The sequence below is a fragment of the Lampetra fluviatilis genome, chromosome 16 (assembly GCF_964198595.1).
Source record: "Lampetra fluviatilis chromosome 16, kcLamFluv1.1, whole genome shotgun sequence".
Lineage (NCBI taxonomy): Eukaryota > Metazoa > Chordata > Hyperoartia > Petromyzontiformes > Petromyzontidae > Lampetra > Lampetra fluviatilis.
Window position 1 is genome coordinate 12,689,739 of NC_136290.1, and position 144,179 is coordinate 12,833,917.

The following is a 144,179-nucleotide window of genomic DNA, read 5'->3' on the forward strand; positions in this document are numbered from 1 at the left end:
TCCAAAGAGAACAAGCTACATTGGCAGTGATGCACCAGCATAAATCATAACAACACAAACTCAGCACATTCGTCAATAACACCGTGGCCTTGATGAGACAATGTCCTGTAATGGGGCGACGTTTCGGCCAACGTCCCTTCTTCATAAGCAAACCGAGCGCGGTGACGACCCCGTTCAACGCGAAACAGAAACGCACTCCAACACGATGTGGGATCTACCCGGATTCACAAACCACTCCACCACCCCCATCCGCTCTCTCTTCCTCTGCCCCCCCAACCTCCACCCCGCACTCACACACACACCACCTCCATCTCCCCCCACCAACCATCTCCCCCCCCTCCCATCCCTCCCTCGACCATTTAGGTTTTTCTTCCCGGAAAGGCTGAACGTCAGTTTATGCAAATCCTTTCCGGAAAGTAAAGCCGCTCTCTGCAGCTCTCTCTCTCTCGCTTCTTCTTCTTTCTACCCTCGTATCCGACAATCATCCCTCCTCCTCGCCTCTCTTTCACCTTCCTCTCCGTCCCCTCTCTCTCTCGTCGCTCGGAAGAAGGAGTTAAAGGAAGATCAGAGTAACGATTTGGGAAGGCGACTGTGGTCGAGGAGGAAACTCGACAGTGGACGTCCGCACGCTGCACAGGCTCGTGATCGTGGCGATAGCGAGCGTCTCCTGGGTTTACATCGTCTTCAAGTTGTCTTCATCATCATCAAACTCATGATCGTCAACTAAAGTTATCATCGTCTTGATCATCATCCTTGCTCAAGATCATCTTTGAACTTACCAATCGCAACTCATCAAACGCATCCATCACCAAACGCAACAATCATCAAATCATCATACCAGTAATTAATCACCAATTAATCGTGACAGCCATCGCCCGTCAATAACATTTCCGTATCATCATCACCATCATCACCGCCGTGGTTGGTGTCTTGTAACGAGAAGACGAAGAAGACGAAGAAGACCCAATCCTCTTCTTGTGCGAAGACTTCCCGTGTTTGTGTTCATGTCCTCGTCCCACTAACGTCACCTGCACAGCCATGAGCGAGATCTCACCTGCCCAGCACATCATCAAGGTGAGCCGCCACTGTGTGTGGTGTGTGTGTGTGGAATGTGTGGTGTGTGTGGTGTGTGTGTGGTGTGGGGTGTGGGGTGTGTGGTGTGTGATGTGTGTGATGTGAGTGGTGTGTGATGTGTGTGGTGCGTGGTGTGTTTGATGTGTGTGTGGTGTGGTGTGTGTGATGTGTGTGGTGTGGTGTGTGTGTGGTGTGTGTGATGTGTGTGGTGTGTGTGATGTGTGTGATGTGTGGGGTGTGTGCGTGATGTGTGGTGTGTGTGATGTGTGTGGTGTGTGATGTGCGTGATGTGTGGGGTGTGTGCGTGATGTGTGGTGTGTGTGATGTGTGTGGTGCATGTGTGGTGCGTGTGTGGTGTGTGTGATGCGTGGGGTGTGTGCGTGATGTGTGGTGTGTGTGATGTGTGTGGTGTGTGATGTGCGTGATGTGTGGGGTGTGTGCGTGATGTGTGGTGTGTGTGATGTGTGTGGTGCATGTGTGGTGCGTGTGTGGTGTGTGTGATGCGTGTGTGGTGTGTGTAATGTGTGTGTGGGTGTGTGATGTGAGATGTGTGTGGTGTGGTGTGTGTGATGTGTATAGTGTGTGTGTGTGCGATGTGTGCGGTGTGTGTGGTGGTGTGTGATGTGTGTGTGGTGTGTGTGTGGTGTGTGTCATGTGAGTGGAGTGTGGTGTGTGTGATGTGTGTGGTGTGTGTGGTGTGTGATGTGAGTGGTGTGTGATGTGCGTGGTGTGTGTGATGTGTGTGTTGTGTGTGATGTGTGTGGTGTGTGATGTGTGTGGTGTGTGATGTGTGTGGTGTGTGATGTGTGTGGTGTGTGATGTGTATGTGGTGTGTGTGATGTGTGTGTGATGTGAGTTGTGTGTGTGATGTGCGTGGTGCCTGCCGGTGTGTGTTAGTGGGGAGCGGTGGCGCAGCGGTTAGCGCCGCGAACCCCAGGCCACCCGAGTTCGATTCCACTTCGATTATATCCGAACCGGTCCTGATTCCAAAGAACACAGGATGAGATGTTACTATCCTTTGTGCAAGCACTTCCAAGAGTTCATGAACAGTGAGCCTGGTGAAATTTGGGGAGCGCATCGTCAGTAGTGAACCTTTGGGTCCTAGGGTGTTTCGGCCTTTCATACTATACACCCTCCCCAAAGGCGGCCAGCGACAGGGTGATCAATCCTACGCTTGCGTCCCATTCCCAATTAGTCATAGGAGTTGCCTTGTTGTTGATAGCCAACATCCCATGGGACTATGCATGGCAGGGGCGTCCTCCTCCCTGAGTCAAGCATTGTTGACTGCATACCTCCTGGCCCTCTCACTTTGGGGCCCAGCTGGGGTCTTTCCTCTTCATCCAGAGCCACTGACTGCTGCCTTCTGCCGCCTCCGATACAGCTCTGATTGCCGAACGCTGGCTCTGGCCCTTAATTCCCAGGTCTCTAAGCAGTCTGGTTGTAGATGTTGCCACAAAACCTCTGCAGCCCACCTCCACTGGTCGGACTTCTGTGTTCCAGCCATGATGCCGTGCTTCGGCAGCTAGATCGGCATAGCGCAGATGTTTTCGCTCATAAGCCTCATCTACTGAGTCCTCCCAGGGTACTGTGAGCTCAATGATGAAGACCTTCTTGAGCGAACGGGACCAGAGCACCATGTCAGGTCTTAGGGTGGTGGTTGCGATCTCCGGAGGAAACACAAGTTGCCGGCCAATGTCAGCTAGCATTTTCCAGTCGCGGGCCAAGCGCAACTGGTCTCGCTCTATTGGTGTAGAGCCGCTCTTCGGTGGTTTAGCCCCTTCGCGGACAAAGGTCGTCCGTAAGGGGTGTGATGCTGCTGGGAGTGGTAGGGAGTTGGTGGCAGCTCGCTTGTCCTCCAGGGCGGACGCAAGGTTTTTAAGGACTTGGTTGTGACGCCAAGTGTAGCGTCCTTGGGTGAGGCTTGTTTTACACCCTGTGAGGATGTGCCTGAGGTTGGCTGGCATGGAACAGAGGGCACAGTCCGGATCTTCACCATACCATTGGTGAAGATTAACTGGTGTTGGAAGGACGTCACATGTTGCTCTGATGGAAAAGCTCAAGCGCCTCGCTTCCATGGCCCACAGATCCTTCCAGCTGATCTTCCTCTTCTCCACACTGTCCCATCGAGTCCACTGTCCCTGTTTGGCAAGAGAGACTGCCTTGGCCCACCTTGCAGCCTCCTCCTGATGGCGTACTTCCTGCACTACCATCTTCCGCCGCTCTGGTGCAGTGGCCTTACTCCAAGCAGCATGGCTAGTTAGCCCAAGGCCTCCTCTCCCTTGCTGAACATGACCCACAATGTCAGCATGTCTGAGGGCTGCTGTTGCCTCCTGGACTGCTTTTCCTGGCCTCCATTTGCGCCCAGTTGCCAAGGTCGGCGCGTTGTTGCTCACCACTGGGTCTCGAGATTCAATCAGTGTCATCTGGAGCCTGGTTTTTGCACACTTGAATTCCTCGGTTAGACTGGTGAGGGGCAGCTTGAGGACACCATCTCCATAGAGGCCTATGGTGGTAAGGCATCGTGGAACTCCGAGCCACTTCTTTAAGTAGCTCGTGACTCCTCTTCCCATCTTCTCCACTGTTGAGATTGGAACCTCATACACTGCTAGGGGCCACAACACCCGGGGTAGGAGACCAAACTGCAGACACCAGGCCTTTAACTTTCCAGGTAGCTGGGTGTTGTCGATGGACTGTAGGCTACTACTGATGTCTTTGCGCAGCTGTTGCACCTGGTCTTTGTCCTTCAGGCTTGCATCATACCACCTTCCAAGGCTTTTTACCGGCTGCTCAGACACTGTTGGGATTTGGGCCTCCCCGAGGTTGACTCAGCCTCGAGTGAGTACCTGGTGCGGTGTGTGTAGTAAACATCGCCACTCGGGGGGGGGAGACAAAGGCGGCCGGGCGTGGTTGCTGTCCACCCACACGCCCTCGTGTTGTTGGGGCAAGTTGCTATCGGCGAGCACGTGGTAACAGGCCGAAACGGTGGCCAACACCACACCGGTTATTGCCTTCGTCTCCCTGGTGGCGACGTTTGCACATCGCACCACGGTACGCGTTTGAGGCCGAGTCCACCTAGGGGAGGACTGGATTCGATTACAGTACTGCCTAGGCGCCGGCGCGCTAACCACTGCGCCACCGCTCCACCGCATCTTCTCACAACAACCGACACACGCCACACGCAACTTAGTTCAACACGCACACGCATGTGACACACGCGCACACGCATGTAACACACGTGCAGCCTACACAGTTCTGTCGGGGAAAATGCTGTTGGCGTGCGCCTATGAAGGCCGGAAACGGTGTGGCTGGTGATGTGGTCAACACCACCCCAGCCCCTGTACCCCCCCCCACCCAATACCCAGGTACACACACATCCACAGGTACACACAGAGACAGACACAGGTACACACAGCCACAGGTACACACACAGCCACAGGTACACACAGAGACAGACACAGGTACAACACAGCCACAGGTACACACACAGCCACAGGTACACACAGAGACACACACAGACACAGGTACAGACACAGACACAGGTACAACACAGCCACAGGTACACACACAGCCACAGGTACACACACACACAGGTACACACACACAGGTACACACACAGCCACAGGTACACACACACACAGGGTACACACACATAGGTACACACACACAGAGTACACACACACACAGGTACACACACACAGGTACACACACAGCCACAGGTACACACACACACACAGGTACACACACACACACAGGTACACACACACAGGTACACACACAGGTACACACACACAGGTACACACACAGCCACAGGTACACACAGCCACAGGTACACACACTGTACCCGTACTCTTGGTTCATTCGGTAAAGTCACGTAGAAGGGAAATAATGAAATAAATTTGTTACACTGTACCCATTTGAGGCCGAGTCTACCTATGGGTGAGACTACGACATACGACACGGGCAGCCACTTTCCTGCGTGCTGTGCTGGGCAAGAGGCTGTGATAACAACGCAATGCTGAGAGCAACTCGGATTCAATTTGATATAATCACAACAGTGTACCTATAAGCACACACACAGTCACACACTCGACCACATGTAGCTGAATGCGTGTGCTCTCACGTCCTTCCAGATGCACAAGTGGCGAGCGAGACACACGTCCTGGACGTGACATTATGTTGTACGCGCTGTGTGTATTGCATCCTATTGAAGCGCGCCGGTCGTATAGGTCACGCCGATGTCAACGCCGTGCTGTGGCTATGATCGTCGTATTCCTGGTTCTTCCGGTAAAGTCACGTAGAAGGGAAATAATAGAATAATAAAAATAAGACAATACAATTATTATTATTATTTTAGTATTTCCCTTCTACGTGACTTTACCGAAAGAACCAAGAATATGAATCCCGGCAGTCACGAAAGCTCTAAATCGAAATATAATCGTCGTGTTTAGCATTACGTATCATGGGCTCGCACTGGTGAAGTATGGTCGACCAGTTCCCACGACCTGGCAGGCAGACGACCCTCATCCGGCAGTGGGCTGTTGCGTCTACTGTACGTGTACATTACATGTATATAACAGGACAACGTTTCGGGCAACATCCCTTCGTAGCATGGAAAGTAGCACAAATGGTGTGCATGTGCTATGAAGAAGGGCTATTGCCCGAAACGTCGTTAATTACAGCACACCTGTCAACAACCCCTTATCGGTGCCCTACCTTATCACGGATAAATTCAGACTGGATTGGTCATCCCGTGCCCCTTGAACATCTCAGCGTTCACCCCACAAAGTCCCATCACAAGGGGAGACACAAACAAATAAGACACAAATATGACACGTTTTGTTGCCCGCATTGAAACGGCTGTACGCCGTATGGACCTGAAAACTCAATTTCCCTGCACAAAAAACACGGGGTGATGAACCGAGTCGGATGTTTGTGGTTCATGCAAACTTGATTTGAAGCTTTCGTGACTGCAGGAATTACTCTGTGGTTCTGTCGGTAAAGTCACGTAGAAAGTTTCATGCAGTACTTGATTATTTGCAAAAGGTTCCTGTTTGAACATCTTAACATATTGGCAGAAAGGGTAAAACCTACGCTTATTTTTTGTCATACTTTGATATTGTCCCATTTTGATTTCACCAGCTCACAACTTTCATTCTTGAGTCGGAACCAGTGCGCGCAGACACTCCATCCCTAGCCCTGCTCTGCTGTGAATAAGGCCCATTGCCCAAAACGTTGGCCAATCCACTGCTGTACGAGAGCCTGCCCACTGCGTTGCGAGTCGCCTCTCGTGTCAGTGCGGGTTGGTGATATGAGACATTGTTAATTGGTAACGACAGGGAGCATAGATAGACCTGTGGGTACTCTACAACAACTGATGTCGCTGCACTGCGCTGTTGCGAGCAGCCTACTGCGTCTGTTATCAGCCCTATCCAGCAGCAGAGAGTGGTGGACGTGGGGCCCTGGTCAGTGGTGTAGTGACTACATTATCAGTGGTGTAGTAACTAAATTATCAATGGTGTAGTAACTACATTATCAGTGGTTTAGTGACTACACTATCAGTGGCGTAGTAATTATATTATCAGTGGTGTAGTAGCTACATTATCAGTGGCTTGGTGACTACATTATCAGTGGTATAGTGACTACATTATCAGTGGTGTAGTAACTACATTATCAGTGGTATAGTAACTACATTATCAGTGGTATAGTAACTACATTATCAGTCGTATAGTAACTACATTATCAGTGGTGTAGTAACTACATTATCAGTGGTATAGTAACTACATTATCAGTGTAGTCACTACATTATCAGTGGTATAGTGACTACATTATCAGCTCAGGGGTGCGGCGATCGGTCACGTGGGGGCCCTCAATATTTGATGTGAATTAAAATAAAACGTGGAACGTAAATGAAAGCATCTTCCAAAAAATAAAATTGAACCGCGTTTTGAATTTTTTTTTTGTTCTTTTTACACTTCTTGAAAACAAATCTCAAGGGAGGCCTAACTCGTAGCTTTGGCTACGAGGGGGTGGGGGGGGGCAAGGCACCTCCTGCCCGCCCCCTCGCTCGTTCCGCTACTGCTGCCCTGGTGCACGGAGTGCAATGGGGGGTCCCCCCCCCTCTCTCTCTCTCCGGCCCCCAATCTGTCACCTCTCGGTAGCACGGCCACCCTCCGGCTGACGCGCCTCCTGCGGTCCATTTGCAGCGCCTGAGCACTCACTCGGCAGCTATCGCACGGCTCCCATCACGGGCAGCATTATTTATTTATTTATTCGTAATCAGGTGACGGCTCTTTCCCTCCCCTCTCATCCCCGGGATCCTCATTCCTTCTCCCCCCACCTCCTCCTCCTCCACTTCCTGCCCTGCGCTCCACCTCCTACTCATCCCGCTGCTCATCTCGAGCCAAGCCCTCCCCTCTGTCCGTCTTGGGGCACTTCCGTCCCGGCATTACCTTCCCTCTGCAGTGCCTTTCTCTTTCTACATTCCCATGCGGCGTGTCAAGGGTACGCAGTTTTGCGCGCGTGAAGCATCTTCGCGTGCTTGCCAAATGCCCAACATCACGCTGTTATCCACAAATGCACAACACAATGATAATAAAGGAATAATAATTTCCAGCCCAGTCAGCCCACTGCTGCATGAAGGCTTCTCCTTGCAACTTCGGTCACGGGGCATGTGTTGACCATACCTCACCTCACTGGTCAGTTCAGGACGGTTAAGTTGACAGGGGGGGGGGGGGGGCAAGACCGATTCAGATACCACTGATGTTAGTCTTGGCCGTGGATCGAACTCGGGTCGTCGGGTTCGTAGCAGTGCGCGAACCAATGCGTCACCTCTCCACGAACACACAGAACACGTCGTAAATATGTAACCAGTTTCGGAAAACATAATCACGCTTGAAGTGAATGTTCTAACAACGCCGAGGAACGTGAGCCCTGTGGTGGTGGCGCACAGAGCCACATCCGCTAGAGAAATATGACCACACACCGAGACGTGGGTCACACCTTGCCACGGCGTGGAGAGATAGGTCACTCGTGTAAACGAGTTCTCATCCCGTGAAAAAAAATGCTTGGAAGGTGTGGCACGATAAATTGTCACGATTATGGGGGTTGGCATTAAATTCGAGATCCGATTAGACTTCATTTTTTTGACATTACGGTATAAAAAGTAGTGTGGCTTAAGGTACCACGGGAACTTACGTGCCAGATTTAGGAATCGCAAATAAAGAAATCTTACGCGTGCAATTGAAGGTGAGCATCGTGAGCATGAGAATCGATATGAATTAATGAACTGACTTGATGAATCAATACATCGTGATACCGCTAATAAAGACATAGGTGGGCAGGCAGACAATTTAAATGAATATATAAATTGTTGCAATTGTCTGGTATTGTGTGGCTGTTTCCCGGTCACGTAATTAACATTCGTGGCCACGTGAGGAGTGTCTCCGATCTGTATCCTTGCATCTAATTTCATTCATTCCTCTATTTAACCAGCTTACTGTACACTGTCACTGTGTACATCTATCAGGAGGAAAATCTGACTAATACATTTACGAGGCCCTAAATGCAACTACATCTCGAGGCGCTGCATAGAAACGGTGAGCACGTTTATTTTCACAGAGATGAGCAGAGTACGGAAGGAACACCACGAGAGCCGATACTTGAAACAGGGGCAGGGAGCCAACGGCACGGATGGCTGGAGAAAGAGGGTTTCGGACTACAGAGGAGACACGGTGATCTACCACTGAGCCACACGCGCCCCTCGTGCATGTGTGCGTGCCTGCGTAGTGCTGGCCACCCCGCGAAAGGATGACACGCACATTCGTGAAGCGCTCCATCGTTCGTTTTCGTGGGGGCAGTATAGCAGTTCGTGCGCTGCGCAACGAACTCGGAGACTCAAGTTCGGCCAACGCCAGTGACGATTATCTGAACCAGTCCTGGGCCTCCCCTAGGTCGACTCAGCCTTGAATGAGTACCTGTTGCGGTGCGTAAACATCGCCACTAGGGAGACAAAGGCGGCCGGGCGTGGTGTTGGCCACCTCACCCCCCTTGTGTGCCGTTCCGGCCTTCATAGGTGCTCGCAAACAGCACTTGCCCCAACAGTCTGTTAAGGCTACACGGGGGATCTTTGTGCGTGTGCGAACCCTGTCGGTGAACGCCGTGCTCGCCGGCCGTGCCGAACACGCGGTCCCAACCACAAGCAGCTCCCAGCTCGGAGTCACCAACAAGCGCGCGCTCACCCCGGAACCTCTCGTTGTGCGTTTAGAGAGCGTGCAGTGGGAAGTGAGGCTGGCTGGGTGAATGGCCAGGTGGATCGCTGCGTGGCTGCATGGGTGAGTGGCTGGATTGCTGGCTGTGTATATTGGCTGTCCAGGTAGGCAATGGTTTGGTGTTCTATGAGGCGGTGGCCATGTGGCTGGCTGGGTGGATGGATTACTTAATGTCTGGCTGGGAAGCTGGGTCAGTGGCTAACTGAAGGGCTGGTTGTCTGGCTGGGTGCCTGGCTGGGTGGCTGGGTGTTTCGCTTGGATGTCTGGCTGGATGTCTGGCCGGGTGTCTGGCTGGGTGTTTGGCTGGATGTCTGGCCGGGTGCCTAGCTGCATGGCTGGGTGTATGCCTGTGTGTCTGTCTGGGTTTCTGGCAGGGGTGTCTGCCTGGGGTGTCTGGCTGGGGTGTCTGGCTGGGTGTCTGCCTGGGTGGTGGGGTGCAGTATTTCAGTCCAAAGTGCAAGAGCAGAGTCCCCCGTGAGCCACGGGCGCAAAAAAAACTGTTCTGCCGTTTCCCGTAATGCATCAGGAAGCTGTGGCCCCGAGCCGTGCGTGATAAACGTGCATGTGAATGTGCGCGTGTGCGTGTGTGTGAGCGAATGTATGTGTGCGTGTGAGCGAGTGTGTATGTGCGTGTGAGCGAGTGTATGTGTGCGTGTGAGCGAGTGTGTATGTGTGCGTGTGAGTGAGTGTGTATGTGTATGTGTGCGTGTGAGCGAGTGTGTATGTGCGTGTGTGAGTGAGTGTGTATGTGTGCGTGTGAGCGAGTGTATGTGTGCGTGTGAGTGAGTGTGTATGTGTGCGTGTGAGCGAGTGTGTATGTGCGCGTGTGAGTGAGTGTGTATGTGTGCGTGTGAGCGAGTGTGTATGTGCGCGTGCGTGCGTGCGCGCGCCTAAGGGAGCGCTGTCGGTGTGGTTTGCTCTCTGGGCTATGATCCCAGTGACCGAGCTTCAATTCCCGGCCAGTGACAACACCGGTGTGGGAAATCGGAATTCGAACCCTGCGGTTGGTCTCCCACTAGGGTAGACTCGGCCTAAATTTATATCGACATTTTTTCACGACGGCAGTGCGCGGTCATGAAAAGTACGACACAAAGGCGGACAGATTTATGCGATGAAGGCCCATCCCACCTGCTTGTGCCACGCCGACCTCAACAATACTAGGCACTAGTGAAGAGTAACCGGCCCCCCATGATGTGCAAGCGGATAAGGTGGCATGTTTGTCGTCAGCTTTGCATGCGGGTCACTTTCCGGCGATGTTTATAACGCTCCGTCAAGAAACAACAACCACCACCACCAGCCCCCACCCCGTGCTGTGACTTATCCGACGTGCCCACATTCCCGGTATCCGCGGGGCATTTTGACATTTTTCAGGAAGCGGAATCTCTCTCCGCCGCTGGCACCCCAGGGGCGGGCGAGACGCCCGTCGCTGTTGTTAGGGGCAGGGGAGGGGCAGGCCGCGGGGGGGGGGGAATTGACCCCGACATGAACTCCGATGACAGTGCGCTGCCTATAAATAAACATGTGCCAGTCAGGTGCGCGATCTGGCCCGCCACATTTGAGGCTAAGTCGACCTACGCGAGTTGTACAACAGCAGCAGCCCCCTTTTACCAATAAGTGGCGATTGCTTGTGTCGAGCGGGATTCTCTTTGAGGCCTCATCAAGCGGTGAACGTTCGCTGGGCAAGAGGTCAGGGCACAGACTCAGGTGTTATGAGTTGACCGACTGAGATGACTGGCACCGCCTGTGCCCCCTGCCGTGCCACCTCGCTGTATTTTAGGCGCTCCGCTCGTTGTTGTGAGCGTCGCTCCTCTGCCCTTCATTGTTGCTGGAGGGCGACTGCCTCCAACTGCCCAGTAGCAGCAGCGTCCTTCACGAGCCTCCTCCGCAGAGGCCGATCTTGACACCGCTGGTACAGGTCATCGGCAAGGCCAATCAGCTCCACAACTTCCTGTACCGCATCGGCTCCATCTCTTCCTTAGCCCGTGCCGTGCCCCTGTAACCCCCTCTATCAGGCCAAACAGGCTACTTAAGTAAGCGGTGGCCGGGCAGGCAGGCTACATGACCCAGCCAACGCAGCCTTCCTTGCCGGAGGAGCTCACCGATGATGGGATCGTGCCCAAATGTGGACACAGAGACACACACACGCGCGCACACAAATACGTACATACGCATGTGTGCCGCATGCATTACCCAGGTTGTATTTGAACCCCCACCGCTGCTGTTACCTGGGCGTCTTCGCTAAGCAAACCTCGCTCTGCCAACAGCATCAGGTGTGGGTGGCGATACCCAGGCCTGGATAGTTTAGGCTGAGCCATGGTCAGGTGACATTGACCTCAGGTTTACGATGGTTATTGTGCATGCGCGTGTGTTTGTGTGTGAGGAGCAGTTAGCCAACAACAGTGATGATTATCTGAACCGGTCCTGAGCCTCCCCTAGGTCGACTCAGCCTCAAATGAGTACCTGGTGCGGTGTGTAAACATTGCCACTGGGGAGACGAAGGCGGTCGGGCGTGCTGCTGGCCACCCACCCCCTCGTGTACCGTTCCGGCCTTCATAGGTGATCGCTAACAGCACTTGCCCCTATAGTCTGTTAAGGCTATACGGGGGATCTTTGTCTTTTGTGTGTGTGTACGAGTGATCAAGGTCACCCCCACACTATCACTAACCCTCACTGCCCTTCGATGCCACAATCAAACCCAAAGCTGTAGCCGGGTGTGGTGGCAAGTGTTGGTGGATCACGCAGAGATTTGCGAAACTCCCAAACCCACTCGGCTGCGAGGTGGTGGCCGCCAGGATGTTGACAGAACGTCAGGAAAGTCCGGGAGCCCGGTCCACGTGGAACTTTGATGGTTATCTGCTTGTACGTGTGCTCACTTCTCTCCGAGTACTCCCATATAATGCACTTGTCATGTCTGCGTTTCCCTGCCTTCAACCCACGCTAACCAGCGTGGCGAAGTATGGTCGCACAACCGCCACGGCACCTGCGCAGACGCGGAGAGACCCTCGCATTTTCACCGACTTCCTCCCGCCCCAAACACGGCTCTCGCTCGATAAAATAACTTGGCCAAAAAATCCCACTGTGGCAGGACCCTCCCGAGAGCGAGTCTTGAGACTCGTTGAAGCTTTCCTGGGTAAATAAATTACATTCCTCAGGATTTAGTAGGAACTGAAGCTCGCACTGTTGGTAACTTATCGGCCAGTGACTCTGTGTGAGAGCTACGGGGCAATAGAGGGCATTGGCTAAACGCGTATCGACGATAACTTTGCGTTGCTAAGCCATTGATCGGTGCCTGTGATCGCGGAGGCGATGATGGTGTCACGTTTTCGGGGCGAATGCTTCGCTCAGACGTGCGCTATTGTATGTACGTTGAACTTTTTTCGCATCGTACGTAGCCAACCGTGCTAATCGGAGGTGTGTGGGAAGGACAACAAACTAAACACATGAAGCAGTTCTAAAGGAGTGATTTTAAATCTAGATTTAAAAGTGCATAGCTCCTGTGCCTTCCAAATATCGGAAGAAAGAGCATTCCAGATGGCCGCAGAAGCGCATCCGAAAACGCGCGATGCAGTGACCATCTTAATTCGATGATGACCAGAGTTCGCGTGATGGCTATTGACCGGCCGGCGAGCAACAAGGCCATAAGTTCGACTCCCGATGGTAATTCCCGCAGAGGGAGCCGGGGGGGGGGAAGTGGTGGAATTTTCCATAGTTCTCATCTACTGGTGTACGTAGCTGCGTCAAAGTGTCCGGGCCTCCTGTCAACGGGCGCTCGCAGAAGAAACGAGAGAGGCCCGTGCACATTGGCGGCGCGTGTCGTTCTGGTCGCAGGCCACACGCCGGCTTTTACCGAGTGCAAACTCATCGCGGCAATGATTGACGAAACCAGAAACTGACGTTGACCGCAGTAGGGGGTGGACGGCGTGGCGGGGACAGAACGTTGGCTCGGCAGAAATGCTGTACGTCCGAAACATTAGGGGGAATAGTTTCTCGGGATGCGGCAGAATTTGGCTGGTTGTTGGGGTCGCGGCGAATACTGTGGTGACCGTCGTGGTGATCGTGGCGGCAGCGTGGTGGTGGACATGATGGTGGAGGTGATGATAGTGTGATGGTGGTCATTAGGGTAGTTGGTGGAGGTGATGGGCAGTAGGGAGGATGATGTTGATTATCGTGGTCATATATAATGTCGTTGTGGTGTTGGCAATGGTAAGAGGCTGGTGATGACGATAGCGATTATGATGGTGGTGTTGGTGACAGCAGAGAATGGTGGTACATTGGTTAGCACACTCCATTATGACCCCAGTGACCCGAGTTCAGTCTCCATCCATGACTAACATTCGTGGAAAGTGGCATTAGAACTCATCCTGAGCCGCCACTTATGTTGACCTGGCCTTACATGAATACCTGGAATGTTCTGTGAACGTGAGCACGAGCAAGACAAAGCCACGTGGGCATGGTGCTAACGACACCACCCATTCGTGTCCTACGCCAGCCTTAATAGGCGCTCACGAACAGCAGTCGGCCCAACACTATGGATACACGGGCAGGGATCTTTGCCTGTGATATTGGTGATATTATTGACAACGATGTTGTATGTATGTTGAACTTCTTTTGGGGGGGAAGGACAGCAAACTAAACACAAAAAGCAGTTCTATGGAATTTCCTTTTCAGTCGTTATGTTAAAGTGCACAGCTCTGGCGGCTTCCTAATACCGGAAGGAAGAGCGTTCCAAACAGCCGCAGGTGCACATCTGAAAGCGCGCGATGCAAGTGACCGGCGGCCAGCCAAAATCCGGTGCTGCGACGATGCCGATTGACAAAGGGCCGTTACATTGCCAACGATTTGCTCATTTTACACGCAAAGTGAACTGTGCAAGCAAGCAATGGGAATTGCAACAATACAAACGGGGTGGTAAAAACTAAACCCAAATATATTTTGTCTTTAATTGTAACCATGAAGTGTAACAATTCATATACCATGGTAGATGTGTGTGTGTGCCAACTAGTCCACTGTCCTATGTGTGCACCAACTAATCAACCATGATATACTGCGGTGTGCAGGCCGAGGGCATCAGCTACACGCCGCCACTAAGTCCGCTGCCGGCGCCGGGCAGCGCACGGACACAGCCCAGCCCCCGGCTCAGCATGGCGCCCAAGGAGGCCGGCCGCATCCCACTCAACCTCGGTGGGGCTCTCTCTCCCTCTCTCCCTCTCTGTGTTGGGCACTCTCTCGTTATCAGCATCACCTCGGGCTCGTGTCAGCTAACGTTCGACCTTGTTCGACCTTGTTCGACCTTGTTCGTTGGTTTGTTTTTAAAACGCGGTCGTCGCTTCCCTCCCACCTCCAAGTGACAGGGAGGAGGACGGGGGCAGGTGGGGAAGTGTCGCTGCAGGGGCACGGCGCTCGTGGTGTCGGGCTATTCCAGGAACTGCCTGGCACGGCTTGCCTCTGTTTGCAGGGGTCGTGGAAAGGCACCATTTTTCTCTCCTCCGGTCGTACTTTTGGTTGAGAAGCCGCTAAGCTACGCGGCAAACGCAACCGCGCGCAACTCGGCTGTCCATCCGGCCCAATTAGTGCCAATTAGATGAGCAAGGGGATGATGGGCGAGTGACATCGCGTGGGGTGGACCCCATGTGACATTTCGTGCCTTGTTCGTCATTTGCCCACGCTGCGACAAAGCGAAGTGAAGCGCGGAGGTCAGGTTGATCTGTTGACCTATCCCAGGGCTTCCAAAAGAGCTCCGGCCCTGGTTCCCATCAGAGGCCGCCCCTCCGTGCGTACAAATCTCCCGCGTTCCATTGCACAAAGAACCGTTGCTTGAACGACCGCATGCTACGCTCATTAATTGATCAGGCAAGCTAGTTGAGGTCATCATCGACTGCAAACAGAGACCCGGATTCAGCGTGGACCCTACGGCTGTGACTATTTACTCACCCCCGGCGGATCGGTGAATTGTCGCGTTCCAGGACCGCGATTCAATTGACATAATTGAGACTTTTTGTTTGTTTGTCTCATACATTTTGCTGTGGCATTTGTTCAGCTTCGTTGGGTACAACACGTGGGATCTGTGTGGTGTGATAGTGCATAAAACTGGCACAGTATACGGAAATGGCAGTGAAGTCAACGATATAATGTGTGGGGGGGAAAAAAAACAGTAAGTGGAATTGAAAGAGAGAAGAATTGTAAATAAGAAGAAACAGTTGGAAAGGGGAACGGAGAAGCGGGACTAAAGGGTCAGGATTGCGCAAAAGGGTAGGGAGGCCGGGACGGAAGTCCCAGAGACGGACAAAGATGAGGGCACGGAATATTTCGATTTAAAGCTTCCGTGACTGCAGGGATTCATCTTCTTGGTTCTTTCGGTGAAGTCACGTAGAAGGGGAAAAAAAAAAGATAGGAAAAAATCTAAATATTCATTTTATTATGTTTATTTGGTATTATTTTATTATTTCCCTTCTACGTGACATTACCGAAAGAACCCAGAAGAGGAGGGCACGGCTCAAGATGAGCAGCAAAAAGAGAGGAGCACTGGGCAAGTATCTGCCGGGAAAATAAAACTCTGGTACAAGCGATGACACAAACGCCCGCTGCGTTCCCATGACAGCCGCCCACCCGTTCATGTGGAGCAAAGTGGACGTGGCTCAGTGGCTGCGCTGGGCCGAGGAGGAGTTCTCTCTGCGAGCGGTCGACTCGGGGCAGTTCGAGATGAACGGCAAGGCGTTGTGCCTGCTCACCAAGGACGACTTCCGCTACCGCTCCGCCAGCGCTGGTAAATCGTCGGCGGGGTGAGGGACACGCCGGTGAGCGGGTGGGGTGGGAAGGGCGGCGGCGAGCAACCAGGCGAGCAACGCGACCGCGCGGGTTCTTGCCGTCGAGCTGTACGGCTCTGGGACGGATGCGACTTTGGGGCGTAGCGTGCGTCGTTCGGCACGACGTAAGTCCGACGTTCCGCTTACCCGCGTCCCGGGAGCGACTTTGGGGACTTGTCGTCAAGCCGCTCACGTTCTCTGTCAATCTTGCCGCGGCGTTGCCGGATGCCTAATTCGGTCAAACGTTTCTCTCTTCCCCTTTCTTAACTCGCGCTGCTCCGCTTTGGGAATTCCGCCCCCCTCCTCCCACCCACCGTCTGCTTTCCCACGGTTCTTGGAACAGCTCTCGCTCGACTCGAGAAACGTACCAACTCGTATCGATTGCACCTTCAACAGCCTCGCTGTTTGTTGCCGGCCGCTTGGCGTTTGGGCCCCCGAGGCCGGCGTCCGTGATTCGAAACGATCGGTTCGGCCACTCTGGTCGCAGGCAAAAACGTGATGTACGCAACGTACCTTAAACTTCTTTCGCACCGTACGTGGCGCACCGTACGCGGCGCGCCGCGCTAATCAGAGGTGCGGGGAAAGGGCAACGCGTGGGGCAGCGTTGCGAAAAGTTCGGTCAGTGGGGGAGCGAACGGGGGCCGAACCTTGGCCCCAGGCGGCCGAACGTCCGAGCAGACAGCGCCGTGTCCCCCCGCCTGGGTGAGTGACACCGTGTGGTGCCCTGCAGGTGACGTCCTGTACGAGCTGCTGCAGAGAATACTGACCAAGTCCAAGTGTCAGCCGTGGAGCACCCTGCAGCTCTGCTTTACAGGTGACAAAAAAAAAACAAAGATCCGCCTTCCACCACTCCCGCTTGTAGCCTTTAACAGACACGTGACATTTCAAAGGAATGATCCAGTATTAAACCGTGAACCGATCGCTTTCTGCCAAACGGCATCTTGGCCGGAACGCAGATTCTTCGCCGCAGCCCTCGCAGCGCTTCATCGTCCTCAAGGACTCTCCCGTGGGCACGCCGCGGCCTTCTCCGCAGCACCGGGCGGCTTCCAACGGCACCGGCGGCGGAGGAGACGCCGCCGCCGCCACGGGCGCCGACGGGACGCCGCGCACCAGCCCCGACGACGCCGTCACGCGTGCCCCCCCACAGCCGTCGTCGCACCGAGACGGCAACTGCCGCCCCGTTGCGTTTTCATTGCCGCGGCCCGACCCCCATCCCCTCCAGCTCCACATCCACCAAAACCACCACCAGCAGCAGCTGTACCAGCAGCAGCATCATTACCAGCAGCAACAGCAGCAGCAGCTGCAGCAGCAGCAGCAACGCCTGCTGGGCCCCGTGCACACCGTGCGCTTCGCGGGAGCAGACAGCGAGGAACAGCCGCTCAACCTGTCCCACCAGCCACAGGAGGCCTCCTCGTCCGACCAGCCGATAGGCCGCATTGCAGGTATCGTCTCGACAGCAACGTCACAGCAACGCCACAGCAACGCCACTGAAAGCCCCGTTTAAAACGTGTACACACAGCGCACACACCACAGATACCACAGACAGACCCCCCCACCCCTTCCCGAATCGCCCTCGAAAAACTGTTGGGCAAGTGTTCATGACTTGGTGTCGCCAGGTCGATGGTCCCCTTACCGCTCTACGCCGGCACACACACACGCACGGCGCACACACACACACACGGCACGCACACACGCACGGCGCGCACACACACACGGCACGCACACACGCACGGCGCACACACACACACACGGCACGCACACACACACGCGCACACACAGCGCACACGCGCACACACACACACGGCGCACACACACACACGCGCACACACACACAGCGCACACGTGGCACTACCTTTCAAACGCTCCGCTGCCCTCCTCCTCCTCCGCGGCGCGCCAGACTGCCGCCTGCTGTGGGACTACGTGTACCACCTGCTGTCGGACTACCGCTACGAGAGCTACATCCGCTGGGAGGACCGCGAGCTGCGCGTCTTCCGCATTGTGGAGCCCAACGGGCTGGCGAAGCTGTGGGGGATGCACAAGGCAAGAGGGTGGTCCTCGTGCCCGCCGGGGCTTCGGATGAACGCGGGGGGGGGGGGGGGGGGAGGGCGGTTTAGGGGGTCTGCGGCCTTGGAGGCCCTCGGATTTTGAGGGCCCCCGAAGGACGGGTACTCCGCCACCACGCAGAACCGCTTTTGTGTTTAGTTTGTTGTCTTCCCCCCCCCACCCCGCACCGCACCTCCGATTATCACGGTTGCCTACGTACGGTGCGAAGGAAGATCAACGTACACACACACACACACAAAGCACCGTTGGATGAATGCCTCTCCATGCCGTTGGTCACGGAGGTTTGTCGGACCAGGGCTTTGAAGCGCTCAGTGCGGGTCCGTGCAGGAAGGCCCACGACCAGTTCAGGTATCGCTCACTCGCCGCCGCAGTTAGCCGGGGCTGGATATTGAACTCAGGTCGCTGGGTTCGCAGTGTAGCGCTAACCACTGCGCCATCGCTCCTCCCCATTTAGCATATATATTCCAAAAACATATTAAATGTGTATATATGAACCTTATGGCGGGACCCCGGGGACCCATAAGCCCCCAGCTCTCGCATAAACTGCGTTGCGACGTCATTTTATGTCTGTTGATGGCGAACGACACGGCAGTCTATTCCTCTCGACGAGCACTACACGATGCGCTCATCAAAGTTTCAAAGTTTTGTTTATGACGACGGCATTCGTCCTCGCGCTGCGCTTGGACGACACGACAACAGAACGATCCGCGCCAGGTGGGTCGCGGCGTTTATGTGCGCGGTGGGACAGTCACCAAAAACAAATAAATGAATTGCGATTTTGACTCGGGGTCCCACCATAAGGTTCATATCCAACTTTATAGGAGTTGAGCGCCATATTTTTTGCGTGGTAAATCCTAAAGTGCCATTGGGTAATGGATTCCTTCGCGTCGCTTACGTGTTTTACTTCCAGTTAGGTGCCGACATCAAAATAGGTGCGCGATGGTAGATCGTATTTAAAAACTGAAGTAACCAAGGTGAATAACAGAGGTGGCGTTTTGGCATTGGGCGTAGATGGTGGTGAAACGGCCGTCACCACCGTCATCACAACTCCGGCTGTCGCCTGATGAGACTGGTTGTTGTAATTACCGCGAAACCGGCGAAACCTCACGGTACTGGAATTGTAAATGTTGTCGTGGGTTTATTCTCCAACACACAAGCGGTGTGCTGAACTCGTCACGAATTTGCACGTTTTGTTTACGTGACAAAGCTCACTGATTGTCTGTGTCGGGTGGTGGCGGGGTTGAACAACACATTGATATTTACGAAAAAAACCTCTTATGGATATTGGTCGTGAAAGCCGACTACGTGTTAAACTGAAAGTCGTCGTCGTCATCATCATCAGCCACGGTCAATCCAACGCACTGCCAAATGCGCGGGTTGGCGACGGGAGAGGCCAGGTAGCACCCGCCACTCACGGCAGCGGACGTCGCCGGGTTCATCGCGCAATTCACGAGCCGCTGAGCCACCACCGCCGCCGTCTCCTGCGCTCCGTAATATTAGTTACACTGCACGTACACCGTGCGAGGTTCTACTTCGTAATGGAGGTCACCTCAACGGATTAAAGACGCGCGGGGCGAGTCGCTCTGACAACGGGCCGAGAGCAGGCGAAGTGCGGAGAAAACGTGTCGGGCTGAGCGCTTCGACACGCGAGCGGTCTCGGGCCTTCGTCTGTGCGAGGTGCCTCCCAGTGGGTGCAGCAGTGAGCGCAGATGATACCCCCTGCTGATAAAATGCGACCGCGGTTAACGTGAAGCGAGCGCGATTATACCCAGCAGTTAATTTGCGCTCTTGCTAAGCAGTGGGAATGGATCAGGGCCTGGCTGAGACTAGGCTGAGTGGGCCTTACCTGGTAAAATACAAATAGCTTCGAGTTTTAGTTTATAGATTCCATGCTGCTATGAAAAAAATACTCACATTCGTCAATAACACTGTGGCCTATAAAGAGAAAATATAAATAATAGGTGACATTCTGGGTAATGGGCCATTTTTATAGCACATGTAGGGCTATGAACAATGTTCATTGCACATGTCACCTGTTATATATTTTGTCTTTAAAGGCAGTGTTGACGAAAGTGTGGAGTTTTTTGTTATTTGTGCTTGTGCAGCAGCATCGCCACACAATTAACAATTTGCAATAAAAATACATTAATTCAATATATTTTTTCAAATGTGAAATACCGGATTAAGTGAACAACAAAAAAATCTCCGCGCAGCCCCGTCAAATCGAACCGAAATCTGCGATTTCCATTGCAGCCCACTTTGACATTGCCGCAAAGTCTCTTGGGGCCACCGCTTTGGGTGGGAAAGAGCAAAAGGCGACTCTAAATAGTCTCTCGCTTGGTCTCGATGTTCCTGCAGAACCGGGTGAACATGACGTACGAGAAAATGTCACGAGCGCTGAGACACTACTACAAGCTCAACATCATCAAGAAGGAGCCCGGCCAAAAGATGCTCTTTAGGTACCGGATGCGCACACACACACACGTGCACACATCCAAAAGACAAAGATCCCCCATATAGCCTAAACAGACTTTTGGCAACTGCTGCTGTTAGAAAGAAGCTTTCGGTGCTTGCCCGCACACACGCTTCAATGTCACTTCAACCACCAGCAAATGAGGAAAAGCCAGAACCATTCACCAAATTGATTTTGAGTTGCACCTCCAGGCAAGATGTGATGTAATCTGTGAATCCAGCAGACACGCAAATAGTATGTACGTTGAACTTCTTTCGCACCGTGCATAGCCAACCAGAAGGTGCGGGGGAAGGACAACAAACTAAACACATTCCTGCGGAGGAAGCTGGAAGGAACGTTGGGTTGCTCGGTCAATGGCCAGGGTCAACGGCAGCGTGGTGTATTCCGCAAATATGGCCGACTGTGAGGGCGGGCACAAGCCGGCCTGAGTAGGTTAAACGTTGAGTTTTATAAGGGCACCACGGGGTGACCAGCCCCTCCCCACCCAGCCCTACCCCTCCCACCCCCCACCCAGCCCCACCCTCCCACCCCCCACCCAGCCCCACCCTCCCACCCCCCACCCAGCCCCACCCTCCCCACCCTCCCCACCCAGCTTCTCCCCACCCTCCCCTCTCCACCCAGCCCCACCCCTCCCATTTTTGGATACACGACGGACGGACACAATAATCCTCTGTGGGCTGGTGGAACCAGGTGGTTCCTACCAGTAAAAGCAGTTGTGTGGTGAGTGCCCATTGCCTGCGCTGGCTACGAGGTGGATAATTGGCAGTGCAAATCTCTGCACCGATGGATTCTTGAATCTACCTGCTGGTGTGATTGGGTTTCACTTGGTGGTTTGTGTGCCAAATGCATATTAATGGGATTGGCCAAACATCCCAATGCAGGGCCCTCCGGACAAAATGTGGCTTTCCTAGATAAAAGGGCACAACCATAATTACTACTTTTCAATGACTCCCATGGAGATCATCCTTAAATTATCATTTACAGTAATTAACTGTGAATGAGAGTTGGTTGGTCGGAGTAATATATCTTGTGTAGCAATTGGTGAATACATTTACATTGTTCACAGTGATCGTGAAACATCGTCATCGTGAACCTCATCATCTCTTCAGCTTATCTAACTGCCATAAACAACAATTTATTGTGCAACCTCCTGTGTCTCGATTGACAAGTGGTGAATGCATTTCTGTTGTCAGCACCGGCTGTAAACCATCGTCAACCATCGTCTCTTATTCAGCTGTCACTAACTTTAAAACAGGTCGGTCTGTTTTCCCAGGATCGTCCTCTGTTTTGCGATTAGCTGTCCTGGGAATCTGTAAAAGTCTTCCCGGTTAGACTAGAAGTCCCTGTTTTTTGTCAGTTGCATAATCACACTGCTCAAGGCAACGCTTTGACACGTAGCTCTCCCCTTTTCCATGACGATGAGATAATCATCTTGCCGTGACGTGTCCCATTTTGTTTCTGTAGCCAAGAGGTGGTAACCCCCCCACACACATCACAAGCAAACGATCGCTTCTCCACCCAATGCAGCATGAACGACGCCACCGCCTCTGCCCCTCCCAGGTTTCTCAAGAGCCCAGAGGAGATTGTGCAGAGCAAAACCGACAAGCTTGAGCGCATGGAGGCGTGCGAAGCTGATGGCGCCACCTTCAAGGACGAGGGCGACGCCTTCAAGGACGAGGGCGACTGGTGAGGGGGCGACGACTCGGCGGGGGAACGGGCTCATCCACGCGGCGACCGGCAGAGACGGGAAAGGCGGCCGGGCGTTGAACACCAGCTTCTGCAGCCTCTTTGCACCCCTTTTCCATCGGCGCATCCCAGCCGAGCCAGCCGCAGGACCTTTCGACGGCACACGGGTGGGTTTTTTTCCCGCTGGCTATTTGCCGGGCCAAGCCGGAGCCAAACCGTGGCCCCCAGGTGAAAACTCTGGCCTCTTAAAGACATCGCAGTGGGGCTCGGGAACGAGCGGGGCCAGGCGTGACGTTGGTCGGTAACACTGCGAGGATGCAACGTCACCACGTCACCACGTCGTCTCGGACTTGCTCGTTGCGCGGGACCATCTGCGGTGGCGTACGGCTCGGCCTCCGCAGTGGAAAAACGACCTGGTGCCTCCAAAGCTGTGCCAAGTTGGCTCAGCGTGGCACCACCGGCAACGACTCGGTTGTGCAGTGGAAAAAGAGGTGTAGGGTTAGCATTGTGAAAACATATCTCCCTTTTCTATTCCAGTACTCTTATTATTATTTCATCACTTCCACACAGGTGCTGTTGGATGTGCCTTAAGTGCGGTGCTCACTTGGGGAAAACGAGTTTCCGCTGACCTCTGCGCGCCTGGCTCTCTAGGCGGTAACTCTCGCGAAAAAAACTGTTTTTACCGAGAGCTGAAGACAATTCTTCGCAGCCTGCGTTGTGCGACATCCGGAGAGCCCTGGCGGCGGTGGACGTCCGTGCCTATCATCGGCGGGACGAGAAAACCAAACGGGCTCGAGACGCAATGAGCCACCTCACCAGGGCCAGTGCGCCAACGACACTTGTACATCGCGGATTCACGGAGACATACGATTGTGTTGGGAATTTTTAAAAAGCGCTCTTCACCGTTAACCCTCAAACGAACACAAAAAAGACACAAACCACGCACTGACGAAAAATCAGAAGATGCGAAACTTCTGATTAAAACCCCCGTCAAAAGCTTTGAGCTGTTGGGGAAACTGCAGAGTGGATTGGTACGAAGTTAAAAAACAAAAGGACACGGCTGGCGTTTCTGTCGTCACAAACAGTAACAACCATCAAAGTTTCTTGTACAAACGGACTTTAGTTTGTTGAGGAACTGGCTTTAGGTTTTTCTATACACACGTTGGTCAAAATATTGCACAGTTTTTTTTTTTAATCAGAGTGCACTGTGTATTTGTGCAAATGACATTGAACAGAAAACAACCATTGTGCCTAACTTTATTGCTGTTTGTTTGGGGGTTACGAGTTCGCAAGGTACTGTTATCGCAGGATTAAAATGTACTTGATGTTTCTAGCTTAAGTCAACGTCTTATGATTAAACCGCGGCACGACGAGGGTGTGTAATAATTTTCCTGGTGGCGGGTTTGATTCCGAGAATAGCCGTGCGAAAAGCATTAATAATGAATTACTGCGTGCATTGCAATTGGACGTTTTAAAGGCATTTGGAAGATTCAAAGGGGCGGTTCACAATATTTACACCATTATTATTTTTCTAAAGGCAACAACAAGACGAGGCGCGCACTAACGAACACGACCCAGCCGTGCCGGTTAAGATGCTGTTTGTGCAACGCTGCCCAGTGCAGCGCCGTGCTGAAACTGTGCAAGCACTCGGGCAGCTGCACAAGTCGCTGACAACACACACCGAACGCTTTCCCCCTCTGCTCTTTCTTGCAAGGACAATGATTGTATCGGTGCTGGGCAAGGTGGCTCAGTTTGGGGGTTGAACTATACGTGAACGAGTTCCTGTGTTGTAAATATAGAAACAGTTTTTATCGACTTACGTTTAATTTTTTTGTGCAGACTTTATATTGTTATTTATGTGTTGGTAGCGGATGGGGGTTGTTAAAGAGTTGATTTTTTTCCCAGTTCCTTTTTTTTTGTTCATGTTGTTTCCAAATGATTATATATATAAAAAAAATCCGATGATGACACTGGATCCATTGTAAAGAGTCACTGCGTCCTCCGAGTTTCTCACACTAACGTGTTACACCGCTCCGCCCCCCTTCCCGTGTCTGCACCCTCACCCCTTGCGCACAGTGAATACGTTCGTGACCAACATCGTTAAAACATTTGAGGCATCAATAGGATTGTTACATTACGAGTGAAAACACAACGACAGTGTCACAAGGCAGTTGATGAACAGGCAGGAAGACTTGAGCTTGGTAGGTTTGTGTTTATTGAGTGTCACTTTGCCTTTGACAACAGAGAAACACTTTTAATATTTGGCTTGAACGTAACTTTCAATATGATTCATTCCACCGATTAATTTCAAGATGAGTGCATAAGTTAAAAGGGAAAATGACTGCAGAACGCCCGTATCTGCGACCGCGCAGGACTTCCGCAGAGGCTGGGATAAAACACGTTTGGGGTTTCCCAGTGCCCGAGTCGAAAGTTCACATTTCCCTGGTTGCTCATTTAGACCCTCGAAAGGGTTTTTTTTTGTGCTCGTACACTGGGGCAAAGTGAACGCGCACACACGATTCTACATTCCCCACTTTGGATGTTTAGGGGCAGCTGCATGGCCCAACCACAATGGCCTAGCAGTAACACTGACCCACCGGCCCAGGTTGCAACAAAGTCACAGGTTGAGATTCCAAGGGTAACAATTTGTAGAATTTTGCGGGGGAGTTTCCAAAGATATATATATGTTTTAATGAGTAGACCATTAAGCAGCGCCGCCAGTGTTGTATAATTAAACCAAAGATTTTTCTGAAAGTGACAAATAACCGCAAAAATAAACAAGCTCACATCGCCACTCCTGTTAATCAGTTTCCCTTTTCACAACAGGCAACAATTTGGCGATGGACTCTCACCTGGGTTAATAAAAGGCCGTTGACTTTACACGAGCAAGCCTCAATTCTTCGCAAAGACCTTACACTTTCATCCGAGAAAACCCATCAGCCAGTGCGATTGTTCAAAAGGCCTGCATGCTACGTATATTTGCTCCTCACCGCGCGCGCTTAACCCACTAACTTCACCTCTGCTCGGGCATTCATTGCGTGTCGCTAAATAAAAGGGGGCTGTCAAAATGCACACTCCCGCGGGCAGCTTTGAAGACACCTGTGGTGTGTGGAGCGGGGGGGCGGACGCCACGGGGTCCACGTCGCACGGGGGTGGTCACGTACGGCGGTGTGCGTGCGTCCTTAGAGGAAGCGGATTCCTGCGCCAAACTGAATCCCGTCGCAAATCCTACACACGACAACGCACGGAGAGACGCGCACGGTTACACGGTTACACGCCGACAGGTACACACGCTTGTGCACAATGCCACATTCCTGTGTCAGAGCGCAGGCTATACTTCAGGCAACCGTCGATGCTTTCCAAACCAAAAGGTGCATCTCAAACTGGGGCTGTGTTGTGTATGGCCTTTTGTTGGATGAGGATCTCCCCAAGGTGTGCAGGTCATAAGGGTCATTTGAATGGACTTAACAACGCTATGCAGAAATTTGAGCTGTTCATTCTTAAATCCATCTGTGCAAAGCCTGGTTATTGTCTCGCATGCGTACGTTTTTTTTCATGCCAGATTACTCCGGTGTTGATTGGGGATGCAGGGAGCGTAGACGTGGGCGCATAGAATTACAGTACAACGGATGTTTGCTGGACTGCCCCATGCTCACTGACTACGGTAGCACCATTGAAATAAATATTTACTTTATCCAATTCCTCCCACACGAAGCCAAACATGATTGATGGAAGTGGCTAAACATCCCAATGGAGCAGTGACCCTCTTTGAAAACATGTCTTGAAACTCAGCGACGCTTTCTGGACACATTTAAGGGTATTTCTGGTGTGATTAAGAATGCAACACATTTTTTCATTCCACGGACTGATATGGGTTCAGCGTGAGAAAACACTCCATGACCAAAATCGTCCAGAATTTGCCCAAGCTGGCCTTTAATGTTAAGCAGGCTGAGGCTGTATACAGGGACTCCTCTACTTACGAACATTCTACTTAGGAACTTTCAGAGAAGCGAATAAATATGTCCATATGTCCAGCTACCTGTCTGGATCGAGAGTCGTAAGTTCAACCACCGCGCAATAGATGGCGGGGGTGGCATCTACAGCTGCAGAACATGCAGAACCAGTGGCATCTACATCTACAGGAAATTATACAACTTTTAAAGCCATTCCCAGTGTTTAGTGTACACGCCGTACATCACGTTTGGAATCGACAAGAGTAAAGTTCGACCTACGAACAAATCTACTGGGGAACAGACCACTGGAACTTAACTCGTTTGTAAGTAGAGGCGTCCCTGTATATGGCTTTGCTTGAATGGGCGACCACCGCGTGAAATGGGCTACACTGCGGGCAGCAGCGGAAAGTGCGGCAAAAACCCAACGCGCCGCACTCGCCTCCCACATGTGTGCTGCCCGCCTTCGCCAATCCCGCACTGACCAGTGCACGGTGAAGTTCAGTCAATGTAACGCCCGCGACCCGCGACTTGTGGCACGGTCCTCATCCGGCGTTGGATGCACTCCAATCGGTTTTGTTTTATATTGTTTGTTTTCGTCAACTTTGTGACTCCCGCCCCTACAGGACGTGTGTGTGTGAAAAAGAGCTTAACAGCTCATCGGAATTTCTCCCGGATAAAATAAAGACCCCCGATTCCTACTCTTAGTTCTTTCGGTAAAGTCACGTAGGTAAAAAATGAAATAAAAAGAATAAAAAAATATTATTTTATTAAATAAAATAACTTCATTTTTCTTTTTTATTAATTTTAATTTCATTTTTTACCTACGTGACTTTACCGAAAGAACTAAGAGTATGAATCCTTGCAGTCACGAAAGCTTCAAATCTAGAACCCCTGATTTCGGATCGCCAAAGGGGACCGAAGGAGCGAGCGCGCGTACACTCGCACTACGTGGAGGGAAAACAACAAAGCCATGTGAACGGCAGCAGTGGTCAGGAGTTGGCCAGGGGACAAAATGCCAGGACACAAAGCAAAGTATGACCAAGATAAGCGGGGGGGGGGTATGAGTGGGGAGGGGGGCGAAAAGGAAGTGGTAGTGAAAACGGTTGAACAAATATACCACAGGGAGGAGCAGCAATGTCGAAACGCCTTCTTTCTTGTCACCACGCTTCTCGAGGTGAACTTTAAAAGCTAAAGTTTAAACAAAGTATTAAGAAAAAGTAGAAGAAAAAAAACTCGAAAGGGAAGCTAAGGGATTAGAAGCACTCCAAGCTCGCCGTTGCGTTATTGCCGCTCACGACACGGACGCACGTCGTGGTCGATGAATGAGAGGGCTCTCTATTTGTTTTCGTCAAAACATTCCACTGTGGCAGTTCTCCGACGTGTTGCCGGGTTGCACTGAGCGTTGGGACGAAACCCCCCCCAGCGAAACGTCGGACGTGATGCTCACGCAGCCCGAGAACGCACGGGAGAGGTACTCGCAGCACAATCGCGAAAAAACTTCAGCGGGCGAGGGATCCGTCGAGGCGACGCTTGTTTTTTTTTCGTTCGTGGCGCAAAAGGCGACGAGTTACGCAAACCGGACCTTTAGCAGCAGGAAAAGCAAGTTGAAGTTTAACTTTTTTTTACTGTGACCTGCAACTCAAGAGGCCACTCGGCACACCCACCCCCCTCCTCTACACTCACAGAGAGCGCGTGCGGAGGAGGAGAGCGGCGGGAGTGGTGGGGTGGGGATGGCGGAGGAGGTGAGATTCGGAGGCGGCGGGGGTTGGGGAGAGGAAAAAATCCACTCTCCTCCCCCGTTCCTCTCCCAGCCACCCCCTCCCACCATCACCACCTCCTGCACCGACCTCCACCCCCCCCCCAGAACCGCAGCACAAACAGCCCTTCCCAGAAACGGCACGTCGTGTACAGAGGAGGAAAGGGCAATGGCGTCAAGGCCACTTGTCAGATATGGCCGCGAGCCAAGCTGCCGCCACTGCCAAGTCAGGTCTGGGTGGCACGGCAACGAGTTTAGAAGTCCCCGGATTGGACCGCCAAAGAGGGCCCTGTTTGGGGATCGTTGGTCCCAATAAATCGGGAGGTTTTTAAAAAAGTCGCCGGAGCAACGTGGACGTAGTGCCCACCACGACGGGTGTAGTTCCACGTCGCTTATCCGACTCGCTGGGGACCGAGAGGCATTTAGGCAGGTGGACACGTGAGCATTTACAGGAAATGACAGTCGCACCGAGCACAAATTGCTCTTATCATGGGAAATTGCCTTATTGTATTTTCTAATTAAATGAATGAGCGTGAGATTAAGAACACACCTCATAGTTAAGACTGAACAGTAATATTACATGCTATGGGTCATAGCGACTGCATCTATTACATTATACATTGTAATAATATGAAAGTCAATACCCTTGTCAGCTTCCTCATTCTGTGCCAAGCAACATCTACATCGGTGGAAATGAGCCGGAAGATGAAAATTACACATCCAGCGAAGCCAGGTTTCCTTGTACGACAAACTATAGCTGGCTATCCCTCCACCCCTTCCCGCAATGTGCTTAAGCCTCGTCAAGGAGCGTTCATTTTAAAACTCGGGCGAAACGACCGACGGCTGACCATCAGCCATCAGGTCTCACAAGTGCCGCGATGCTGTCCGGGGCAAGGCACACGAAATCAGAGAGATGTTGTTCTCTTCTTCTTTTGCCAAGAAAATATCTACAACGTATACATGAAGTCATGCTCGTGAGCAAATCATCCGGAATGCGCCCGATCTCACCAGATTCCCGGAAGTAAAGGAGGGTCACGTCTGGATAATGCTGCTTAAGAGGGGGGGGGGTGACCACCATGCATAAACTAAACTACTACTTTAGCATGTTTTATTGCTGTGGTTGTTCCACCCAATGAGGATTGCTTGTGGTGCCATGGAAACGTCGTGATTTGTTTTATTTTATTTCTACCTACGTGACTTTACCGAAAGAACCAGAGAGTATAAACTAAACTATTTTTTTATTTTACTAGGGAAGGCCAACTGAGCTATACAGCTCTTTTTCAGAAGCGACCTGGCTACAAATGATCGTCCAATGAAGTGGCTTAGCATATGGAAATTTATAGCAGCCAAATGCTCCAACCGCGTGTTTCTAAATGGGGAGGGAAAACCCGGAGGAACCGGAGAAAAATCCACGTGACCACAGGGAGAGAGAGAGAGACATGCAAACTCTAAATATACAGGCGTCAGGGTCGGATTTGAACCCATGACTTCCTGCCAACCCGGCGAGGTAGTTAACATCTCGCCATGGTGGAGAGATGTTAACGAACGGGTGCTGTAGGACGCGGGCGGCGTGGTGGACGAGAGGGAGGTGCAGCAACAATCTATTGTTGCACTGTACTTCTGCGTTCCCGCTTATCAGCTCCCCATCTTCACCAACCCACGCTGACCAGCTTGGTAAAGTATGATCAAAAAACGCCCGTACAACTCGGCAAGGGGTGGCCCTCGTTCAGGTGTGGATTGCAAAAGGGGCTGTACATGAACATGTGGGAATACGCATGGGCTGTGCATGTACATATATACACATACAAGTGGGAATACAGCACGCCAGCAGTGGTTAGGAGTTGGCCACGAGACAAAACGCCAGGTCACAAAACAAGTACACGGATGAAGCAGACCAACAGCTTGCATTTCGACAGGAAACATGACAGGCAGTGCCTGGGTGTTTGGAAAATCCGAGTTGTGCAGGAATGCAAGATAATAAAATAATAAATGTTGAGTTTTAAATCGTGTTGTTAATCAAATTGCATCTCTCATCACCGAGGAAGGAGAGACAAGCTGGATGACAGCCAGATGGAAAGCAGGCACGAACAACTGCCCAAGGTCTGCAGTCCTCTATATAAATGTTTTTAAACCAATTAATGAGTTCTAGATTTGAAGCTTTCGTGACTGCAAGGATTCATACTCTTAGTTCTTTCGGTAAAGTCACGTAGGTAAAAAATGAAATTAAAATTAATAAAAAATAAAACAATAAAATCACGACGTTTCGGAGGCAACACAAGTCTCCGTCATCAGGTGGGACCGTCACAGCCACGTAGATTTGCTGCAGCAAATTTACGTGACTTTACCGAAAGAACTAAGAGTATCAATTAATGAGTGTTTCTACATATGGAAGCAAACTGGAGCGCCCACATAAAAGTGACGCGTGCGAGGGGAGACACTCCATCCCACACAGAAGGGACAGTATATATTAGCCTGCATTTTTCTGCACTACTTTTTCCCGGCAAGCCAGGATATGGCTCCTCAGCGCCCACGGGAAGGAAGTTTCGCAACATTGTGCGATCCGTCAACCCTCGCCTCCCCTCCACAGCGGCGAATATGCACGACCGCCCGCCACCTGCCACCCGCCATCCTTCTACATCCTCCGTCCTCCCAGCCAACATGCCCTTTCATATTGGCTGCCGGGTAGCTATTTGACCAGTAAAAAAAAAATCCCTCCCCTTTCTCTATTCATTGGTAAGGTATTGGGTTCCATCCGGCTGAAGGGCCCACGCATTTGCTGACTCATGCTGGGTTCCTGCTCAATGGTTGCACTGCTCCGCCGAGGCTATATTCGCAGCACCGCTGGGCACTCAACGCCGAAGGCAAGGCAGGCGAGAGGGCTCGGTTTGTGCAAGGAAAAGTTCAAATTTTTCAGCGAATGGCGTTCCACTGCTGAACTAGGGCCTGCCCCACACCTGTAGAGGTCGTGAGGGTCACTTGAGCATTCTTCACCACGAGGGTTACTTGAGCATTCTTCACCACGCTTTGTCAGCGTGGGTTGGGGGAGGTAGAGAAGCGTATACATGCTGGAGCACAGAACTACAGTACAACATTATGTTTTGCTGTACTGCCCTTCCGCTGCCAAAGACGTCGCACCCTAGAGTGCCGTAAACATGCAAATAACCTTAGTTTTTAAGTGTTCTTTCCCAGTAGCAGTCTCAAACTCGGACAAAACCAAATCTACAGGAGTTATTTACACATTTTTTTGCATTATTGCCACAGTCTCATCGTGAAAATCCAACGGGGGCCACGTTACAGACGGCGCTCTCCCCTGCTCACCCCCTCCCCCCTCCGCCCCCGCCCTCACCCCCAATAGGCAAACAGGATCTGACTGCCCTTAAGCCTCCAACAGACAGGTAAGTTCCACCTGGCTCAGGCATTCCCCAGCGCACGCTACGCTCCACTTGAGAGTAAAACCAGTGGGTCTCTTTAAATGGAGCGTGCTGTGAAAGTGAGGGCAGCCGCAGCGCCCCAATAATAATAAATATCCTCTTTCCCCACAAATATTATCCTGAATGTGCTCTCCACGTCATGTCAGGATTCGAAGAATCCATTCCACAGCGCGGTGTGGTCCTTCGTGTTAAGAGTAGGGCCCACGGAAGTGCAAATGGCAGAGCCTACTCGGAGATCGCTTCAAGGGACATCTGGTTCACCTCATAGGGGGCAGCTCATCGCCCATCACCCTGCTTGTGAGAGTAATGATCGTCGCCACCTCGTTAATTCTAACCGTTTGCGCAAATATTTATTGACCGCACAGATTTGGAGGCCCATTTGTATTACATTACGGTTACAGAGAGATTAATCAATTTCATCGTGTAGAATGTACTCTTATGCTCGCACAAAGGATAGTAACATCTCATCCTGTGTTCTTTGGAATCCAATTGTGTGCGTAAGAATCTTTTATTTTCAATTAATATGTATGGTTGGTGAGCGGTGATGCCATTAACTTAGTAGAGGCCTAAGTTCGATACCGAGTTACGGCAAATGTAAGCAGCAGACCATACTTCACCACGCTGCAGACCAGCGTGGTGAAGTATGGTCAAACAACCGTCAATGACTCCGACAGCATGGAGAGGGCTTTTTCATCGGGTAATATATCGATAAAGGGATCTGTAAATTGTTGTATTAATTTTTATCAGTTATTATTAAATATTGTACGCAATCGGTAGTGTGTTTCATTGATTCCATACAGCAGTGACGACAGATATTACAAGCGTCACAAGGGCAAAGAAGAATCTATTCTTGAGTGGAATCGTGAGCCTGAATCGAGACAATTCATCGAACCTTGGAAGGAGTAAATCTTTACAAGGCTACTCTACGGGACAAACGTCTCCCCGGAGCAATGGAATGGATACTCACCTCGCTATAGAGTAAATGCACACGCATGCTCATGCCTACGGTAACGAAATCACGGCACAAGTGCAAGGAACCCAATAATCGCAGAGTTTGACGTCAACATCCCACGATTGGGCCTTCATAGCTTCTAAATGTTCCGGCAAAGCAGGTGTGCGCAAACATAAACGAGCCTATTTCACCGTTGCGTCCAATGCATTTGCGATTCCGACACGTGGAATTTCCCACAATGAGCTCACACTTAAATGGGTGCCCTATGAAAGTATGCACTGTGTATAGCACGTGACTAAGCACCACGCATGTATTCTTGAGCAGTTGAAGCCAAAGCAAAACTTATGCGACGCAAATAAATGTTTTGTTACTTTAAACAAATTAAACCCTTATACATAGAGAGCATTGAGATACATTTTAAATCATTGTAACCGACCAACGGTACAATGCAAGATCCTGTGGATGCACTGTTTGGTTAAACCCATTTTTGCGGCGTGTTTGACCTAATGAACCCCTTGTGAGCGAGAGAGACACCGAGCCATTGAACTTGACTGCACGATCTCAGCGGCGCCAGCGTCTCAAAGACAGCCACCGTGAACTCAATGGCCGAGAACGTTCTATGATGTGCTGGTGCATTAACAACGTCAGGTAGTAGCCAGGACCTCAGTGGTGCAGGCCCAATTTATTTGGCGGGGCCAATAGCAAAACTCTGATGGTGATACACCCAGCAACTAAGATTGAACTCGAAATCTGTGTGCTGCCAGCTGAGTGTCTCTGACACAGCCATTGCGAACTCCCAGATAGAGAGGGTGAAACACACAGCCTGAGCGATTAAACCCATAATTCTAAGCGGTGCATTCGCAGCCACAGCAAAGCGACCGTTACGAATAAGACGCGACGGCGCCTTCTACGACTTGTGTGCACGCGTGAACGGGGCACTGTTGGTCAGCGCCGGTTCCCCACCTGTCTCCCGGCTGCACGCAGGCAGGGATGCAGTAGTTGAGTTCAAGCCGCGCGATGTTTCCCAGCCGCAGCAGTATGCCGGCGCCGTACGACCAGCGCAGGCCGTCCGCCAGGCGCGCCAGCTGCGAGCGGGGTCCCTCTTCTGCGAGCAGAGAGAGGCAGGGGTCAGGAACCGTCTGGGTCAGGGTCGAGTGTTCGTTAAGTCTTCCACTGCTCGAACGAGCAACGACGTGGTGCTTGTCACCACTGAAGGCCTGTGCCGCCATCATCATCATCATCACCTTCATCATCTCCGTCAGAATCCACAATCACATGGATTAGAAACCTGGTCACTGACAATGACAATTACAAACAAAAGCTGATAGGTGTGCAAAGAAGCACTGGGGGGTGGGTGCTTGGAATTAGAGTGAGAGATGGGAAAGGGAAATGATTGGTTAGAGAACATACGTAAGTTAAAGACATCGTATTGAGAGTTGCGTTTAAGCAGAACACATCGTTCCATTACAAGGGATGATGGGCGTGGTCAGGACTATCGACAGAGCAGCAGCCAAACAATGGATCAGGCCTGAGAGCACATCTACTGCAAAATATGGAACAAAGGAATTGGCTTCAGCGCAGGAGCGACGGATTGTTATGTCGTGGGACCATGAGACGTGGCGATGGCTTGAGGAGGCCTTCATCCAGCAGTGGATGGATAATGCCTGATAATAATGACCACATGTGGTATGTGATCGTTTCACGTAAAACCCCGCAGCTGATAGAGATTCCAAAGCGCACCACGATGGCAAAAACAGCAATCCTTGGATCGAATCACGTCGCCAAATTGTGATCATTTGTGGAAACACAAGGAAAGGGGGGCTGGCAATTGTTAAATGGCTAATGATGATTACGCAAGAGGATCATCATCTTAGGAAGAGTCGCCAGGCAGGCAGGCAGGTTTGATTCCGCATGTGTCCGAGAGTCGCACGCTCGGACACAGCGCTGAAGAAATCACGAGGAAAGGGGCGCTGGGGGGACACGGGGAGGCAGCGTGTGGCACGCAGGAAGCAACGCCTCCAGACGGCACAGTGCGGCCGGCGGAAGCAGGGAGGAAGGAGCAGTGCGATGGTGGCGGTGATGGTGGTGGTGACGGGGGAGGGGCAGGGCGAGCAGTGGTGGAAGGGCGAGGGAGTGGGATTTCAAAGGCATGTGTACAAAAGAAAACTGGGCTCCCTATATCAGACCTAAAAAAAAAGTTATGAAGTTGAAAACATGCTTCACGCAAATTTGGCACTCAAACTCATTCATCCATTAAAAACAACAACTAAATTAGCAAACGAACCAGGGATAAAAGGGGGATCGCCGGTACCTCCACCACAAACGGCTGCGCTGGGCGGCTTGGGAAAATTATTATTTTTGTTCCGCCCACATCCCCTGACTCCCAACTCCACACCCACACCAGTCCCCCCCCACTTCCCCTGAAAAGCCCCGGGCTGGGAGGAAACAGTTTCCCACACGCTCTCAGAGGCTTTCCCACAGCTTCCCACCACCACCACTGGCGCTTTACTTCCACGCGCCTACGAACAGGCAGTCTCACGAACCCGCAGGCCAAAATTGTCGGCCCCCTCTAATTCCGCGTCTGTTATGGTTGCTGCGTTTGCTGCTGCCGCTGCAAAGTACTAATCCTGCTGCTGTTGCTTCCTCCTAATGCGGACCGCACTGTGAGTGGTCTAGTAAATGACTGCAACGTGCACAATCAAATAAATGTAATGGCGCCTTTGTCAATCCACTGCTGGATGAAGGGCTTCCCCCCCACCCCCCCATGCCGTGCAGGTCATCGGGGGTTATTCGAGAGCACCTGGCGGGTTTGTCAGCGCGGGCTGTTGAAGGTGGGGAAGCATAAACGGGGGTGAACATGAGTACGGTACGACAACTGATTTTGTTGCACTGCCCTTTCGCTGCCCACTACAGAGCCTCGCAGCATGTTATAGCAACCTTGTTGCACAAGGTGGTTGCCCATCCACACGCTATCCAGGCTCAACCTGCTGAGCCTCTAAGTGTTTACGAATGCACCGGGGAATTTTTTTCAACTTGACCTTCCCATGATGTTTTTTTCCTGTTTTCTGCATCACATTGCTAAGCCAAACACGGCCCTTTCGGAAATTCTGCAGTCATCATCATCAACCATGGTCAATCACTCACGGCTGTGCAAAGTCACGATCCACCTAGCACCTGCAAGCGAGCCAATTCAACACTCCATCTCTCTAAACCGGACGTCCTCTCGGGAGCGCTCCCATCGTTAGTTGACCACTAGCCATGAATTTTTTTTACGGTCAAAATGACATCTGAAACCGTCGGTATTTATATTTGAAAAAATCAAGCAAGCAGAAGTGGGTTCATCATTTATCTCTTTGCAACTGTCTTCAAGGGAAGTCACATGTTGAACAAGATTTCAAAAGTTCCGCCTCGGCGTCTAGGGGTTTTGTACGACACCGTTTTAGTGTCACGTGCCCTGCAAACTCCAGCAGAGGACAGAGCGTCCCGATGTCGATTCTAAGAATAAAAAAAATCCTGGGTAATTCGTGGATTTCACTCATTTTACCAGAAATACTTTTAATGACACGGTTCCCGCACCAGCCCCCACCCGTGCCGCCTCGGCCATGAAACGCTGGGGCAATGTTCGAGAATTCATCACTGGCAAATGTCATCAGCAACGCATTTTCTAAGGGCAACTATGGCAACTCGGTACGGCAATGGCATTGAGTGGTGAAGTCCGTCAAGCCAACGAAAACAGTTTTTTTTTAAGCCTTACTGATGAACAGTGATTAGGTTTCCAAAGCATACAACTTCAGGAAGCCACGTGACCTATGTCTGTAATCCGATTGGAAGCTGCCATTCCAGTTGCTTGTTAAGAGCAGAGGTGGGAAAGCTGCATCAGTCCAATGACTTTACTTCACGAGGCCCCGCGGCAACGTTGAGGCCTACCACTTCAAAATTACACGCAAACGATATTTATCTATCACTGAAAAGCAACTTGGTAACACTACTGGGGTGCTACAATAGGTGACGTTTCAGGCAATGGTCCTTCTTCACAGCAGAGGGATAACTGATGTGTCTCTGTACACCACTGTCAAGGCAGTATCACAAAGACTTAGATTTTTTTTTCGATTTAAAGCTTTCATGACTGCAGGGATTCATATTCTTGGTTCTTTCGGGAAAGTCACGTAGAAAGGAAATAATAAAATATAAATAAAACAATAAAATTATCACGACGTTTCGATTGCAACACAAGCAATCATCATCAGGTGTGAAAACCACAGCAAGACATTTTTTGAAAAAAGTGGCGTTTTTTCAAATTTTCTTGCTGTGGTTTTCACACCTGATGATGATTGCTTATGTTGCAATCGAAACGTCGTGAGAATGTAATAGTTGGATTTTTATTATTTTATTATTCCCCTTCTACGTGAATTTACCGAAAGAAGCAAGAATACAAAGACTTTGGTTAACATTCGTTTACATTTGGTGAAAGATTTTATTTATCATTTAAATGTGAGCGGCAACTATTCACCCCAATGTGTCGTGGGGCTTCAAGAGAGTGCCTCTTATTTACAGCAGCACCGACGAATGGGGTCTCACTCCCCCCTCCGCGAGAGGACTTTGCGATTGGCAATCTCGGCACCAGCAGTGGCACAGGGGGCAGCAAAAAAGAGATTCGAGTGGGGACCCCCCCCCCCGACCTCGGGGGACCTGCCCACCCCATCAATGATCACACGAGTGCCTCTTGCGCTGCACGACTCTCTCTCCAGGCCCCCCCCAGATCCTGAGGCCATCGGCACTGCCGCTGTCACTGCCGCCACAGAGACCAGCCCCGTGTTTGTGGAGCTTCAGACCAAATAAATAAGCAGTGCTCAAAAATACCTCTCTCTGGCTGGACTGACAGCTTGTTTAATTTGGAAGTTGTGCAACGTTGTATTTATGACATATACATAGCAATCCGCAGACGTGGATTTTTTTTAAATTTCCAAAAGTGGAAAAAAATCTGTTTTTTTTGTTCATTTTTGTAAATCTTAGAAAAAACAAAACACCTTTCTATCAGCCAAATCCTATCGTGGTGTAATGGTTAGCACACTGGACTTGCTAAATCTTGAGGTCGCTGGTGAGATTGAATCTCCCCGAGTGTCAGTTGAAAGAATGGGAAAGTTTATTAAACTATCCCCGCCTCTGTCACAGCATAACTGGGTGCACCACAATCAGTTTACTCAGTAGGCTGCTTGTGGTGGGGTAAACCGTGGACGCTCCCGCCTCATCCAGAACGTCTGGCCAGAGTGGAAGTGGAGGCCAAAACTTTCCTCCCGAGGGAGCTCTCTAAAGCTCCCCTCTAGCGGAGGGCCCTTCTGCCAGCAGTGGCGTGAGCAAGACATTGCAGGGTTGCGCATTTACCTTTACACAACAGATTTTAACACGTTCAATGCAATGCACTGAGAGCCGTTTAATCAAGCCATCTGACAACACACTGAAATATAAAGGCTATTTTGCAGAAGACACCTGTATGACTGCAAAGACAAAAACGCCCTGTATAACCTTAACAGACTGTAACTGCAAAGATCCCCCATATAGCCTTCACAGACTGTTGGGGCAAGTGCTGTTACGGAGCACCGATGAAGGCCGGCAGGGTACATAAGCGGGTGGATAGCCAGTACCACGCCCGACCGCCTTTGTCTCCCCAGTGGCGATATTTACACATCGCAAAAGGTACTTATTTGAGGCCGAGTGGACCTAGGAGAGGCCCAGGACAGGTGTCGACTGTGAGCGGGAATCGAACCCGGGTCGCGCGTTTCATAGCTCGGCGTGCTACCCACACGCACACAGTAGCATGCCAGTTGTCGGACAACTCTGGGTTCCTCTTTTCAACCCAACACTTGACATTTCCTGGAAGCTGCAAAACCAGTTGTGTTCCGCAAAGCTTCCAACGAACACCGGCAGGCAGAAGGGAAAAAAAAGACTCCTTCGTAAATGAATACACTTCCTGCACAAAGGATCCAGGATGTGGCTTCATGGACCAATTCCTCTGTTGTGCAGGACTTGGTTGTTGTTTTGTGCCATTTTATTGTACCATTTCTCAATTTGTTTATTCATTTTATGAGGGTTTTCATTCACTTGGCGGTTGCTATCAAGAGGCTTTGGCCCTCGCATATAATTAATTTACAGCAGCATTGTGGGATGCAACAAGCATGAATGACACAATATAAAATTAAATAATGATTACATCCAGCGGCATTATCGGTAAATGACGTGGGCCATGTGTTGGTCTCCGCCTGGCTCCGTTAAACAAACTCAGACCCGGCAGAGTGTGGATGTTTCCAAGAGTAAAAAAACAAGTCATACACCGATTTGAATCTCATTTGAATCGGGCGATAACTCACAGGAGAGTAAGGGGTTGGAAATCATAAGGAAATAAAAGTGTGCGTACGTACACAAGATACTTTCGGTATGCACGCGCATACACCGACGACTTCCCTCTATAGAAATGCCCCGTGACCAAACGGCGCGGAATGCACCCTGGTTGTCAGATCTCGGAAGTTAAGCGCAGTTTGAGCCCTGGATCGTGCGTGGACGGGCGACTGGCCACGCTCGCTAGGTTGTCTTCGGGCTATGCTACGCTGTCAGCAGCAGAAAGCAAATTCCAACAAAACTGACTGTGGTACTGTGCAACTAGGCTATTCTACGTTGCACTTCGAACCTGGCGACCCGCGTTCGATTCCCGCTCATCAGTGACGATTATCTGACCCGCTCACGAGCCTCCCCGAGGTCGACTCAGCCTAAAATGAGGACCTGGTGCGGTGTGTAAACATCGCCACTCAGGAGACAAAGGCGGCCAGGGGTGGTGTTGGCCATCCACCCCCTAGTGTGCCATGCCGGCCTTCATAGGTGCTCGCTAACAGCACGCGTCCCAACAGTCTGCTAAGGCTATACGGGGGATCTTTAGCTATGCGACTACATCCACCTACATCAACGCACAATAACCAGCGTAGTGAAGTGTGGTCATATAATCATTCCGCCCGCCCCCTCTCATGAACTGCACGGGCGTACGGAGGCCCTCATCCAGCAGTGGATTGATAAAAACGGGTGTTTTTGTACATAGATGTCGAGATGAGCACACACAGCTACGCACTGCTGCACGTACAGCTACAGGTGATGGCTATGACTCTGGGTAGTGAGTTAAAACCTGTGGGGAGCCTCTGAGAAAATGTGGGGCCTTTTAAAACTTAAGTGGGCCAGCTTCTCGAGTTGGCCAAGGCGCATCAACGCCCTATCGTTGACGACGGAGTCGCCCGCAAATTTCCGCGAATGGTGAAAACGAACATTCGTCGAGATGCGAATCTGGCCCAATTTGTGTTTTTTGGGATCAAGCGTTTGAACTCCGACAGCTGCCCTCGTGGGCGCCCATAGTCGCGTTGTTGATGTTATCCAATGAACTGTGAAGTTCAATGTTGAATCCAGAAGCCGCCGCCCCCCCGGGTTATCACCGCAGGTGTAACAACCATCGTAACACTACGCGGCGTGCACTTCACAGTGGAAGGTAAAGAGATCCCGTGATGTAAGTCGCAAAGAGCGGTGTGGAGGTGCGTCAGGGTACATCTTTGCGAAATAAAAAAAAATCACCGCAAATTTACTCAATTGGGATTACATATAGCAATCATCCCATTTGCAGGCCACATGCTGAGTAACCTTGTGCTACACGGGGAAAACTGTCCTTTCAAATGTATGAGATGTCCCAAATAAGACTTTTAACAGAATATTGGCACCACTTACCTCTCTTTTCAGAGTTGTAGGTATATACTTGCATACATGTGCCGAACGCAATATATCGTGTACACACACTGCTACGTAAATGCGTACCATCAAGGAAACGACCGACACCGGAATTGCACCATTAACCCCAACAGCAACCGGTTTCACTGTGCGGCAAAGGAAACCACAGTGCATAACGACCCTCGCGATCGCCGCTTGTTTTTCACCGATGTCAAGACAACCGAGAGAGAGTGAGTTGCTGTGTCGCGGCCGTTAGCCAACGCCAAGACCGCGATAAAAATCGCTCGCTCGCCCGCGCGTCAAAAAAGCCACCGCGAGGGGCGTGTGCGGCAACGTGGACGATAATTGCCTCTGACTCATCTTTCCAGGGTGGGTTTTTGGGTCTCCCGCGCCTCTTACCTTTTTTTTGTGTTTAACCGTTTAGCTATTTGGCGGCAAAAACTGTCGTTGCGATGCTCTCCTTCCCGCCAACAAATATCTGGTGAAGCCAAGCGTGTTGTCCGCCGCTCCCTTTCCTTCTGCCGTGGCTACACACCGATCCAGCTCAGTGGCACTTCCCCCTCAATGGCTTGTGCGTGCGTGTACACGCACAGCCCCTTCTTTTGTCAATCCACTGCTGGATGAGACCCTCCCCACGCCGTGCAGGTCTCGGGGCGGGAGTAGGTAGGGGCGGGGGGGGGGAGACATTTTGACCGGGGAGCATAGAAGTACAGTACAACTGACTTTGCTGCACTGCCTTCATCTGTTAGTGAATGGTCGGCAGCCCGATCCAAGCACTGCACAGGCTCAACTTTGCTTATCTTCAGAGATTTGACTGGATCTGGTGCATTGTGGGTAATTTGTCATGGGCGTACACTGTGAGTCAATTGAACGACGGCAGTGAGAACATCTAAAGTGCAGTAGGCTGGTGTCAACATGAGTCTCCCTGTTTAAGTAACGGCACGCAGGAGCAGGCATGCACAGAACTGGCTTTGCATAGTGTGCTCAACTCTTATTGCACACAGCTAACAAGCTTGGTACTTCGGCTGAAAAGGAAACGCAGCTGTGGAGTCATACACATCATCAGGGAAGTGCACTCCTCAATAGTTCACAAAGTGGGAGTGCAGCGATCATTTGATCAACTCCAAAAGTGGTGCCAATGGAACTAACAGTGGTGTAAAGCTTCACTACCCTCACAATGTTATGAAAAAGTGGCAAATCAAGATATGGTCATTTATTTCACTTTCCTGGCTCTAAGCAGCAATCCTCGCGCTCGGCTCTCACCGTAGTTGAGGTTGCACAGGTTGCCGGCGTTGAGGAAGAAGTGCGCGTGGAAGAGGTCCCCGAAGCCTCCGTGGCCGGGCCGGAACGGCAGCGGCGTGTACAGGTGCAGGCCGGCCGCCCAGTAGGACTCACCGCCCAGGTAGTCCCCTGCCGCGCGTACAACACAAGACACAATGGGATTAACCCGCCCGTCAGCATCTCAACGCGGAGATTCATATCGGCCAGCCGACCGCCGTTCGTATCGTGGCACCCAGACTGGGCCTGTGTGCGCGGCTGCAGCTGAGGTGCAGCGTTGACACCACTGGCAGCAGCCACTGTGCCAAGGCATTTAGAAACATGCATTGATGTCATTTACATTATTTTGCTGATTATAAATCTCCACGTGATAAGCCACTTTGCTGAGCTATGATTTGTGGCCAGGTCGCTTCTGAAAAATAAGTTAATACCTCAGTGGGCTTTACCTGGTAAGATAACAAATAATTGAGCTTTATATATTTTAAAAGTGATTTGTTTACCTTTCCTATACTTTGCACTCCTATCGTGTTGTTGTACTGTTGTTGTCACGTTCTTACCCGCCCCCTACTGGACAACTGTTAAAAAGAGCTTCATAGCTCATCGGATTCCTCCAAAATAAATAAATATTCAGATTCTGACTGTGAAGTGCTGGCCGAGGGAGCCGCATTCTGACAGTAAAAAACGTCATTCATTTGCCTACTTTGAAAATGCTTCGCAAATTACCTAATTGTTTAACACCACATAGCAACAACACACCCACTGTGAAACCTCTCCAGACTGTAAGCGCGTCTGTGAAACACAGTGCCTTTGTGACAGCCTTGCACTGTAAGAATGGCACAGATGCCAAAAGCACTGGATTTTATTTGAATTTGTTTGATATTATTTGCTGCATGAAGCAGATTTCTGAACTCAGAATCAATTTAAACGTCGGTTTGTGATAATATGAAAATAATATATCAGCTATTTTATCTTAAAAGTAATAACAATGCATTTATTTAACCTGAAAATCCTAGCTTAGTATCAGCACTGCCACATTCTGACTAACTCGCAGCCTCACACTTACAGCACCTGGCTAGCCCTGGTAGTCACCCAATCAAGAACTAAAAAGGCTCAACTCCGCTGAACTTCTGATATCGCATGCAAGTCATATTTTGAGCGTGAATTGATTGCAAGAATTTCACTATAGGCATCTGAAAAAATTAACTTCCCTTGCGATCGATTAAATTTCCATGATTTCAGTTCACCGGATTTGTATTCGAAAATTTATTTTTGCTTTGCCGCAGTTGCGGATGCAAAACCTCGTGAACAAAATAAACATATAATGTTCACTTATCAAATGGCCAATTCACACGGGGACGATTCAACGCATGCATCGTGAGCGTAATAGATGATTATGGTAATGAATCGATGCACCATTACATGCCAAGCATACAGTGATACACGGTCCTAGAACCAATGTGTGTACAACTACACAGGTTAACAATGTAGTCAAGTTTTGCAGTCAATAAAAATACGGAAATTCTAAATGTCAAAAAAAAAACCCCCGTAGAACCAGGAAAGGCCACTGATGACCGACCCTCGTATAAATATGGACTTCGTGGTACTCAAGATTTCGGTGAACTCTGATACGTTCCATGAAAGATTACTCACTTTGTAGGTTTCACAGTTCCGGCGAGAAAACAATAATTATTGCGTGACAAAACAACAACAACGACGAAAAACCCCATTCCAGGAGCAAAAAAGGAGCAGCAAAGCGTGTTCGCAGTTACCACACCGCGTGTCGAGATGACCGGTAACTCATGTAAATGAGGTGTAAACTCCACTTATCTAAGACAACATTTGTGCTCATGACTGCAGCCCATGGAACAACGTTTATTGTTAGTTTTTTTTGCCAAGTGAATCCCCGCTGGCGATGCATGTACCTGCCAACGTCATTCCCGTACTTAAATACATCGCTACGGCACAAACAGCTGAGATCCCGGGTTCAAATCCACGCAGTTGCCTATGATTCTTAAACCGAGTTCTCAAGTCTCGTGAGATGACGGTCTAAGTCAGGTCATTAAGCAACCGCACAGTGAATCAATCAAACTCCCATGTTTGTCACTTGTTTTCACTTGCCTCGATCCTGTGCCAACATGCTGAGGCTATGCACATCTCTCTGACACCAATATGATCCAGCCATTCTCCACAGGCTCTTCCCCTTCTTCCAGTTCCCTCCATTATTCCCATCATTACAGTGTTTATTTTCCTGTTGTTCTCCATCCACAAGCTCAGTTTCATTCTCACGCAAAAAATACAACTGCATAAAATTAGTTTTGGCTCTTAACTTAGCTACATTCCAGCTCTTGAGAATTAAAATCTGGGTGCGATTGTAATTGTGAAGAACCTTCCTCTCCATAGCAGGGTGGGTGAATAAGTGCTGCCCCCTACTGTGTGGAGCAGAGGTCAACTACGATCTCAACGGTAGTTCTATACAATCTGCTTCCGAGGACCGTTCTCTAACATGATGGGTTGTGTGCTGCTCTGCGAGACATCCAAATTAATGCTTCATCTGAAGATGTGACACCGATGTTTACCGTTGGCATAAATTTGTGGAAAAATAAAATACAAATACATCGGGGTAGTGACATCACATGGACGCTGCTAACTGTTGTTTTTTAAAGTATTTTTTTTCTGATATACAAAGCTTCACACTTGTGTAGGACGGTCCAGGACAAAATATACAAGGCAGGTAAAGCAGGCAGCCCAGTATGGGTGGAGATTTCACTCTACCCCCCTTCCCTGCTTCCTCCTCGCCCACTCACCTTCACTCTGGGGGCCAATGCTGTACATGCTGAATCCTCGAACGGTGGTGGCGCCTCCCAGGAAATACCTGCAAAGCGCAGACGTAGCAGAAACCGCAAAGAGATTGCGTGCGTGTGCGCGCGTGCACATGTACACACACCGCGCGCGCACATGCACATACGCACCCACCCACACACCCACGCAAATCCTGACCGCGGCTGTTCTCTGTGAGGTGGCGGTGATGTCAGTGACGGTGCGAGCACCGCACCTTGTTAGCAGTATCCAAGCATGCAGAGCCTCGCTCACGCAGAAAAAGATCCCCCGTGTAGACTACAGAGACTGTTTGGGCAAGAGCCGTCAGTGAGCTCCTAAGAAGGCTGGCACCATGCGCAAGCAGGTGGTGTGGTCACAAACACACCCGGCCATCTTTGTCTCCCCAGTGTGTGATCTTAACACACCAACCCAAGTACTTAATTTAAGGTTGCGTCATCCCTGGGAAGGCCCGGGACTGGTTCTGATATCGCTTGACACGGATGTTAGCAGTAGCCAGGAATCAGACTCAGGTCAATGCACTGTATGTATGTTCAACTTCTTTCGCACCGTACGTAGCCAACCGTGCTAATCGGAGGTGCTACAATCTACTACACTACCACTTCCCCCCAGATGACACGTGCATACACACATAACGCACGACAACAGCGTTAGTTGGCATTCACTACACAGTGGTGGTGGTGCCACCACCGCACTTGTATGAGATTTGGAGGACTGGGAGCATTGGGGTTGTGAAAATACAAAGAGAGATTTAATAGGCATGTAATGATGCATCGATAGATTTTGTAACATACATTCACAATACATGCATAAAAGAGTGTGAATTAAACAATTTTACATTTTTGAATATGTAATTATTTAGAGCGGTGGTGCAGTGGTTAGCACACTGCACTATAAACCCAGCGATCCGAGTTTGACTTTCAGCTATTGCGAATCTGGTGCGCCGCGTGGGTGAGATGATATTTCTCACATTTGGTATAGAGGAGGTTGTGGGTTTGATCCCGACCCTGATGCCTGTTGTATATTTGGAGTTTGCGTATTCCCCCCGTTGTCGCGTGGAGTTTTCTCCGGGTCCTCCGGTTTTTCCCTCCACGTTTAGAAATACGCATTGACAATATTTGGCCGAGATAAATTTCCACGTGATAAGTCACTTCTCGTTCAGCGATTATTTGTGGCCAGGTCGCTTCTGAAAAAGAGCTACGTAGCTCAGTGGGCTTCACCTGGTCGTTTAGTTTATAGTTTAACGTCAGTGGCAAGTGATATTTGAACTGGTCCGGGGCCTTATCCCCCTTCACCTACACACCAAGAGGTGCATCGCGAAGGCCCAAAAGATCATCGCCGATTACAGTCACCCGGGGCCATGGCCTTTTCATCAGGAAACAACCCAAGAGGAAGCCCGGCTACATCAGCATTGTGGCTACCCACAAACCCCCTCAGGGACACCTCCTATCCCCAGGCCATCCGGATGCTGAGCTGAGCAGAGCCCCGTGCAATATGTGCCCAAGCCCCACCCAACCCCGAATTTGCTTGCCCATACTCCTATTCACACCCCCTCTCTCCCACCCCCACCGACTACACTAGAAATTAACCAAACAAGAACATAATTTATAATTTATAAAGCTCACCCGCAGGGGACCCTATTTCTGGTATGCACATGTCACTTTTATCATCTGCACAGCGATTTGACTTAGTTTTAAAGACATTTAAAAAATATATTTTAATATATTATTGCTGCTATTTACATTGCTGTTGTTAATTTGCACAAGCTGAGAGCGTGACACGGGAACAAAGAATCTCACTGCCATGCACCTCATGTACGCATGGGTACGTGATCAATAAAGCGAACTTGACTTGACCAACCCACACTGACTATCATGGTAAAGTATTGTCAAAACACGTTCCTTCGGAGTGGGCAGGTAGGAACTTGGTTGGACAGCGCATTCATGCACGACAGAAAGCTCGCGGTCACGTGACGCAATTTAACCAATCCGGGAGCGTATATGTTTGGGAGGGGCTATGCACGACAGACAAATAATCCCTGGTGGGCAGTGTGGAACTGTTGTTCCTACCTGTATAAGCCTGACAACTGACAAAGCATGGGGATGCCTTCATCCAGCAGTGGATTGACAAAGGGATGCAGATAATCATCTGCATCCCTTTGTTTAGATGAAGCAACAATCATCATTATTTATAATTGTTATATGAAGCAACAATTATAATTGTTAAATTTCGATTTAAAGCTTTCGTGACTACAGGGATTCATCTTCTTGGTTCTTTCGGTAAAGTCACGTAGAAGGGAAATAATACAACAATAAAAATAAAACATAATAAAATACAAAATAAAACATAATAAAATACAATTGTTATTTATTATGTTTTATTTTGATTATTTTATACAATTGTATTTTATTATGTTTAATTTTTATTATTTTATTATTTCCCTTCTACGTGACTTTACCGAAAGAACCAATAAGAATTATAATTGTTGCTTGATATAAACTCTGCAGTCACCATAAATGCCACACTCACAACAATAGCTAAACAAAATCCATTCTTTAATGGATTCACTACCCCACATCACGACCATTCATCAAAGCACAAAGAGGGACAATTTTTTTTTACATGGGTGAGATATAAAACACACGCGCGTGCAAAAAGTGGGGTATTCAGAGAATGTTACTCAATTCTGTAAGACTGCAAAGGCTTTGAGCTGTGGGTGTGGCATCGAAGAGAGACAATCGGTGGGATGAAGAGAGGAATGCAGAAGTTCTAGAGCAGGCTCAGGAGGAGAGACGTCTAATTAAGACAATCAAAAAAAAAGGCTAAAGATGTGGATTGGACACATTCTCAAGAGTCGAATGCTTGATTGAAGGGAATTCTGGAAGGCCCAGAGGGATGTTAGGAAAGAGGCCGAGAGACGGAAAAAATAATATTGCTGCTTGACAACTTGAACAACTGGTAGTGGAACTGGTATTTTTTTTACTAGCTAAGGCCCTAAAAGCTCTTTTTAGAAGCAACCTGGCCACAAATGATAGCTCAACGAAGTGGCTTATCACGTGGAAATTTAAAGCAGCAGCAGCAAAATACTCTAAACCGGAGGACCTGCAGAAAAATCCGCGCAACCACAGGGTAGAGACATGCAAACTCCAAATATACAGGCATCAGGGTCGGGATCGAACCCATAACCTCCTGTGCACCGGGCGAAGTGAAGGGAAGGCGGGAGACCACGCAGGGAAATGAAGAAGAAAGCTCAAGATCGGATAGGACGGCGGACGTTGATGCCAAACACCTCCTAAAGAAGAACACTGCGGTTGGAGCGACGGTTAAAAGTCACCACAGCAGACCCCGACACAAGAGGGGTCTCTTCCTACTGTTAATGCATTCGTTTTATTGTTGGCTATAAAGCGCACGTCCAGGGAGTGACTCGCTGCACGTGCTGGGGTTGTCGGCCCGCGTCAAGATGGAAGTGCAATGTGTAGGACCGCACCTCCGACGAGTACGGTTGGCTACGTAAGGTGCGAAAGAAGTTCAACGTACATACACACATCAAGGGCTTCATCATGCATGAGTTTGGAGCATAGTGCCGATTTTCCTATCGTTACATCAACCCGCTCGTTTTTTTTTTTCACGATGAAGATGCCAGCAAATGAAAATTACATTTGTTTTTGTAAGTGTTATTCATTAGTGAAAATTTTCACCCGGATAAATCTTTGAGATGCAACATATGGGTCGCAAGTGTCCCGGTCGTCAATTGACACTGCTTGGCAAACGAGTAATGATACGTGATATACAAACAATTTAAATCTATAAGTTATATGACTGGGCAAGGCTGTGGAAGCGGAAATAAAGAGCACGGGAGGAACTGTAATGACTGTGGATCCATCAGTGAATCATGCAACGCAATCTCGGGATCGCCGACTTAAGTGGGTTGTCGTTGCTTTTTAACAACTCAGATTAGCAGCAAAATGCATCGGCAAACGGCATAAAAACAACTTCCCAAGAAGCCACCAACTATAATCACAGTGTTTTTGTCTCAATAACGCCAACCCACAAATGTCTTGTCCCAATATAATCTTTTTTCATAAGCCAGCTGTAGGGGGTGAGAATAAACAAAATATAAGCCAAGAAACGACTGGGCGCTCACACACACGCACACCACACGTGCACGCCTAACACACGCCACACGTACACGACACGTACACACACACCACACGTACACACACACCACACACCCCCGCCACACATACACGCCACAAATACACATCACACGTACACGCCACACATACAAACCACACATACACACCACACATACACGCCACACGTACACGCCACACGGACACACCACACGGACACGCCACACGGACACGCCACACATACACGCCACACGTACACACTACACGGACACACCACACATACACGCCACGCACACCACACATACACGCCACACGGACTCTTCTTCCGCTGCCTCGAACGTCAACCGAGGGGTCCCGAGGTGAGGTGGCAGTAATGGCTTTTTTTTATAACATTTTGGCCGCCCTTAGTTCCTGGCCTGGCCTGAGATGAAACGGCAGTGAAAGCCCATTGCCTGCACCCCCCACCACTCATGCCCTCCCGAGCGCCCCCCCCCGCTCCGTTTTCTTCTCCTTGCAGGTCTGCTTGCCAGGTTTTATCTGCCGGCCAGATATATATAAAAAAAACACTGTTGTCGAAGAAAGCTTTCATCTCCTGCCATGCTTCTACCCCTCAATTCCCTCACTTTTTCCTCTCGTGCCGAGGGTTTTGCAAGATCACAGACGATCTGTAACAGCGGGGGGGAGGTGGGGGGGTAGGCAACTGCTAACGGTTTTTGACATCTCGCGTTGTTGTCACTCGCTTTAGTTTCTCCGTCGACACGCGGAGAGAGAAGAAAACCGAAGGAGGCTGTAGTAACACGGTCGGGGTTGGGATTCGGGATTGGGATTTGCATTTCATTAAGAGTCTAAAAATGTAGCTGCACCTCAGAGCATTTGACAACAGGGGACAAGAACGAGGAGGAGGGCAGTAACGAGCGAACGAACGAGAGGTGCAACACTCACGAGCACAGAGGAAACAGCAGACCACAAAACACGGTCCGAGGGTGTAATCGGAAGTCGGGGAAATCATTTTACGCGTACGAATAACAAAAAAAAACATTTCCCATCATACTAACTGCTTCGTCGACAAATTTACCTAAGAAAGACAAGGGGGTGTGCAAATGTTTGTTTTGGTCTCGAGCGGGTTACGTCTTTTCATTTTCGTCCGTTTGGTTGTAAAGCATCTGAGAAGAAGTCCATCGAGGAAACTGAGCTATTTATTTGCAACCTCAATCATCGAGTGAGTGATTTCATAAATATTTTGTCAGAAAGTAAAACATGCAAGAAAGAAAGGATGACCTGCGGTGATCGCAAGAAAGCGATAACTGCCAAAAACAAACGACACGATTCACCGTGCATAATATCGTCACGTCGCCGTCTCAACGCCCACACCGAGCTCCCCACAAGCCAAGCCCGGTAGCTTCCGAGTTTCAGTGCTGCCTCCAACCCTCGCTTGGCTTGTCACGCAAGTGTTTTGTTGAATGCGGTTTGTTTTCTATGGGGGACGTTCGAAAGTGAACGGTTGGTTACGCTTTCCGCGAACACCTTGAAAACAGTCGGTCGGGATCTGCCCAGATGCACGACTAGACATACGTCCGCCGCCATCATGACCTGCGTGACCTCTGCGTTGCATTATTTCGACGAACGTCTTTCGTCATCTGGAGTTGTAACACGTTGCGGCCGCTATGCGCGCTTCTGTGGCTGGGACGACGCGTCGACTCGTTGATCGATATGGATTCTTAAAAATCACGATAAGTGCACAGAATCGCGTGTATTAGGATCGACTTGTTATATTTGTATATATGCTGTACGCAACGGGTTCACCTCACCCCTACTACAGCTATTAGAGCCGATTACTTCTCTACAACATATATATAATCGATTCTTTCAACGAATCGTAATCCTAAATTGTGAGAATTCATTAAAATTACCAGAGAGAGTGAATCATTCCACCCCTAGTCTACACACAGTACCTATATGTGTACATGCGTACAGCCCTTTTAAAATACCCACTGATAGAGGGACTTCCCACGGCGTAAGGGTCATCGGGGTTTATCTGACTAAGTCACCAAGCTACTAATATCAGCGCGAGTTCGTGAAGGCAGGTAACACAGCTAAATATGGAAGCACCACCTATCCCCGCAGCCTATAACAACCTGTTGTGCACGGTGGTTGCCCATCCAAGCATTATCCACAATCTCAACCCTTGCTCAGCTCGAGATCTCACGAGATCGTACTCATCCCACGCGCTTTGTTCAAAAGCAGTTGGGAATGGAATGATGTGATTAATGCATGTGAATATAAACTGGGCTACGTTAAAAATAATAAAGCATAATTATGGCAAACGTCTTGAGAGGGGCATCTCATTACTTTTATAGACATGGCTTGCACAGTGGCACGTGGGCACGCAAGGCCACGGTGTCACCGCCGCCACTGCGGTTGTGCGTAACAGAGGCCGACCGACCGACCGTCGACGCTAAAACACTTCCGAAGGAGGCCCCGACACGGCCCGTGAATCCACGTCGGATTTGAACGCCGAGAAAAAACCCAGAAGCATTTGGTGGCAATGCGTTGGGCGCGTCCCACCTCTCCCCCCAGTTTTTTTTATCCGAGAGGTAGTCCAAGAAGGCATCCACACAGTGGGGAGGAGGAGGGGGGGGCTCTCATGAACACCGCCTGCAGCTGGGATCACGAAACATCTGAATTCCATTGTCTTTACAGGCATCTTTTGAAGAACGACTGCAATAAAAAATATATGAAGGGGCCAGAGAGATAAACTGTGCCGAAAAGACGACTTCAAGTGACTTAGAGTAGCAAGCGAGAGTACAGAGCGAACCTCAGATGGCACCTGCGTTCAATGCACTCGCACGCCAAAGTCCACCGTTTGATCAAAACGTTTAAACCGCCCAAAACGGGAGTGAGGCAGTCGTATTCCGCACAGGTGCAACTAACCGCGAGGGAGGCGGGGTGGGGGGGCCCCCTCGGGAAGTCCCAGAGCCCACACCGCCCAGCCGCACGCTAATGCGGAAACGTGGGCAGGCACACGAGCCAATGGAAGAAGGCCTCGGAGAACCGCGAATCGAAAATGTTTTAACTTTTGCCATTAAAAGGGGCTTGAAAAAGTCTTTCTCGAGATAACAAAAAAGTGAAATGTCACAGCTGAGTAGCGGAGCGAACTTCCCCAAACAGTACCCCCCCCCCTCTTTCAACAACGCGGATTGCCTCGTTTGCGAAACGCTTACGGCTTGAACGATGCTATCTTGCCAATGGACCTGCGCGCTTTGAAGCGTTAAATTCCAGTCAAGAGACGAATGTTGGGCAATCGCCACATCCCACATCATACACATAGCCTCTTGTGCCATCATCATGCAGGATGTCATATAACCGCAAGCATCTGGTTGGCTAAAACATTCTTACCGAGTGGTGGTGTGTGCGAGCACATAGTTACTTTTATTTCCATTAAAGGACGTTTTTGTTTTAGGTGAGAGATGGAAAGAATACAGGATATGAATAGTTACTTAATCGTAAGATTACTATTTATTGGGGGAAAGATGTATATGTTGTCTTGGACATACAAAATCACTGTTGTACCTTCCTAATTAACACTGCTTTTAAAACAGAAAAAAAAAGTATAATTGTCTAATATTTTCGGCAATAGATAGTCCTTTCTCATCGCAGAATGCCAACAAACACTGACGTATAGCTGGATAACTGGGACACGAGCGGATAAGAGGTCTCAGACAGAGCTGACAAACCGCCTCCTCGCACAGAGCAAGCAAGACGCAAAGAAATTTGTTTTCAACTTCACAGTACATGCACTCGTTAACAAAAAACCCAACCCAGGCACGCTCATTTTCAGTGGCCCCACCGACACCGAAACTGCCCTCGTCGCCAACTTCCTCAACTGTGCACGTTCCGAAAAGGTAATTTTCGAAAGTTAACAACTTCCTCTTTGTCGGAGGCCTGCTGGAGAATGCTGGGTGTCTTTATTTCATTTTCATCACGACGGTACTTTAAAAGAAGAAAAAAACTAAGCCACGAGTGGTGTGACGATCACCCCCCCCCCACTGCCGCCCCGAGGGGGGGGGGGGGCAAGGTGCCTACCCGGGCGCAAACATCAACGGCTTAGCACCATTCCTCTCCGGGGCCAACCCGGATTGATGGGAGCAGGCCATCTGATATCCCTCGCCCCAAATCTCGCAACGCTCGATTTGGCAACCCCCCCGTTCGCCATTACGAAACCACGATGTGTCTTACGCGGAGGGAAATGGCCAAGGGGAGCACCGTCACAGGTAAAGCCACCACCGCCGCCCAGCAAAGTCGCGGCGGTCGAAGCCACAATGCACTGCGGGTTTTCATGACCGCGGTAAAGAAAGAGCCGATCGAACTGCAGCGCCGTCGTTGTCACATTGCTGCCGCTCTTGCCAGTGACGAGTGCCATTTCCATCTCCTCATGCTGTAATGTTCTGCTAATTGCTTTTGCTCTGAGCCATTGGTGGAAATGCCACATTTATATGTTAGGGTGCAGCCTATCCTCCGATTAGCACGGTTGGCTATGTACGGTGCAAAATAAGTTCAACATACATACATCCTTTGGACCACCCCCGATTTTAATAATTTCACGCAGTATTTACTCACTCTCAGAGGGATAGAGGGGATGACTCAGGAGGAGCGACGAACCACAGGCAAGTGGGAAGACAGCCACGCGGCAAGCCGGCCCCAACAATTTCCCAAGCTCTCTATATATTTATACTACGTGAATGAAGGTGTTATCGGCCAATTAATTACGAGGAAATGGGAGCACCTGAGGAAAACCCCATGCACGAGGGGGAAACACTATCCCCTAGAGACGCAACAGGTGGAATACACATTTCTGCTGCACTGCATTCTCCTGGCGAGCCACGGTATGACGCCTCAACACCCCCGCGAAGAGCGTTTCACAACATTCACGCGCCCCACCGATCCTCGCCTCCACAGGACCGGATTACGGGCATGCGCTGCCACCACCGCCCGGCTATCAAAAGGTGCATCTCAGCCGAGAATTGTTTTGCTTCGAGCCGTGTGGTAAACCCACTGCTGGATGAGTGCCTCCCCATACCATGCGGGTCGCGGGGGGGTTATTCGACTCTACTTCAAAACACGGGAGACTCGTGTAATAACACATATAATTGCATTCTTGGAAATGCAAAGCCGATCCATAAACTTCTACTGGCGCGGCCTTGCGCAAATACAAAGCTCCTCACAATCATGGAGCCGAGGCATCTGCGCGATAGCAGCAGGCTCTAACACCTGCCAGAAAACGCCGTTCCTTTGCTTTCTCAGACTCGAGCGCCGCGGTCCCGCCTGGGCAGTGACAAGCGGGGAGGGAAATAGCCCGGACACGTGGCCAGCGGGGTTTTCCATAGCGTCAATAAATTGAGTAGGTAAATAACCAAATAAATGTCTGGTGCGTCTGCCCTTGCGATGCCCGGCCAGGGTCGTGCTCGCATTCCACCGGCTCGTAGGGAGACTCCTTCCCTTCCCTAACTGCCCTTCTTTCCGCAACCCCCACCCCACCCCGAAGCCAAACTGACAGCCGAACGACAAACGGTGGAATGCCCATCCAGGAAACAAATGTGTGGATGGGGGGGGGAAAGCCCAATTGCCACCAGTGTAAGCAAAAAGGGGAAAAATATATAATGCAGCACGTCACACGTCGCACGCGCGCTATGGTTGGTTTAGCGTGGGTCGTTATCAACTGAGAGCGACCGTCAAGGTCACACCGTGACAGAGAACGCGCTGGCTCGATCGCTCGTTGTGAAAGGAGCCGAGTGTTGGAGCGCAGTGGAGATAAAGGAGCCGGCGTGCACCCGTTCGCGTGTGTGCGTCCATGCGCACACACGCTTGAGCGAAACGCAAAGGCACGTGCGTCAAACTAATGTGTGCCGCTCTGCGAGAGCTTCTCATGGTCAGGTCATTTGCCACGTTGGCAGCGAGGCCCACGCGTTTTTCAGCGCCCCCGTTGCGTAACTCCGCGGCGCACCTTTATGCGGAGGTGTCATGGAACCTTCCTATTGGCTGCACGGTGCTGCTGGATGCAGTCGGGGAAGGCACAGGGGCAGTTCCCGTTCCAAAGCTCACGCGTTCGCTCATCGTCGGTTTTCAACTGCAACGTTTCAACGCTGCAAGAAAACTTGGCTGAGGCTGCACTTTGCCGTGGGTTAGCGCTTCCGAAGCGCACAGTGGAATCCAATTTACGGGGCAAAGAGTAGCGAGTGGGCGCAAAGTCCTCTCTCCAACAACAACACCACGTTTTTTATGACACCCTTGCTCACCGAGGTGAACGTCAAAAGTTTTTAGAGAATTCATTTCTTTCTTACGCCACTGCTCGAGGGAGCAATAGAGAGCCCCTCAATAGGGTATTTGGGCTGAAGCTTCTAGGATGGCCAGACATCTTGGAAGAAGTTGGAGTACCCACACTTTACCCCACCACATGCGACCAGCCAATCGATCAACTGCGGTGAACCCATTTACACTGCTGAGTGGACAGAGGCGGGGAAATATATGAAACTTGCAGCGTTGTTTTAACCGCCATGCCGGGAAATGAAACAGGCGACCTTTGGGTTGCAAGTTCAGTCGTTGCTAACAATTCATGACACCACAGTGGAACGATGCAGCAGCCAGACGCTTCGAGATCAGGGCACGCTGCGATTACAAAAATTATTGAGATTGCAACAAAAGTCGATGACCACAAGAGTAGGAAAATGCCATAACCGAACCACAAGACGCAGCTTGCGTGTGTTTTTGATCGTGACGAAGCTGCGAGACGATGCCTCCGAGCGCAAGGGACCAAGTGGAAAATTCTTGTACCTGGCGCGTGCCCCTTTGCGCCACAATATGGAAACCTTGCGATGGAAAGTGAGCAGAGGCTCTTTGAGGGCTTGAAGGAAGGTGGGCGGGCCCTTTGGGCGTGTTACGGCTGGGATGAGGGATAATAAAGAGGCTTTTTCTATATAGTGACAGAAAACCGGTTCCAATGCGAAAGTTTCCACTGGTTTTGGCTGGCGAGACAACCCCCAGTATCACGCACTCCCCACCAGACACATTACCCTCCCCTTAATCAAAACAAATCCCAACAATGTTAACTTCCGTACAGTTTAACTCTTTTTCTTGTTGCTTTACATCCACAGGGCCATGCGTCCTGCGCTTTCTGCGTCACTCACAAGTTCTATGCAAACCCTGCACATGACCTCATCACAGAAAGATGTTATTGTGTAATAGAGGCCCACACATCCAGTCTTATGTTTGGCGGATGACTTTAATGCTGTGCTCACACTTCCGGCTGAAAATCGTAAGCCAAACGGCAACGCCAAAATGAACAGTCCCAGACCATTTTAAAAAAATAATCTCATCCATGTCAAACAAATGCGCTTTTTAAATACGGATGGAAATGCATACACTGCAACTGTTTATCCGTGGCACGCCATGGGAAGGGGTGTAGAGCCACGAATATAATGTGTGGAAAAAGGAAAAGGGGCGGGAAAGGATGCCAGGACGGAAGTTCCCAAAACGACCAAAGAGGGCACGGCTCAAGATGAGCCGCGGAAAGAAAGGAGTAGCGCCGGGGCAGGCACGGGAGGAGGGAGAGAAGGAATGACCGTGCCAAGATGTCGGGGATGAGAGTGTGAGGATGAGAGGGGAGGGAAGAGAGGAGGGAGGGGGAGAGAGAGGGGAAAGAGCGAGCAGAAGTGAGCTGCACAGAGCAGCGTCTGTATTCAAAGGGAGCGGGGAGGGATGAAGATTGGGGGTGGCCACCCAATGAGCCAATTTAGATATATAAAGACCTGTGATAGGACTCACGTAACACCTTAGGTGACATTATTTTCGAGCAACATGTACCACTTCAAATCGCAATTCAACTTAAGGTGTTTTAAGCAAACAGCCAATAATGTTTAACTCCGAAACGTATTAAAAGAACGAATTGATTTGTATTGTAAGAGCAACATCACACGTGAAATGAGTTTGAGTGAAAAATGTCATTAATACATGGGCTTGGTCTTGCAATCATGCCTCACGTCACGTGACTTCACCACTCTGCGTGAATAATGCACATCGCCTTGTTTTAGACCGCCAACTCAAAATAGTTAAAATTACAGCCCCGGATTGTTTTCGACAGAAGGAGGGCAATGAGAAAACTGTACAGTAGACCAGTTTCATCCTTGTTAAGAATCATCACTACACCTCATGCCGCCTTGTGCCGCAGAGGCTTTACGTGCTCAAAACATTCATCGAATGATAGTTTGAATAATAGACGTATTGATTGCCGTTGTTTTGTATCATGTCAATGGGCCTACACATGGTTCTGAACAAGTTAATTAAAATTGTGTTGACTTATTGATTCACCGACTTTCTGCTTGATAAATCACCAAGCAAGAGATATGATTTCGGCGCATGGAGGGTTTCAAGAGGAAAAGTGGGTACCCTCCCCGGGGCAGCAGGGTTCAGGGTTTGAGGGCAGATGTACCTGTCAGCGATGGAAGACGGCCGATCTCCAATCGGCATGAGCATCCCACCCCACAGCGACGCAGACAGCACCTGTGGTGAGACGCACATGCAGCGCGGCGAGACGTTTCCCGCTCGTTCCATTTAAATCATCTGCAGCCAGTCGCAGTTACCGAATGATTCGCCACCCTTGCCTTGCTTGGGAAAGAGACAACAATATAGTGACATAAGATCATTTGGGTGCATGGGGTGAAGCGGTGGAGCAGTGGTTAGTGCACTGTGCTCTGAATCTGATGACCTGAGTTTAATTTTCAGTGGCGGAGTGAAAACCAGTCTTAGGCTTTTCACCCCCCTCCCCCCCTACACCTCAGCAACCTGCACGGATCAGCATGGCGAGGTGTGATCAAAGCAATCCCATGACCGAAAGGTGTTGGGAGGCCGTCATACAGCAGTGGACTGACACGAGGCCGTACGTGTCGATGATTGTGACTGTATATCTAAACACAGTGCAGAGTTGGGGGCACATCCAAGTGAAAGAGGCGACTTATGATCTTGAAGAAGAGGTGAGCGGAGAGGTAGGAAAATGATGTGGATTTGTAAGTGGGGAATTCACAATCTAAAGCAGGGGGGGGGATCTTAGGGGCGCCAAGCTGGCGAGATGTTATCTACCTCCCCTGGTGAATACGAGGTCATGGGTTCAATCCTAACCCTGACACCTATATATTTGGGTTTTGCATGTTCTCCCCGTGGTCACGTGGATTTTCCTCCGGGTCCTCCGGTTTTTCCTTCCACATTTAGAACCTCACGTGTTTAGAGTATTTGGCTGCTAAAAATGTTCACGTGATAAGAGACCACTTTGTTGAGCTATGAGTTGTGCAAGGTCGCTTCTGAACAAGAGCTAAATGGCCCAGTGAGCCAAGCCTGGTAAAATAAATAATAGCAAAATAGTAAATAGTGAGCCGAAACAACTAAAGAATTATTTAATTATTTTTAGGTGGATTTATTTAAAAACGCATTTTATACTTTCTAAAATAGTTTGTTCTGCATTACTTATTGTGTTTGATGTAATGGTGCGTTGGATGGCAGATCTGTACCAGGAAGGTGTCACAGGGTAATTGAAAATAAAATGGACTTGACGATGAACCTCCAGCTGCAATCATAGGAAGCTTTTACCAACCAAAATGAACTCGAAGGCATTACTAATCACCACAATAACGTATATCTGTTCACTACTTAGGCACCACTCATGGACAGATCAATATTGGAAAGTTGATCTCATTGCTTGTGAAGGTATTTTTCAAACCATGCAGTTCAGCTGGTTGGCCACCGACAAATACGTTCATTATCCGATTGGCGGGCGCGGTACTTTTCAAGGCAGCAGTGTTTGTTTAACACGTAGGCTTTCGCGACCAATATTATTCACACCAAAGGTTTTTATGGGTTGGGATCGCGTAAATAGGTGGCGTTAAGCCACCACTACCACCCGACGCAGCCAATTAGCGAGGTTTGTCCTGTAAACAAAACGTGCTAATTAGTAGATATTTTTAATTAAAATTTCCAGGCCACATTTCCTGTGCTAGGGCGGCGATGAGACCGGAATGTAGATGTGGTGTATGGTACCGTAGCGCCACCTAGAGGAAAAGACCGGCATCTGTTAATCTGTGTTGGAAGTGGTTTAAATAAGAGCCACTGACAGAAATTTTGCACATCATTTACTCTTCCTTATAACGCAGTGTTATTGACAAATTTGTTGAGATTGTTCTATACATGTATCAGAATCAGAATATTTATTTAGACTGGAGGAATCCTATGCGATATAAAGCTCTTTTTCACAGATGTCCAGGATATAGAGGACGCCCGTCATCCCGATATCAGTGAAGATGTCCCATTCTTGGCATTTGAAAAAAAAGCATTTTTCGAATGCTAATCCCTACAAAATACGCACTCGAAATATTATACGAGTGGTGGCCAAACCGCAGCTCACGTGTGCCTCGATAGAGACACGGATAATTGTGTGACCTCTCACACATTACTTTATATGAAATGGGGAGGGAAAAAAACTGTGCAAGCCCCAGACACTTGCCTCTGGCAGTAGAGCAAGATGAGAGAACTTCTGGGGCACTCCCCAAGTGGCTCTCGGCCACATGAAGATGTTGGTACGCAGCTCATCGTGCCAGGAAGTATGCCCCCCCCTACCGCCACTTGCTTAAGTTTACGTTAGAGAGGCCAGGATCATCTCATTTGCAAGGGTGACCTGTATGTGTGTAAATGTCGATTTAAAGCTTTCGTGACTGCAGCGATTCATATTCTTGGTTCTTTCGGTAAAGTCACGTAGAAGGGAAATAATAAAATAATAAAAATAAACCAATAAAATAACATTCTCACGACGTTTCGGCCACATCGCAAGCAACCGTCCTCAGGTGAAGAAACAGAGTTGTCGGAAAGAACCAAGAATATGTTTGTATGTTGAACTTCTTTCGCAAAGTATGTAGAAAACCGTGATAATCGGAGGTGCGGGGGAAGAACAAACTAAACACAAAGAGCAGGCCTGGGGCATTCGTCTGTCTTGTGTTAACTTGCTGACCCGTCCCTACTGGACATCTGTGAAAAAGAGCTCCATTGGGACATGGGATGCCGCTGTGATGCTGGTTCCCTTCAGCAGTGCAACCATTGCGCACAGCGAGCGAGCCAGCACAGCGCAGTAATCCAGCGTGGCACAACACGCGGGCGTCCTAACCACGCCGCCCACCCCTCCGCTTACCGAATCCCACAGCAGCTTCTTGTTGAGTTGCAGCTCGAAGTCCTCTTTCAGGAATTTCACATCGCCGCCTGTGTACCCGGCCAGTTCCTGCACGCAGCAGGAAGGACACAAACACGCAGCGCTTGTGATATCACGCACATCGGCAGGCAAGCATGCAAGCAGGCTCATCAGTCACACTCGGCACCTGGCGAGGTGGCTCATGGGGTTAGAGCACTGAGATTCTGGGGTTTGAATACAGGTTGCCATCCACCCATTATTAAACCGGGTTCTCAAGGGTGGTCAAGAGTAAATGGTCTCCACCCAGTCGCCAATGACTAAAACAACCCATGACATTATATTTGCTTCCTCTTTCATGAAGAGAGATAAATTACAACTCTGAGAATAAAATATACTGGTTTGAGTGCCACACAACAATCATATCTCTCGCAGTAGGACTTGTATGTGGGAAGGTTAAAGTAGCTCTATGATATCGGCTTGTGTGGCCCGTTCTCTAACATTGCTCAGCTAGAGTTGCATGCTGATTAACCGGAGGTCATTTGACAAGTGGCAATAACAACTGCGGCAGCAGCAATTCGTGAATGTAAAACATTAAATGAATACGGTTAGTGCTTCAAGTTGTTTTTAAACAGTGATATATTTTGTTAAACACACCGAGTAATTAGGTCACCATTACCTTCAGCAGCTATCTTGTAAGCCTATAGTTTCATTGAATGCTGTATATGGTTCATATTCCCTGTGTGCGTTATTAATGGCTTTCCTGTAAAAGGCGCATTATAAATAAATGAATGAACAATGCCCAAGATGCAGATCGACTCTCTGTAAGGGGAAACCACCGCCCAGTGCCATTAAGGCCAAGTCAGTTGCCACAATATGCAGCTGGCTTGTGTGTAATTTACAGAAGCAAATATTAATTGGCCAAAATAGTTTATTCCACTTACGATGCACATGTATCAGGCCTTTGGTTAATCCACTGCTGGATGAGGGGCTACCCACGCCACGTGAGTCGTGCAGGTTTATGATACTTGACCCACACTGGTCAGCGTGGATTTGTGAAGGTGGGGAAACACAACCACGGGACCATGGAAGTAGAGTACAACAATGGATTTTGCTGCACTGATTTCTGCTGCTCTGCATTTCGGCCCGCAGCAGCCTTTAGCACCTGTTATGCATAGCGGTCGCCTGTTCAAGCACCGTCTGGACTCAAACCTGCTTGGCTGTCAAGATATAACAAATTCAATATGAAGGTGATTTGGTCAGAGGCTATGCTTCTGATACTTTCTTTGAAAGGTATACAGATGCTGCTTCATGCACCTTATTAAGAGTTAACAATAACAGCACTATAACAGTAAACCACACCTTTATAGCGTTTAATCTGTGATTCATGAAACGAATAGCATGTGCAAGAATCACTGATTTCCGATTCATGCACAAAAGTCTTTGGGTGGCCTTTGTCCAGCAGTGGATTGACCACGGATGAATGGCAATGAGATAAAGTGACTGGGCCATGGAAACCCTGTCGCTCATTTTGGATGCCACATGAATCACAATGACAAAAGACATGAATTGTGACACTGAATCATGGATAAGTCATCAAATGGTAGAAGCAATGCTCATTTGAGCAGGAAACCCCGAACCTTTTTTATGTAAACCTCGACGCCTTTTGGCGTCATCTGGTCCAACACCATGCGAGACTAGGCTCTAAGAAAAGCTGTCTTGGGTGTGGACTAATCCATTTCAAGGACAGTGCATACATTATCAGCGTTGTTTTTTGTTTGCATTCTGACCGCAGGTATTGTGGTCAATGTAAACATGACTCCTTGTAAAAAAGGTGTCAGTTTTGTTGCCAGATAAAAGGGTAAAAAACCAATTATCATATTTTGCTACTGGCAAAGGAGGTTCCAAAGGTGCTCGACGCTCTCATAATACTGCGACACTGCCAGCAGATGGCAGACTTGGAACACATTTACGCGAACCTTCTTGGCCCAACAGCTCATTTTCACACTGAACGTCTGACCATGTCCCATTTTATTGTTGTGCATTTGTATCCTATATTTGTTGTCTTTCCACCCCAATGGTGTGCTTATTTGTGCTATCATTGCACTATCAAGGGACGGAGATATCTATTTGGATATTGCGGAAGCGAACATCACTACCATCTCTGTAAGCGACCTCTGTTCCACAAAGAGGTCACTTTCCCACCCGCTCTGCCAATGAGAGTAATGATCACCACATGACAAGTCAAGGCTATATATATAGATAAAACTCTTACAGCTCAAATGTTACCGAGAGTGCAGAACCAAATTTAATGCGATGGCCTTTTTGGCGCAATTATCGGTGACCGAGCTGAAACCATCGCCTCTATATACTTGAAAAAAACCTATTTTAATCACAGGCGTCTGAAATCCGGACCCAAACCCAGGATCTCAGTGGTACCAGCTCAGCTCAGCGACCTCCGAGCCAACAGGTCCGCTCTGTCGTTTGCCACCGAATCCAGAGGCAGTCGGTGGGGCAGCGGATCACTCCACTCACCTGGTTGACTTTGAGCAGCAACCCTCGCGTGGGAAGGATGGACGCGTTGCGGGTGTCAAACACCATCGTGTGCTGTCGGGGGGACGATGGATGGAAGGGGGTGGAAGGGGGGATATATGTGGGACAAGAAGAATTATCAGCATGCGTATGGGTCCAGCTGTAAGCCTTGTGTTTCAGAGTATAGGAAGGTCTAGATAAATATGCGATAAAAAAACAGATACATTTTCCAAGAGATGTGTGAGCAACGGAGGGCAGTATGGAAAACCCTTTGTGTTGTACGATACTTTTACACTCCCATGTCTTCAGCAACCCACATTGACCCATGGCCAAATAACCCTGACAACCTGGCACCACACTTGTAACAGTACGACAACAAATACGACATTAAATTAACTGTCAGCCACGTCCCCTTTGCTCTCGAGTGATGCAACCTCAGTGATGTGGCAACGTGTACGACAGTCACGTCACTCTCACAACGCCAGAGCCTCGCAGTGTGCACTCATGAAAGTCAATTTCAAGTCTTTTTCTAATCGTGCCAAAATACGTAGAGGACATTTGATTTGTGGCTTTGGTCTTCACACATCTACACATGCGATTTTTCCCATACTCGCAAATAGTAAAAAAGGCGCAGATTCAAGCAAAGGCAAATTCAGTTTTGATGGCGAAAATATGACCTGGTTTGACCAATCCAAAGCACACACAGAAGGCAGTCACCCCACATTAGCAAGTTATTTTTTGCCAAAAGAGAACAATGGGAAACTTAAAACGTGGTCACAAGTTAACTGTTTTCTATTAATAAACATAGAGCAGCAAACACAAAAAAGTCTCCAAAGTCAGCCACCATAACGTAAGTTGCACATTGCAAAATTAATAAGTCAACCCACGCTATTGCCCTCTACTCTGAAGCAAGGTCACCACCTGAAATGTCAGGATGCTGTACATTGTTTGGTTACAAGGCACTGTTAACGATGACTGTGTCCAGTGCGTACAAAGGGATTCGAATCCAGAGACGTCCCTTGGGTACGGCTAATCGGGGGCGATTAGGCGTACCCCGGGCCCCACACTTTGGTTACGGTGTCAGATGTAATACTTCTGGTTTAGTTTGAAGTCGGCAGGGGGGGGCCCACAGGCTGGGATTTGTCCCAGGCCCCGCACCCCCACTACGGACGGCCCTGTTCTTAGCACCCCCTGCAACCTTCACCTCCCCAGCAGACACCATGGCGGGTGGATCCAGAGCTGCTGAGGACTGCGGGGCCGAGGTTTCTGAGGGTTAATTGACCATATTTCACCACGCCAGTCAGTGCGGATTGGTGACGACAGCATATTTTTGTCTCACCTCTCACCAGGTGAACTGACTGGTATGGACCGGGTGTAACCCAGCCACGTGTCTACAAGGCTCGCACAAGCTTCGTCGCCACATCGGGGGGTGTTTTTCGTTTCATCCGTTATGCCAATGGGTTATGCAGGAGACGTAATCCGTGCCAGACATGCCACGATAAAAGGGATAGACAGAAGCCACGAGCTGTCTGCTTACAAATGTCAAGCCGAGCTTGTGTGCAGTGGGCACAGTGACTCGCCCCATGTCACGCACGTCAATAAATTCCGTTAGCGAAGACACAACATCCCTACACCCAACCGCCGCTTCCAAGTAGACTCCGGGGTCATGTGAAACCGCAATCTCACAGGGCCTCCATCACATGGACCGGCGCAGGGACAAACACCAATGGACATCTCTGCGAGCATCCTCTTGGTCTCAGTCTGAATGCAAGGACGTGCCGCCAACTCCTCTGCAGTTTATGAATGTTGGAACAGGCAAACGACTTCGTTGTTGTGATGCTTGCTGCCTAAGGCCACTCTGGTTGACCCATTTAGGTGCTGTAAAAATAGGTAAATCCTTGCTGGAAGCCATTGCAAGTTAACCAATATTAACAGCTTCCAATATGGGTCTGCCAAACAAAACAGTCATGAATTGAGCAATTGTATGCATCGTACACGTGTAAAACTTGTGCAGATACCAATTGATTCCAAATACTGGAATTAAGCAACATAATCATTAACATGCACATCAGCCGGCAGGCAAAATAATACATTTCCAAAAATTTAACCAGCAGACTGTGGATTGTGATACTCTGGTATTTAGCATAAAGTACTGTCACTGCGATTGTAGTGTCATTGGACTGTGAGGGTCACCAATGGCATGGAGGGGGCCTTGGACCAATCCAGCAGTGGATAGGTGATGACGACCATAAAATTATAGACAGTGCACTCTAACCCACTTCTTCAACCGCTGAAAACGGCAGTGGCAATCTCATCGCCACGTAAAATGTAGGGCAGATGCCTGAGGTCGTGCCAACTCGTGCGCGAATCACAGGTCAACAAGGTGTCGTCATATCTACATGCAAACGAAACTTCTCATTCGCCAACTATCAAGGCCGAGTGGCTTCCTCCTACCCGTATCCCGAGGCTGGCACCTGACCCTTGCTCCACTTGACACGGAAAGGTGCAAATAGCAGCGCGGAAAAACCAGCGCGTGATGAGCCCCGTAGCTGCTCCGCCGAGCGTCACACCCCACGCGATCGCCATATAAATTTAGCGACGGTGACAGGCCGTCGTGGTTTGCCCGCGCCACGTGGACCTCCCGCCGGGAATACCTCTCGCGGGGGGAGGGGGGGTGGTCAGCGTTTTTTCAAATCGGTGCCCACGTTTAAACTTGGGACGTGCGTCATGGGAGGTGTGCGCCGCGCCACATACAACAGCGACATCGCACACGCTCGCATTTCATGATGGTTTTAAAATATTTTTTGGCTGGCGTTGGCAGACTTGAGTTCCAGATCGAGATGCCATCGGTGTAGAAAATGTGAGACTGACACAGAACAACTGCAATGGGGAGTGCAGATTGAGATAAGCGGCAGGTACAAAGATGTCTATGTTAGACAATATACTGTGTAGGATGTAACTAAGAGTCTGCGAATGATTAAGCTCGGAACGACAACACATGCAGGAATTAAAATGTTGTTCCGCTGCTTTAGGAAAACATTCCACTTTTGAGTGAGCAGTTGGCAATGAGTGAGTGAAAGGATGTAATTAAAGCAATTTGTAGATATTTAACTAAATGCATGAAAAAATACATCAATGGTATACACTGCGCACGTAACAATTAAGTGATTGATAAGTAAATGAATTATTTTGATGTAGCATAAAACAGCACGTTCTAATTGCTGTTTTATGTAACTCTTTCATGTTATCACTGTAACGACTAGAAATGCTACACTCACGACTTTGCAAAAAAAACTAATAGATTCTTGAATCAAATTAATCAAATCATTATTGGGTAGGTTTATATAACTACAAGCCTAGATATGAGTGTCAAAAAAAAACATTTGAATACAAGATGCGTGTCAAATTTGTATCTTTTCTAGGTAGGAATTCCCAAAATGATTCCTCAGGAACCACATGATCAAACATGGTGTCATTTCATGCAACGTTGATGAATATTCCTTTTGATATGATTATTTCCAACACAGACAACAGAGAAATCAAAGCAAACCACCACCAGGTCGATGCGATAGATTTCGGCTGTTTCGCCAACACCTAAATCAGGCACCGTAACGGTTTTCTCAGTTGCCAAAATTTTCGTGATAAGAGTAAAACGGCTTCACCATAAGGGCGGGTGGCCCACGGTGCCGGTGGTGGCGGTGGTGGCGGCGGTGGCTGTGCAGCGACTCCGGAAAACTTTGCAGGACTTTACCGAGACGGACGACTTGAGGGAGTGGCCACTCTCCTGGCGCACGGCAAACGAAGCGGTGCGCGCCAAGCAGCCCAGCTCACGCCACGCGCCCTCCCACCGCACGCAGTGCCGCGTCCTCCACAGCGGGAACTGCGCAGGACCACGCAAGCGAGTTTACAACCTCAGATTAGCGCGGTTGGCTACGTGAGGTGCGAAAGATGTTCAACGTGCACACATACACATGCATACACAACCGTTGCTCAAGCAACAAGACGTCTACAAAAATAATCGATGACCTCAACATTAAATAATTTTTATTTGTGATATAAACAAATCCCCCCCCCTGGCTTTTGGAGATTTTGAAAAGGCATTTCACTCAGCAGAAGATGAAGCGCTAATCAAAGGACTCACAATGCAAGGTCAAAATAAAAAATGCAAAGTCAGCGTTAGGATGGCAAACTAACGCTGAATTTGCATGAAGTAAGACGTTTATTATGTTGCTACGAATAACCATTTATTCGTGAACAAAAATGGACAATACATTAGCCATCTCAGTTTTTGCCGAGGATATCGTATATATCACCCAATAAAAGGGAGGTCGAGGAATTTGATTGACAAAATTAACAAAAGAAGCTGAAATGTTGGGCTTTGCAACAGAAATGGCCAATCATTCCAAAGCAAGAACCTCCTGAAGAAAGTATCTGAGACTCAGTGAGGGCTTCCTGGATAAACGACTGGCATTATATTTGGTACTGGACCTACCAACATTACGAGTGATGACAGAATCACCGTAACTTGTAAAAAAATATCTTTCATAACATCTAATCTCTCCACCTCTAATTAGTCCTTTGAGCCACACAGCCACCACCAGCACAGTTAATAGCTTTAGCTTTAGCTATTACTGTGCTGTGCTATTACTGTGCAGCAGAAACAAGACGACATAGCTACGGACACGACAGAACGTTAACCAGTCAGGCAGGATCTTGACACGAAACGTTGTCTTACGTTGAGGTCCAGGGAGACGCCCCTGTCCGTCTGGCGCAGCGAGCTCCAGGGGAACTGCCCCGTGATCTTGTACACGCTGGCCGAGAGGCTGTGTGTGCACATGAGACATACCGAGTCACCGTTCAGGGTTCAATGTTTAAAGATGCAAGTGAAACAAACAACCCTCATCTTGCAAAAATGTAATAGGCTTGGCTGCAAATACACTTTTTTAAAATAATGTTTTGCCATTCCCCCAATTTTCAATATTGCGCTATTGGCATCATGTCGTGAGACAAAGTATGCCGATAAGCACAGTTGGCTACGTACAGTGCGAAAGACGTTCAATATACATACATACATGCATCTCGGCCAGAAGTTCAACCATTAGTTGATATCCACTTCAGCCCACTGAAGTGGATATCACGGACCTAACTTGGAGGTCGCTTTGGTGACTTCTGTTTCACACAAATTAATTGGCATGCTGCGTTGGTAGTGTTGCACAAGCACAGCAAACAAACAAAAACGCAACACATTCGTCAGTGCTACAAGCTTTATCGTGCCCCGCCCCTTCCCCTATTAAAGAAAGACAGAACAAATAGACGTTTAACAGGTTTCTAGACAGAAAAGGTGCAGAGATGGCAACGTTGAGACTCCATTTGTTTTGTGATGTAGATGCATGTAAAGTGATGGAAATCATGCCATGTTCCATCCCAAAAGCCCACTATGGCAGCATACATTGTACAATTAGCATATGAAATTCATGAAACAGATTTCAAACTCACTTGGAGACTCAGCCTAGGTATGTTTTTACAATAGCCATTTGGTGTTCTTCGGATGCCTTTGTCTTTATTCATGAGCCAATGCAAATTTACTCGTCAAAATGTATCAAATGGCTAAATGCCAACTGGTAAATATTACAGCCGTGGTGTTTCCAAATAAAAAGCTTCAATACTGACTTGCGCTCAAAGCAGCCGGTCTGTGGCTTGAAGAACGACAGGCCATAAGATGTCTCCTTGGTGCCATAGGAAAACTGGAAGGTCAGCTTCTCCGCTCGGCCAAACAAGTTGGGCAGCCTCAGGCCTAGCACCTGCCCCACACCGGAACACACAAACACGCGCCGACACACACGCCGATGGGCTAGAGGACTCACTGCCAGATTCACAGGAGATTACACACCGGCACAGTTTGTACTGTGTTTACTTTGTGCAGTAAATGTGTCGAGTTGTGTTGTTTTTTGTGTACAGGCCATTAATACATAAATATTAAACAAGTTCATATTGAGAGACGTTTTGTCCGATTATTCTTTATTTGTTCCACAGCACGAGAGTTTTGGTAAACCGATGCACATTACACAGACAACTACACAGCACAACGCATGGACAATACGAACTATGCCACACCACCCAAGATAAGGCTGTCACTCTGCAGACAATACACAAACTAAGCAGCAAGTCACGGAGAAAACACGCAGCACACACACAGACAACAAGCAGATGATAGACACACAACACATATAACCCCACTAAGGCAACAGACAGCACACTACCCAGATGATAATAGCAATACCAGCTCTGTACAATCTTGATGAATTCTAAGTGTTTCAATACTGCAGAAGTAAAGAAATTAACATTAAGTATTGTTGAGGATGGGTGTCAACACTTGTTCCGAAAATTCACAAAACAAGGTTAATATTGTTTAGACGTATTTCGGTAATGACTGGAGAGAGGAAATAGCGATCCACACTCGAGCACATGTTAAAAGAAGCAGGTGGAGACAAAGAATGGGTTCTTACCGATGTAATACAAGAATGACGTTGAACAAAAAGGTGCAAGTATGACTAAAGCAATAAAGATAACGGAGGAGCGCATGCACAAAAAAGGAGGGCGTTCATTTGGTCCCATAATTGCCCTCGATCTGACGTGGAGGAAAAGAAAGAGAGCACAAAAACCAGCCACTCCAAACCGATGAACCAGATAACAGGCAAAAGACTGCATGAGCAGGTGATCAGCACACTGCACTACAAGTGACTAACAGAGTGGGGGTTGTTCACTTACCATGCTGCCCTCATTGTTCCCCACCATGGTGTTGTAACTACCAGTGAGGCGACGCATCTCCACCACCTCGAAGTTAATATCCAGTCCATCGGGTTGGGCCCCGGGACCTGCGGCGAATGCACATCATGAAGGTTTGACAACGACTGTACTTCAGTCACTCCAATGATAGATGTGAGGGCCTCACCAGGCCTGTGTGGATCGTGAGGAATATTTGACCCTACACATATACGAATTGAGAAACATCGATCAATACGTATGTAGTTTGAATTTGTGTATCGTCGGCTTGATAATAAATATTAATATAGGGAAATAATGCATCGTCCCATCCCTTGTTAACAATGTCTCGGGTATTAGGCTGGTATAAAGGAAGGATTATGGCCAGGGTTGAGTATTCGAGTTGAAGCTACTTGTGTGCTGAACTGTAATGGTAAGGATTGAAGTCAAGGTCACTTGGCAGAACGAGGTCTTAATTTCATCCAGATCTCTCCTAATCAGTGACCCGGAAAATATTTCCACATATCTCGCTATGGCTCAGGTCGATTAGCGATCAGGAAAATAATTTGTGAAAAAAAACAAGCTCTGGGCAGAATTCATGCTAACATGAATTTGATGTCGACGCAGGGAAGAATGGTCTCACCCTTGGCGGTGTCGATCAGCACCTCCACGTGACGGAAAATCCCCAGGCGCAGCATCTTCTCCCGAGCCTCGTGCGACTTCTGCATGACCTGCAGCAACGCGGAGGCAGCAGCACATGTCTTACTCTTTGTGCACACTTAAACGTTAACAGTGTACACGTTAAAATATTGCATCCTGTGTGAAATAATACTTTAAACCTTTCCTCAATCCACTGAAAGGTCATGAGGGTTGTGTATAGCCCAGTGCACTGACCACTGCGCCATCTTTCCAATCGACATCTTATATACAAATGTATATGAAGAATAAGTATGGTAACGCATTTTTTGCAAGGGAAAGGAAACATGGAAATGGTGTATTATGTATGCTTTTTAAATATTAGGCATGTAAGAATTTACCCTCTTGGGAATTCAATTGTCACGATACATAAATTATTATTATTCGATTCAAGAATCAACTGTTTATCACTTATTTATCAACGGTCTGTATTATTTTCGTTTGTTGGTCCCCTTTGTAGTTTTGTTTGTTGCATGCATTAGAATTTCACCCCTCCAAGCACAGTTGGCTATGTATGGTGAGAGAGAAGTTCAACATACATACATCTAGCATTATAGAATTCGCATAAAATATGCATATACAGCTTAAATAATGAATTCTTACGAGCACAATTGAATGCGTGTATGAGCTTAAGAGGTTCATCCTTATGAATCGATTAACCACTACATGCTGAGAAAATGTTGACAATGCTCAAAAAGTGCAGTTCTGCTGCATATCCATCTCTTATGCGGCAAGCACGAATGTTCGGAAAGACATTTACTTCAACGAGGCTGGTGGCGTTGAAGACATCAGAGATCTCATGCATGATGTAGTCATCCTTGGTTCTCTCCAGACCCTGGATGCTCACGTTTTGCACAAGGACCTTTGAAAACAACCAACGAGAGATCAAGAACCGCAAACGCATTGACGCACGATCAAAGGGGTACACGGTGAGGAAGCGTCCCATGACTGAGCTGACACTCAACCGTGCCGAGACATTGTTGAGTAGTTTACATGCAGGCTTAAGGCTTTCAGCTTAACAAGCAACAAAGTACACCTCTGGATTTGTCCCAGACGATGCACGCAAGTGTATTGAGTTACTGGAAAATGATGATGTTGGCTTCATCAACAGTGAGTTTTCAATCACATGAAGTGCATGGAGCCGCAGAATTATTTTGAAGGCCTGTGGCAAAATGCCAATTGAGGGCCTCATCTGAAACATTTGTTGAAGCTTCCTTGGCCCTTTCTAAGGACCCCTCGGATTCAAGGCCAGGGGCAAACTGCCCCCCGTCCCTCTAAGGCACTGTGAATGCATGCAGAGCATCCAGATTCTCAGCAGAACTAGTCTAACGGAAGCACAGCACTGGTGCATTTGCATACATTACCTGCCCATGGGACTGAAAAACCGCTTTGACTATCCGCAAACCATACACATAAGCCACCACTGGTTGTATACTTTACAGTACCAAAAGTAAATGAATGTTAAAGAGATAAAATTTGAAGTGAATTAAAGGAATAATGGACATCACCTGCTTGTTATCCAAGACCTCCTGCTTGGTTTCCACCCCAGGGTCGTCCAGCATGGAGCCCTCATGGAAGGCACTATGATGCTCCGGCCCATCCATCGGGATCGGCTCCAGCGCCTGCAGCAAGGAATACACAAGAGGCGTGGTCAACTGGTGACATGAGCTGCATTGGGGGATGGCTGCGGAGAGGCAACATTGGCAGCAATGCGTTCCTCATTGGGAGTTCATGTGGGCAGAGGCAGGTACTTTGTCATGTTGATTGTGGTGGAGCTGATACGCATGGTTTAATGATGAGCAGATGGGATGCTCTGAAGGATTGTCAGCTCAACCACAAAAAAATAATAGAGGTGCAGTCTTCCGGGTGAGGCAACGTGTTCAACATGTCTTCTCTCAAGCTATCGCCGCCACGTACTACGGCGGGCATCTTCACAATGAAACATCTTCAGGAAGAAACAAGATGCTCGCTTCAGTACATTCGGCATAAACAGGAAGACCACACTTAAATGAGTTGCTGCAAAACCTTGTGTGTGAAATCAACAGAAGAGAATACAGGTCCGAATATATATCATGCCGAGCAAACGGCAGCGATTTCATTTTTGTCTCTAAATGCAAAAATAAATCTGAAGCAAAACCATGTGTAGTGCTGGTGCAAGGCAATTGTTCAGCACTTTGGAAACAAGGATTGGCAGATCACAGATGTGTGAAAAACCGAAAAACCCATTGGGTTGGAAGGTTAACAGATGCCAATAAATAAAATGAATACATGTGTGTGGACCTGAGTGTCATCGCCTCGTTAGAGTGGGTTTTTTCCATATACTGAACTCCAGTGTCTTTCCACATGCACATTGATTCAAAGGAATTGGAGATATCGCATTGCAGAACCCTCCTGCCTTCCTCCTGATAAAGGCCTCGAGATTTAGTGACACTCTCCGAGACAAATAAAGTACTTGAACTGCTCTCGATAGCCTTTCATAAAGTCAATCTTCCTACCCTATCTCTGGTCTAAAGGCAATGCCATTGCAAAAACTTCAGACTCTGATCGTTCTAAGGCCTTGAAATGTTTTTATGACGAGCAAAGGGGACTGTTATTGGAATTGCTCAGTTGTTGTTCCGTTCAACATCATGGAAATTAAGCCAAGTTACATTCAAGCCATGGACGAGGGCACCACGTTGGAGCCCAAGTGCCTTGAGCGGAACAGGCCACGTGCAGTCCAATATGCAAGGGTTGTAACACCAGCGAGAATTGTATGCCTCCAAATGAGTTTAACACGTAAGCTTTTGCGACCAATATTATCCATAATGCAGGTTTTTGTTGGGTGAGATCGCGTAAATATAAATGTGTCCTTATACCCGCCACCATCTGACACAGCCAATGAGTAAGGTTTGTCACGTAAACAGAAAATGACACAATTCGTTACTAGTACAGCACGCCGGTTGTGTTGGAGAGCAAATCCACAGCATTTACAATCAGAGTAGGACGTTTCGCCAGTAATTACACCTAGGATCATCAGGCGTCAGCCAGATTTGTGTAGAAGTCCTCCCATTTCGTTCCTTAGAGGAATAGATGCGATGTCGTCACTTGTGACGTTCCTCCAATGTGCTCTGTCTGACAGTGTCAATGGCCAGTCAAGGACAATAAGTGTACGTTGGGTGGCTTATTAAACAATCAATAACATACTGTGCAAGTGTTTTGTCGCTCAAGATAATCGTGGACCCGCGCTCATCTCTGCTGCTTATTGAATCCAGGTTGCGCATTCCACGTTCCTATGGCGAGGAAGGTCACAACGGTGGCCGATTGGCGAGTTTAAAATTGTTCACGCTCACACGACAGCGAACTATGGAGACATATTAACGTTTCTTCTCTTTAATCGTCAAGCAAAATATCGCTCGATCCATTGCTAAATGCAACACTAAATGAAACCATGCTGGCTTTAACACGCACACACGACATCACTGCAGCCGTGCCCTTGACAGTCGCAAACCCCCCATCACAACGCACACGCCGCTCGGGCAATTGTACGTGAAGCATGCACGATGGCATTCGCGTCGAAGTCCGCGCACAAGGATAACGCGGCGAGTGAAGGAGTTTGATATCGCGACGAAACTTTAAAAAAAAACTCCCCACAAATTTAAGACGGAAAAAACGGCGAGAAGCGACCACCTCCACAATGCAAACAACGACGCACCTTGGCATGCACGGAGCCCATGTTGGCTCCTCTGCAATGTCAACTTCGCTACACTCAAGCGGTGATTGCTGTTTTGTTGTGTGTATATTTACTGAGCTTAATTACAACAACAACAACAAAATGACAACAATTCAGAGCGCTCCGCTCAGGGCCCCGTCTCTATCCTGCCCTAGGCCGCAAACGAAGCGAGCCCGCTCCCCCCACCTCTCTTCTTATTGGTCGCCACGGTGGCGCGGCACGTGATCGCCGTTGGCCAATCGCAGCTCGAGATGGTGGCGGAAGAGAGGGGGCGGAGTGTGAAAACGCCGGTTCCGGTTACTGAACGCACGTGGGTGGAAGGTCACCACGTGGGTTGTGGGTAATCAGCTGTTCGGTGGATTTCTCGCGCGTGGAACATTGTTGTTGTTGGCGAGTTGACAGCAACAGCGGCGCCGCGTCGCTTCGTCGATAACCGCGGTCGTGTCGACTCCGAAGAAGTTGCAAACAAGCGGCGGTGGAAGAAACGCGCAAGGGTGATTCGAAGAAGCGCGGAGAGATGCACGTTTGGTATTATACTTAGACGCCGATAAGAGAAGATATGCAGATCAAAGGCACTATTCGACTGTTCAGAAAAGTAAGCGGGGATTCGGCGGGATATGATGTAGGGTGATGGCCGGTGGGAGAGAGTAACTACGTATAAGTATATTGGGGTCATCCTGGATTAAAAACTGAATTTTGAAGATCACATTGATTATATTGGTAAAAAGACAAAAATAAAATTGGTTTTCTGTATCGACACAAGTACTGCTTCCCCTCCATGTTCCGTTTGGAATTGATAAAAGCTACCATACTGCCTCTACTTGATTACTGTGACATCGTATATAAATCAGCCCCAAGTACTGTACTAAAGAAGCTTGACTCAATTTATCACTCGGCCTTGAGATTTGCATTGAACTGTCCATATAGGACTCACCACTGTGATCTCTACATTGGGTTAAACTTAACATATTATAATGTTCGACGATGTACTTACAAAAAAAATCCGCAGACTACCTGTTGGGTCTCCTCTCTGTTTCGAAGAACAAATGTGACCTAAGGTCTTCGCTCATTTACCAGCTTCACATTCCCTATTGCCGTACAAATACTGGAGGAAGGGCCTTTGCTCTTGATGCCCCCAGGGTCTGGAATGCTATTGCCAATAAACTGCAACTTGAATCACTACCTATTAGATCTTCACTCAAAACTGCTCTAGAGGAGTTTACACCCCTAGCTGCCACTGCAATTCAGTGGCCTAAAATAAAATGTTTCGCTCCGGATGACTGCTGCAAAGTATGATCTTGTGTTTTGATTATAGTGTGCTGATCTTTAAAGGTGCATTTAAATGTTTTTGATACTCCTGGTGTTGTGGAGTGACTCATGCAGCCAGCTATGGGTACAGGGTTTGGTGGTACATGTTGTTTGTCGTTTATTGTGAAATTTCGGTCACAGTTCCTATGATGAGTTACATTGCTTTTATGCCTTTATTTTGGTGATTTAGAAAACGTTTATTGGTTTGGCCATGTTTGTTGTAATACGGAGTTAGACTGATGGCTTTAATCGAAGTTGTCTTGTGGTTGTTGTTTGACTTGCATCCCACTGGGATTTTTGCACACAGCGTTGGTGTACGGTGCTTTTTCTAGAAGATTTTGCAGTTTTTTCCTGGATTTTTCTGTTTGTGCGTAATCACTTTATGATGTTTTCTTGTTCATGTTTTTGTTTGTTGCGGTAGCACCCGATTCCAGAGCCGAATGGCTCACAGGGCTATACCAAATGAATGAAACTGAACTGCCGAGTGGGACGGAGTAACTAAAACTACGTCCATGGCGAGTGTGACGTGGCAGGATGGTCTCGTGTGTTGGTGGCTGGGTGCAGGTTTGTAACGCGCGATCGTTGACGCTGGGCGGTGACCACGGGAAGGGCTTCATCATAAATTGATCATTGATGATGCTGCTGCATCCCTGCCAACGTTGTCAGCACTTTGCCGCGTTCTGGACAGCAGAGGGCAGTGCGGCAAAATCAATTGTATTGCCCACTTGAGCAATTGTTTCTTGCTGTGGTTGTCCCACCTGATGACGGACGCTTGTGTTGCGCCCGAAACGTCGTGATTTAATTTATTTTATACCTACGTGACTTTACCGAAAGAACCAGTCACGAAAACTTCAGATCAAGATTTTATTGCACTGCGCCTTGCTCCGATGTCTGTGTTCCCTGGGCTTGACCGATCTGCACTGACCAGCGTGGTGAAGAAGGTCAAATAATAACCCCAACGATCCCTGCAGCGTGGGAAGAGCCTCTGCCACCAGTGCCTATACACAGAGGGCGTGTACGTGGAAAAGCTCATGATATTCGAATCTAACTGTGAGTGAGAATATTTTTGTTTCCATTAATCCAAATAATCATATGCGCCACATTCCAGAACCGGATATTGAAGATTAAGATTCATGCGCGACCCAGCAAGCTCGGCTACACGCCGCCGTGAACACGAGTCGCCCGCCCTGTATAGCACGGTCTCAATGTCGTGCCAAAGGAGGGATCCGATGGTTCGCCTTCGTTAGAAATGTAACCTTTGCGACCGCTCTCCTGGCGAATGAGAGCTTCGTTCGAGGGAGGCGGCTGGTGGCACTCTGGTGACACGTCGCCCCATCTTGATGGGCAAACTCAACCAGCAGATCGCGCACTGCAGTCGGAAGTTGGCGGTTGACGTTCTAAGGTGGACTGCGACCCTCATAGGAACGGCGCCATCCTCGCCGATCAAACAAATCACTCGAGGAGCGCCGGTGTGTGGCAGAGAGAGAAGTTCATGTGAATGCTGTCGCAAGAGGTCACACGTTTGGAGCAACGGTCCCTCGCCGACCGTGCGTGATGAATGAGAGTACGTCCACCGCTAAGATTGCGCATTTAAATGTGGGCAACGTGTGAAGGAGCAAGATTTGTTGCGTCGCAAGACCTTGAGAGATGGCCAGGGACTGTTTTGGCTTTCAAAACAGCAGTGGTCTTGTTCATGTATGACGATATGCGCGAAACATTTTGGATTGGAATTTAACAGCAATACAATTTCGATTTAAAGCTTTCGGGACTGCAGGGATTCATATTCTTGGTTCTTTCAGTAAAGTCACGTAGAAGGGAAATAATACAAATAAAACAATACGTGACTTCACCGAAGAGACCAAGAAAATAGCAATACAAAAAAAAATTGCGACCATTTTCTGTTAGCACCTGTCCTTGTAGGCCAGATCACTTTAGTTCATGGTATTGAACTATTACATTTCACTCTGATGTAAATGTCAACACAACTAATGTGTTTTACAGTTGTCCAACAATTCTATTTTGCTTGGCAAACTTGTACATCACTTGTTTCAGACATTTCACTAGGTTCTGGACGTCTGGACAGTACAGCAACTCAAGCAGCGGTGATATTACAGTACTAGTGCTATTGAAGGACATCTTCATATGCTGGAAGCACTTTACTGCCAGCTATGGCTGCAAGTTTGGTCGTACGTGTTATGTATATCGTTTATTGTTACATTTGAATCACACTTCCTATGATTACTGTTGTTACATTGTTTTTATAGCTTTATTTTGGTGATTAGAAAACATAGTTAATCTAAATTGTCTTGTGGTTTTCATTGTTGACTTGCACCACATTGGGATTTTTGCACACAGCGTTTTTAATAAAATATTTTCTGGTTTATTCCAGGATGTTTCTGTTATGCGTCGTCGCTTTAAGATGTTGTTCATATTTTGTATTGTTGCGGTTGCACCCGACTTAAGAGCCGCATGGCTCACAGGGCTATACCTAATACATGAAATGACTAATGTACAGTATGTAGAATTGATTTCGTACCGTACGTAGCCAACCATGCTAATCAGAGGCGATGTCGAAATGTTTCTACGGAATTTAAAGGCCCTTTGACGACGTTGATGTGCAGCAGTGGCGCAGTTTGTTCATACAAAACGCCGATTCATAATAAAGGTTCCTGCAGTTCGATTCCTGACCGCAGATGACGTCAGCTGAGAGTGATGCACCGTATACAAGTTGGCCCTGGACTTACCCCTTCAACCCGAACTGGTCAGAGTTGCAGTATGGGGGGGGGGGGGGGACACACCCCAGATGACCAACAATACACGGGTGGTACATCAGGCCGTGGACTGAAAAAAATGAACCATTGTGAATTAAAATGTTACACCTAAACGGTTCATATTCATTCGTCAATCACGATATTTAATGTGAATTTCCATTACATTGTAGACGATGTAAATGGAACCGATTTTAATTTGCATTGCTTTTCACTTTGTTGTAACGTTCTTACCCGCCCCGCCTGGACATCTGTGAAAAAGAGCTTTATAGCTCTTCAGATTCCTATAGTAAAACATTCAGATGCATTACCTTACCGAGACGTTCACCATAACACCCATTCAATCCACCAAAACAAACAGCAGAGTACCAAACAATAAAATCCACAAACGTCTTGTGTTATACATATTTATTAACGACATTTAATATTATAGTGCACGCATTTACGTGTTCATACGTTAAAGTGAAATCGAAACCAAGGAGGTAACTTACTGAAATGAACGTGAAAATACGAGGTTAAACTTAACAGGAACGTCTTTAAACGAGTATGTGAATAGAACAAAATTGAAAACGGGAGGATTACGCCTGGCAAACGATAACAGTGACACGTGCAGTCAGCTCAACCCCACCACCCCAGGGAACTAACTGAAGGTTGAGCAATTGTTGGGCAGCAATCAAATGAGAAATTAAACATTCAACTCCAAAGTGACACTTAACTGGTTTGCTTCGTGGGAAGCTTATTAAATTCCACACAATGCCCTTATTACGCGATATATCATATAATCGTATTCCTTTAATAGAATGGTCATAGTAATTTAATTACAATTATATTTTAAATCTCGACTTAAAAGCTTTCCTGACTGCAGGAATACATATTCTATGGGTCTTTCGGTGTTGTGATCGAAACGGTCAGGATATTTTTTTATAATGTGGCTTTACCGAAAGAACCATAGAATATTATATTTTAACCTTGATTAAATAATGTTTTCCAGCAGGGAAAAGACGTAACTTTACTTTTTATGCACTAAAATAGTTTGCATGGTACATAAGTGTGGCACAATCTCATATATAAACACATTTCCTACAGTGGAACAACTGAATGCCATCGAACATTTGTAGATTGGTCTTAAATTATAAGCCACGATTCAACCAAAACATATGCATGAACAAATGAATGCGACGTGCTTAAAATGAGAATGAAATGTTAAACTGTTAAACATTACACTGAGACACGGTAAAGGTCAAGTTTTCTACATTTCAAATCAATGTATAACATGAACAGTTTTCGGATTTTTTTTGTTGCGTTTTCCGAGGCCAGTGTAATGTTTCTGCAAACAGTTAAATTACTGAGATACGGAACTTTGGACGACTATATTTGACCCACATGTTCCATTGCCCCATGCTAGCTGTGGTAGTGATCAACTTAAACTCTTAAGATATTTTTGAATTGTGTATTATTCTGAGTTGGTACATTGGCACAGTAGCAAATCAGTGGTGGCCTGATCTTCGAATCCAAATACATCTTGTAGTAGCGAAATGGCCATCAAACATACAACTGCACATACATTACATTTCTTTGGCTACAGAGTTTAGCAGCAGAATTATGAAAATGTTTCCATTTATAAGTCGACTTTATGGTACAATTCCAATCTTTTTTTGTCCCAATGATCCATTTGAGAAAACTACATCTGACCACATTGCATGCGCTCATGCACCATTACAAGATTACGCTGCGCTCGCAACATCCCACTGCGCTCGCAACATCCCACAATCGCACGCTCCATTGAGCCGCAATTTAAAACAGCGTGTGCATAAAGGTCCTCCCCCCCCACCAACGCATGTGATCCTCAAACCTATGCTATATTCATGTACCATGCTGTCATTGCTCAAAGTCTGGTAAATGCCATAAAGAGGAAGAGATACAATTGCCCCCAAGTCAGGGCAATAAAATTCACCCTCTAAATAGCACCGATTATCCAACATGGCTCACAGAACTACTTTGCTGTCCCACAGCTCACAGACCACTGAAAATCAACCAATGCATCCCCGGTGAAAATTACTTGCCAAGATCTGTTTGACACTTGTAATTGACAACTTGAGTGCATGCTTGACAGTGTACATCTTCAGATGATTTACCCTCCCTTATAACGATGAAAATTTACTTAATTTACAACACGTTCAATTCAACTTCCAAACACCAAGCTTTGACTTAAGTGAAAACACCTTGCAAGGTTGCCATTATAACTTGCGCTATAACCTGAGTCCTTCCCATAGCAGAACCGACTGTTTATTCTGAAAATTCAAAGGGCTGCTAACCAAGCATGTCTCAACGCCACACGAGACGGTGCTCGTTTTACAATGTAATAAATTGTGCGCAGAAAAAAGCCACCAAATGTGATTATCACGTGCATACCTTTGCATGCCACACACGCAAAACACCCCTTTGGCATAATACATTGTGTGTAAACGCTTGTCTGGGAATTCCATACGTAATTAGCAGCATGATAATGAGTCGAATTATTACACAAACCGAGTATGCACTGCACAGCTGTGCTCAAAGCACATGAGTGCCATCGTGTTTATTTGCATTGATAAACATGTCATAAACGTTCTCCCCATTGACTTGCATTGTTAGGCATGACAAACACAAAACACTGGAGGCCATCCGCAAGGACAAAACTACGACAACTACAGCACTTAATACGCATTAACAGTGATATCATACTTTAAATTAAAATATCTAGGTTGTATAAACATCAGGTTGGATACAAGTTACCAAGTAATTCAACAAAAAAGTTATTGTTCCTCGACGATACGGTCGAGGGACAAGCACATGGCTGCATGGGTGATTCAGGCTCGTAATCTGCACTCGCCCGGCAGTGCTCCATGCCCATAATTTATAGCCCTTGTTCTTTTAAGGGTACACTTCAAAAGGACTGTGTATGATGTATAATTGTTTGCCTACCAGTCAGTGTCTTCCAAACCATAAAATCACAGCCAATAAAGATGAACTAATAATAGGTAGCCTTTCTTAAAACTAAATATTTTTTTCCACATTGAAATTTTAACAATTGTGAATACACTTCACTTATACAGCATAAAGTGTGTTAACTGCAGACACGTACTTTGTTAATGCACATCAGGTTATGCTTATGAGGAAATACTCATTTACTCCACTCGTGGCTCTGCCCCATATCTTATTTTTCCCAAAAAAAATCCAACATCGCATATTCTCCTCCGCACAGCCGACGAGACACAAACTCGCCAACCATCGTCCGTAAAACATAAAAAAAATCCCCACCCCAAAACTTTGTCCAACATTCTAATCATCACGTCAGTTTGCAGTAACGCGTTATCACTTAACGTGCTAACGCGGTCGTGTTAAAGCCCGACACCTATTTTTGAGCATTTGCTTTAATTGACGACTCCTCTCCACCTTGGTCCCAGACATTTTCTAGAAGTTAATTGCACCGTAGTCCATCTCGTCCTCGGAAAATCCATCTATGTCGCTCTCCACCGCCCCTTCCAGGTAAAACTGGCCACGTGCGGTGGCCAATCCGGGGTCCTCCTCTTGCTCAGTCAGGAACGCCAGCGTCCCCACGCTCGCAGACTCGTCCATGGACCGGTGGCGACGGAGCCACTCGCCGTGGCGACCTCCCGCCAAGCGGCCCGGCTGCTTGCCGGCCACCCGCTCCGAGCGTAGTTCAGCCGCCGTCGTCAAGGTGAGCAGCGACGCTGCCGAGGCTGAGCGCGTCACGGCCACAAGGTTGGCCGAGCTGCCGCGCCTACTTTCGCCGCCACAGCAGCAGCTCCCGCAACCGCTGGTGGCGCTATCCTGACGGAAGATCCCGGCGTGGATATTCATGCTGAAGCCGAAATTGGCGCTCTCCTCGTACCAGTGATTGAAGGACGGCTCCGTGGAGAGCCGGCGCAGAGGCATGCGGTGGCCACCGCCGCCGCTAAAGCTGAGGCCATCCCCGCCGGATGCCATCTCCGGTGGATAGATCTCAGACTCGAAGAGCGGCATGTCGTGGTAGAAGGAGTCGGGCAGGGTGAAGCATTTGCGCAGCTCCACGTAACAGCTGAATCTGGAGGCGAAGACACACGGGAGGCACTGTTAGAGCTGGCCAATAACGACGGCCCCAAAAAACACAAGATGCACGTAATCACATACCGAAGAAGTCTGATTTACACCGATTTTTCTCCGAAAACTCCACTCCTCATGTCTTCCTATGGCTCATATTCTTGTTAAACTATTATTTTTGAATGCACAACCCATAAAACAAATAGATCTTATTTTGTAAATATGTACCTAGACCATAATTGCTGCGCTGCTTAAAACTTAGTTAATGAAAAAACTACTTTTAAGTTATGGACAGATGGGGATTATAACAGCCAAGTAAAACCATTGTCATACATTAATACCTCAATATAGTGACATCAGTAAAGCATTCTGGTCATTTGCCTTAAAGGTCACTTCAAAGTAGTATTCTCATGAAGGAAACTAGAAACTCGTGTGGTACAGCAAAGCACACAGGCATAGTAACCACAATATGAAACAATAACTTGCAGCCCTTTGTCAATCTACTGCTTGAAAAAAGCCTCTAGCCACCTTTCAGTCAATGGAGTTGGTTGACCTTACTTCACCACACTGGGTAGTGCAGGTTGCTGAATGGGGGACCTAGGAATGGTTCGGATATTACAAAGTTAGCTGTGGCCGGGCATCAAACTCAAATGGCCTGGTTCAAGGTGCAGTGCGCACTAACCCAATGCACTACTGGCTCCACCCGAGACTCAAACATGTCTACAAACAGGGACTTAAAATGGTTAACCACGCAGTCAGATAATGAATTTTGTATTCATTTGACATTTCAAACTAATAACATCTACAAGGGCTATTTAATTTGTTGGGTTGAGTATTCATTAAATAGGAAGAGAGGGCAAACAGGTGTGTGCACTGCAGAAGAAAGGTAAAGACTGAAGGCTGAGAACATCAATTACGCATTGCGCCAGTGACGTGGAGGGTTCAACAAAGCATCGGATTATAAAACAAAATGTTATCACACGGGGGTATATCTTGTACACCAATCATTAAGCGAGCCTGAAAATGTGAACAGTTATATTATCATCGGGCGGAATGCATGATATAAATTCTCCACCCCTTCTTTCATAAACGAGCACTGTAGAACAAAAGATAGGTCACAGTTGAATGCAGAGATGACAGCACCACCTTTGAGCAAGAGGTATCCTTGAATAATAGGCATGTAACGATTCCGTACCCAGCAATTCGATGGTTTGTCACGGTTCTGAGTCGTAATTTTAATCAAGTTGATACTTTTTTTGTATAATTTCTGGGGGGTATTTTCATTCACGTAAATGTAGTTTGTAACATAATAAATGCATATAATGTTCATAAATCCCAAATAACCAGTTGTCAAATGTATATATGAACACGTATGTATGGTCAGCATCAGAACCGATTTTAAACCAACGAAATGATGGATCGTTACATGCCTATGAGAAAAAAACACAGCAGAAGGGACAAACACAGGAAAGAATGATTTGAGACAATCCACAAATCAAGATTTCAACCACTCGCTCCAAAATCAACTACCACTACGTCTCGTTTTGAGGAGTTTTGGAAACTGGGTCACGTGACCGCTGTGATCCGTTCATAGAAAACATAAAAACAAAAGGACAGAAAATGGAACTCTCTGGAATCATTACCCATACAGGTGTGGGGGCATCTCCCACCACTGCTGCTGCACTGTGCAGCACCGCCATGCGTTCTGTTAGTCTAAGACATCTTTTTGAACGCGGCAGCCCTGAGCAGCTACTGCAACGTTTCTGAAGGGGGTGGGGAAAAGGGGGGGGGGGGGGTCGGAAAAATAACAACAACAAATGTTTTGTCCATCAGCTGCACCATCGGGAGCCGTACCTCTCATCAGCAAAACCACAGCTGCACGGCTCCGCTGTGACCAGAGAGGTTTTTCGTTCGCCATTTGCTTCTCAAGTTCGCTTCAATTACAACTGAATTGTGCTATTAGTGAAGTCTAGACATTGAGCAAAACTATTTTCCATTCTGGAAATCCAGATAGCAGCCAATCTTCAACGTCACCTCGAGCGGACGACCCATCAATTACACGAGCCTACAACTGACAAATGTCTCACGTCCGTCTTGTCATCTCCCATGCTGCGCTCTTTTGCTCTATGGAGGAGCGAGTGGTTATTTTTTTCCATGAGCATGTCAGAGGATTCCTCAGAGTTTGAGGAATTGCGCAGCAATTAGCCTCCAGAGCCACCCAGCCATCACCAACTTCAATTAACTTCTCAAATTACAAGCAGTTGCCAATGCGGCAACACGATAAGCATCACTGTACAGCATCGCATTAAATACACCTCGACACGATATATTAAATACGGTGGCAACGTCAACAGTTCCCTGGTGGCTGGGGGGCTCATCAGGGGGTTTACCCGCTGGAGGTTAGCAAAGCCTTAAAAAGCAAGCGGATTCCCTTTCTTTACCTGGCAGACATGTGATTGCTGAAGTGGTTGGAGGCGCGGGAGAGGATGTACTGCACCAAGCGTTGAGTCTGCTCTCGCATCCAGCGGAAGTCCTCGGGCACATCCGGAAGCCACTCCATCAGCCTGCGTGGGGGGGGGGGCAGCAAAGGTTCAGCGGTCATTCAGCCCAGCTCAGCAGAGGTGGTCGCAGAAGCTGCCCTCACCATTAAGTGATTAGCACGGTTGGCTACGTACGGTGTGAAAGAAGTTCAACATACATACATACACCCAATGCCGCCACCATCCCCCTACCCCGGCTCCAACTCACTGCCAATTCCTCAAGCGCGGTACTCACGTCAGCACAAATTATGTCTTACGTGCGCCAACACCAGTTGACATCTTTCCAAACCCCAACTTCTAAATTGCCGAAGAGATTTTTCTCATCCAACAGTGCTGAAAATTAGCAGCTGGGCTGATGGAAAGGCTGTAGGGTAAAAACACAAGCCCCCTTGTAGCAAAATACGTTTGCAACTCCCAAGCATTGTATTTTCACCCATTGAAAAAGCTTTCATTTCACAAAGCAGGCAATAGTTTCTAATTTCTCAGGGTATCTCGTTTCAAAAGACATGGAGGTGAGAGGGCATTTTGCCTGCAGAGGGCAACACGACAGATGACGTACCATAAATATTTAATTGCTTTACCACATACGCAGGCAATGCAATACCCAGATTTGCGAGTCATCTCTGAGCTGTGGCGGGCAGGCACAGAAAACTTGTGTGTTGGGACCAACACCTGCGCTGACCAGCACAGTGAAGTATGATCAAATAACCTCCACGACCCCACATGGTCATTGGGGTTAATGGATTGACAGAGCCATTAATTATTAACAGCACTTAGCCGAACAGGCTACAAAGAGAATCGCTGTGTTCTTGTGTATGTGCGTGTGCGCGTGTGGTAGTGTAGTGGTTCACTTTGATCCTGGCCACCAGAGTTCAATTCCCACTCACCGCCTACAGTGATGAACATCGGAACTGGTCCTGGGTATCCCCCTAAGTGGACCTTAAGTGAGTACCTGGCTTGGTGTGTAAACATCGGTACTGGGGGGGGGATGTGTGGTTTTGTCCACCCCGCCCAACCAACCACCTCCACCTCTTGTGGTATGCCGGCCCTTATTAGGTGTTCGGAAACAGCACTTACCCCAACAGTCTATAAGGCTACATGAGGGACAATTGTCTTTGTTTGGGTGCTGAGAGGTTCACCTGACAGCGAAAGAGATGGCGGACTCAAGCGGCAGGATGTAGGGCATCATCATGAGGGAGGCGAGGCGCACAGGGAGCAGGTTGGACAGCGAGGCGAGAAGCCCGCCCTTCTCCGCACAGGCTTCCAGCAGGGCTGCACAGACCAGACAAGCAACCGTCATCAACATCTCACTCCTCCAGTGGATTCTACTTCGTACAAGGCACCATATATGGCGAGCATAGGAGCCTTTTCACCGTTCATCATGATCCTCATGACGTGTTATGTTCCAATCAAGCTCTCTGGTTGGGTGGAAAGATGGCATGACGTGTAATAATTGATTCAGATCACTACGTGCGAGGTCAGTCGTGGTTGTCGTATGGAAACACGGATGTCCAGTACAACAATGAACGAACCAGGCAATGGTGGACTATGTGGTCTACGCTTTGAGCTTGTGATGGAAATCACCCTGGAGGCAATTCTTCATTTCCTACCGGTATAGGAAAAAGCCGCACCTGGCAAGCAATGTTCTGATGCGGCTCAACACAGATAAACGTGACCGGGATATTTTGAAACAGGGAGATTATATTTTAGGCCAGTGTTCTTCACACATTTTCAGAAGTAGGCCACACTTTCGCCAATAAGATATCAGTGCAAGTGCCGCCACACATTTGAATCCACTAGGTTTGACAGCACGATGGGGTGTTTTCACATTTGTGTATTGTCGGGGGCCGCACGTCAGGGGCTGCACCATAGGCCACCAGGGGCCGCCAATGGCCCGCGGGCCTTGCAATAAAGAACACTGTTTTAGGCCGACACCCTCGTCATCGTCCTGGTATTTGAGACGCTGGCGCTCACCCTTGTGGATCTTGGGCGGCAGACTCTCCCAGATGCGGTCCTCCAGCACGCGGCACGACTGCGCGTAGCGCTCCACTGCCAAACGGCGCCGCTCCTCCGCCGGGTTCACCTTCACCTCTACGTCCTCCTCCTCATCGTCTTCGTCGTCCTCGTCGTCCTCATCGTCTTCATCATCTTCGTCGTCATCGTCGTCATATTCTTCCCGGAGACCGTCGACCTCGCTGCCCTCTCCAAGGCCAGCAGAGGGATAAGGGGCTTTCATCAGCAGGTCTGGAGGAGACGGGGAAGACAGTATTAACCTCAGAATGAATGTTATTTACGATTGTAACAGTAATCATCCGCACCTCCGATGAGCAAGGTTGGCTACGTACGGTGCAAAAGAAGTTCAACATACATGCATCATGATTATTAAAGCATCAAATTGCTGTTTTAGTGAACATGTACACAAATTATAATATTGTCTTTTGCACCCAGATAATTTAAGCAGTCCAAGCTAGGTTAAGTTAAATGTCCTTTGTTGTTTCAGCAATCAACCAGAACAAACAAAATCAACTCAGGAATTGTTGATCAGTAAAAGGAATTCACTTAACAGTGGGCCTCACGTAAAATGTGTCTTTCAATTATTGCAATCAACCACCCATAAAGAACGGTTAGAAATCCAAAGTGTCGACAAAAACCAAAGCAATTAAAAACACCATGGCAGCTTATGCACTTAAGTATTCAGCCACAGTCATTGGCTTCATGGGGATTTAGCGAATGTCACGCATCCCAAAGATATTGCAAATGTTACTCACGATTGTCTTTCAGGAACTTCAGTGCATCTCTGTAGCCCTCCTTGCACATTTCTATGAGGATCTGCATGATAAGAACACACCAGCAACATAGGTAAGGCTCCATGGGACGACACGGTTCGAATCTAAATTACTTTTACATGTGCTAACACCATGACGCACATTACTCAGGCTACACTGCACAGCATTATCAAGGAACACCATGGACTCTGACATCATGTGAAAGAACAGGCCAATGTGTGCTGAAGCCCATGTTCGAACTTGAAGAGACACCATCCAGAGCTACAATACGAGATTCACTGCTTTTGAAAGGTGGTTTTAAATGACACAGTTAGCCGTGTTGCCTGATACCCGGGGAGCAAATCGCTTTAAGATGCAGTTGCAAATAGTAACGGAAACAATTTAGGAATATCCACGGGTGCACATGGAGTCTGTAATGCTTCCCCCAACATGCGTTTGTCTTCATAAGTATTTAATTCGCAGGGTGGAAGCCAATAGGTAGCAGTCAGGGAAAAAAATATTTACACATATGACACATAGTAAATTTTGCTCTGGTTTGTCCCTAGGTTTTTGGCAAACCCTTTGATCAATGTGGCCTGCTATCAATCAGGTAAGTCCCTACTGGCAACATTAATTTATACTAAACTTGTCAAGAGCAAGAGGGATCCCCTCCTTTACGAGCGGACTGACGAACAGCGCTAATACATAAACGCTTTTGGATTTAATTGAAAGGCGTTAAAAACACATCATCAAGACAGCAATGGCGTTAGCAACGGCGTTAGCAACGATGACGACGGCGGTGACACGAGGCCGGTGTGTTCTGCGGGCCCCCACCTTAGGCTCGGGTGGGAAGAGTGCTCGCGACAGGCGGTACAGGTTGCCCAGGTTGAACTGGATGCTGGTGTTGGTGACGCGCAGCTCATGAAAGCTGGACGAGGGGTCGCGTGGACAGATGTCGCTCTCGCCAGAGAAAGGCGACACGGTGATGGTGTTCTTGAGCTCGTAAGTCGGAAGGTTATCCGAGATGCCTCCGTCCACGTAACGCTGCAGCGTAACAGGCACACGTGCGCGTGATCGATCAGAAACGTCCGCGTGGACCTCGTATTGACAAATTACAGTTCGACTGTACAGAATTTGCAAAACTGTACTGGCAATCGTCGCGCCCTGGTGTACGACTTGAATGTTGTTTTTTATCGAATGCGAATGCTACCACGGTGAGCACGGGTTGGCTACATACGGTGTGACAGAAGTTCAACATACATACCGAAACACCCAGTGTCTGCAACGTTAAGATTTATACACTATAACTTTGTTTTTGCCCACCAAGGTCCTCTGTGGGTCATTTTTGTAAAACAGTTTACTGCTGAATGTTTATTACCCGCATCAACAAATAAAATACACAACAGTGTTGACTTTTCAAAGTCTACAAAAGCTAGGCATAATGGCATTTGATATTCATTTTATTTTTATAATACGATTGAAAGTAGGCATGAGGTCCACGGTGGATAAAACCTTCATAAATTTTACATAATTATGTAGCACGCTAATATTTTGGACAATTACTTTGCTGCAGAGTAGAGGCCACTACCGAATATGTTACTCTACTTATACGGTGTTCTATTACGAGGGAGTGTTAATAATAATGGTGGCGAGGTGTTTTCATGTGTTGATACAGCTGCCCAAAAATGTGTCATGTGGAAGTGAAAATATGAATATTACCGAGCATAATAGCGGTCTAAAATTACAGGAACATTCTGTAATTGCTAAATAATGGGCAGAGGGCAGCGATAGACAATAATAAATAATTGCTCCTTTTTTTAATCAAAACCTAAAACCGCGCAAACAAGCGACACACGGGTAACCCGAGGAGTGCCCGTTTCCACAAAAATGTACAAAACAGGATCACATGCCCTGTGGGGCAAGAGATATCCTGCATGTCGATTTAACGGACTGTCCAGTAATTAGATCAGGACCGCTTTGTAAAAAAAACTTTCCGTGTTGTATTTTACGCAGATCATAAAATAGTTCCGTTTTTGGGAGGAGTATTTTTGGAACGTTAACAATTACCGAGGTATTTTCAATGTTTTTAGATAATGTATGTTGATGTATGTTGAACTTATTTGGCACCGTACGTAGCCAACCGTGTGATAAATGGATGTGTATCGAATGAGTACAAGCTTTTTTTGAAAATTCTTGATTTATTGTTTGATTTGCACATCTCGTTAATGGAGGCAACCTGCCCATAGCAAAGCAATAATCCGATGAGGGCCTAGCTCAGGCTGTCAATGATACGTGCACAACGAAGGAGGTGTATGTATATGTTGAATCGGAGGAGCTGTCAGCCAATGAGAGCAACTTTACTTCTGCCCAGCAACTGCTGATTTTGTCTAGTAGCTGGGGGCTGAGGCGCAACAGACCCCCACCCACACCACCCACCCACCACTCCCTCCATTATTGCCCTGTTTATGTGTACATGGAATTGCCTATACACTAACACCACACCCTGTTTCGATACAATCTGACTTGCTGCTTCCTTAAAATATGGAATTCGGATTACAGACTTGTTTAATTATGTCTTATAAAAAGTGTTCAAATGACTCAATATGCGCTATCCTGCCAGATCAATGGTCGTTAGACTACTGTGGGGGCAGTGCAGCAAGCTCCATTGTTTTATTGTACTCTTTGCTGCCACGTCTATGCTCCCTACATTCACAAACCCCCTCTGACCAGCAAAGTGAAGTATGGTCAGAAACTGCCCACATCCTGCATGGCATGGCCCTCATCCACCAGTGGCTTTAACAAAAGGGGTGCACATGTATACGTACCAGACACCTATCACCCCTAGTCAAGTACCATTGAACAAGGTTTGTATATTTGTATTACAAACAACTGCATAAAACTGAGCAAAAACTTTTAAAGGCGTTCCTTTCTGGAGACTGCCAAGACTATCTCTGCCACCCCAACTGTGTCCCATGGCGCCTGGCAGGTGGGCATCCACAAAGCTAATTAGTGCACTCAGGGCCAGCAGCCTTTGTTATTATAAACCACCGTGGGTGGGTCGAGTGAGCAGGGGGAGGGGGGGACGAATAGGTCGAAGGCAGCTGTTATGCGTGACCTCTGGACTCTTACCACACCCCACACTCAAGAGAGGTTCAAAAAAACAACCCCAGACTGCACGCCGTGTTCTCTCTGGGCCCTAGGTCACGTTAACCCGAAGCCTAACGACTCAAACGGAATCCCGAGCATCCGCTTCACATCCCCTTTTAATTCTCTACATTTCCCCATATTATTTTTTTCCCCAATCAGACGCATCATGCCCATGGCATTAATTTGGGTTTGTTTGGTTCGTTGAATTTGGTAACGTTCAGGGAGCGCTTATACATTCACGAGTGGTTACATGGTGTTCTGGAAATGCTCTAGCTCATACTAGCTATAGGTTTAAGCAGGAGATAGATTTTAATTAGTGCCCTCCTAAGCCTATCAGGAATGTTCAGACTAACAAGGACTAAAGATTTCAGAGCTGTCGTTGAAACGTCCGACTTGCTTCTTATTCAGAGCCGCCCCACGTGCGTTAATGTGTTTAATTCACGGAATTTAGTGGTAAACACGAATATGGCCTCACCGTCAATCGCGTTTGGCATTTCAATGGTAGGGGCCCAACAATAGTGACGGAGTGGCAGCCGTAGAATGGAGCGTGTCCGAGAGGACGGCCACCAACATCAACTCATGTGCTAGGCAGATCCTTAACTTTGCAGAACCGTGAGAGATGGTGGCTGCTATGGGAAAGCCTTCATCCAGCAGTGTATTGATCAAGGCAGATGCTGATAATGACGGTGGTGACACTAATTTTGGCTTCAGTTCACAATTACTATAATTATGAGCTCTCAGCTAAACCAGACAATTAGTCTACATTTGCCGACGAACAACAAACTTAATCACATCCTGTACTTTAATGGCGTGGGACAGCCTCAATAATGAACAAATATTACTACATACTAGCTGCCGTGTGCATTTTGGGCAGCCAGCGTGGGGGCAATTTACACAATTGTGAAGTAAGAACGCGCTAATTTCCACGCGAGTGAACTCCACTATAAATAGGGAACGGCAACCGACGTTGATTTGCAGTGGCAGCCCAACGCCCGAGCCTTCAGTTCACATGAGCTGCACATGGGTGCACACGGTCGGTCGCCACCCCATGACAGAGACAAACCCCCCCCCACCCAGTTCTTCCACCTGCATCACGCAATTCTGCAAGCTCATCAAAAAGAGCCAACAATAAAAGACACTATTAAACCTGATAGACGAGCATGGCGTGCAGCACAATGGCAATAAAGGTTCATAGGTTCTCTGTGCCTCACTCACAAATTATAAAAAGCCCATGGCTTTTTTTTTTATAGCCGGGGCCATGAGGTGCAGTTCTTTATTTTGTAAATGATCACCAAGAGGCATGCCGGGCTTAAATCACCCTTTTCATCCCACCAATGTGGGATGAAAAGGTGCTCTGTAAATATTGAAGCACCGAGGTGCTGTATAAATATAAAAGTTTATTGAGACAGGAATGTTAGATGTTTAAAAGCGTGTGTGCAAAGGTGTACGTCTGTCTGTGTAGGAGGAGCGGTAGCGTAGCGGCCTAGCGAGCTGCGCTACAAACTCGGCGATCCGAGTTCACTTCCCGCTCATGGTCAACACCAGTGACGATAATTTTAACCGGTCCTGGGCCTCCCCTAGGGCGACTCAACCTCAATTGAGTCACTGGTGCGATTTGTAAATATTCCCACTGCGGGAGAAACGAGATATTGGCCACCCACCCCCTCGTGTTCTGTGCCAGCTTTCAAAGGTGCTCGCTAACAGCACTTGCCCCAACAGTCTGTTAAGGCTATAAGGGAGATCTTTGTCCGTGCAAGGTGCTCGCAAACTGTACTTTCCCTAAAGATCCTGTTAAAAGCTATACAGAGGATCTTTATGTTTGTATGTGGTCAACACATGGCGCTACAAACTCCGTGACCCAAATTCAATTCCTGGCCATGGCTATCAACAGCGACTAATGGTGTCTGAACCTGTCCTGGACAATTCAGCCTCAAACGAGTAACTAGTACGGTGTGTAAACCTCAGCATTGGAAAGACAAAGCCAGCCAGGCACGGCAATAGCCACACCATTCTCTCATGCGCAGTGTTGGTCTTAATAGGTGCTCCCAAACAGCACTTTCCTGCCTAATTTCCAAACTTACCACGCCTTGGAAAGTCGGGGGGATTAATCCACAGTAGATGGGTACAAACGCGCTGCAGATGAGAGCCTGCAAAAATGACAAAACCAACAAACTCAATTAGAGATGCCCAAAGCAAGGATTGGTAAAGTCAAATTATGGCGAGCTCATGAAACAAGTTGAACACTAAATGTAAAACACAATCTATTTGTTTATGCTATTGATTAGGGGTAGGGTGTTTATGTAGTGGATGAAAATCTTTTGGAATTCCAGATGACACGTTGGTGGATGGGGCTCATTCGACACCCATTGCGATTTTAAACATTCTTAGGGTCGTGTCGTATGATGGCCGCAGAAAACCGAAATTAAAAACCACTTAATTACATTCAGAAAATTGAAGAAATGTCTGATGACCCCACTGCTCCTAAGACGGAAAAGAGTGGCCACAGATGTAAACAACTAAATAATTCAATTTGAACAAACATAATATCGAACAAAACAGCCACATGGATGAGTCACAATATCCACAACATCGGTCAATATCCAAGCATTGATTATGGCGTAGGTCATAAGTGGTCAGCTAAAAAGTACCCCCATGTGGGATTATTTTCAAGATGCAAACACATACCTGAATAAATCAATTGAGCTTTTAACGAATTCTTGCTAAAAATTCACACCCCCTACTTTGAGTGTTGACATGTTGCATGTCGAATGTAATTTGCTCGCGTGTGCTCTGCAATCGATTATTGAATCAAGTTGATACAATTAATCAAATCTCAAGGGAAGTGAATCGTTAAATGCATAAACAACAATGATAACAGTTAAGGGAAACACCACAGAGCAATGGACAAACACCTACAGGCGTTCATGCGAAATGTCTCACCTGAAGCCTTGTTGGTTGACACTGATTAACCAATGTCACCAACACACACCAGCATAATTAAGCATGATCAAACAACTCCCATGACCGAACGGCAAGAGAAAATCCTTTATCCAGCAGTGAATCTACAAAGGGCTTAAACGGACTATTGTAAACTCTAGATTTCAAGCTTTTGTTGACTGCAAGGATTCATATTCTTAGGTTTTTTTCAGGTAAAGTCACGTAGGTAAAAAATAATAATAAATGAAAATAACTAAATTAAATCACGACGTTTCGGAGGCAACACAAGTCTCCGTCTTCAGGTGGGACCGTCACAGCCAAATTTACTGCATCAAGTGACTATTGTTACTTTACCTGTATGACATCGTCCTTGGAGTGGAACTGTGACACGAGGACGTTCTCTCCGTCGGAGACGCGTGTCAGCGACACGCACAGTCGCCCCGTGGCGCGAATGTGGGCGTCCTCCGGGAGGTTGCGCACCAGCGACTGGCGCAAGCTCTTAACCAGGTTGAAGGACGGGTGCAGCGGGCCCAGTCGCTGCTTGCGCGCCTCCTTGGCGATCTCGATGTAGTCGGCGCAGCACTTGCCTGCAGAACGCGCCAGAGTGTAAGGAGGAAGAGGATGTGCAGGCAAGGGAAAAAAAGTTATGAAAAAAAATAACACGCATTGATTATGCCACACATTCTAATATTCGCTTCTCTTTGAAAGTATTTCCTTTGGAGTACATAAGCGGACATCAGCTGTCTGGTAAAAAGTGTTTTCATATTGGAGTCATTTTTGCTCAGGATTGTTCCTCCAAAGTTTTTGCCAATCATACTCTTAGTTTTTTCGGTAAAGTCACGTAGGTAAAAAATGAAATAAAAATTAATAAAAATAAAATAATAAAAATCACGACGTTTCGGAGGCAACACAAGTCTCCGTCATCAGGTGGGACCGTCACAGCTAAATTTGCTGTATCAAGTTATTTTATTTTTATAAATTTTAATTTCATTTTTTACCTTCGTGACTTTACCGAAAAAACTAAGAGTATGAATCCTTGCAGTCACGAAAGCTTCAAATCTAGAATTTTTGCCAATCGTTTGATTCATTTGGTCAGTTTTCAAAAGGCTAAGTCCCTAAAAAGAAATGCTAGATTTTGACTCGTATTGAATCATTTCTAGGAGCGTTGTGCTCTCTGTTACAAACGAAAAAGATGGATAGAGCTAATTCATAAACGCTTTCAATAATCTTTGGAAAGCAATACACAAATAATCAAGCGCAAATCTAATACAAAACCATTGAAGTAAAACACATAATTTACCCTCCTCCCACACAGGTGCATGTGCATAATGTTAAGAGTTAATCAAGGTGGCCAGAGGACTGAGCAAATTCCAGTGAAATCCTGAATTTGATTAGGGGCAACCACCCACCCAAAACCAAGTTCTTAAGTCGAATTCATTAAGTAAAAAAACACTACGTGGCGACAATTTTTAACTCTGTTGCGAATAAGGATGCGTGCATTACAACCAATGCAAGACATGACGGGAGGACTGAATGTACGCGAAAGGACAGATAGTGTCTGCTTATTTAGTTTGTTGCTTATATTCTCCACTCAAATATTTGTTATTAGTTGATATCACTGTATAATATTTGCAACAAACTAGGATCAACATCTTAAAATGAAAGCCCTTGCATGTAACATCTGGCAGTTTACCAGAATTTGGTTCAAGCAAGCCTGCCAAACCCAGTCCAGATTTTGCTTTTTTTTACCAATTCTGCTCATTACGCACTCCTAGAAAGCCTTGAGAGTGACGTGCAAATAGCACTTTTCGTTGCTTTAAGTGGAGAGACAGATACATGAAGGAGAACTATTGTCTGCTTAGTGATTATGATACTATGGTCACATTTCTGCCTTGTGCTGTCTAGAAATCACATTTCGCATGTATTATTACGGCATTAACTTTTCCATCTGATGTTTCATATCATTTACAATACTTGCCCACACCCTGGACAGACTACAAGGAAACACACGTACACAACAACAGCATGGTAATGGCAAGCCCAAGAACCTTTAGACAGCAATAAGGTTAGTTGATCTATTGGCTAAATTGTGAGTTATGCAATGCCTGAGGATAGGGCTCAGCAGTGGTGAGATAACTACCTCGCCTGGTAAACAGGTTGGTTGTTGGTTCAATCTCGACGCCTGTATATATGAAGTTTGCATGTTCTTCCCGTGGCCGCGTGTATTTTTCTCCGGGTCGTCTGGTTTTTCCCTCCACATTTGGAAACAAGTTTAGCATATTTGGCAGCTATAAATTTCCACATGAGCCACTTCGTTGAGCTATCAATTAAAGCCAGGTCGTTTCTGAAAAAGCTGTATCGCTCAATGGGACTTACATGGTAAAATAACAACATTGTTATAGTTCGTGGTTTAAGCATGACAAATGAGAGACGGACAATTATGTGCATGACCACTAACAGCTCCTTAGAGCTGACATGAATACATTAAATACTTTACCATTCACGTTGCCAGTGGCAGGTTTAGCACATAGGGAATATGTTCCATTGAACCCGTATTTGGACACGTAACTGCAAGATGGCAATGCCAACCACTAGGGTAAAAGTTAAGCTGGGAGCAGCCAACACCAAACCATAGCTGCTACATCGCAACTTCATCGTGCTACTCCAGAGTTAGACACACAATTTCGGTATTGAATATTAAACGGTCATATTATAAAACAGCTGCAACAGGTTTGATGTGCTCAAAGTTATCATTACCATGCTAGTTTATTGTTTCACTGCGATAATAATTTGACATAATGGGCCATATAACGAGCGACAGCATACATTGCGAATTCAAGCGAAGTGCAGAGTTTTTATTATGTAAGTATATATCAATGTACGACACTGTCAAGGAAAGTTGTTTCCAACGGTGTGCTGGGGACACAGCTTTAAATTCTTATTGTCACGTGTATATATTTTTTTTCACCACAAAACTAATTGATGCCACGTTTAATGACGGGCCAATGGTCCAACAGTAATACAATAAAAACAAAAGGCCCTTATTTTCATCTCTCATTAAAACTGGATAACGCAAAGCTGAAGAATAGACCATTGGCTCATTAAAATGGCAACACGTCCCCAAATGGCGACTCAACGTAGTTTAAGCCGGTATTCTCTCGGCACATTCCCAACATGTCATGCCAAAAGCGGTTTCTGCATTAGCTGTGAATGCAGAATAGCCGAGGGGTACGACCTTTGTACATACATAAAACTACACCAAACCAACACATCATGGCAGATTATACGGCAATGGAATATTGCTATTAGACTAAAGATTTTACAACTAAGTGTTGTGCAATGGTTTGAACTTGCGCAGGTATTTTCGTAATAAAAGCAATACAGCAAATCAAAGAGTTGTATTAAATCTGCAGGCAAACATTGACACAAATACAAGCCAACCACCAGATGTTGCTTGAAAAGTGCCGAGTGAGAAAGTCAATAGTGTAATACACTGCAATCAGGTGTTGTGAACAAGGTCTCACGAACATCACCTTCTTTGTCCAAAGTCAAATATGGGGGGGGGGGAGCAAGAAATGAAAAAAGCCTAGCGCACTGCATAAAGAGAAAAGTACGGTCGTGCCACATGGACCTAAATGGAGGCAGGTCAGAAACGGAAAAGCTGAGTGTGTTTTTCACTTCTTTACCCAGTCACATAACTATTGTTTGGAGATATAATCCTTGACATTGCCAGTTGTTTTTAAGAAATGTACCTTCAAGTCTTTGTTCCGGTCACCCTTGTCTCTGTTTACCCACCACCCGCTTAACCAGCTGCTGTGACGATGTGCATTCAAGCCAAAAAAAATCATAGCCAGCATAATCTTCAACCTTCCTAGATTTCAAACTTTTCACAGGGCTTTGTGTGGGCCATGTGTGTGGTTATACGCCAAATCCTCTGAATGCGGTCAACATTTTTGTTCTCTGAGTGATGAAATAATGTTCTTTCATTAAGTTCCCCCTTTTTTATTACACAACATTTGAACCTTATTTTCTCAAACGCTAGGGCACTAATAATACAATTTTTACCGTAGAATTCGCAAAATTGTTTAAATATTAATTATGACATCATGTTTTATTGTAATGGTAAATGCATCTATTTTTCCAATTATAAACTTCAGCCTATGATAACATACCATCCAAAATGCAGCCTATCAGATGTCAGAAGCTAGGTAGGGAGTCGAGCCTGGCTAATGCTTGAATGGGTAACCACCATGCACAAACAGATTGTCATAGGGCTGCATAACTACATGGTTGGTAATAAGCGGCAGTGCAGCAAAACCATTGTTGTGCTGTAAATCTATGCTTCACGTCATCACCTAGAGTGATGATTAGAGTGATGAAAAATAGCCAAATAACTCTCGTGATGCCTACGGCATGGGGGAGCCTTCATCCAGCAGTGTTTTGACCAAAGTACTGCACACATTGACTTTCATGGTAAGTTGACTTACCTTTGGCCCAGAAAAACCTCGAGAAAGGCCACGCTGTACAAAGCTGCAGGGAATGTTAGCCCTGGCTTGGGCCACCCTTAAGCATGCGAGCCGGTGTGACCGAGTGTGTCAACAAGTGCTATGTCCTCACATAACCGTGACCTCACCACTGACCCCGGGTGCTTATGTAACTCCCATCGTTTCCATTGGTTACTCTTTTAAGGAAAACAGACCCACCCTGCGGCACTGATGGAGAGAACATTGGTGCTACATGCGGCACTGATAACACGCCATCACCTAGAGCAGGGGTCGGCAACCAAAATAACAAGAAGAGCCATTTCTTTCCAATTCGGTACAAAATTCAGAATTTCAAGAGCCGCAATGCATCTGAGTACATACTGTACATACGTACATATCGTCAAGAAGCAGCCCGTAAAGAGCCGCATGCGGCTCCGGAGCCGTAGGTTGCCGACCCCTGACCTAGAGTGATGATTAGAGTGATGAAAAATAGCCAAATAACTCTCGTGATGCCTACGGCATGGGGGAGCCTTCATCCAGCAGTGTTTTGACCAAAGTACTGCACACATTGACTTTCATGGTAAGTTGACTTACCTTTGGCCCAGAAAAAACCCGAGAAAGGCCACGCTGTACAAAGCTGCAGGGAATGTTAGCCCTGGCTTGGGCCCCCCTTAAGCATGCCAGCCGGTCTGACTGTGTGTGTCAACAAGTGCTATGTCCTCACATAACCGTGACCTCACCACTGACCCCGGGTGCTTATGTAACTCCCATCGTTTCCATTGGCTACTCTTTTAAGGAAAACAGACCCACCCTGCGGCACTGATGGAGAGAACATTGGTGCTACATGCGGCACTGATAACAATCTTCCCTCCATCAACGATGATAAATGTATGAGCGATATAACAGCGTACTTTCAGCTTGGGTGTATTTGGCCTGAGAGAAAAAACATCTGCTGTGTAAATAAGTAATAAGAACACTCCCTACATTTCACGGTTAACACGGACTTATAACAGAAGAAAAATCTATAGTTCACTAACATTTTGGGCAATGATCATTCTTCAGAGTAAATAACCTGACATGTAAGGCTACGATTTATATTAAATTACAAAGCGGTGTTAATGACGAATATGGAGTTGTTTTTTGAACGTGTGTACATCAATTTTAACAGAGTCCCTTAATATGTTACATGCTGTATGGACTAATTTCTAGTCATTTAAATAGTGACAATTGAAAGAAAAGACGATGCAACAGGAAATAACGAGAGCAGAGACTGAGGCCTATGAGAAAGAGGTGATTCGCAGTAATCTACCAGGATATGATGAACTGTGGAATCGATGTTGGAGATGGCCCAGGAGAGGAGTGGTGATCAAGGGTCACAGGAAGGCACACGACGTGCAACAAATGTAGTGTTCCTAAAGCCAAAAAAAATCTGCTTTCTAGGCAGCTCTGCCACTCGACTGCATGCTCTCATGTGACTTGATAAACCATTTGAAACAATACGCATGCCCAGTTGGCCAGCCTGTGTTATTGTTGGCACTCTAACGTTAATTTCCTGTGTTGTGTTATTCACTCGGTTAATATTAACAATCTTAACAACATGTTCGTCCCTTTAAACATCACACAGCTTTTCGTATATGGCCATGTCAGATGGCGGCAGCTTGGACATCTCTTCATCCAACATTAGAAAAACCATGGATGTTGGTAATTATTGTTTATTTAGAGGTCCCGTGTGTTGAAGTTGAATGTATTTTTACAGGGCAACTCCATTCTGCGAGAGAACTCACAACAAGGTGGGGGGCTCCTATTTTTTTGCTTCGTGGAAAGTTAAATATTTACCGAATTACATCAGTGTCCTCACAAAGTAATAGCCTCAAAACCTCAGTGACATCAATATATGCGTGTTCGGTTACACACCAACATATTATGGTAGAGGCCAAGGTATAAGCGTTATCAGTTGAACTATGGACATTGCAAGCTAACTCCTCCTCCCACCCACCCACCCATTGAACCATAACCTCCTCGCTTTACCTATGCACTTAGCTGGCCAAGATTGGAGAGGGGGGGTATCAGCTGCAATCAGTATGAGATAAGCTACTGACCGCTGTTGTCCTGTTCCTGAAGAACAGGAGCAAAGCTTAGACTTGAGGTTAATGACGCAACCAAAATAAAACACCTTATGTTGTATTCAAGCACAACTCCATTCAATGTCTCCACCAAACTAAAATGTGTGTAGTCCATTGCTCTATTGGGCCGACAAACCAGCACACATTCTGCTGCAGTTGTTTTTTAAGCAATTAACCATGCACCGGTTTCAGCCTTCTGGGTCTCATCAGGATACATTCCTAGGTATTGTGTTTTGGGCTGTCCAACGTTCAATCATCATCAATGAGAAAGAATATTTTAAATGTATTGACAGGCAACTATAATATGGCACTCAAGTGATACCGCCGCGAGATTACTGCGGTAGGTTTTGATAATTTCTTGGCAAAGTAACGTCACTGTGACGCCATTATAACATGCCAACGTTAAACGTTTATTTTCTCATTAACGAAGCTTCGAACTTGAGTTGGACGTCAGGACAAAGCCTAGGTGCAGTTGAAAAGTGATATTTGCTTAATGGGTTTTCTTATTCCAAGTCAAAATTGTGCAGCCAGTTCGTCTTAAGATGCAGTGAACGCTATACTGTACAAATCCAAATTGCTTTGTATAGTACTGTACAGTCCTTTTCATACGATCTTTCGTGAGACAATTAGGCATGCTACATGTTCATCATTTTACTATACTATGGCGCAAATACTAACTTATACATTCAGATCATAATGTCCTATAATGCCAAAACAAATTTACCAAGGGCTGAACAAAATTGCTAAGTCACGGAAGAGACATTTCACAATAATTGATAAACTCATCCAAAACCTTTACAGCAGGCTTTAAATAAACCATCAAGTAGACTCAAACATAACGGGTTTCAAAATCTCACAATTCTCGGTAATGTCCTCAGTTGCAGGCTTTGGCTTAAATTCAACAATTGGACAGGACAATTAATGCCCTATTTTCCAGCTTTAGCACTTCCAAGCTACCATATATGCGAAGGGCAAAAATAGGTTAATTAAATATTGACTTAAAGCTTTTGTGACTGCAGGAATTCATATTCTTTGGGTCTTTCGGTAAAGTCACGTAGATAGGTTCAAAGAAAATAGCAAAAAACGACGTTAAAATCGCATCAGGAAAAAAACATTTTTCCTGATGACGACAGCTTGTGTTGCGATCGAAACGTCGTAGTTTTTTTGCTATTTTCTTTGAACCTATGTGACTTTACCGAAAGACACAACGAATAGGTGAATTAAACCTCCTAAGCCCTCCGTAAAGGGAGTCGTGTGAATTAGGCTCCGAGATAAAGGAACAATTTAAAACAATGTTAAACAATTATGCAATGTACTGCTGCATCAAGGCACTGGTCAATGCGAGTTTGTGAAATGGAGGGTCCCAGTAACGATCCAAATATGTCAATCGCCACTGATTTAACCATGGCCAGGAACCAATTTCGGGGTCACCACGTTCAGAACAGTGAGCCAACTATTGCGTCACCACATTCCGCCCAGATAAAGATGAATGGAAACTGGCAGAGAGATATGTCCGTTCCGCCTTAGTTATATATATTTTTATCTACGGTTGACATGAATGGCGTATTACCTTACATTTCTGTACTAAAATAACCCTCGCGATTCCACGGGGCGTGGGGAGACCCTCATCCAGCAGCGGATTGACGAATGGAGATGTACAAGTAGATGTGTTACCGGTATTCTCCACATTATAGGACCCATTTTACTCCATATTTAAAAACAATTTTAGGATTCGCCTTATAAGCCGATGGGGTTGTGAAGACCAGATGTTTGCAACGTTACTGACATCGGGCACACGTTTGGGCTACGTCTTATAATCCGGGAAATGCATGAGGACCCGAGCTTTCTATTTATTGCCAGCCACGTGTCAAAAATATTAGAATCCAGGGTTAAAATTAGCCAACCCTATTCTTAGGTTTTTTCGGTAAAGTCACGTAGGTAAAACATCAAAATTAATGAAAATAAGATAAAAACAAAAATCACGACGTTTCGGAGGCAACACAAGTCTCCGTCATCAGGTGGGACGGTCACAGCCGAATTAGCTGCATCAAGTGATGCATCAAGTGATGCAGCTAATTCGGCTGTGACCGTCCCACCTGATGACGGAGACTTGTGTTGCCTCCGAAACGTCGTGATTTTTGTTTTTATTTTATTTTCATTAATTTTGATGTTTTACCTACGTGACTTTACCGAAAAAACCTAAGAATATGATGCCTTGCAGTCACGAAAGCTTCAAATCTAGAATTAGCCAACCCTGTTCGAAAACCATACAGCGCACAAGCGACGTCACACTCGTCGCTCCATGCGATTGGTCCACGCGCATCACGTGCAGCGACGCCAACCAATCGGTGCGCACCGAAAAGAGCGCGCCGACTTATCCGTAATAAGAAATACAAAATTAATCGCAACCATTTTGTTTACAATAAATAATTAGTCACAGACAGGAACTTTTAACAAGGAAACAAAACAATAATAACAATAATAGACGTATCTGGGAACGGCCCGAAACGTCGCCGACGCATGCATTATTTTAGGGTAGCGGTATTCACGAATTAGTTGGGTTTTTAATTGGACTGTCATTTATAATCCAAAGGAAGGGCCATCACAGAGCTTGAAGCCTGGTAACGGGACTGTTCTGGGGAACTCAAGGGATTGGAGACAGCGTGGTGGGGGAGAGGGAGATGCAAATATATGCAAAGGAGACCAGTTAAGTATGAAAACATATATAGGTTTTACCCTTTCTGGTAATAAAAACAGGTGTTAAAATGTTCAAACACCAAATAGAAACCTTTTTGCAAGGACTCAAGTCCGCATTAACCACACGTACTTGTGCTGAACATACAAACAAACATGCTGATAATTTGATGCATTGTCTTTGAAACTGACAGGTCTACACGAGAAACAGCCTCCTGTAGGGCCGGTTCTCAAGTATGGGAAGAGTTTGTAATACGGGGAAGACTGTGTAATCTGAAGACAGGAGAGCCGACTACCTTCCCAACTAAGCAAGCAGATAAACACCGGCAGAAATGTAGGAGAGGAGACCATCATTGTCTTCTAAGAATCAATTCGCCAGTCGCCCCACGGGAGCCAACACCGACAATTCCGAGACCGATGACACTCAAGTTGACCCAGTCTGGCGAAGACAAATTCTCCTCGGGGAGGACCGGCGGTGTACAGGGGATGGCGAAGGGGTTAGAGCGAGACCAGCGAGCGGTGCTGGGGTGGGTGGCGGTGTGTGTTGGAGGAAGGCTCCCTTCCTTACCCAGGCAGACACCGCACACGATGGAGGCGGCGGCGAGCGCCCCAGCAGAGGAGCCGTAGACGGCGGTGGCGTCGCTGATGAGGGCCGGCGCGTTCTCGGTGAGGCAACTCGCTACACCCATGTGGTAGATCCCCAGGAAGCCGCAGCCGGCGAACGACAGGTTCCAGCTAGAGTCTAGCGGGAACATGGTGCTATAGATTTGACGGTATGCGTGACGTTAGAATGGCAAGTGTGCGATTGTTTAAAGCGCTACAAAGGTCGAACGAACAGCGACGCTTCTTCTTCCACTCTTCTCTGAGTTCCAACCAAGCGCGGTTTGGCCTTAAAGAGATCCGTAACCGCGCGCTGATTGGTCGGCGGGTCGGGGAGGAGCGCTCCCATTGGCTGGACGCGGGGGGCAGCCCCACTTCCACCCCGCCCCGCGTGTTTACTCGAAAGAGGGTCACGCCCACTCCGCCACTCGGCGTTTTAATAATAAACAACAAAGGCAAACATCCCCCGCGTAGCCTGTAAGAGTGTTGGGGCAAGTGCTGTTAGCGGGGAGCAGCACTTATGAAGGCCGGCACGGCACACGAGGGGGGGGGGGCAGAGGCGTAGCTAGGGGGGGGCAGGGGGGTACATATGTCCCCAGGCGCCAAGGTAAAGGGGCGCCAAAATGAGGCTTACAACGCTACATTATAACGTATTGCGGCGGGCGCGGCAGCCTGAAACTACTGCACAAATCTACACCTCAACCTAAAAGTTTATATATCCCGCCACACACAGCCTACATGTCATGTAATTACATTTTGGTATCTGATTAAACAGGGGGGGCGCCAATTTTATAGTTCGTCCCCGGGCGCAAAATATCCTAGCTACGCCACTGGGGGGGGGGGGGGGTGGCCAGCACCACGCCCGGCCGCCTTTGTCTCCCCAGCGGTTATGTTTACACAACGCCACTGGGTACTCATTTGAGGCTGAGTCGACCCGGTGTTGGCCGTGAGCGGGAATCGAATTTAAGTCGGCGTGTTCGTAGTGCGGTGCGCTAACCGCTACACCACCGCTCCCCATAACAACAACAACACGCAGGCCAGCACATGTCAAGGGACATATTGAATCATTGTGTTGGAAAATGTATCATTAATTGTATGGGGGTGTGAACTGAGCACTTCGTCAACAACACTGCCTTAAAATGATCACTGTTTCATTGCTTTTATGGCTTTATTTTGGTGATTTTCGAAAAGTTTTTTGGTTTGGCCATGTTTGTTTGTTGTAGTACAAAGTTAGACTGATGGCCTTAATCTAAGTTGTCTTGTGGTTGTTGTTGTTGTTTGACTTGCAACTTCACTGGGATTTTTGCACAGTGTTGGTGTACGGTGCTTTTTCTGCAATATTTTGCTGTCTTTTCTTGGATTTTCTGTTTGTAGTCACTTTAAGATGTTTTCTTGTTCATGTTCTTGTTTGTTGCGGTTGCACCCGATTCAAGAGCCGAATGGCTCACAGGGCTCTACCTAATAAATTAACTTGAACTTGAAAAGGAACAACAAAATATGAGAGGAGACTCTCATATTTTGTTGTTCAAACAATGTGGGGCGACACTGCTGACGCAGTTTCCACGAGATTTTTTGGAAAATGTTGATTGGGTAAAAACAGTATGAGCAGAAATGTGTTACGTGTCAACACGTACAAATATGTATCATGGAACAGCATCCTATTGGCTTTCCAGACAAATATTGTCACACGGCATTTGTTTAAACAAAGCAAACACTGTAACCGGGTTTGACCTTTGTCAAGCCAAACCCATTGTTGTGTTGTAATGCTATGCTCCCAACCAGCACCGACCATCATGGTGAAGTGTCACGTCATGCATGGGGATGACACTGATATCAAGAGGAACACGTGCATCATTGTGCAAACACAAGTTAGAGACATATTATGACGTGGTCTTGGACAGGACAAATGACTGGAAGTGAGTACGTATGTTGACCTTCTTTCGCACCGTACGTAGCCAACATTGCTAAGCGGAGGTGCAGGAATTTGAATATAACCATGGGGTGTCAGCTAAAGGAGTGAACCTACCCGAGAGGTCATCCACCACGGAGATGGAGCGATTAAATCAGCTGCACGTGCTAGAGCGAGGTGGATTTCTGTGTTGCGTGACAGAGAAACGGTGATGACTTGGGGAGGTCTCATCAAGCAGTGGACAGACCATGATCGCTAAAAGCGATGGATCATAAAACTCGCCGTCTTCACCATGAACACGGCGTTATAATACCGTATAAACAATATGATACAGACGAACGTGCTTGAAAGGCAACTGCACGAATGGATTAAAACGTGTAATTATTCAATCACAAATTAAACTCAGCAACATCACTCCAACTGTGTTGCAATAGAAATATTAAAAATATGTTAGCTCACAAAAAGAACATTGTCAGTGGGTTATCGGGGCTGATTTAAATTAAATTTACGTGATTGTTTTTGGTATTCTAAAACCACCGTGGTCATTAAAACTCATACTACATGAAGTGTTTCAGGCAATGAACGTTCTTCAAAACTGCTTGAACACCTCTATACACACAGGATAGTATGTTTTGTATTTAATTTGTAATTTATGGAATTACTTAGCCACGATACACTCATGAATTATGAGGTGTGTGTTTTGCATATCAATATTTAAGTCGTATTTGGCCGCACATTCCAATGCAAACTCGTCCTGAAATATAGTCCTGAGACTCAGTCAGTCTTTCCTTTTTTATTTGCTTAATTGATCCATTCCTTCTCACTTCACTTGGCACCTGGAAGGTACAATACTTTTTTCTTCTTGGTTCTTTCGCATAATATTAATTTGAAACCCCCCCGCCACCTCCTACGCATTTTCCATATGCTAAATTCCTCTTGATATGCAAATTATTTTGTCTAGGCGCTCTTCTTCCCACCTCCCCCCCTCCAACCCAGCTTAAATATACGCTCCAAGCTTGGTGGTGTTTCATTCTTCACCTGAGGACGGCTGCTTGCGTTGTGGCCGAAACGTCGTGAGAATTATTTTATTATGTTTTATTTTTATTATTTTATTACTTCCCTTCTACGTGACTTTACCGAAAGTACAATACTTTGTTGAGCAAAATAATCTTAACTTTTTGAGACAACACAATTGGTGCAATGTGCATTGTTACATCGCACTGATTGCAGTGCTGTGAGAGATGGTGATGGCTTGAAGGTCTTCATCCAGCAGTGTCTTGATCATAGCTGTTGATGAATGTCCCGTGATCTAGCATTTATCAGCATACCACGAAAACCAGCTAGAAAGTGTAGGCATATGTGTCGTGTGTGCCCAATTATGATGTATTGTTTTTTTCAAATCAACAAATGCATTGTACTGCCAGATCTTCTCTGCAGAAACCTGATCGCCGCGCCGTGTTTATTTTCACCCCTCATGCTTCATCAAGTGTCACTGTTGACCTTGTCTGGTTCACGCTCGGGGTGCGTAGGGAGAGCCACGGTTAACAGCGGCAGTGCCAGCAGCAGCAGCAGTCGCAGCAACAATGCGAACGCGTGAAACATTCCCAGGGCAAAGGCGTCCCACGTGTATTGTCATCTACCACACTTCCCTGAAACCCGACAAAAAATTGGTGACACTGTGACCTCATAACCCAATGATCGCGTGGCCATCTGGCCCATTTATAAAGGAAACAACAATTTCACACAAACATGTTGTGTGCTCTCTAAGCGATATTAAATGATACTTGATAATAATAGTGACTTCCCACTGCTTTGGTCATGGGGATTGGTTGACCACACTTTGCCATGCTATTTAATGTGAGTTGGTGCAGTGAAGAGCCAGAGGGTTTGGGGGGGTATCACCAGTTCAGATATAACTCACCATTGATGTTAGTGGTGGTCATTAATTGATTTCAGATCGCCAGTTTCATAGCACGGTGTACTGACCACCACGCCACTATTCCTCCATTATTAATACAGTGTGTAACAAAAAAATGTTTGTTCCTAGGTAGTAAGTATTATTTCCTAATTGCTTATTCCTGAAAAGTACAGAAAATAGATATTATTCCTGACAAACTTTGTTTTTGTGACCTGGACAGTGATATTTATAAATGTACATATTTTCAATGAGAAAACTGGCGAATTTGTGTCTTTTCGTTTACATAAAGTCAGAAAAAACAACATATGAATCAAAATTAACATTACTTCTATAATGAGCCAAGAATGTCTGTTTGTGTGTAACACGCGTGACGTCACTTCACATGCCGCACCCCCCCCCCTCATTAATATTCATTAGCGGGTGGATTTTTACACTCACGCAGAAGAAAGTCGAGCGGAAATAAACAAAAAATCGCATATTCGCTTTAAGTTTGACGTTTCTTTATTGAAAGTGGATCTAATAAATAATTCTACGCAGCAACAAAGTGGATGTGTTGTTTAACTGTACTTTGTTGTTTTAAACCCAGGTCTCCCTTGAAAAAGAGATTCCTGGTTTCAGTGCCTTTTTATATCAGCAGCAGATATGTTCTATCAAATGCCAGATGAAGACCTCCCCATCGCTCAATTGCATGTGATCCATAATCCATCTCGCTTCTGCACATGAACTGATCTCATTCTTCTCATCAAAGAGGTAGACAAAACTGATTTGAAAAATTATAGACCCTTTAACCTCTTCCAATGAATATATATTATCTGTTCATAAAGACCAATGACAACCAAGAAATGGGTCATTTTAGAGGCTAACTATGAGAACAAGTTGGTTTTAAAAAAGGGTTTTCTACTATTGACCAAATATATTCGACCATTGAGAACCTAGGAAAGGCAATTGAATACCAATTACCATTATTCCTGGGCTTCATATACAGATACTCCTAGATTTACAAACATTCGACTTACGAACATTTAGACATACGAACAAATCTGTCCGAATGTCCTGTTGCCTGTTCGGACCGAGAATCGTAAGTTAAATCGCTGCACAATAGATGGCGGTGGTGGCATCTACATCTGCAGAGCATGAATAACCAGTGTTATCTACAACTACAGGAGATAATACAACTTTTAAAGCCATTCCTGTGTTTAGTGTACATGCTATGCAACATGTTTGGAATCGACAGGAGTAAAGTTGGACTTACGAACAAATCGACTTACGAACAGACCTCTGGAACCTAACTCGTTAGTAAGTAGAGTCCCTGTACATGCCTTTGACTCTATTAACTTGGTTATAATAAATGTTTACTCTTGTGTTTTCGATGACTGTAGCTTGTGTTAAAGTAAGAATTTTCTATTAGAGAAAAACGTGTTTGAGAAATTGACAGACGAAAACTACGGTCTTCTTCCTAAAAAATAAACATCGCACTCAAGCCTGGGTCATGTGTCTTTGATTTTCTATTTTTCAAGAAAATGTTTTTAGAATGCAGTGAATTAAAATAGCTATTTTGATATTCATTTCTCATAATTGGAAACACAGCGGTAGTCTGTACGACTTACAATACCACACAAACGCAGGATGTTTTTGTAACATACTGATTACGTTTTCTTTCGCATTGCACCAGCGATCATGAAAACAACAAAAAAAAATATCTGTTGGCTGTTGTGTCACCTTTAGTAATGTTGGAAAGATATACATGTTGAGGCCACTGATCCAGTTATATAACTTTGATTCATTGTTTACCAACAAGACCAATGCACCTACCCAGTTTATATGTCATAAAATAATAGAATGAATGGCCCTTTGTCAATCCACTGCTGGATGAAGCCCTCCCCGCTCTGTGCCAGTCATCGGGGTTGTTTGACCATGCTTTGCCATGGTGAAGTGGGAACAGTTCAGATATTACTCATCACTGATGTTAGCCGTGGCTAACACCATGGTGGCTGGGTTCAGAGCACTGGGCACTTTCTGGTAGCGTGTTCGCTGCTTGTTGCAGAGGTTGATAGTTCGAATCCAGTGGCCTCCCTGATTAATACTACAGGCATTTGAACCGTAAAAATACTCGCCGTCTGTTTCACAGTGGACACTAAAGAGCCAGTGACGTCATTCGCAAGCGTAGGCCATTATTTGCCAGCATCATAGTCCAAATTAACCAAATTTGAAATTACCCGCAAATTACTCTCAGAATATTCATAGCAATCAATGTATGTATGTATCTTGATTTGAAGCTTTCGTGACTGCAGGAATCCATACTCTTTGGTTCTTTCGGTAAAGTCACATAGGTAGAAAAAGAAAATAATATATCACGTAACATACATTAATATTTTATTATTTTATTTTTTCTACCTACGTGACTTTACCGAAAGAACCAAAGAGTATATATGTATGTTGAACTTATTTCGCACCGTACACAGCCAACCATGCTAATCAGGGGTATGGGGGAAGGACAACAAACTAAACACAAAAGGAGTTCCAAAGAAATGTTCCCTTTTGACAGGACCCTCCTAAGAAAGAGTTAAGAAGCTTATTATTGAGGCTTTCCTATGTAAACTCACGTACTAATAATATAAACGACTGCACCATCACTCCACCCCAGTTTACATGTAGAATACTGGAGCCCTGTAAGAGATTATCGGCAAACAGTAAACACTTATACCTTGCGAACCAATAATAGCAATCATAAATAGTAGTATGTATACTGTGTATACATACAACAGTCCTTGTTAAACTCTAGATGAGAAAAATAAACGACCCAGAAAATATATTTCTAGATCCCGTACCCTCCCTTCCCCAGGTTCAACAAACATTCAGCTCTAGTGACAACGAAAGCTTTATTTACGCGATCTCACCCAAAAACCTCTATTATGAAAGCTTTACATTTAGACTCGTGTTTCAACACACCTGTCATGGAAACAACCACATTTGTATATCGAGGCAATGGAAAACACAAATTACTGTGACAATATTATTCTCAGTACAGTATTGTAACATGTTTTAAATAAAATGCACTTCATAAACATGTAATGTATTCATATATGGTAGTGTACTCCTCTCATTAACTGTAAGCACAAGCAGAGGTCACCACCATGCATAATGATCAAAACATCACTCTGTTTACCCATGTTATTAATCTTGCTTGTAACTTTATTATGATGGTCATAAATACGTACACAAGTTAGATTTATCCAATGCCGTAGCCATGGAGTCAACATTGGGGGGGACCAAATATTCCAGAGGGTGTGGGCCCCCCCCCCCCTCCAGAAAAAGAAAATCTAAATTTGAAACAAATTTCCTGCCTAAAATATTAAAAAATTCACTAACACGTTGGATAGACTTTTGTTTTACAATAATGTCTAATAGTGTATTGTATTACATTGCTCTGTTTTTTCTTTTTTACCTTTTCTTGTTTCATTGTATGTAATGGCAGAGATTAGGGATTAATAAAGTACAATCATAACCACAATCATATAAACATGAATCTATTTTATAGCAATATATTGGGGCGGGCCATTTTGAGCATATTTGAATATATATTTGGGGGAGGGGATGTCTCCCCCAATATATTATAATTACGGCCTTGGATTTATCTATAATCAGGTAAGCGCCTACCGGGGAACGGTGGCACAGTGGTTAGCACACTGCACAGTCTCAACTATCCCAGTTTGATTCCAAGCCACGGCTAACATCAGTGGTGGGTGATACTTTGAAACGGTCCTGGGCCCCCTCATCTCCAACCAGTGCTGACCAGCGCGGGGTGAACTGTGGTCAGTCATAGAGCCAAATGAGACCAAAAGTATATTTTCCAAGGGAGATCTGTTGTTACATAATAATTACATGGCCCACACACTCGGGGGAATGCGTTGCTTGCTTGATATTTTCATTCACGCTACCTGGTGTTGTATTGCCTTTAAGACATTATCCAATGTGGCTAAATGAAGTGTTGTACCAGTGTATATTACCTGCTTTATGATTACGTATGAATCAGACACATGGACATTAACAAATGCCGAAAATGTGAATATGTTTCTAGGAAACAGAAAGAAGCACAGATAATAAAACAAAGATAATATCTACAACGCCATCACATGGCAAACAATTAAAATGGCGCTGAGACGGATTAGGGAGGGAATGCAAGCTAAGGACATCATGTTGACTGTTAAGAACATTTAAGTGAAAAGTGGGATGATGGCCGGTGTCGAGACTAATGGCATAATGGCAGCCAAAGGATGGGACACGCCAGAGAGGATGTCCACTGTGGAGATGAGGCAATGAAATGGGCTTGCTTGCAGGAGGGTGTGAGAGAGATCATGACGACTTGGGAATGTTTTCATCCAGCGGGTCGTGGCTTATGATGATGATGCTGCTGCATCTTTCGACTGATTTGCTGATAAAACTGCTTGCTTAAAACGTACGGTTTCTTAGCCAGCTCGTTGTGATATGCAGGTGAAAGGCGGTATAGAAGTGTAAATTAGTATTATTTCAATGATACATACAGTAATTTTGAGTTAGGAAACGTGATCGTAGTTTTATGCCAAAATTATTGTCATTAACCCGCCATCAGCTGACGAGATTGTCACGTTTAAAAATATATAATTTATATGACATGTCAATGAATTGATCAAATTATGACCAACAGCTCAGCGGTGGATTAATGATAAGAAATTTGGCATAAAACTACCACGTGGTGTAACCCAAGAACGAATACGAACCAACACTGAATCAGAATATGTATCTATTCTTGAGTAATCCGATGAGCTACAAAGCTCTTTTTGCACAGACGTCCAGTAGTTTTCACAGATGTCCAGTAGATATTTCAACAGGTGGCGTGAACAGCCCATCGCTTCAGCTGGACACAATCAAAGGGCTCCCATGCACGACGGTGGTGAGACCACAGCGCCTCTTGTAGGACAAAGTGTACAGAGCACCTCGGGTAAACGATACAGATTGTACGAAACCCAACGCCCATGGTCATACGACACTGAAGCAACACATGTTCTTTATAATTGCAGCAAATATATAAACACACATCATCGTATGTCATCGCAGCTAATGTTCAATATTTTCAATATTGCACATTCACAGTTCGTGCATCATCATCATCATTCCACTGCTGGACGAAAGCCTCCCCAAACTGACACTCTGACGTTAGTCTCGACCACCAGTCATTATCCCTTCTAGTAATATGGTCCATCCGAACCCACTTACCTTTCTTAACGGTTCACGTAATGTCTCAAAATTGGAATTATATCGAGGGACAACAATGAACACGTGTATGTAGGGTACATAAGCAAGACAGAAACATTATCTTGACTCCTGCATCAGCCTATGCCCAACTGAACCAGAAGCTGAGCACGATTCAGCGTGACTGGATTATGGATGGCCGATCACCATCCATGACAGGTGTTTATTGGTTGCGGGGATATGTGGTGGACAGTGCATACATCTCTTATGGCTTGACGACATATAAGAGATTGTGGCACTATTTGGGCATATTGGCACAAGGCAGAGGAAAGTGGAAACAAATGCCAAAATGTGCAGTGGAGACCAACGGGCTATCGACCCATGGATCGTTATGATGATGAGTGCATAAAAATCCACGATTGTACTCTACCTATATGCAGCCTCGTCTATGCTTCTCGCGTTTACCAACCCTCGCTGATGGTAAATTATGGCCGAATAACCCCAACCACCTGCACGGCATGGGAGGACATCCAACAAAAATGTGTTTTTGTATCTTCATCTTCCTTGTTTCCTCCAATGTTCTAACATCAACACCCCCCTCTGCCCATCACCCTCGTAAAACCAAACACACGCATCTCAATGGGCCATTATCTGGTTTAAATAAAGAACTGAACAGTGTCATGCAACCTGGCTGCAATCCTGACAACATGAGTTCATCCCCAGTTTTCGTTGTGCAAGGGGTTCTGAGAAGTCTGGCAAAAAAATAACACGCCACAATGTGCCACAAAAATTTTGCAATAATCACAACCGTCGCAACCTCCACCAAAAAAACATATCTATGCCACAGCCAGTCTCTTGAAGCTCCGTCCATGGGCGCGTTACATTGTCACCTGCCCCGACACCAGCACAAAATGTGATGAACCGATTAACTAAAATCAACGTTTTTAAATTGCATATCGACAGCTGCGATCAATAAGGCTGGACAACAGCAGTGTTAAGGGTCACCAAGCGGTTAAAGAGTCAAGCTTGAAATGCGAGCCCTGAAGGGGACGTTCTGATAATTGTGAATACGCAGAGGAGTGGCACCAACCACAAATCCCCGGCCCCTTTAACGACCCAGGCGTGACCTCGTAGAGGCCATCAGCCAGGGGCCGTGAGTGGCGTGGGCCTTTAGATATTGGCCGAGAGACCCACACGCCACTTTGTCGGCATATTTCTTCCTTCAAACAAGACTACAACCTTAAACGCTTGATTTATGCAGATAACGGTAAATACATGTTAACACAGTAGGCTCGTATATGTTGTGGGTTTACTCTCCAACACGCCGGTGTGATAAACCAGTAGCTAGTTGGCATTGTTTTGGTTTACGTGACAAACATGACTAATTGGATGTGTGTCGGGTGGTGGCGGGTTTAACGACACGTGTTCTAACCCAAAAAACCCTCTATTATGGGCGTTAAATACATAGTGGATCGTGAACAGTCGGCTCAATATTGAGGCAATAGCCAGTGGCTACATGAATTTAATTCAATTAAACTATAAGCACAGTCGTTCACATGAATGAAACACGTGGAACACGGTTATCGGTAGCATTAGAGGGGTGACAACAATGGGAACCATTCCCCAACTGGATACTTTCATCCTTGCCATCAATGCACAGCAGAGCTTTCGTTCTACGTTCACAGCAAGCACTAGATTCACAATCACATCTTTATTTAGACTGGAGAAGTATGTTGAGCTGTAAAGCTCTTTATTTTCTTCAGATTTCTCTTTGGCCATCGCTACCTCTTCCCCTCCAGTTGACGTCACCCATACCAGTAGGATGCTATGTCAAAAACTGTCCTCTTTATAGCAGGGCCGCCAAAGGAGACACATGTCGCCCAATACTCGTTTAGGGCCGTCCATAAATGACGTCACGCACCTAGGGGTGGGGGGGTCAGACATTTGTGACGATGTGTGACGATGTGTGACGAGGGGCGGGGGGGGGTTGAGAAATGTGATGTCACATCAAAGTGCGCAACTTTAAATAATTATAGACAACACGTTCTACTTAATTAAATAGACTTTTTTTTTTTATAAATGTGTGCAGCGCCACATTAAATACGTACTACAATGACAATAGTTTAAAGCGATTTGAAGCATGTTTTATTTTAAAAATGGAAATATGGTTTGGGGGGGGGGGGCAGAGCTTTGTGACGTCATATTTAATGGGGGATCTGACTTTTTGTGACGCCGTGTGACGAGGGGGGGGGTCAAAAATTGTCCAAAATCGCGTGACGTCATTTATGGACGGCACCTTTGAGCGGGAAGAAAGTAAAATTTTGTGATCTTCTAAGTATTTAGTTTACCGATGTATGATTTTCTCCCATTTAAATGTAACAATTTTTTATTCTACCAGGTACGGTCCACTGAGCTATACAGCTCTTTGTTAGAAGCGACCTGGCTTTCAAAAATGATAGCTCAACGAAGTGGCTTAACACGTGGAAATCTATCGCAGTCAAATATGCAAACTCCAAATACACAGCAGGTGTCAGGATCGAACCCACGACCTCTTGTATACCAGGCAAGGTTGTTACCATCTCCTAGCCACCAAGGCTATCTGGAGTGAGCCGTGGCACTGTGGTTCGATTATCTGAACTATGAACCCCGTGACCAGAGTCCAAAGTACCGAACCATAGCGTAACAAGCGGCGATATCCAGACCGCTCCTGAAATCAATGTCACCAACCTGCACTGACCAGCGGTCAGCATGGTGAAGTATGGTGAAATAACCCGCACAATCTCTCACTCTTTAACTGATGGACTGGCCGGCTGGCGCTTTGCATCAGAGAACTCGAGTCATTATGAGATCGCAAAGCACAGAGCCCTTGTCCGTGGGTTGACGCACACACCGATCATGCCACATGGGTCGATGAAAGCGAGCATCACTTTGTAGCAAGTCAAAGTGATTGTAACTTGACGACCCGTCTCGGACTGTACATCTGCGAGCTGCATAACTCATCGGATTCCTCCAGGGTAAATAACGATTCTGATTCTGCTTTTCCAATGGACGTACTCCTCTCTGCCATAGGAACGGGCAATTTCCACCACTGTCACAAACAGGCCACTAGCGCCGCCCCATGTTCAAGTTCATGTATTAGGTGTAGCCCTGTGAGCCATTCGGCTCTTGAATCGGGTGCAACCGCAACAAACAAAAAACAAAAACATGAACAAAAAACATCTTAAAGTGAATATGTGACTAAGTGCAAACAGAAAATCCAAGAAAAGACAGCAAAATATTGCAGAAAAAACACCGTACACTAACAATTTGCACGGTGGGGGCGGGGGGGGGCTCTGAGTTCAGTCTCCAGGCTCAACACATTCGTCAATAACACTGCCCCCCCCCAAAGCAAAGGCTTTACAGGGACTCCTCTACTTATGAACGAAGAAGGTTCCAGAGGTCTCTTCGGAAGTCGATTTGTTCGTAAGACCAACTTTACTCCTGTCGATTCCAAATGTGTTGTTACGGCATGTACACTAAAACACGGGGAATGGCTTTAAAAGTTGTATAATGTAGAGGCCACTGGTTCTGCAGATGTAGATGACACTGGTTCAATCTTGATTTGAAGCTTTCGTGACTGCAGGAATCCATACTATCTGGTTCTTTCGGTAAAGCCACGTATATAGAAAAAAACAACAGAACGCTATTTATTTTTCTATCTTGGTGACTTTACCGAAATAACCAGAGAGTATGACACTGATTCTTCATGCGGCATCTACATTACATACCGACAGGTTTGTTCGTATCTGTGAAATTCGTAAGTCGAATGTTCTTAAGTAGAGGAGTCCTTGCAAAATGAGGTGACGTTTCGGGCAATAGACCCTTCTTCGTGGCACATGTGCTGTGGGGCGTGGTGCCAACGTCACAGCCGGCGATGAGGTCACGACCACGCCCACATTCCTCACGTCCCCAACACGCGACGGTTCGGACCTTTCCAGCTCTCGTCATTGGCGACCCAAACCCACGTGTCCAAACCGCCCACCCTCGCGATTGGCTGAGGGCGTCGGCCTCGCCTAAATTCCGTCCGCCAATAGCGCGCGGCGAGGGGCGGTGTGAGCCCCGCCCCCTACCCCCGCCCCCCGCCTACCCGTCCCCCCACCCAACCGTCGCCTGTGAATGGAGGCGGCCCAACAACCTTGCAGCTCCGTGACGTCAACCGACGCGGGCCAAACGTGTTTATCGGACATCTTGGGTGAGGGAAAAGCGGGGGGAGGGGCCCCCCACAACCCTCGGCATTACCATCTAGAAAATATCCCCCCCGCCCGATCGGAGGCGCGCGTAGATGACGTCACGCGCGGGAAGGCATCAACGGGAGTGGGTAGGAGGTGACCGCTGTCCCTGACCAAGATGGCGCGAGGGTAGTCGGCGTCAACCCTCGGCGCGTTGGATCGGCTTCCCGTGGCCAGTGGAAGGTAGTCGAGGGTGTTCCGGGCGAGCGAGGCGGCGGCGGTGGTTGCGGTGGTGGCGGTGGCGGCGACAGCGCGGGCGAGGTGTTCGGGAGATCCTTTTCGTTGTCTCCCTCGCTGATTAACCGAGCGAACACGAGGAGCAAAACGTCTTTATAGACGCAGCCGCGACTGAAGTGAGGTTTTGCTCAGTGCCGCCGCCTTCACCTACACTCACTCCTTCACATCGGCCGCCTCCTGCTGCCTCTCTTCCTTCCACTCTATCTCCCCCACGTCTCTTGCCTCTTCTCCCCTGCCTGGGGGCTCTCTTTTCTTCTCTCCCACGACAGATTGTTTAATCGTAGGCGACGCACAGTGCTGCTTTTGTGTTGCCGCTTTATCGGGGGGGGGAGTGGAGGTGTTGTTTATGTGCGATGGATGGACTTGCACTCACACATTGGGGGACTGTGTAATTTCCGTCACTATCCGATGACCTTAAACGTAGACGAGTAGCGACCCACGCTCGTTTGAACGTGTCACAGTGATGGCTTATTATTGTATGACGTTGTAGTGTGGTGGTCGCACAGTGGAATAGCTACGAGCGGACCATGAGCCTCAAAGCCGACTGGCGATCTTGCCTGTTATCGATATAAACCTTGGCATGTTGTCATAAAATATCAAGACGAGTTGTCTCCTTTGATTTTTACGACAGTGCTGTCAATTACAGTGGACATGTGGCGCAGTGGGTAACGAAACGCGGCTAGCCGAGTAATTCCTGGCCACGGATAACATCAGTGGCTGGTGATGTTAGAACCGGTCCTGGCCTCACCCCCGCCGCCTCATTGTACCGCACAAACCATGGTCAAACAACAACAACAATTCCGACACGGCGTGGGGGGAGGCTTTATTCCATGAGTCGATTGATACAGAAGGCTGTAAATGACGAACATTGCTGTTAATAACACTGGGGTGTGAAAGCCATGAGGAGCCGGTTTGCGGAAGTTGTGCATTTTGTTTCCATATTTTACCCAGTGAATCAGCCGTGCACATTTGATATGCAACAGCAGCCCCTTTAACACTCGAGGCTCGGGTATAATAGCCACTTAATGAATGAAATGAAAACACGTATGTTTGGCGATTTGGCCCATTGTTACAGAATGAATCTGATTCAGAAAGTGGACATTCGCCAATGCGAGAATTGGGCCCTAAATGTAGTCATTACCTGCCTGTTCACGTAAGATGTGTGACAAAACCACTCACGATCCATCAAATCTCATCAGATTTCAGAAGCTAAGAAGCATAGTTGAGCCTGCGTCGTGATTGCATGGACGATCACCGCTCCCGGCCTTCAGCAAACAACACTGATGAGCGGAGTGAATGTTTCTTTCAACATGTGCTTGAGCACAGGCCCCGAGGCCTAGAATGCCAAGTTGCCTGCAACAGACAGAGCTGCTAAAATTGTATTAGAATTCGCAGGTTTAAATTGAGCAAGGTTATAAAAGAACTTGTGAAAATAGACGATGAGAGAGAATTCCAATTCCAACCAGCGCGAGGTACTAAGGACAAAGATAAATGTTTAGAATGTTACCATTGTGGTTGACGTGGTTAGATGAATTCATGAGTAAAGTTCACGGGAACAATATCAAGGGGAGTAGTGAGTGAGTGTCTGCAGTCAATCAGCGATTGCTGGTTCACTGCACCTCTGATTCGCAGGGCTATTGGCTACGTGCGGTATTGTGGAAGTTCAATCAGCGAGACTGCTTTAGGTTAATTAAATTCTCGTGAGTTGAGTGAAGTTTGAGCTGGGTGCTTCATCCCAGATATGGGTTTGGCACAGACAAGAGAGCCAAGCTTGTTCGATGCCTTCTTAGCCAGTTTAGTCAGATTAGTAATACTGTATAGCCATTCCATGACAGGTCAGATGAGATTGTTGTTCCAAGCAGATTAATCATCTTATTATATCTAAGAATATGATAGGAGGAACTGTGGAATTGACACCTTGGTGTGATATTATTTACTGGATTTCTTTCAGTGGATCATTCCTAGGATTTGTCACCCCAATCAAGAATTATTTTTGTTTACAGTACGGTATGTACTATGATACTATATCAATCTACTTTAATATAGTACGACAACAGTACCGCAAGACAAACATTGATGATGATGTTTAATGATAAAGACGACCCCAGTTTTCCCGTGGCCTGTGTGCTACACAAGTCGGTTCGGGCACGTCATTGACCAACGTTTAGCCAGAGGCAGTCACCCCACATAGGTCAGACACGCACGTTTGTGAGCGCCGCTGTGGTGTTTATTCAGGCAGGACTGGCAGGTGGAGGCTGCTGTGGGCACTATGTGGTGGCTCCAACATAAGAAGTTTGCTTTGAAGTTGACGTCGGCTGTGCTGGAAAAGTTGCCGTAGATTTAGTGCGTGAGTTGTTGGATAAATTGTCATCTTGGCACCGTTTAGGACTTGGCAATAGAGTGTATTATAAAGAGTCTAACCGCGTTCGTATCTCGAAATGCAGTACAGCAAAAGGTGGACGTTTATTTTTTGCAGATATTGGCTGTGAGTCACAGTTGGAGGTTAAAAATGAAGGCCTCATGCCCAGACGAGATACAGGGGCAGGGAGGATATTCCAGACGACGCTGTCAGCAGATGAGAATTAGCCACCGCTAACTGCTGCTGATTATACGCTCTGCCCAACACAAATGGGATGTTAAGAACGCAAAATTGATGCTAAATTATCGGTCGCATGTAGTGAGAAGCTGTCAGTTCATGCTGGGAAGCGGCTTTGTTGTTTATTTGTCTGGTTGTGGGATCAGTCTGGAGCGGTGGCGTAGCGATTAGTGCGATGCGCTATGAATATGGTGACCCGGCTTCAATTCCTGCTCACGGCAAACACCGGTGACGATCATCTGAACCGGTCCTGGGCCTCCCCGAGGTCGACTCGGGCTCAAATGAGCACCCGGTGCGGTGTGTAAACATCGTCGCGAGAGAGACAAAGGCGGCCGGGCGTGGTGTTGGCCACCCACGCCCTCGTGTGCCCCAACAGTCTGTTACGGCTACGCGGGTGATCTTTGTTTTGTGTTTGGGATCAGTCTGTAAGCTATGCAACTGGCCATAACCCTGCCCATTTTAAATATTTAATGAACTCTCATATTATACAGTGTACTGTATAACGATTGCTTGGAGTTTTTTTTTCTGTTCTGCCTCTTATTTATTATTAATGATCATCGCATTAGCTCCCTTAATGGAGATCCTGAGTCTGTGTCCTGGCCTGTACTCATTTGAGGTCTTTTATAACACTATGTAACACAATTTTTGTTCCTGGGTACTAAGCGTTATTTTTTTAATTGCTTATGCCTAAAAAGTATAGAAAATTACAATTTCCCGCAAACTTTGCTTTTGTGACCAAGATTTTACGTGAAGGAATGACACAAATGCACCACGTTTTCTCATTGAAAATAGGTAAATGTCACAATGTCACTGTCCTGGTCACAAAAGCAAAGTTTGTGGGGAATAATAGCCAATTTTCCGTACTTTTGAGGAATAAGCAATTAGGAAATAACACTTACTACCCAGGAACAATATATGTTTTTTGTTACACAGTGTAATCAACCCTGTTGGGTTTCAGATAACAAGCTCGACTTCGTTTACTTATCGCGTTAGCGTGCACCAAACGCCTCCACGTTTGTTTGCACAGTTAGCCGGTGTGGCACGGAATCTTCTTTTTGCAAGGTTAAGTACCCGTTTTGTGTTCATTCACTGTTTGACCAGCGGCATTGAAGGTGCACCGTGTTTGGCGTGTTCAGTTCCCTTCGTGGCAGGTCCACAAGTTTTCCAGTGCGTTGCACTTGCTGCACGCTGACATATCTTGTTGTTGACTGTTTGCTTGGGATTCCGATGCATGGCAGTGCTGTTTATATGCCAAGGGAAATGAGACGGATCACGCTCATGGTCCGCTCCCGACCACGTTTGCAGAACGCCCCCCTCCCCTCAATCTTGTTTTGTAGGTTCATTTATCTCGGTCCATACTTGATGATATTTATTAACTTGTTTACGTTGTCACCGAATACCACTCGCGGATATTGCTGTGGGAGCGTTGGAGGCAAAAGAGAGAGCGGTTGTGAAACAGCGGGCGTATGCATACATACATCCCATCCACCCGTTCGTTTGCGCCGTGCTGTTTTGCAGTTTACGTGGTATGAGCGAAATTGGTGGGGTGCGGCTGTGTGCATTTTCAACTGGTTGGAGAAAAAAAAAATCCTCTCCACCGTGCCATGCACCCAGTCGGCAGGGGCTGTGCCCGATGATGGTTATTGTAAGCGAGCCCCTCTAATGGGTTCCATGGGCTGAAGCTGTCTGAGTGAGAGCTGCCGCGTAAGGGAGGCGGGCGGGCAAGGCAGAAAACAAAGATCGCCTTTAACACCGGCGGCCGTGCGGTCGGCTCACGTAACGGCCTGCAGCTGCGAGGGGTGCGGCCCGGCGTTGAAAGACCCCAAGTGAGCTTGGCGGTGCCAGCAGTGACCCTCCTTTTCCTTCCTCAGAAGGCGGGCGGGCGTGCGTGCGGGCCGGCCGGCTTGTGGGTGAGCGAGTTGCGCTGTCAGAACGGGAGACCCCCTTATTTGGGAAACCGCAAACCCTGTCGTCCCTTAGGTGTGTGTCAGATCACCAGTGTTGGGTCTGGTCACAGGCAGCAGGATGTTGTGTGCCATTTTAGCTCTGGCACGTGGCTTAAAATAGTCATCATGACATCCATCTTCATGAATACTTTGTATTCACGTGTACTGCTCCTTTGTCAACCCACTGCTGGATGAGGATTTTCCTACACATTTCACGCCGTGGGGGTTATTTGAGTACCTGCTTCACTATGCCTTCCGAAATGGATCAGTGAAGACGAGGAGCATGAATGTGTGAACATACATGTATCCCCACCGCCTATAACAACAACCTGTTACGCGTGGGTGTCGCTCATTCATGCAAGCGCTCTTCAGCGCAACTCTGTTTAGCTTCAGAAATCTGTTGAGATTTGACATATGCCAGGAATTTGGTCATAGCCCAAACTATGGCATATGCCTTAAATATCAATTCTCATGTCCACCTTTACACGTACTTTGCGTACAGTAAATACAATTATAGCTGTTTGCCTTGGAGGGCCGCCACTCAGTTGAAAGACTTACTTTGAGAAGGGTCCTACTTTGAGATGTGTTGGCCAGTTCCTCTTTTGAGTATTTTGCAATGTAGACGATAGATTCCGTTTGGGCCTTCATCCCTGCCAGGGTCATAAAGTTAGTACTGCTTTGTGGGAAAGTCAACTGTGATCATCCGATGGATTGATTCACCCCCATCATAGGAATGATGAATTCCCACCGGTGGCTCAGGGCTGTTAACGTGAACTGACCATCACCCCACACTCAGTTGAGTGGGAAACTACTTTTACAGTACTTATTTTGATAGACCATGGATTTAGTACTGTGACATCATCATCAGACATCAATTCAATGCGAGATTAATGCTCTTTAGGCTGTTGCCATCTCTTATGGTCCTGTGGTGCAACGACCCACCAAGCACCTGCACACTAAATGATAATATCATTGCTCCATCTCCTTGGGTCGACTTCCTTCCCTTGGCTGAAACTCTGTTGTTGTACTCGACCATCGGCCATCTTCCTCGTGACGTTTCCTGCCCGAGCCCACTTAATTTTCTTTAAAAAACTATTATGATGTCTTAATGGCATGCGTTTTTTAATCCATCTGCCACTCTTGCATTCGAAGAATGCTCTCCTCCACACTTCTTTGCACACGTTTCAACTTTTGTTTCATTTTCGTTATCAATTAAATTTGCTTCTACCCTCATGTCCTACCCAGGTCCAAATACTTTTCTTGACTGTCACACTTAGGTGGTGTGCACATGCGTCCTTTGTCCTTAAACTGAACACAGCTCCAATGACTACTTCATCTCGTTCAAAACCTCTCCACAAGAAAAAATATAGAGGCTTGTTTGTCCTCGCGGCATTATCGCTGGTCAATATCGCTCGAAATAGAACGCGTGGGGTGTTTACAAGGTGGTTGCGGCTGCGGCAGTGGTGTGAATTCCTGCTGTTGTTTTTGGGACGTGTTGTTTCTGTTGTCGTGTCGCAATTTATCTTTTCTGTTCGCTCTTATGTAAGCAGTGCACTGGTAACTGTCAAGTAAGACGCCAAAGGGCAGTGCTGGTGTTGCTGGTGTTGACGAGGCATTCATTGTATCACAGCCCTGCGAAACATTTCTCGGACATGAACACCTCGGTCACATGAAATTTCTCACCTTCGAAAGAGAATATTGTACAATTATGCAGATCCCCTGCACTTGTGGGGGTAATGACGGAGCCATTCTGCCTAATGACTAGCTTTGTATAGTCAGTAAAACTCTGCATACAGTACTAGTTATCACTTTGGTATGTAGTGTACGAGACTGCGTAGTGTATCATAAGTGTAAATAATGTACACACTTTTGTCAATCTACTGCTGGATACAGACCTGTGTTGGTCATTGGAGTTGTTTGACCATCTTTCACCAACCCATGATCAGCATGGTTTGGTGAAAGATTGGATTTTGCCCAGAACTGGTTCAGGCCTCACTCGCCACTGATGTTAGTTGTGGTTAGTGAAGTGCGTTAATCACAGCACCACAGCTCCACCTTGGCTGTGTAATATTGTGCTTTATTGAAAGAGCATATACGCATAGACTTGGCATGAAGCGTGGATGCAAGCCACTGATCAAGTGCAGTGATTATGTATGTATTGGCAATTATGCTCTTTGTGGAGCTGGGCATAACAAGAGTAGACCAGCTCGAACCACGCAACCCTCACTAATTGTGAAGAATATACTTAAATTATCACCTTTATTTCCGCAGACCTCGGAGATTTGGAATTTATCTCAAGTATTCACATTGGTGTCTCTTTACCGCGTGCTGAAATTTCAGCCATTTACTGGAGATACTTGTAAAAAAATATATATAATCTACGAGTTGGTGTCCATTTCATGCGCTCCATAGCCAGTTTCTGGACCGCCATAGGCCCCACAGACCTCCCGCCCGCTAATTGAAGCTGAGAATTCCAAGCGCATATTTGTGGGCGTTCGGAGTCGTTTACGGAGTAAGTCGCGCCCGCCTGCCTTCTGCCCTCCCGTGAGTTTGTGCGAGACCGCTTTTTTCGGCCCTGACAAGATTTCTATCTCACGCAGACGGTGTTCTCATGGCCCCAGCCATCATAAGGCACTGTACATGCTTGGCCTGCGACGATGCACTGATTCATCGCCCGAAATCGATTATTGCCCGCAAGGGTACATTCACCATGATGTGCGTATTGCGAGTCGACTGTTAGCAATGGTATTGAAATTATCAGAGTTTGTTACGTTTAGGCTATGGAGTGAATGAAGCAGGCAGACAATAGAAATGAGACTGGTTGGACAAACAAGGCAGGACAAGACGTACAGAACAAATGAGACGGTAGAAAGAGACAGACTGAACAAGTTAGATGAACAGTACAAAGGATATACAGTTTAAATGAGACGTATAGTATAAAAGAGATTGTGCAAATGAAGAAGAATGAGACAGTACAAACAAGACCGACCATGCAAACAAGACAATCCAAGTGAGACAATGTGAATGAAGAGACAGACGGAACACAAGCATTACTAACAAGACAAACAGTAGATGCAAGACATAAGCCAGAACAGGGCAATCGAGGCAGCAGATAAAGGTCAATATTATAAGAATAGTAACCTTTTCTTGAACAGAATTATGATCCCAAATCATGACAGTTAATCAAATTGCGAGTCCAGGGGGGTAGGAGAGCGAGTCATTACATCCTGAGTGGAGCGATGAGATCATCACATGTGCAGGAACTAGATGGATTAGTAATCACCGGACCGTGAGAGTTGCCAGTGGCTTGAGAAGGCCTCCATCCAGCAGTTGATAGATCATGGCAGGTAACGATGCGTGGGTGAGCACGGTCCCCCCCCGGCGTCTTGTGAGCGGTGGTGCTGCAATTTTCTTCATCCACATGGGGTTAGGACAAGGAGCAGGGGTGGGTCACCGACACGGAAACCTTGCGGGCCGAGAGCCCCCCCCCCGCGCCTGCCCTGCGATCAATCATTCGGGCTGAGCGGTAGTGGTAGCGGAAATGTCGCTGCCTTGTTCACGCCCGCGTCCTTGCTCCGGTTTGCTTGGTTCTGCTGTTGGCGTGGGCTGTTGTGGGTTCGTCTGAGCGGAGCGCGCACGGATGTGGCAACAACGCAAGTCTGACCGCAGTCAAGGTTCCCGTAGCAGTGTGGGAAAGAGACAGTGGGAGCGGGAGTGTACGCATTGTTAATAAATAGAGGAATAAAAAGGGCAATTGCATCATCATGGTTATCATCTTCATCAGTCCTTGTCTATCCACTGCTGGATAAGGCCCCAAAAGCTCTCATTCTTTTTCGGTCCTGCGACACCACTATCGTTTTACTCCTGCAGATGAAATTGTCTCATTGCTCCATGCACATGCATAAACCTATAAGTTCCCATATATTTATATAGCTACATACTTATATACAAACACATGCATATACAGATATTATCTTTTTGCTCTTTGGTTCTTTCGGTAAAGTCACGTAGAAAGAACATAAATGTAATAATAGAGTACGACGTTTCGATTGCAACACAAGCAGTCGTCATCAGGTAGAACTAAATTTGAGAGAGACAAAACACAGACATGGAGACACACTGACAAGACACACAAGCAGAGAGAGACAACACAGAGACATACAACAGCTGCCATTCTACCACCACCAGTCTTGATCATAAGCCATATTCCACATCAATACCCATACTTATATCTCAAAGAGACAGGACGTAATGAATTCATAATATCTTATGGTGGGTGGTATAGTTTGTTAAACAAACAACCGGCTGACCTTGAAATAATACTTGTTAAATATTTTGTGTGTACGTATGGTACTGCAGAAGGGCCGTTTGTTTTCGCGAGACACAGTAGTCTGCTGTGCAGAATTTTTGAATGTAAGGGTGAGTCACTTGCATACCACAGCGAAAGTGGCGTGGCCAAAGCCACAGCCCATTTTGCGTCGCGCTTGCTGCTCACTGACCAGGTTTTCTCTAAGCACAATTCCCTCCAGCCGCCCCGTGCGGTCGCTCAGTGTCGCAGCCTATTCGAGGTGTCCAGAGGCGCTTCCGTATTTTTTCCTACGGTGATCGCTGTTGCCCACCACGCAGCTCCCGCAGCTCATTGACAACCCGTGTGTGCGTGTCTGTTCGCTGTTATCCAACCAAGCCCCGTTTGGCAGGTTTTTTGTTGTTGTTTTCTCACGTTCTTTCGCCGCTGTTCCCGTTTGTGCACGCGTGCCTGTGTGCGGGAACTCAGGCGGCGGGTTGCTATGGCGATGACGGGCGCGAGCATCCCGATGAGCGTGCACACGCAGGACAAGGTGACGCGCACCAAGGTGACGCTGGAGAACTACTACTGCAACCTGCAGGCCCAGCACGAGGAGCGAGAGACGCGGTGAGTCCGCGGGAAGCATCTGCGTGCCCGACAGCAACTGGTTCCCAACTGGTGGTCGGTTTCGGGTTGTAACCCATGTTCAAAGCGCAGTGAGTCCTCGTTTAGCGTGATAGATGCATTCCTGAAAAGTGCCGCGTTTAGCGAAAAACACGTTGGTCGAAAACTTTTTCCCCAAAAATAATACGGCGATAAAATTTGGCGAGATACGATGGACGCACACACAGTAAGGTGGCGGGACAAGTAATTGAGGGTAAGCCGCCGTGTTACTGTGAATCATTCTGAGTAATGTATCGTACCACTCGGCTGCGCAAGAAAGTAGCTTGTCATTGACCACTCAGAAACTGCATTATAACAGTCGCGTTCCGCATCATAACAGCGCGCGTTCTGTGCGGTAACGGACATGTTCCACATTGTGCGTAAAGTGTTCCCAAAAGGAATATCCGCGTTATAGAAAAACACGTTTTGTGAACACGCTTAAAGCTTGGACTTAGCGTACACAGAGCGGGGCATGGATACTGCCCTGGCCCAGAGAAAACTGGGTAGTTTGAAATAAAAGCTGATGAATGATCCAAATTCGATTGATGCATGAACAGAAAGAAAATAAATTAAATAATAGAGTACGACGTTTCGATTGCAACACAAGCAACCGTCATCAGGTAGAACTAAATTTGAGAAAGAGACAAAACGCAGACACAGACACACAGACAGACACACAAGCAGAGAGAGACAACACAGACACACAGAGAGACACACAACACAGACACACAAGAGAGAGACACACAACAATGCCTCTGTCGAAACAGAGGCATTAGGTCTCTGTGTGTCTATGTTGTATGTTTCTCTCTGTGTGTCTCTCTCTGTCTCTCTGTCTGTGTGTCTCCGTGTCTGCGTTTTGTCTTTCTCAACTTTAGTTCTGCCTGATGACGGTTGCTTGTGTTGCAATCGAAACGTCGTACTCTATTATTTAATTTTTTTTCTTTCTACGTGACTTTACCGAAAGAACCAAGGAGTAATTCCTGCAGTCACGAAAGCTTCAAATCATGCTATCGCAATGGTTGCGTTTGAATGAAGAACAGTGGGAAACGTGTGGAAAAGGTTCTCCATGGTTGAGTGGAGTTTGGGGAAACCCTGCCTTATACAGTATGGCAAACTCTGAGGCGGGTTTGACTTTCTAAGTCTCGTCAGGAGGGTGTGGCCCCCCTTCAACACAAACAAATGCTTCTGGAAAACATTAGCGCAAGAAGGGACATTTTTGCCAACGCACATAAACATTATTTTCTTAAACTTTTTTGGGGGGAAGTTAAGCAGACTCGTGTGCTTATTTATACATTATTTTAATACCTACAATCCATTCAGATGGGCATGGCAATGTGTTGTACAGTTGCACACTTGCAAAGTGTACAGTCACCATCATTCCACGATCTTTTCACTGCGAGAGAAAGGCCCTCTCAAGTCGTTGCCATCTCTCGGGGTCCTGGGATGTAACAATTCATTTAGCACTTGCACACCAGGTGCCAGGTCACCCCTTGCAAAGGAGGTGTAATGTTGTTGAATGTGGGATGTAACAATTCATTTAGCACTTGCACACCAGGTGCCAGGTCACCCCTTGCAAAGGAGGTGTAATGTTGTTGATTGAACAGGACAAATCAACGACGATACGGGCCGAGTTCATCACTCCGTCTCCACGGTGGATAATCTCTTGCACGCGTCCCAATCCTCGTGGTCATCAGCCTCCACCGTCATTCCTTCCAGCGACGTGTCCTGTGCCCAGGCCCATTAACTTTTATTCACAGTCAGTGTGATTATTCTTTGGGTCTTTCGGTAAAGTCACGTAGAACAATTTTTTTTACAAAAAACTACGACGTTTCGATCGCAACACAAGCAATCGTCATCAGAAGGAAAAAAGAGGGGAATGCTGCTGAGGCAGGCTGTTTTGTGTGATGCCGATAACTTAACGATGTTCACTAACAACGTGTATGTGTGTTCTCTAATCCATGTCTTCTGCTTCTTCTTCCTCCTGTCTCTTAAGTGTAATTTCGAGTATGCACCTCCATATTTCTGCGTGCACTTTTACACACCTCGGTATTTTTTTGTCTCCGCATCTTGTAAATCGTCTGCACGCTTATTACGCAGTAGGTATCATCTGCACACATTGTACCAGACCTACCAAACATGCACACACACATACAATGGCTGTCACTCATAGCTGCTCACTTCCAGCGCTGCGCATCAACCATCCGCCGCTACACGAAAGCCTCCCCCACGCTTTGTTGGCAATCGGTGTTATTTGAGCATGCTTTACCGCGCTGGTCACTGCAAGTTGGTAGAGGTGGGATGGGAGGTCTCACGAATGCTTCAGATATCGTGCACCACCGATGTTGTCCATGGTCAGGACTCAAACTGAGGTTAATGGGTTCATGGTGAAGTGGCAAACCACAGTCCCTGGCATCACCTCTCTTTTAGCAAGCCAATCATTTAATTAAGCCGTGACCTTTACACCAGAACAAGGTGAACACCTTTTGACTCTTTCGCAAGGCAGACCCAGGGAACTGTACACTGCAGGAAGTTGGGCTCGGGGGAAATGAAACGGCCACATGCAAAACTGTTGATTTAATATGTTAATTATTGTCGTTATATGGCCCATTGCAATCCACAGAGAGTTGTTATAATTTGAACTGACATCGCATCTCATTTAAGAGTTTTTCTGCCTCGTTACGTGACGTTTTATAGTGTTTCGCGTTGCTGCACTGATTTTTATTATGCACGTGTGTTTGGTTTCATGACCCAGGGTCTCCCTTTAAAATAAATGTGTGGTCTCTGTGCTTTCACGTGGTGATAAATAAATGAATGAAGACTATACACACACATCTCAAGATGATTTTTTAACATCAAATAGTAAATAGGATTCTTTTTTACAGCCCTTTGTCAATCCGCTGCTGGATTAAGGCCTCCCCATACTGCATCGGTTATGGGTGTTTGACCATACTTCACCACGCTGGTCAGTATGGATCGCTCAAGGGTAATGGTGCCCAGATCTGATTCGGGTGTCACTTGGCACAGATAGTAGTCGTGGCCGGGAATCGCATTTAGGTCACTGGGTTTATATCTCGGTGCGCTAACAATTGCGCCGCCACTCCACCCCGGTTAATTATCTGCCAAAATTCCGTATAAATCCGTCATGCAGTGAATGTTTTTCATCACTAAATATTCCAGCGCATTTTTATTTAACAGACATAAATAAACCTTCGTGCTCAAAGTTAGTTGCATTTGGGAAAGGAAGCTGGGAACATCTGTGTGGAAAAAATAAAGTCAAAGGAAAAAAAAGCATTCTAAATTTAGCCACACGTATAAATCTACGGTCGTCACCGTGCGTGCTCGCTGCTGCTTGTGCCATTTCTGCAATTTAACTTGTTTCGTTTTGTATGTTAACGAATTTAGGCAGAAAAACCTCGAGCGGGTTATGGACGAAGAGGGCTTGACAGATGACGAGGTGAGTGCTTATTATTTTTATTCTTATTATTTTGCCGATCGGTTTGGTCCCCCTCTAGTTAAGGGCACCCGCGTAATGGAAACCCTTCTTCCTGGCTGCCACAAAAAAGCATCTGTCGTTTATAGCGCACATTATTGCCTGAAGCCTGCACTTTACGTACACTTTACACACAGGTACAGCCCTTTGTATGTATGTTGAACTTCTTTCGCACTGTACGTAGTCATTTCACTGCTGTGTGAGGGCCGCCCTACTCCGGGCGGGTCGTGGGGGTCGTTTGGCTATATTTGACGCTTATTGTGGGTTTGAAGGCGGGGAGAATGGATATTACGATGTACCGAACACAAATTGCGCACCTTCACCCTGTCGCATCCTCAGCCGAAGCAGCTGCTTTATCCCACAAGCGGCATTCTCGCCGCATGGCTGTTGCGTACACGCTTGTTTCCGCTTGCCTGACGTTGCCTAAGGCCTCATTGACACCCGGCGCCCGGAGCTGACCCAGCTGTTACCGAGGTGCGCAGGATGATCGCGGCGCGCATCGCCGCCTGACCCCCCCCACCCTCCCACTGTGCGCACGATCAGGAAGGGAGGGGAGTCCCACTAGGCACGTTCCTAAGTTACGAGCCGTGTTGTCAAAAACAGCGAGCGGTGGCGAGAGGCGTGACGCGGCGGCCTGTGCCGTGTTTTATATAGAATCGGTCATCAACGTGAAGGTCAAGAGGTCGTCGTGGCAGGTGCTGTGTTCATGCCACTGCACCTCGCCACTACTTCCTTCTGCCAGATTCTGCAGATGATTGCCACACTCTCGACATCAGACCTTCGAGGTCATGCATGCCGCAATCGGAGCGTGCTTCCTTCCATGCCCAGTAGCCCTCTATACTCTTTAGACACTCCCCCAAAAATGTTTTAAGATGTAGCCACATTGAGACGGTTTCTAACACCACGTTACAATGTATTTAATTTATTATCCTTTTTACGCCTCAACGTTGGTGGCCGTGCAGTTTCCCTGGGCTGTTAAGGCGACGGTTGGGATGTTTAAATTTTATTCTGCTAAGAAATAGAAAAGGCAGGCGTGCACAATTGATGCGCCATGCGTAACGTAAAAGCTGCATGCGGTTATGTTCCTTAACTCGATGAGCCTTTGGTATTGTGGCCAGGAGGAAGTTGTTTCTTCAGCTTGTATTAGCACGGTTGGCTACGTACGCTCAGAAAGAAGTTCAATGTACACACACATTGTATGAGTGTCGGTTCTCAATCCACCCTCCGTATCGGTGTGCCGGGATGCAGAAGGACACAAAACGCAAGCACCACGCACGCAAGGAGACGGAGTTCCTGCGGCTCAAGCGTACGAGGCTCGGCCTCGAAGACTTCGAGTCCCTCAAGGTCATAGGGCGCGGAGCCTTCGGCGAGGTGAGGGGGGGGGCTGTCACAGGGGGTTGCATGCCAGGTGTCAGAATCAGGGTGTTGTTTAATCTTTTAATCATCATCATCCACTGCTGGACAGATTTGCGCCACCCCTCATGATCCTGCGATGTAAAATCCACCTAACCCCTGCACACAAACTGATTTTTAGCACACTCATGAATGAATTATTAAAAGCAAAACCAAATAATAATTCATAATAAAGTTTTTTGCGTAAATATAAATGTGTCGTAACCCTCCACCACCCGACACAGCCAATAAGGTTTGTCACGTAAACAATGCACCAATCAGTTACGTGACAAACCTTACTGGTTGTGTCGGGTGGTGAAGGGTTGCGACACATTTATACTTATGCGATATAACACAAAAACCTTTATTATGAATAATATTGGTCGCGAAAGCCGACGTTTTCAAACTAAATCTTTAAGTAATTTTACTCAAAGGAACCTCAGCAGATATGTTGAACATTCTTCGTATAATTTATTCACAACATTCTGATCATGTGCATCACAGTGGACGCTGACTTTCCACCAGCCGCTACCTTGAATGCAAAGCTCTGCTTTGCTCGTCATTTCTGCCGTAGTCGTCACATTGTCTGCCGCTATGACGCCACCACACCGGGCTGATGACGTCCTATGGAGAGGGACTGCACCCACCAAAAAGCTTTGAGGCGTGTGCCACCGTGGCCGGAACATGCCAACAACTCACAGCGGTCCACCACGGTGGACTCGATGCATGGGAGGATTGATTGTTGTCTGATTAATATAGGTTTTAGATGAGTGAGAATAAGTTTTCCCCTTTTTTCTGGCAACAAACAGGTGTTAAGATGTTAGAACACCCAACTGAAACCTTTTACAAGGAATCATGTCTGCATTCATCGCAATACTTGTGGTCAGAATGCAAACAAAAAACATACTCTGATAATATATGCATTGTCTTTTGGCGTCCTTTAGTCTAACATCGTTTTGAGACTAGGCTCAAAAAAAAGCTGTCTGGTGTGGACTAATCAGTTTCAATACACACGATGGGGCATTTTCACCTTTGTGTATTGTCGGGGGCTGCCAGTCAGAGGCCCCACTAAAGTCTACAAGGGGCCACCAGTGGCCTGCGGGCCTTACAATGAAGAACACTGTTTTAGACAGTGCCACCTGTAACTGCAGAGCAAAACGAAACAATGGTGCACAGAGTATAGTCATAGGTTTTTACCCTTTTAAACTGGTACAAAACTGACACCTTTATTCAAGGCATCATGTTTGCAATAACCACAACACAAGTAGTCAAAAAAGCAAACAAAAAGAAGCAACTCTGATAATGATAATAATATGCACTGTCCTTGAAGTTGATTGGTCCACACCCGAGACGGCTTTCTTTAGAGCCTAGTCCCCATTGGTGTTGGACCAGATGACACCAGAAGGCGTACAACTCAAACACAGTGCAATATCAGAGTATTGAGAGCTCGGGGTAAGCATTTACACTATGAGATCTCTTTTACCGGTGGCAAAATATAGTCGTAGGTTTTTACCCTTTTAAACTGGTGCACAGAGTCAACTGCTGCCCACCAAGAAGAGTTGCAGCAAAGCTGTTCACCAGCTGGCAGCCACCTGTGTGACGTGGCTAAAGAACCGAGCACAAATCGGGTGCTTATCTCGCTAGCGTACCATAGGAAAGGGGAATAAGAATTGATTTGAGTTTCCTGTAACGATTGCTCGGGGTGGGTTGGCTGTTTTGAATTGCTGTTAATTTTACACGGAACTGATGAACTGCTGCCATCTTAAAAAAAAAAATTATATTTCACCTGGATAATCCCTTGAGATGGAACATCTTCTTTGTAAGGGTGTCCACAGCAGACACGTAATGACGCACGTGCAATTATTTTAATCTACAAAGTATACAGTTGAGATTTGTACAAATTTAAATACATTTATACAGTGTCCTTAACAGGTTGCTTAGTGTTAAAGTGAACAGCTCACGGGGTTCAATGGTCGTTTGGGATTGACTCAGCCCACTGTCCCGCCTGTCGACTAATTGAGTTAAAATCTGTAGGGAAGTTAACAGAGGTTGTCCTATGTATAGACTCACCTCTGCCATATGAATGTGGAATTTCCACCACTGGCTTAAGGGATGTGAAAAGGAGATGAACACTGCCTCAATGATCATTTAAGCAGAAAATTTTAGACTTTTTAAAAATACAGAAACAAGATAGCCAAGGCAGCACTGATGAATATCGTACCGCAATCGGGCACAATAATAAATGGTGCATGTCGCCGGTGACCAGCCCTTTCTCGGGATAAGACTTGGCTCCGGCAAACTGAGACCGCCCTCCTCCTCCTCGTGTGTCGTCACTGCATAGGTGCGGCTGGTCCAGAAGAAGGACACGGGCCACATCTACGCAATGAAGGTGCTGCGCAAGGCCGACATGCTGGAGAAGGAGCAGGTGAGCTGCGCGCCGGCGGATCTTGACCCCCGTGGCCCCACCTGGGAGAAGTCGGCGGCATGGGCGCGCAACTAGGGCTGTCGTCGTTGATAAGACGTTGGACGTTGCGTTGGAAGAGAGTGGTTTAACCCTCCATGGCAGAAGCCGCCGTTTAATCAGGCACCAGCCCTGGGGAGTTGGCAGTGCTTAAATGTGCCAAGTCATGTATTTCGTATCGTGCTTGTGAGGTTGCTAGAAGTTGGTTTTTCTTTTGGTACAAAGCTCATTCTACGGCCGCCCTGTTATGTAGTCTTGCAGTGATGTGTTGATTTGTCGATTGAAATCGATTTCTACACTCACGATACGTGCAGCATATTGTTCGTGTGAAAATCTATAATTTAGCATTCATGCAAGGTCACATTGAGGCTGATGGATTGTACAAAACTGTACAAAGTAAACAGAAAAAAATGAAACACTATAAAAGTGATAGAGTTAATGAGATAATATTGTTTGGGATTTAAAAGAAAATTAAATCCCAACCCCGAATCGTGACCATTCTGTGAACCACTGGCAGGTTGAATGATGACACGTTTCATGTGTATATCTCCAGCGCTCGATCCATTGGCCCAATCGATCGGGTGCTAGGTTTTGTTATTTAGAGCCAGCCACAAACGTTGAGACCACAAGTCTCTTTTGCAACGGAGACCTATGGTGAAAGACATACCAAAACAAGAAGTAGCTAAAAACATGTGATCAGGACAAAATGCCATGATAAGGCCAGGCATGGTATGCAACTCTCTGCAATTATGAATCTCTACAAGTACATTTATATTGGTTCACGTGAAGCTTATATGATATTATCTTCATTTGTATCCTAGTATGAGCCCAACGGGGTGGAGCGGTTGTGCAGCGATTAGCGCACTGCGCAAGGAATCCGGTGACCTTGGTTTGAGCCCAAACACGGCTAACAATACATCAGGGGCGAGTGATATCTGAAACGGGCATCGTTACCCACCTCCCATTCACCAATCCGCACAGACCAGCGTGGTGAAGTGTGGTCAAACAACCCCCACAACCGACATAGTGTTGTTTGCACCTCCTATTAGCACGGTTCAACATACAGACCTACATACGGTGTCAGGAGGCCTTCAGCAGTGGCTTGACAGGGGGATGTTTTTTGTTTGAAGCACAACCAAATTGCAACACATTACAGCGTGTTCATAAAACAATGCAGCAATTATTTATTACAGTTGAAGAATTTGACAATATGTAGAATTGGATTATTCCGGAGAGATAATGACTTTGAACACTTGACACATGGGACACACACACACACACTTGCAAAGTCGTGCTTTGTTGCGAATCGTGCGACATCTGCAGGTGGCTCACATCCGAGCAGAGCGGGACATCCTGGTGGAAGCAGACAACCTGTGGGTGGTGAAGATGTTCTACAGCTTCCAGGATCCCAAAAACCTCTACCTCATCATGGAGTTTCTCCCGGGCGGTGAGTGTGCGGCAGGGTCAGGGGAAGGGTCTCTACAGCTTATTCGGTTTCCTGTTGGAAGTCAAGTGTGAGACAAGACCAAGGGTGGTTTCTGTACTCCTTCGTGGAGCTTCTGCTGGGAGGTAAAGGTGGAACAGGCTGTCTGGAAGGGTCTATGCCTGTAGGGGACTTTTTGCGGGGAGGTAAGCATGGGACAGGCCAAGAGAAAGGACTGTATACCATCGTGAAATGTTTCCCAAGCTCCACTTCTTGCGACCCTTCTTGATTTAAATACAAATGAATTTGGCGTAACATGCTGTGCCACCCTGCTGTCAGCTACGACCTCATCGACTCTTCGCCCTGGCTCTGTTCTGGACACTGCCGGGGGTTTAGGCTAGAGCAGATCAGGGGGAGGTTTTGCACCCCTGGCTCCAACGTGTGGCCTCTGCGCGCAGGCGACATGATGACGCTGCTAATGAAGAAGGACACGCTGACGGAGGAGGAGACGCAGTTCTACATCGCCGAGTCGATACTGGCCATCGACTCGATCCACCAGCTGGGCTTCATCCACCGTGACATCAAGCCCGACAACCTGCTGCTCGACAGCAAGGTACGTCCGCCTGCCGTGTGCTACCCTGCCGGTCGCAGGCCATCTGGTATGGCCACGAACAGGGACTGCTTCTATCAGGGACAGCCTGTGTGAGAGGCAGCTATCAGCTATGCCTGCCCCCACTGGAAGATGTCAGAGACAGATCCTATCTGAGTTCCAGTGTGATAGAGTGTACATAAACACCTGAGATCAGAGATGGCGTCTTTCATGAGACACCAAAAATCAGAAATATGATGATGCTGCTGATTAAGAGTAAGTATAAGTAACAGCTGCTATCAAAGAGATACTATCAGGGGCAGCTGCTATCTCAGGCAGCTTCCACAAGACACAGCTACTATGATGGACATTTGCTTTCAGGGGAAGCTTCTGCAAGTTTGATTGGTAGAATTTTTTTACCAGGTGAGAACCCAGTGAGACTTCAACTGGCAGCTTTTATAAATGACACCTCATCTTGCGTAGAACAGCTGCTGGTTAGGACAGCTACTCTTAAGGAGCAGCTATTGTTAGGCACATACTGTGTACCACCTGATCTCCGCTGAGAGATGATGTCGCTTCTTCCCCCAGGGCCACGTGAAGCTGTCGGACTTTGGGTTATGCACAGGCCTCAAGAAGGCTCACCGCACCGAGTTTTACCGGGACCTCACGCAGGCACAGCCCAGCGACTTCAGTACCTGTACGGAACACCAACCTATCAACCCACACAGCCACTAACCCATATTTCCATGTGCCCACTTGCCTATGTCCCCAATTGTGCCTGCTAGCCCACCATCCACACACCCACCTGCCCACATTTCCACATGCTCACTTGCTTATGTGCCCAATTGTGCCTGCTCGTCTACATTTCCACATGGCCATTTGCCCGGTTGGCTACGTACCGTGCAAAAGAAGTTCAATATCTATACATGCATGTGCCTGCTAGCCCATATGGCTATGAGGAGCAAGAGCCCACCAGCCCACATGCCTGTCTTCCAACTTCCCCTTGTGCTTACTTAACTTGTGTGACCATTCACCAACACCAGCACACGTTTGCAGTGAATGGTACACTGGGATCTACGAATTCACTGGCCAGGAGCAGGCCTTAAAGTATGTGGGGGTAATGCACTCTACGGCAAATATAATGCAACTAAGGCAAATGTTTTAATACAGCTTTGGTGGAAGAACTAAGTGTAGATTTTAGTTGATAGTTTTAACTGCCGGCATGTTACTCCCAGCCCTGGTGAGTCGCATTGTGCAAGCTCCCGAAGCCTCAGGGGTGGGGACCTGTGCAGCTGCAGGATTTGTTGCTGGGGGTGCCCCCCTTGACTTGGGCGTGTGTCCGTCCTGCTGTGTTTGTATTCCCACAGCTTCCAAGCCCATGAACTCAAAGAGAAAAGCGGAAACTTGGAAGAAAAACCGGCGGCAGCTGGTGAGCCAGAGAACTAAAACGTTTTTATGAATTCATTATTGGAGAAAATTGTTAACTTAAATGAACCCACGACATTTTTTTAGGATATGACCCACGCTGGCGTCGTTAAAACAATTCAGTTTTTACCTTTGATAGTTTTTTTATTATGTCATCTCTCAACCGGTGGCCACTAAGTAAACTTAATTATTATTTTTCAATTCACCACTCAATCACTGGAAAATGTATGATTGGTTATTGATTCTCATATTCTTCATCTCTGTGGCCATGTATCACACGTCCAGGCTTACTCTACGGTGGGCACGCCAGACTACATCGCCCCGGAAGTGTTCCTGCAGACAGGATACAACAAGCTGTGCGATTGGTGGTCACTTGGGGTCATCATGTTTGAGATGCTCATCGGTGAGTCAGCGAAACGACCACCATTTCCACAGCAACCGCCACCACTATCACCGTCGCCTTCACGTCTACTACCAGCATCATCGCCACCACCACCAACTTCTACATGAACATCATTACCACTACCTCCACCATCTCCTGCACTGCCACCACCACCATCGCCTTCACAGCCATAAATATCACTTCCATCATGACCACCACCAACATTATCACCACTACCACCTTCACTACCACCTTCACTACCACCTTCACTACCATCACCATGATCATCACCTTCACTACCGACCACCACGACCACCTTTACTGCCACCACAGCCACCACCACCATCATAGCCACCCACCACCAACTCCTTCACTGCCACACCACCACGTCATATGCCGTGGCCAGTCTTCATAGGTGCTTTCGTACAGTACTTGCCCCAACAGTCTGTAAAAGGCTATACGTGGGATCTTGTCTGTCTGTGCGTGTGTGCAGGGTACCCTCCGTTTTGCTCTGAGTCGCCCCAGGAGACGTATCGCAAGGTGATGCACTGGAGAGAGACGCTGGTGTTTCCGCCTGAAGTGCCTATATCCGAGAAGTCTAGAGACCTCATCCTCAGGTGCCTCCTCCATCCGCAAACACAGCAACCCCTCACTTACCATCGCATCTCCCGTGTGCCATTCCATTTCCCACGTGTGCCGTTACAGTTTTTAATCTAATTCAATAACGTGGGTCTTGTATTTCGATGCAGCAGTTAAAAGCGAGGTGCCCAGGAGATGGAAGAGCAAATATTTGATTCTTTAAACTACAGTAAAACCTTGGATTGCGAGTAATTTGGTCTGCGAGTGTTTTGCAAGGCGAGCAAAAATTTAAAATAAATATTAATTTGATAAACGAGCGAGGTCTTGCAATACGAGTAGTACGTATACGCTTTGTCTGCCGAGCGTCACGTGATCACAACTGATATACGAGTAATTTGGATTACAAACATGTTTCCGGAACGAATTATGCTCGCAATCCAAGGTTTTACTGTATCTGGATAGAGCTTTAAATGGTACTCCCTCGTATGTGTGGTGGTTTTTCTCCGGGTGCTCCGGTTTCCTTCCACATGAAGTCAAACTCTCATTCATGGAATTGGCCAAACATGCCAATGCAGCACCCTCCTGATATAAAAAAAAAAACTCCGACATTCAGTAAGGTTTTCGTAGGTGAAGGGTATTTTCATTAAAGACAACACGTTAATTTCATTGGTTCTATTAAAAGTAGATTTTTAATAAGTTGAACTTGTGTTTAACATCAGAGTATTTCACACATTACAACGTCTCAACTCGCACACGCAAAGTTGGCAGCTAGGCTGGAGCTGCGCTGTATCGTCATGTCATTTGGTGTTTCACTGCGGCCTGCGTGTTGGGAGTAAGTTATCTGTGCAACCAGCCCTACCTAACACTTGATGTAAGTGATGAGAAATTCATCCGATGTAAGCTGAAAGCAAATTAATCGTAGAAATACTGCCGCACGGAAAGGTGATGTCTCGAGGGCAAAAGGTGCTGTCGTGATAACAAGATCGGACCTCCGATAGTGCAGTGCATGTCACATGACATGACCACACTGCCTTGTTTTAGGCTACCAATTCAAATAATCAATATTGTTCAAGGCCACAATTTTGTATACCAGTTTCATCCGTATTAAGAATCATCAGTACAGTATAGCCATCATTTGCTGTCTCTAAATCACCTTTTGGTGCAGATGATTACCGTTAAATTACGTTTTGTGGGCTTGGGTGCAATCCAGATCATAACAGCAGCACAAGTGTTTTGCGGAGGCTGGTGTTTTTCTCCTGAGACGCCATTACCTTGGTTTTCGTTTCCCTTTTTCGTTCACCGCGTTTCCAGGTTTTGCTGCGAGGCAGAGAACAGGGTCGGGGCGAACGGGGTGGAGGAGATTAAGACGCATGCCTTCTTCGAGGGCGTGGACTGGGAGCACATGAGGTCAGCAGCTGAAGCCTGTGTGGCTTTTTGTACAATTGCAAATACAACGTGGATTCATAGAGCATCCACATACGACCGCATCTGGGGATGCTGGGCAGAAAACGGTGGGCGTATTTATTTTGTCGAGAGAGGTGGTCAGTAATAAGGTCTGTACGAGTCTGTGGGTCTCTACGCAAGTCTGTGGGTTTGTATGTGGGTCTATGAGTTACTATATCACCTGTGTAACTTCCTCTAATCTTCCACCATTGGTGACTAGCTTAGGCTGTACACCTGTGGAAAAACAGCTTCATAGCTCATCGGGTTCTTCCAGCTTAAAATGTCCGTCCGTTTAAGTCTGATACAAAACAATGTGGATATATCGAACGTCTTAATTCCACCAAATCTGGAGACTCTATGCAAAGGGTGGGCATGTTTATATTACAGAGCAATATAGGCATTGAGCAGTTCCCACTGCTCATGAACCGAAACCTCCTTCCATGCGTTTGTCCCACTCACGTGGGGTTCGCTGTCCTTGCCAACCTTCTCCACGCTGCCCTGTCCTGCGCCATCTCTCTTTCCGCTCCTTGGGCCACCGTGTCCGATCGCACCACATCGCGCCCCCCCCCCCCCACCTCTTCTGCCTTCCTCTTGTTCTTTTTCCTTCTACTTGCATCACTTGCACCTTCTGACCCACATAATTTTCCTGTTGTCACTCAACATGACCGAAACCACACCAGCCTTTTCTCTCCCATCTACTCTGTGATTTCATGAACCGAAACCAATTCCTTCTAAATAATGTGGCTATACACTTACAAGTTTCCCATCGTCCAGCCAAAATAGAGAGCGGTCGTACAGGTGTGGTGATGCACACCTCCGATCAAACATCTTAACAGCAATGGTTGGTGTACCACGTAGGTTCGTGAGAATCCTACACGGTGGCCACGGGATGATAGTACAGCAAGTGGGTTTGTGAACATGTGTTTGTGGACCTTTTCAGTGTTATCTTCTCGTGTGTGCATTGTGGGTCTTCTCCAGGTTCTGTGGATTCCTGCCACCTACAAAATACGAATTAAAATGCATATTTATATGCATCACAATACAGGACCCTCTTAAAAAGAATGAGACAGTGAGGTTTTTGTGGATAAGTAAATGATGTTCATTTGATTTCAGTAACAAGGCAATGGTGAGCCAGTGGCTGCATGTGTGCATGAGTTGTTGGTCGTGGCTTTTGCTGCACTCCCCACAATGCAGCCCCAGAGTAGCACACCCAAGCACTATCCAGGCTGAATCCTACTTAGCTTCCGAGATCTGGTGAGATCTGTCACATTCCGGGTGATTTAGTCAATGGAATTATCATTATTATTGGTCATACCGACACATTGGAAATAATGAATCTCACACCCCTTTTAATTTCTGCAATAAGTGCAAATCTAAGTCATTTTGTACTGGCAGTTTCTAGTCACAGCTCTCCTGTCGTCGCCACTCTCCCTTCTCACCCTTGTGTCTCATCCCCCCCCCTCCACCTGCCTCTCTGTACCACCTCCACCAGGGAGCGACCAGCAGCCATTCCCATCGAGATCAAGAGCATCGACGACACCTCCAACTTTGACGAGTTCCCCGAGTCGGACCTGCTGCAGACCACCGGAGGTACCGCGGCCTTTTTTTTTGTATCCGATGTTAAGACGGTGGCCAGGTGACTCAGGCCGTCTGAGTAACTGCCCTTGGGTTTTCTAATTCGGTTTTTCCACCGCCCGTGGCTCAAGTTGGCGACGTTTGGGGGGCGTTGCTGTGGCCTGGTGGTGGCGCTGCGTTCGTCGCCCGTTGCAGAGATTCGCGGTTCCAATCCAGCGGCCTCCCTGGTTATTACCGCGGGTGGAATAATCTTAATAATATGCTAAATAAAAAGAATACCTGCAAATCACTCGGTTAGGATTATACGGTGCCCTTATAATGGCTTGCCATATTACGGCACTATTCACAGTATTATTATTACTAAAGAGCAACATTGCTCCCTACCATGAAACTTGAAACGTAGCCCCGTGATATAAAAATGTCGTGAATACCAAAATGTACTTTATAATTGATTTAAGTATTATTATTATTATCATCATCACGACTGACTTGCTCTTCATCCCTGCCCTGCCCCCCGTCCTGCGAACGTCTGGCGCAGGAAACGAGCAGACGACGGATGCGGAGAGCAAGTACAAGGACTGGGTGTTTATCAACTACACGTACAAGCGCTTCGAGGGGCTCACGCAGCGCGGGCCCATCCCCTCCTCTATGAAGCAGCACAAAGTGTGACGCCCTCCCCGGCTCTCGTGCACACAACGGACCGAGATCAAGATCCCCCGCGTAACTTACACAGGTTTTTGGGGACAAGTGCTGTGTTAGCGAGCACCTAATGAAGGCCGGCACGATGTACGAGTTGGGGTGTGGTGGTGGTGGTGTCAGAACCACGCCCGGCTGCCTTAATCTCCCTCGTGGTGATGTTTTACGCACTGCACCAAGTAGTCATTTAACAACCTAGGGGGTAGGTGTCGAACCGAGTTCAGATATTCAACACTGATGTTAGCCGTGGCCAGTAATCAAACTCGGGTTGCCGTGTTCGTAGCTCTGCGATAATCACTCCGCCACTACCCAGCGTGGTGTTGACCACACCACCCTCTCGTGCGCCATGCCGGCCTTCGTAGATGCTCTTCAACAGCACTTCCCCCAACAGCCTGTGTCTTATCTGGCAGATCTTTGTGATTCGCTCTCGCGTACGCACGCACATGCACGCACAAACGCACGCCCGCCCCTACGGAGACTCCTCCGCTGGCCCCCCGTTCGCCGCCACACTTTCACTCGTGTAAAGAAGAGATGAGATGAAAAGCGACGAGGTTGCAGATGAACGCTCTGCTGAGAAGGGAGGAGGACGGACGTGTGTGCCTACGTTGCGCGGTAGCTGGGCTACGGAGATTATTTTTTTGATTTGGTTTACGTGCGTGTGTATGTGCGTGCATGTGCTCGGATGGTCCTCCGCTGCGTATCACAAAACAGAAGGAAAAGAATGCTAAATCAACGATAACTAATTCCCCCCCCCCCCCGCACTTTTCATGATGGAAATTTAAAGTGCTCGAGGGGTATTTGGATGACGGCGGTTGCTGCTGATGGCGACCCTTTGAGAGTCTGAAATCCGTTATGCTGCTGCCGCTACTGCTGCTGTTACGTCATAATCATGCGAACCAGGTTACCCACAATGTTACATAAGACGAGGGGAAACAAACTTGCACCGCTCGCCTCTAAATGACTTGCATTGGCAAACGCTGGCCTCCCGTGAAGTTTTCGAGGAACGGGAGGATTGCCAAAACGCTTCTCGCTGGCTTTAAAGTCTGTGCGATGCTCTGTCGTGCGATGAACCGAGCCACGAGATCGCTCCGGGGGGATCGGAGCAAGTGAGTCGGCAAGCCGTTTCACTTTCAGACAATTCCTGTGTGTGCAGACGAATTACCGACCAGGAGTTTTGTTTTTAGGAAGGGGCACTATTTGTCACTGTCGTTTTCCAAGCGAGTCCTGTTCCACTGATTATTTGGCTGACATTTAAAGTCTGCGCTGCCCTCATCCCCGACAAAGTACATCTATGACGAATCAGCGATTGATACGTTATTATCTATGTATTCTCTTTTCTTTAACGAGAACGGTGTAAGACTTTTGTGCTGTTATGCTGAAATGTGTACCAAAGCATTTGTAGACGTGCCCCCCCACCCCCCATGTCTCCTCTAATGAGAGTTAGGTTGATCCCCTGTGCCATGAAGGGAACGCCAGATGAATTTCCAGAACCATATTTTAAAGGGTGTAATGTATCCCAAGCAGCTGTTAGCAGGGCTTCCGTGAGGGGGGAACGTTCCACCGAGTGGCGTTGCCCTATCAATCGGAGCAGCGTGGGAGCCAAGGGGTCGTAGGAATCCCTGGCGGTGAGGGTGGACGATTCTTCGGAAGGGAGTGCGTCTCGCCTGCTTCGAGCGTAACGCATGGGTGGGGGAACCTTTCCCTTACCGACGGCCGGATAGAACCTTCAAACGCCTTTGGCGGGCAGCCACACGTGAACACACGACCTTGGCATTATACAATAGCAGCGCAAAAAAGCAACGTGGCGTTCCCCGAGTATAATGAGGCCCATGCAATTGACAGAAGTCGCAGTGTTGCCAGATTGCAAATAATTGTGGATGAGCACCACACATAATGAAGTCGTGGGTAGTATCTGTTCCCTGGGCGATGGGTTTTTGATCCCTGGTGCAACAACATGCGGGTCAGCGTCCGCACGTATAATGATGGGGGGGTGCGGCGGGGATTGGACGTTCCATTCTCCTGACCCAACATCATAACCTGCACCTAATACGGAACTCTTCTCGCAGCTGCGGCATGCACAGGTGGCGGTATCCACCACGGAGCGGTCTATCTGTCCATAGGGGTGTTGGGCAGCAGGGTTGGGCGTTGACATTCGAGGGTCGAGGGGGACCTCTTGGTTGTGTCCGGTCCTTGTCGGTTGACTTGTGGACTTGCCCACAACAATCAACGCAGAATGCCTTAGGGTGTCAAAGCATCGTCACCAAAATCATACCGATTACATTTTTTCGTTAAATTCCCAAATGTGCACCCCCGCCTCCAACATCTCACCTTGCTTATTTTTTTGTTATTTGGAAACATTTTGCTAATATGCAGATCGGAGTTGCTGACTGCGACAGTGAGTGGTGTGACGTTTGTGGTATAAAGGAGAAATTAACTCTTGTCACGCCGTCGCGTGCAAGGGGTCATGTGGAAGTCAATTTTTTTCCTTTTGTTTAAGTATAGCCGCGCTTCGGTATTTTTGCAACGTGAACGCATAATCATTTTAAATTAGTGGGCGCGACATGTGGCACAATAGGTATATTGATGATTATTTGGCTACACTTTAGAGACATGCTTTCGCACAGGATTAATTCACTGGCTTCTTCAACTCGAGAGCACATTTTACTGGATATATACATGTAATGTCACCCAAATATAATAACAAAGCATGTTATATTTTCATCAATGGGGGAGGCCTTCATCAATAAGTGGACAGCCCATGGCTCGTGATGATGATGGACAGGCCTTCGTCTAGCAGTAGATAAACCATGGATTGGCACCATATACAGAATGTCAAACCATCTACCATTT

At 47.3% G+C, this 144,179-nt stretch overlaps 4 protein-coding genes across 7 annotated transcripts in view; 2 read left to right on the plus strand and 2 right to left on the minus strand.

Annotated features, from left to right (window-relative positions):
- Nucleotides 1-416: 416 nt before the first annotated feature.
- On the plus strand, nucleotides 417-24,575 carry LOC144936563 (transcription factor ETV6-like). 2 transcript variants are annotated; one of them, XM_078863763.1, is made up of 8 exons: nucleotides 417-1,074; nucleotides 14,399-14,522; nucleotides 15,940-16,104; nucleotides 16,875-16,958; nucleotides 17,101-17,586; nucleotides 18,042-18,184; nucleotides 20,567-20,667; nucleotides 22,242-24,575. In XM_078863763.1, the coding sequence occupies exons 1-8, from the start codon at nucleotides 1,039-1,041 to the stop codon at nucleotides 22,369-22,371; spliced, it is 1,269 nt and encodes a 422-aa protein (XP_078719889.1). In that variant the 5' UTR covers nucleotides 417-1,038; the 3' UTR covers nucleotides 22,372-24,575. The 2 variants fall into 2 exon arrangements, with proteins under 2 accessions (XP_078719889.1, XP_078719890.1); XM_078863764.1 differs by lacking the exon at nucleotides 15,940-16,104.
- Nucleotides 24,565-73,560, minus strand: SAMM50 (SAMM50 sorting and assembly machinery component). Its single transcript, XM_078863762.1, has 15 exons — nucleotides 73,357-73,560; nucleotides 71,174-71,287; nucleotides 70,426-70,527; nucleotides 69,613-69,700; nucleotides 68,976-69,082; nucleotides 67,878-68,008; nucleotides 66,943-67,030; nucleotides 65,959-66,087; nucleotides 62,211-62,282; nucleotides 59,682-59,768; nucleotides 56,943-57,013; nucleotides 44,297-44,364; nucleotides 41,478-41,624; nucleotides 33,423-33,564; nucleotides 24,565-25,595 (listed from the first exon to the last, which is right to left on the minus strand). The coding sequence occupies exons 1-15, from the start codon at nucleotides 73,375-73,377 to the stop codon at nucleotides 25,550-25,552; spliced, it is 1,413 nt and encodes a 470-aa protein (XP_078719888.1). The 5' UTR covers nucleotides 73,378-73,560; the 3' UTR covers nucleotides 24,565-25,549.
- A 4,283-nt stretch (nucleotides 73,561-77,843) lies between these two features.
- On the minus strand, nucleotides 77,844-103,091 carry LOC144936564 (patatin-like phospholipase domain-containing protein 2). The gene is made up of 9 exons (XM_078863766.1): nucleotides 102,792-103,091; nucleotides 93,277-93,509; nucleotides 92,067-92,132; nucleotides 87,673-87,882; nucleotides 86,842-86,902; nucleotides 86,048-86,317; nucleotides 85,213-85,345; nucleotides 83,975-84,097; nucleotides 77,844-81,537 (listed from the first exon to the last, which is right to left on the minus strand). The coding sequence occupies exons 1-9, from the start codon at nucleotides 102,976-102,978 to the stop codon at nucleotides 80,904-80,906; spliced, it is 1,917 nt and encodes a 638-aa protein (XP_078719892.1). The 5' UTR covers nucleotides 102,979-103,091; the 3' UTR covers nucleotides 77,844-80,903.
- Nucleotides 103,092-103,328: 237 nt separating this feature from the next.
- Nucleotides 103,329-144,179, plus strand: part of LOC144936565 (serine/threonine-protein kinase 38-like) — a 42,687-nt gene continuing 1,836 nt past the window's right edge. The window contains exons 1-14 of one of the 3 annotated variants that reach the window (XM_078863769.1): nucleotides 103,329-103,349; nucleotides 125,701-125,838; nucleotides 129,277-129,328; nucleotides 130,613-130,735; nucleotides 133,098-133,181; nucleotides 134,541-134,664; nucleotides 135,099-135,253; nucleotides 135,818-135,926; nucleotides 136,597-136,658; nucleotides 136,940-137,057; nucleotides 137,530-137,653; nucleotides 138,927-139,022; nucleotides 140,551-140,648; nucleotides 141,172-144,179. The exon at nucleotides 141,172-144,179 is cut by the window's right edge and continues 1,836 nt beyond it. In XM_078863769.1, the coding sequence (XP_078719895.1) occupies nucleotides 125,714-125,838; nucleotides 129,277-129,328; nucleotides 130,613-130,735; nucleotides 133,098-133,181; nucleotides 134,541-134,664; nucleotides 135,099-135,253; nucleotides 135,818-135,926; nucleotides 136,597-136,658; nucleotides 136,940-137,057; nucleotides 137,530-137,653; nucleotides 138,927-139,022; nucleotides 140,551-140,648; nucleotides 141,172-141,302 (1,401 nt within the window). In that variant the 5' untranslated portion in view covers nucleotides 103,329-103,349; nucleotides 125,701-125,713 and the 3' untranslated portion in view covers nucleotides 141,303-144,179. The other 2 variants (XM_078863768.1, XM_078863767.1) reach the window with 2 other exon arrangements.

What these genes read in the sequence shown, in the direction of transcription:
- LOC144936564 (XM_078863766.1), bottom strand. Translation starts at nt 102,978, where the DNA reads ATGTTCCCGCTAGACTCTAGCTGGAACCTGTCGTTCGCCGGCTGCGGC. An exon ending in CCAAGGACGATGTCATACAG is followed by an intron (nt 92,133 to 93,276) that starts GTAAAGTAACAA and finishes TCATTTTTGCAG; the next exon opens with GCTCTCATCTGCAGCGCGTT. An exon ending in TCTTCCCACCCGAGCCTAAG is followed by an intron (nt 86,903 to 87,672) that starts GTGGGGGCCCGC and finishes CTTATCATGCAG; the next exon opens with ATCCTCATAGAAATGTGCAA.
- LOC144936563 (XM_078863763.1), top strand. Translation starts at nt 1,039, where the DNA reads ATGAGCGAGATCTCACCTGCCCAGCACATCATCAAG. An exon ending in CCTGCAGCTCTGCTTTACAG is followed by an intron (nt 16,959 to 17,100) that starts GTGACAAAAAAA and finishes GCCGGAACGCAG; the next exon opens with ATTCTTCGCCGCAGCCCTCG. An exon ending in AGCTGTGGGGGATGCACAAG is followed by an intron (nt 18,185 to 20,566) that starts GCAAGAGGGTGG and finishes ATGTTCCTGCAG; the next exon opens with AACCGGGTGAACATGACGTA.
- SAMM50 (XM_078863762.1), bottom strand. Translation starts at nt 73,377, where the DNA reads ATGGGCTCCGTGCATGCCAAG. An exon ending in GCGTCTCCCTGGACCTCAAC is followed by an intron (nt 66,088 to 66,942) that starts GTAAGACAACGT and finishes GGTCCTGCGCAG; the next exon opens with TTCCCGCTGTGGAGGACGCG. An exon ending in TGCTGCTCAAAGTCAACCAG is followed by an intron (nt 59,769 to 62,210) that starts GTGAGTGGAGTG and finishes TGCTGCGTGCAG; the next exon opens with GAACTGGCCGGGTACACAGG.